Here is a 144,179-nt window from a genome sequence, read left to right on the forward strand (position 1 = left end):
CTTTTAGATTAAAAAGAAACAGCTCAGCGTTGTAAATGAGCTAATGTTGGCAGAATAGTTGGAGTATAACTACCTCTTTTTTTTTTTTTTTTTTTTTTTTTTTTACATTGAAACAAAAAGCATATGGGATTCACGTTAGCCAATGCCATTTTCTCAGGGTACAATTATATACATCTGTTATTGCAATAAAGAAAACAAATCTTTAGCAAGATGCATCTGCTGGCAGAAAATTTTCCAAAATTAATATCAGCGTATAAACCTGCTTTTTTACTGATACTCATTCTTTCTATTCCAAATGTCCCTCTCATATTTTTCAGCTACCTCCTGCTATTTTTCTCCATTCTGTTTATGATTTCTTTGATTGAGAGCCATACGGAACCAAATCCTGTTCCCTCACACAACTAGCCCCATCTGTCTTACCATGTACACTTAGGGTATGTCTTCACTGTCAAAAAGCTTTTTTTTTTTCCACAATGAGATAACTGAATACATTAGCTAGCTTTCTGTTAAAATCCTAATAGAAATGAAATTTTTGACCACGATGTAGGTAGTTGAGGTCAGGCTTTAATGTCAACCTCACCTAGTTACACAGTGGTAGCAAAAAAATTACCTATACCTTGTCTCTGTTCGGATGTTAAATTGAGACAGCTAAAGCACAATTGTTATTTGGCTGTAAGATAACCACCTGGTTTTGGAAAAGAATTGAAAGAAAAATAGTAAAAGCATTAATTTTTAAAAATCATTGCAAATTCATTGGTATCGTGCAGTTCTTAATCTTTGTATCTGTCAAGTTATAAGAGTCAATGAATTGAAAATACTTTACAGATACTGCTTCAAACTGTGGATTTCAGCTGTGTTCTGATTTTGTGTTGGTGCAGAAGAAATGGACAAGAGAAAAAGTCCTGATAAATGTAGGCAATTAGTACAGTGCATAACATGGAGTATACCAATGGAGAGAATTACAAAGCATTTTATGCTTATTTAGCATCTTCTTCATGCATTGAGCTGCAAGAAGTCTCTGCCACATTAAAGTTACTGCAAGATTTTCCTTGGCTTTATTATGTTGTAGATACATACGTGAAAATGTTTACAATGATTTCACATAAGCTGTTCACTGAACTTGGGGAATAGTCTCTCTACCAGAACTATATCGTATGAAGATGGCACCACATAATCTAGAGAGTTATTATATCACCATCTATTAAATGCATGTTAATCCTAAAAAACTTCTTGCTGTTACTCACCCAATGCTCCAGCTCAGCCCAGGTCCTGGTAAGCTGATAATATTTTCAAAAGAAATATTTTAGTTTTTCAGAGGCATTGTTGTTCAGTTATACATTATTTGAAGAAGCAGCTAGACAATAGATAAAATTTTTCTGAAATTACTTCAGTCAACATAAATAACTGCTGGTTTTTTTGCCAACTCTCTAACTTATCAAAACTCCCACAAACATTTAAAAAATATTTTGGATAGTAGTATAGATGAAAATTCTATGTGACTTCTACTTTTTGAAAATACGTGATCACATGGAAAAAAGAAGTCTTGTTTGCCTTTTCCCCCCCCCCCCAGATTCTACTTTTTTTTCTGGAAAGTCATGCAGTATATCCAGGAGTTGCATGGTGAGCTGGATCTTCTTCCTGATCACTGTGCTCTCTGAAAAAAAAAGTGGGGTGCCCTCAAAATTATGCAAATTTGTCCCTCTTCCTTGCTTTCTGCTTCTCAACCACCACTTGTCCAAATCAAGCTTCCAGCTTCACTTTTACATTTTTTTCATCTCACTTTCAAGCTCTCTCTTATACTTTCATTTCCACAGTTTCTGGACTACCTCTATCACATACTCAAAAAGGAGAAACAAAAAAACTTAGACTTCATCTGTCAAAGCAGAACAGCCATGGTTCAGGTGAGGAACAGTAGCTTATTGCTCTAGCAGAGAAGTCTAATGAAGGTGACATTACAAGCAGGAAGCTCACTGCACCCATGGAAGGCAGACATGCTCTTCAATAACTGTATGTCCCCAACACAGCATACAGTATGGAGAACGGCAGACTAAAAGGAAAAAAAAAAATCCAAAACCAAAGTTTCATAAGATGAACTCCTTGAAATGATTAGTGATATTGATGGAATATAAGACAACTGCATATCTTTTTCTGTACTTCTGCGTGGTGGGGGAAGTTATCATTCAGGCTTAAGACACGCTGCACACTGCATGTTAACCTGAATGACCCAGAATTATTGCTGTAGCTGTGACAATAAAAAAATAACTGCCATGATAAACTATACAACAGTAACACAAATATAGACTAGTTGAAAAAATGAAAATGAATTCCAAAACTGGATACCATGTTTGCACAGGCATGAGTTCCATAAAACTTGGCTTCACTTGCACCAGTTCCTGTATTCTTTAAAGAGGTAAAATTTGAACTAAAGTATCTTCAAGGCTGGTGTTGTGGGAAAGGTGTACTTAAGTAACAGAACAGTCTATGAAAAACTGATGCCAGCTGCAAGAGTTGACAATGGTTCTTGGTTCTTAAGAACTAAAAAAAGAAATAAACCTGTGTAATGAAAGGAATCCTGGAAAGCCAGAGGCACAGGCAATGTGCAGGCTTTGTTTGGATTCCAGAAAACATGAAGAAATACAAGTTCAGCATGGCAGTTTGGTAAGTTTCCAAGAGCTGGGAGCAGAGAGAGCTTGACCAGGGTTGTGTTACCATACATCATATTTTTTTATGTCAATAAGCTACTTATGTAGGCTATATGGCTGTAAAGATTTTAATTCCCTTTAATTTGCATACAGTAGAGCATTAAGTTTATACAATGTGTACTTGCAGAACAGGATTTCACTTTTAGTGTCTCACATTACCACTATGCAAGCATATTGCAATTAGCTTTCAATGACTGAAACTACCTTTCAAGAACTCTAAATTTCTGTTTCTGGGGGAAATACCCCACAGTAACTAATAATTAGTTTTCCTAATACTCATTATGCTTCCCACTCCCTGAATAGAGATCAAAGTACAGAAAACTGCAGCACAGAAAATTGCAGCACAGCTCCCTATATATCACATAAATATATACAGAACAGCTCAGTACTTTTTCCCTTGGCTAATTCTGCTATACCATAAGAAGACTGTAGGTTGTGTATTCCTAATAATGTTTTTCTCAAATCTATGTAACTTGAAGATAATTAGAGTGAATGTTAAGATGGAATAATAAATGTTACTGCTTTTTGATAATTAAAGCGTTTGACCTCAAAGCCAGGAGTAACTCAAAGGTCTGAAGCAAATGTGAACTGGCATTTTCAAATACAATAGAAATAAAATGTTTCAGTATTTATTTCACTCCTAAGATCCCTCTAAGTCCTTATCAGAAGAAAAAAACCTTATATCACAGCTGGGAAAAGAGGGGAAGAGGGAAAAGAGATAGATGTATATGATTAGAGAGACCTAATATGTAGTTATTGCAGGAGAACTTCAAATCACATGATTTTGTTTGTTTGAAGATCTACTTTTTTTGACCTTGCTTAGTATCTACATTAATTACATTTATGTTTACTTCTAGCATTAGCAAACTAATCCTTCACTTATGCCTGCATGCAGCACTAAAAGGCACTAAGTTATACCTTGAAAACATGTTGGAATAAGAGCTTCCTACTGTGTTACATATTGACACAGAAAAGTATTATGACTGTTGTCCTAGTCTAGTGTTAGAGTCTGATAAAAAGTGATTGTAATAAAGGGGTGAGATGGCTGATAGAAAAATTCACTTTTTAAAAGAAAAGACAACCTGTAGTTTTAATGCAGATGGAGAAGCTTGTCATGAGATTAAAAGACGTGAAATAAAGTTCAGTGACAAGTGGTCATGCAGGCTTGCAACAAAAAGTAACCCCCCCGCCAATAAAGTAAGTAGTGTCAACAACTATTTTTGACTACATGAAGCATTTCTTAGCTCAAAATAGGAGAGTAATTTATATTCTTGTAAATCTCTGATGGAAATGGTGATATCTTTGGATGCTTTTCAGAAACAGTAGACTAGTCCCATAATGAAAGGAGCAGCCAACAAAGTATTCTGCATATGAGGTTTTAATTAGAGGTAAACCAGGCATCCCATCAACATTCTCCAATATTATTCTAGATGTAAACAGTCTTACAATTCTGACGAATCTGGTTTTAGTGATTGTCAGTGGTCCAGTACTGACTCTCACAGCCACTTACTCTGTTAATTCTGCACGATACATGTATGTGGATTTGTCAAAATTAAGTTGTTTCACAATATCAAACCATAAACAAATGTATAATTTACTGTATGATACTGTTATTACAGCTCCCTGAATTTGGTGGACTGTAAAGCTTAATAACAATGTGTGTTGGCTATGGCTAGGATAGAGTTAATTTTCTCCATAATAGCTGCTATGGGCTATATTTTGGGTTTGTGCTGAAAACAGTGAAAACTGCTGAGCAGTGCTTACACAGAACCAAGGCATTTTCTGCCTCTCACTTCCCCACCAGTGAGCAGGTTTGGGGTGCATAAGGAGTTGGTTTGAGACACAGCTAGAGCAGTTGACCTCAACCAAACCAAGGGGTATCCCGCACCATATGGTGTCATGAGCAGCGTATGAAGCTGGGGAAGAAGAAGGGGTGGACATTGGGAGTAGTGGTGTTTGTCTTCCTGAGTAACTCTTAAGTGTGATGGAGCCCTACTGTCGTGGAGATGGCTGAACACCTGCCTGTCCATGGGAAGTGGTGAATGAATTCCTTGTTCTGCTTGCGTGCATAAGTTTTTCTGTATCTATTAAACTCTCTTTATCCCAGCCCATGAGTTTCCTCACTTTTCTTCTTCTGATTTTCTTCCCCATTCAACTGGGCTCGACTGAGCAAGCGAATCTGGGGGGCTTAGTTGCCAGCCAGGGTTAAATCGCATCAGAGTGAAATATAAAGTATGGAAAATACATTCACAACCTTAGAAGCAAAAGAGTAGTGAAATGCCTTAAAAGAAGATTTTGTTGTCAATTAATATTTGTACATATCACAGTTGAGGTGGCAGACCTACAACCCAAGAGCAGGAAATATCCCTGCATGGTGCTCTGCATGCACCTTCAACCTGATCTACAGGAAAGATGATGCTTCCAGTCAGTCTCCACTCCCAGCATTTGTCATGAAAAATCCACTCCTGCTAATCTGTGCAAGTCTCTAAGATGGGCACAGAAAGCAGTGCATATAGGCCAGAGGCTTCTCATGTCAAAACCAGCATATATCCTAAGGGAGCAATTCAGCTGTCTACACATGGTTTCTGGTACCATTTTGAAATTATCAGTGTACTCCGTTTGGACTTATGCTGCTGCTCCAGACAGATGGGGGGCTCCTGGTAGTTCTGTGTCATACTGTATTACTCTGCAGATGTCTTAGATACCTTAAGGCATCTAAATGCTTATGTTTTTTTTAAACATGTAAATGACTCTCTAAGTAACTGGAAAGCGGAATGTTTCCAGCAAGCTTCTTGCATTTTCGAATTCAGGCAAACAAAAGCAGTTAGCCTTATTCCAGGTATAACTTCATCCCTTTCAACCTTGGATTGTAAAACTTTGAAAATGGAAAAACTGAGTAAGCTAAGGAGGAAAGTATTGCTATGACAAAATAAAGATACAAAACCAAATATAAATACAGTCAGAGGAAACACAAACTCTGTTGCTTTTAAGTGCTCTTAGTGAAGTCTTAGTTGGAGCTCTGCAAAAAGACGATTGAGTTGCCGTACAAAAGCCATTTTGAATTATGTGAACAGAATTCAGGAATTTTCTTGTACTAAAGTATGTATCTGAATATGTAAATATATGTGAATATCTGAATACGTAAAATATGCATATTCAGCTGCATTTTACTACACAGTTGAAAAGGAGGAAAAGCAAAAAAGCAAAATGCTTGGTAATCTTATGAAAACATAGAGGAAAAAGACCAGATTGCACAAACAATGGGGATGCCAGCTTCAGGCCATCACTTGTGGTAAGAAGAAAGTCTGGATGCTCATGTATCCTGGTAGTACTGGGGGACTAAATGGACAAAATATTCTACATCATTTTTAAGAGCAGGAAGCTACTAGTTAAGCGTTCTTCCCTACTTTATGGGGAGCTGTCAAAGGCATGCTGGATGGACATAGAAAGATATGAGGATACCCTGCTGCGTCCTTGGAAGCTGCTGCATATAGCTGAGAAATTCACCGCCTTTTCAGCTCTCCTGAGTGTGCCCTGTTCAATGCTGTTGATTTTAGAATGTAAAAAGCTAAAAAGTGGAGAAATAAGTTCAACAGAAGAAATTTAGGTAGGTGGAGTTATCTCTGCCTCCTAAAGCAGAGGTTGCTGAGAGGCTGCTTGGGATGGGGATAAGAAGACACCTGAGGTTTAGTCCAAAGAAAAATTGGTATAAAATATTTAAGCATACAGTCACACCAGAACAGTCAAGATTTCAATAGATGTATTTTTAATGTATTTTTATCCAAACCACGCAAATACTAGAGAAAGCTCTGACACGTAAAAATGGAGAATACATTGATGACTTTAATGGGCAGTTCCTTTTAAAGAACTGCACAAAAGTTACTATTACAGACCTTTTGCAGAAGCATATGTATGTCAGATAAAATCTTTAGACCAAAATCTATGTGACTATATACATCTAGACAAAAATGTTAAAATTAGTAGCATATTGTTCACAAGTTAAGCTCAACACATGAGAAATATTTCACCCTGAAGTATACCAAATAGCTAGATTATAGAGTTGCATAACAAAACCAATACCGTAGGACTGGATATGCTACCTTGAACAAAAATAAAAAAAAAAAAACAGAAAAAAAAAATAAATTTATGAGAAGAACAAAAAGAAACCGAAGTTAATTTATGTAAAAAGTAAGGATATTTCAGTAAGAAAGTGAAAAAATTACTGAAAGTGCCAGAAAAAAGAATTTGGAAGAAAACAATGAATCACCTAGTCTTATCCCAAAAGCCATACTGTCAAACAGCTCTAGTAATTTTTTTGGAAGATGCAGCAAAACACCAACTCATAGGTATTGAACTGAGCACAAACGCACGAAGATCATTCTACCTGAAAATGAACTTCAAATCTTCATAGAAGGAATTTAAAAAAAAAAAAAAAACAAACCTCAAGATGTGGGTGAAAAACTAAAAATGTCTGAGATTGGTACTGATTTATGTCAATTTGTGTCAGCACTACAATGTCATCTAATTTTGGCTCCTTTCCTAGTCCTTAGAGCCATTTGTGTCTTCTGAAGTTCCATTAGCAGAAGGTTAAATCTGCATAAATGTAAGGCTGTTACTCTTACATTATGGAGAAAAGTCCTGATCTCAGGGGTCTCAAAATTATAAATGCATTTAAGGCAAGGAAATAATAACACTGATATAAGGAAAGACAAGACATCAGAGGTGCATACCATCTAAATAATATGTGACAGAGACAAATGTGGGGTGCTGGGATAGCCTGATTTCAGGATGTGGAGATGACTGGCAGTAATAACAGTTAGCAAATGATGTGCAAGCAGTACATCAAAAGACAGTTTTACAGAAGAAAATTTAGAAGGAAAAAAATCCACTTCTGCGTAACTACCAACTGCTGGTGAAATTATGCAAAGGGACAATTGAAGGATAACTGGTGATTTCTCATGAAAAGCTTTGAAAACAAAGACCAAACTCCTCATGTTGGACAAAATGGAAAGCAGAAAATAATGGGCAGAAAAACATCCCCTGTAGCTGCATTCAAGATGGGCATTTATGGGTAAACCCAGCATTTGTCAAGAGTAACGAAAAGGAAGCTGGAATAATTGATCCAAGGCTGCAAAGAGTCTGAGATTTTCACATTCAACTATACCATGGAATTGAGAACTTGGTCATAGTCCTAAGAAGAAAATGATTGCTTGGACTAATATGTCTGAGTTATAAATTGTTTTACAGAAGCACCAAGAAAAACTGGACAATAGGTGCGAATGTGAAATCTGTTTATGTCGTGCTGAGCCTGAGGTGAATGAAAGTTACCATTATTGAAACATCAGAAAGACTTCCTGAGCCTTTGGTTTGAAGGCAAAGAGGCAGGCTGTGTGAATGACACTTGGTTACACAGATGGTGGTTGTGTTTGTGCATCAGGTAAGATGAGGAGAGGGAACTAGAGGGTATCAGTGAAGACTGCTGTGGAAGAAGAAGAAAGTATAAACCCAGTGAAAAACTCATTGAATTCATACAATATAGGTGCACAAACATGGAAAGGGCAGAAGGAAGGAAGCACAGGACTGGTAGATACTCGACATGTCAAGGAAAGAACATATAAACATTGTCTCTGGGATTTAAGTTGAGAAAAATGCTGAAAAAGAATATGTAGCAGGTAAGGGGAGAACAACAGATGGTGGGGGTTTAAAGACAAGAAGAGAAGAAAAGTCATGTAAAGCATCCATGTTTTCTGGGTGCTTTAAAGATACTTAACATCGAAGCATCTGTAGTTCTCTTTATACTGTGAGATGAAAAAAGCAAAAAGCTGAGGAGGGCACCAAGAGTGAGATGAAACAGTAAAGACACATCTGATGAAGGATAATGGAACCATCAGGAAAGAGTGTTAGATGCTAAAACAGGCAAGGCATGGATTGAAGCAAGAAATCTTTAGCAAAATTGTAAAGTAAAAATGGAAGTGGTAAAAACTGGAAAAATGGAAGAAGCACAATAAGAAAAATATGTTACATGCTATTGCTTGGCATTCCTAAGTTATTCAAAGCCACATAGTATGCAAAACCAAAAAGGAACAATGGGATTCAGGTTATTCTGGAGAAAAGAATTTAGTCAGAGCTGTCTGCTGAAGTGGTACAACTCCAAACTATGGTCATCCCTAATGACAAGCATAAATGAAAGACCTTGCCCTCGTATTGAAAAGCCACGTCAGAACCTCTGTGTGATCCATACAAATGGTGATCCTTTAAAGCCTTTTTACCATGCTACATATCATCAATTAATCTTTTAATTTTTCATTCATTATTATATCACCATAAACACTTGTGTCACTAAGTGGATCTGCCATATGTTATAGCTTTGGCACCAGCTGTTTTTTCCGGTTATTAATAGATAAGCATCTGAAAATACTTCCAGTAAGATGCATACAGATGATTTAATGGCTGCTGAAGAAGGGTTAACAAACTCATTCAAAATTTGACACCTTTCTACAATATTTGGATGAGTATGAAAAGATTGTTTAAAGGAGGGTTTTTTTAGAACACTAATGAATGTTATTGTTAGATCTGCAAAAATATAAGCAACCCATTTGTGCCTACCCTGTATGAGGCTCTAAAAAATCCTGAGAGTACAAGACAAAAGGCTGAGAGAGGCTGTTCTAACTATGTACTGGGACATCTTTGTAATCATGAGCAGCAGAGTTAGATAGTTGAAAAGAAGGACTGGAAAGAACATTTTACTGATCAGTGTCCTGCTACATGTGATAGTTCAATGCTATGCCATTAGTAAACTTGAAATACAGACTTCAGGCCACTTTGGAGCACTTTACAAAATTCTGGACTCCTTTTTTCCCGCTATTTAATTAGTGTGTGTGTGTGTATGTGTATGTGAGACAGTCACATAACAAAATCAAAATATATATTGACACTGGAGAAAGTAAGAAAAGGACAGGAAGAAGTTAAAAGTTAGAAAAAGCGGCAGCTAGTTTGCTGCTGCAAGTTGACTTAGATAAAAGCAAACTGTTAAATAAAATCCAATTCAATTCAAACAGACAGTTTTGACATTTAAATGAAATTTCCAAAGCATGTACTGTGGTTAAACAAGGAGTGTGGCTGGCTTCCAGATACATATGGTAATTGTGATGAAGCAGTTTTATTGATGACAATTAAAGCTGGCAAGAAATTTTTCGGCCCATGAACACAAGAAAAAGCCAGGGCCTTTTGTATAATCTATGTCATCTTCCCTCTCTATCTAATATGTTTTCCTTTTCCTCACTTTCCATCTATGTCTTTCTGTAACACTCACTGTCTTTTCTTCTAAATGCTCTCCTTGATTGTATCCTCTCTTTAATTGATTGGTTAAGTATCCCCTTTACACATCATTCTCTTTCCATCATGCTTCCACTCTAACCTTCATCATTCTCTAATATGCAGATAGACTAGAAAAATACTGCCATAACAATCTTGTAAAGATCAGCGAAATCTCCCTGCAGTATTTGTATTTCATGGAGTTACAAATACACATGTAACAACTGCAATCAATAGGACAGCTGGCAAAAAGAGGGCACTGATTTTTATTTAAACCTGAAGAATTTAGTCTGTTTTTAATTAGACCTGAAGAATTTAGTCTAGTTTTGAGTATTGACAAACCATATGTGACAAATGCTTAATGATTGCTGGTATATGAATGTGTCATGCCATTACCAATGTTACAAAGAAGTCTCCAAATGCAACATAGCTAAACAAAGTCCTGCAAAGTATTTCTTCTCTTCCTGTTTTCAATGACGGTTTTCACCAATTTCATATTATACACTGAAGAAATTCAGTGTGTGCAACTTTAGTGTAGTAGCTCATTTTAAAAATGGAACAAAACAACATAGTGTCCACAACAGCGTTGCTAGGAGCAGTCTGTAATCCAAGACCGGGAAAGGCAGAACAAAGAGATGAGACTTTTATCCTACCTTACAGGAGTCAAGATTACCTCAGATGTATCTCCAGCTGCAGTGAATCCCACATTCAAGGGCTCTTTCAATGGAATGCATCTTGTCTTTGCTATTTCGACTCATTGAACTGAAAGCCAAATCCTTTTCCATTGGAAAAAGTATTACCAGAGAGAGCTGTAAGGATGTGGGTCAAAAACTTGAATTAAATCCCAAACTGACTCAACAGCAACTAGACATTTGGGCACAAGAAAAAATTCTCTTTACTCTACCCTAGCTTTGAAGCCTTAAGAGTTTCTAGGCAACTCTACAGTAGTAGTAGGTGGAGGGTTTTTTAGCTGTCAGCTCTGGAAGGAATTAAATCACAGTTTTCACTAATTACATCTGGAAGAAAAGATCAAGTTTTAGAATTACCTGGCAACACAGAAAGACCAAAGGAGTCAAAAGAAATCAGAATGTTTGAGATTTACTGTCTTAATTCACAGAGAAAAAACTATGCCCTCATATAAAAGGAAAGTCAATATCCATGTAGTTTTATCCACTTGCCAGCCAGCATAACCTCTTTCAGTTTTAGACTGAATACAAAGCAGTAAGATTGTGGCCATCCACTCCTCCTTGCTGAAATCAGCAGTAGATGTTTTGACCTCACTCAACAAAGGCCAAAGTGCAACATGAAAGTTAACAGAAGACAGAGTTTTACCAAATTCTGACATTTTCCCAGCTATCTTATAACTAATAAAGTGATGTCAGTTGAATTTCAAGAAAAAAACTTCTCTTTCTGGAAATGTTGAATTAGTTTTGATAAAGGATATCATATAACTTTATGTGAAATGAAAGATTTAGCTAAGAGAAGCATGGTAAATAAAACAGGCAGACAAAGTTTCCAGTATGTTAGTGAATTTAAGGTATTTTTTACATCAGACACCGAAGTTAATGCTGGAGTGACAGATTAAGAGAAATATTTAGCTGCCATAACCATAGAACCATAGAATGCTTTGGGTTGGAAAGGACCTTAAGATCATCTAGCTTCAACCCCCCTCAACACTTGGAACACAATGGCCCAATAAGGCATATAGTTCTTACTCTAAAGATGAGTTTGTGCTTCCCTCAGTCTTTTCACTGTGACATCCTGGCTCTGCTGATTTTTGTTTTTTTCTCACGAGTGGCAGTATTATACCATATTGATGCTGAGCAATCTGCATGTAGCTTCTGGTGCAAATCAATTCTCAAGGCTCCTTAGTAAAGAGCAACCTTTCAAAACTGAAGATACCGTCTTGCTTATAGTCAGACTTTTGAGATTCCAGCTTAATCTGTGATATTATCTGTGCACAATAGCTCTCTGTAGCAAGTTATGCTCAGATATTCACTTCCTTTCCCAACTGCTGTTAGAAAATAGTTTCAAAATAAAATTTTCTTTTCCATTTAATCTACAGACAACTGTAATTTCTAGATGCCAAGATACAATTGGCATGTACTTAACCTGTGATCAGCCAAATAATAGCACACAGATTATATGAACACATTATAGCGGTTTCAGCTAGAATCAGATCCTTTAGTTTGTCCGCCATCACCATCAATTTCATAAAGTGCTATTTGAGTGTGTTCTCATGTTCTGCTTGTCAGTATAAAAACTCAAGTGATATTTTTATGACTACCAAGGCTTCAGAAGGCAGGAAATACCAATATACTCCATTGAAATACCCAGAGAAAGCTGGAGCATTATTACACAATTGTCGGTTTAAAAGATAACTGGATTAAATATATAGGAAATAAAAATCATAGAAAATTTTCTATAGCGTAGGGATACGTATTTACACAGGTATACCTATATGACTGATAGAACATATGGACGAGTGTTGTGGTTTAAGCCCAGCCAGCAACCCAGAACCAGCATCTGCTCGCTCACTCCCCCTCTTCCTCCTCCCGCTCCTAGAGGAATGGGGAGGAGAATCGAAAGTATGTAACTCCCACAGGTTGAGATAAGAACAGTCCAGTAACTAAGGTATAACACAAATCACTACTACTACCACCAATAATAATAATGATAAGGGAAATAACAAGGGAAGAGAATACAACCGCTTACCACCTGCCGACTGATACCCAGCCCGACCTAAGCAGCAGTCTAGCCCTTCTGGGTAACTGCCCCCAATTTATCTAGTGGGCATGACGTGCTGTGGTATGGAATACCTCTTTGGCTAGTTTGGGTCAGGTGTCCTGTCTATGTTTCCTCCCAGCTTCCCCTCCTCTCTGGCAGAGCATGAGACCCAGAAAGGCCTTGGTCAAAGTAAACATTACTGAGCAACAACTAAAAACATTGGTGTTATCAGTGCTGTTCCCCTGCTGAAAGTCAAACACACAGCACTGCATCAGCTATTAAGAAGGGAAATGACTGCTACTGCTGAACCCAGGACAACGAGCAATGTAAGTACTGAGTGTATGTAGAAAAGTATTTAGAATCTGAACATCTGTGGTATAATATTAAGAGGCAATAAAATTATAAGGTCTGTTAATACAGAAGTATTAAAATATGATAAGAAGCAAAGTGCAAGGTCCTACACCTGGGTCAGGGCAATCCCAGGCACAGCTACAGGTTGGGTTGAGAAGGGATTCAGAGCAGCCCTGTGGAGAAGGACTTGGAGGTGTTGGTTGATGAGAAACTAAATATGAGTCGGCTCCAGTGTGCGCTCGCAGTCCAGAAACCAACCGTGTCCTCGTCTGCATCAAAAGAAGCATGGCCAGCACGTTGAAGCAGGTGATCCTGCCCCTTTACTCTGCTCTTGTGAGACCCCACTTGGAGTACTGTGTACAGTTCTGGTGTCCTCAACATAAGAAGGACATGGAGCTTTTGAAGAAAGTCCAGAGGAGGGCCATGAGGATGATCAGGAGAGTGGAGCACCTCCTGTATGGAGTTGCAAGTTATGTGAATGAGCAAGCCTATTTCCAGCTGAAAAAGAAAGCGTATTTGCTCCTGACTTGTTCACAATGTTCACCTACCAATGCCCCAACTCACTCAAAAGATATTTGCTTCCTCCATTGCCCAGGTTGGTCCCTGAAGATTACAAGAACAATGGTATACATTTAATAGTTCAAATATGCAAGCAAGAAGTGCCTAGTCAGACAGCAATTGTATTCACATTAAAACATTTTAATTTATAAAATGTGGATGAACTTTTCAATCATGTAACACCTCCCTCAGCTGCATGAGGTTATGATTTCCATCATCCTGAAACTGGTACATGCTTTGCCCTGCTTATATCTGAACACTGCACCATTGCTACCCAAGAAGTTTCTATATAGCCTACAAACTTCTTATTTTTGCCCTACTTTCCTTTTTTTAGTCTTATTTTATTTTGAATTAGCAGTTGCTTGATTCTAACTAATCAATCTTGCACTTATTTTTTCTAATTCAGCGCATGTCTAGCAAAAATGTATGGCCACATCCAAACCCAAAAAGGTTGATGTGATTAGAATTCACACATTGCATTGAGTAAAAGAAAGCAAGGTGTTGTTATATTTTTATTGTCATTAGATGCTGGAAAGATGCATATGGAACATTGTTCTTTTTCAGTCATTTACATTTTTGATAGGGTGGTTTAACAAAAGCTATTCTCTTCTCATGCAAACTTTTTTTATTTCTATCTCTACACTGTTGCAACTACAACAACCTGTCACTGATTATGAAGTCCTTCACAATACATAAACCACCTTTTTATCCACATTTGTGTATTTTGTATATTTGTGCTTTCACATCTTCTAGTTATTCTGCTTTCTTATCTGTCAGCATTTAACATGTAATTACTAGAATGTTTCATATGCTTTAATAAAATTGACAATTGAATAGCTAAAAATTAATATTAGCACAGATTTTTTTAACTTTTTTTTATTTTAATTGTGTTTCACTCCCTCATTATTAATCTCAGTATATTAAAAAAGGCAAAGAAATATATATTTTAGACTTTCTGATACCAAATATGGGCAACTCCAATATCCAAATAAGATCCAATCTGGATCCAGCCTGTTGGTTGTCCACAAAACCACTGTCCTGTGACAGCATGCTTAGCTGGAATAATATTGGTGTTCTGTGGGAGTTAACTTCTCCTGGCAAGCAACATATATCACATACTTTCAGTGTCTTCTGACCATTTTGTGAAACAGGTCTATACTTGTAACATCAGTTATCTCTATGGCAATATATAGAGACATCATCCTGGGTAAAACATCCTTAGGGGTCCTTTCACAGAAATGAACTCTTGAAATACATGATCTGACCTTGAAAGGTAACTTGCACTCAGCAACACACTGTAATTTTTATGACGAAGGGTCCTGACACACCAGAATGTTGATTTTATGACCATCATCTCCTCAGAAGCTGGAGCTTTTGCTAATTGCCTTTCTCTTTGATTGAAACATCTCTATGATTTATATGCTAATCTTTGACTGTTATTACTAGATTCTCATTGTTACGGAACCTTTCTCGATTTTCCATGTTCTGTTTGGTTCATCATTCTCTTGGGAGTTGCCTCAACATACTGACTAACTTGCAAAAGAGCAAATGTGGGGTATAGCATGGGCAAAAGAAGCACAGACATAATGTATTCCCACAGAAATTAAAATGGAATTAAATAACTCTATTCCTCTGTAGCTGTGTTCCCCAATATATGTAATTTTTGGCAGTGAATCAGAGGGACATCAATCTTGCAGTAGCTGTGTCCCCTTTTGCCCCTGAGAGATAAGGGTAACTGTCTACCCCACACTTCACAAAAGGAGAACACAGAAATTCCTCTATAAATTTTACTTTAATAGAAAATAAACAAACAAAAAAAAAAGTTTTTCTTTTATTTCATTTAGAAAAGTCAGTTATTCTGTTTTATGGCTAAAGCAGTTAGCTACTTATTCAATGATATTTCTCAAACAATCTGTATTTTTCAATGAACTTTTCTCAAATAAACTGGGTAACAAGTTAGGTAATGCTTCTCATGTGCAACACCAACCTACACAACAGCAGGCTGATTTTTGTAGCTGCCAGATTAATGAAAAACAAAGGCTAATTTGCATAAAAAATTAATCCTCTCATGGCTTTCTCCACAAATACAAGTTTATCAACTCTTTGAGAAATGCTGTGGTAAAAGGTGACAGCATTATGTTTATATTTCTGCAGCTATGTAAGTTCACCGTCAAAATAATGTACTCCTCTGGTGCAATAAGTGGTAATGTGCACAACACAGCTAAAAAAAAAATAAATTCAAGAAATATAAAGCCAAACAAATTAAACCTTTTGAGAAAGAAATCCATATAGCTAAAATTATTGCCACGGTTACGCCACTAGAACACCATTTTCAGAGAGACAAACAGAAAAACCTCATCCTTCAGCAATATATAGAGCCAGCATGTATTAAAGCAGCAAAAGCAGGTGAGCAAGAAAGTTGTTCAGCCTATCTACAATAGTGTTTTCACTAAAATACGGCAGTTAGAGAACATGAGAACAAATACTAAAGAGATGTTTATGTGACATATAAGAAGGCATGAAAAATAGAGATAAATCGCCATGACCTGAAAAATCGTACCATTCAACTCTTCTGAAATAAGATTGAAGGCATGTTTGGTCTTTAAAGCATTTCTAAATCAGGGCTGCAAGACTCAGCTTTTTATAGGAAATGTCTAAGTGAATTTGAAATCTTTTGATTGATAGTGAATGTACCTGCTTTCATTTTTACATACCTAAAATAATGATTCATTATACAAATGTTATATGTTAGTCACGTAAAATATTGCCCTTTCTTTCTTTAGTAGCTATGCTGAAAATTCAAGAGGAATAGCAGTTTTATCTACTTTTCTTTTGTTGCAAAAAAAATATTCTAAGTTGGAGTAGTGCTGGTCAATATTTTGCAAATTAACTTTCTCCTTTTCTTCTGAGATTCAAAGATGTCACATCAGCAGCTGTTATACTGACCGCAGAATCACATAGTGGCTTGGTTTGGAAGGGTCCTTGAAGATCATCTAGTTCTGACCCTCCTGCTACAGGGAGGGACATCTTCCACTAAAACAGGTTGCTCAAAGCCTAACCTAATATAACCTGGCTTTGAACTCTTCCTGGAGCTGCCTTTTTTTTTTTTTTTTTTTTTTTAAACTTGTTTTATAAATGAATTATCCTCAATTTCCAACATTTCTCATAAAGATTGCTTTGTTAGAAAAGAAAAACGAATGAAACTATTAATTTAATCTAAATGATTGCAGCATAATCTGGCAACAATACAGAAAAGTAATGCATTAACATTGTTAGCAAAATTTATATTTGCTAGATAGGATGTCTACTTTACAGTTACTGACTCACATCCTAGCCAAACACTTGTGATCTTACAATTGCATTAATTTGGAAAAGTTTTGCAAAAATAGCTTCTCTGCATGCTGTATTTCTAAACATAAGTCACATGCTACTATTTATTCTCTCAAATTGGATATATTTTAAACAGGAACAAAATATTTATGGCTTGAATGTTGATCAATCAACAACTGCTTAATGTTAACCTGAGCGCAAAAGCTGGAAAATATCTAGACATCTAATTGCCGGTAGGGTTTTTGCAAATAATGAATGATGCAATATCATAAAATGTAACAATAACATGATTTTTTATATAACAATTAATGAATTTTGCTGCTTGAACAACTTTAGTAAAAGGGTTGTTGTTATTAGCACAAACAGATCTTAAGTTAGCCTTTGTGATTATTATTAAATGTATGTTAATTTCATCTCTGTCCAATTCAAAACCAGAGATTTGAATATTTCTAAATTTAGAAAAGTTTAGATCTAAAGAATGATCTGGCTGTGGATTTTTCTCCTCTGGATCATTTCTACCGTTTACAGAACTGTTGCTTAATAATGACAAACAATTTAAAATAAAGGACACTAATGTATTTTCTAGCTCCTGTTTCCATTGGATGGAATTTCAGACAGATGGCAGAGGCAACTGGGAATCTGGCCAGTGAGTATCCTGCAGCCACATTTCCAATAGTTTATGGTCATTTAAGTGGAAAAGGGTGCATGGGAGCTAGGTTTGATGATTAACTGACAGTCATGGGTTTAATGAAAGGTCTCAGAACATTTTACTCTGAGAAGTATAGGCTAAACTGGCAGGGATGGCAGCCCTACCTCTCGTTTACACAGGATATTTTGTTGTCTGTACTTTTTTTGAAAACCACCTACTCCTCTCTCTAAGGAGAGTCCACTATCAGTGGACCTTGGACATGACCAATTTGCACAGTATTTGCTATGCAGTCTTATAAAGTTCCCATTTTGCATCAATGACCTAATCCAGTCATTCAGATTTTGGGTGCCTCTCTCAAGTGATCTTTACTGTACTTACAGGGTAATCTTGATGTTCCAGTCTTTGGAAATGGTGAAATTCCCAGATAAGGGAAACAGAATTTTTTCTTTAGACAAAATAACAGCATTGGTATTTACAGAAGATTTTTTTTAAACACGAATATATCATATTGACAAAGACTACCTTAAAAATTTTAACCCAAACTGAAAAAAACACCAAATCCCTTCCTTCCCCTGAAATCTCACAAAAGATTGAATAAAATCACATCTGTAGTGCCTTATTATGTACTTAATTGAATAGTCTATGGATAATTAACTTATAAATAGATCCACATGTATGCTTGTGTAAGCAATATACGCTAATCATCAAGATATTTATTAACTCCATAATCCTGACAGAATTTCTGGAAATTGGTATAAATGAAGAAATACAATAAAGAAATACAGTATAAATAATACTGAGATAGAAACAATGAAAGTGTGGAGAGAAAGAAATACCTATTAAAGATCTTAAATCAATCTTACATCTTTGTGAATAGAAAGTGTGTGTGTACACATACGTATGAGTATGTGTGCATGTGCATACGGGCATGTATGTATGTGTAGCTAGCAGAGAGTGGAAGGCAGTTTGTGTTGACTTCCTTGAAAAATTTGGATTAGAGTTTAGACAAATTCTACAAGATTAGCTCAGAAACTCAGTCTGAGGGTCATGATGCATACAGGCTTCAAAATGTCTTCCACCAAGAAGTTTAACAAATACGATTATTAAAATGGAAAATAACTTTCTATTCTGCAGGCTGTGAAGAAGAAGAAGAGGGTTGCTCAAAACAGTTTAAGTCACCTGACTCATTAACAATTCCAGGTCTAAAAAGACAAAAACAGTCTCTCAAAATAAAAGACTGAGCTATGAGAAAATTTGCTCCAGAGTAGATAAATACACTAGCAAATAAATAAATAAAAAGATAAGCTACCAAAACCCAAAAACCTCAAAGAACTTTCTATTTGTAAGGACTCTTGAACATAAAGTAATAAAAACTACAAATTTCTTGTACATAGTCTTCTTTCCAAATGACACATTAAGGGTAAAAAAATAAATAAATATACCAATAGTGCTATAATACTCATGTCCTATGCAAGGTAAGCTGTTTTCATGAAGTATCTTGAAAAAAATATTGTCTAGCAATGCAGAAGGATATGTTTAACATTTAAATTTTAGACAAGAATTAAACTTTAAGTACCAAAACTTGATTCTGCAAGTGATAAACGAGAAAGGAAGGGGTTCAAATTCACCACCTCTCTGGGACACTTACCCAGAGAATAGTTACAGGTTAAGTGCTGCTGAGTTAAAATTCGTCATCATACGATCTGGAAAGAAAGCCTATGTTACTTCCTTAGATAGCTAAGTGCTCAGGGATGAGCTTTGCCTGCTGTGCTAAAATAGCATGGCAGACTAACGTAGCCTCGGCTGTGTACCCACCTGAAAGGGTGGGGACAGGTTAGCTGGAGGTAGGACTAGGATGACAGACCAAGTCATTCTTTGATTTGCTATTCCCTACTGCTACCACGTACCTGCTCAGCTGCCTTTACTAAAAGTCCTAATTTTTTTAATTAGGATTTAATTTAATTAATTTAATTAAATTAATTTAATTAATTTAATTAAAATTAAAAAAAAAAAATTAATTTACTAAAATTCCTTGCCAATACTGTCACTAAGCTGGTTCTTCATTCTCTCATCTGCTTTCACACTGTACTCAGCCATTAAAGCTAGACCTAGGCAGCCTGCATATTGAACTAAAAACAATGTTTATCATAGATGTCTCACTGATGTTACAAGCAAGTACAGTCTGCAGACTACAAGCAAAATATTCATAGAATAGGTAAGTAGCATCTGCCCCATAAATGCTTCCTTGAAGTGAAATGTAATTTTACCAAGATAACCAACTAGCTGTTGTTTCCGCCTATAATGTAAGTTTAAGTTAGCACTGATCTTGGACTGGTTTAGGTAAACCGACTTAGATGTAAGAGATTTTGATATAATTACCAATTTTTTCCTGAAACATGGTGTAAACATACCAGATTGAAAAAAACCCTACCTTATAAGTAGCACTAATTTTTTAGAGTTAGAAGAGCACTCTTTTGTTAGACAGCACACAGATATTAATAAGGCTTGTTTGTGTGGTTTTTCTGAGGCAATTACTTTATCTTGGAGTGTAGAATTTATCACCACAGACAGTGCAGACGAAAAATTAATGTACAGTTATAGAAAAGGTTTTAGCTTCCCTCCCCTTCTTTGTAATAAGGAAAGCAATTAGACTGAAAAAAAAAAATAATGCTAAACAAACCCAAAATGGAGGAACCATCTCAAAAACAGTCTTGACAAGGAAATATATCTTTCCCCTCTGCTACCAGTTCCTCCTTCAGAAAAGAAAGTATTAAACCTTGTTTTTTATTTTATTTTATTTTATTTTATTTTATTTTATTTTATTTTATTTTATTTTATTTTATTTTATTTTTTAAATAATGTAAAGATCCTGGAGTGATTTTCATTCAACTTTCAGAATTTATAGATAGAGTGCATTAAAAATCATCCAGAGAACAAATTTAAAAGGAAAACTTAATGTCCTCACCATTAAGAATATGAATCCTAATGTAACCCATGTCAGACCAACAAAACAATCTAGTATTATACAGTGCTGGAATATTCCATAACAGGAGTGGCTGTTGACTAAGTGCAGCCTATTCCACAGACAGCAAAGTTCACTATATTCACTGTGTTTTACTGTCATTCTTTTCCCTAAGCCTATAAATAAATATTCTTAGTTTATTTCAATTTGTTTTGTGAAAAGTTTAGCTGGAGAGAAATATTGCTTCCCTCCATGAAATAAAATGATTTTATATTTCACCTGCCATTATATTTTCATGAAATAGAGAAACTAACAACTAGAGTTTTGGAGCAGGAAGTATTTAATCTCTATCTTTTTTTAGGATGGATTCTAGATTAATAGCTCACAAATAAAGACCAAGAAAAAAATTAATTTGAGTTTTGGTTGTGTTTGTATTGTTGTTGTTTTTTTTTATTCAGGTGTTATTCAGGTGTAAGTCTCCAAACTGATACCGATTTTCAGTTGTTCTGGAATTTAAAAAAGACAAACATCAGACAGCCAATGTACATTTGTAGTAATAATGTATATAATTCCACACTATGTGTACATAATTTTGCAATTTCCCCAGTAAACATAACTCTCCAACAGCTATCAAGGAACAAGAAACATCTGCTCCTGGCTATAAATCTGCCATGTCACCAGTAAATCCCACCAAGACGACATTACTAGCATATTATTTGAAAAGCCATAGCTACACACACTGTTCCTGCGGAACAGTTGCCATGTCACCACAAGTTCTCTAAAATAGGACAGTGTGCTAGAGCATACTTACCTTTCTCATTTGGAAGGGCTATATCCTTACATACCTGTACGTTTTAAGACACGAACTCCTATATAGAAGGATTCATCTTCAGACATCACAGAATACTATCAGAAGGTGAATTTGCTGCTTGTGGAACAGGCTGTATTTAGGCAATAGCCACTCCAGTATTTCAGTGCTGTTTATTACTAGATTGTTTTATTATCAGGTTCTGGTCTAACATGGCTTTCACCAGTATTTATATTCTGTGTCCATATTGAGGACATTAGGTTTTCCTTTTTATTTTTTTCTTTGGGTGATTTTTAATACAATCTATCCATAATTCTGAAGGTTGTATCAAAATGCATTCCAGGTTCTTTATGTTATTTTCCTCCCAAGTTTAAATATGATGAAAAAAAATCAGATCTTAATCAAGGCAGTTCATTATATTTCCTCAAGAAAAGTGGAGCTAATATAAATTTTTGTCTGGTGGGAAGGAAAAAAACCCAGATAGTCTATTACAAAGCCTTATTTCTTCAATTATCTTCTTGTCACACAACACGCTACATCTGAATAATTTTTATCTCAATCACTGATTAGCTTGGAACATGTATTAGAAAAATAGTTCTGCCTGTGATACTTGCTTCATATGAAATTTCAAAGTGGGTTATGTTTAATGCTATATTTAGAATGGTATTATTAGAGGGGTAGAACAACTAGTAATCAGTTTAATTGGTAGCAAAGAAGATTGAGGCTAGATATTAGAAAAAGCTTAATAAATATAAGGATAATTAACGCCACAAAAGGCTACCTACGGCAGCTGTGATTAAATGCATAAAATATGTATTTAATGTTTTCAAAAACAGATTAGGTAAAAGCCTGTGCATGTGTATCTAATCCTACCTCAGAGCACAAATGAGAGCTATGTGACCTCTTGAAGTTCTCTTCTGTCTTACATTTACATTACAGAAAATGAAGAAACATTCATAGGCCAAAAAGGGTTGTTGTTTACAATACCTCCTGTACACTTGTTTTCCCTTGGATTTATGTTTCTGCATATAGGGGAATGAACTAAAAGGTTTTCCTTCAGGTACTCTAGTTAGCAGAAATTGTGACTAAAATCCAGGAAACCTACCCACATTTTCCTGACTGAAAAGAGTTTATCTCACTAATTCCAACAGTGATTTTAGTGCATGACTGCTAAATTGCCAGAAGACTATGGCAATTTGTTCTAGTATCTATGGTCTGGATACATCTGTCTCACATTTTAAATTACATTTATTTTCAGCTATGGCAATTAGATCTGTGGCTGGTTGACTACTTCTGAAGATGTTTCTGATGTTAGCAGTTGTAGAAGACTGCGATATTGGAACAGGCTGTCTCTGGAAACTATTTATTCTAGAAACATTATTCATAGTAGAAAATAAGTCTTCTGTGTTCCATATGCAAAAATAAAAACTGCACAATGAATCAATGAGATTGCAAATATAGTCCTTAGCCTGACTGTTTGCATTGCAAAATGCTATAAATTAAAATTTTTAATCTCACAAAACCACTATGTTTTGATGTATAAGATGATACTGAAGCTCCTTTTATCATCCCATATCTCTTGTCTTGGTGCTGTGTATTTGTGAAGGACCCCTGTAGGTTTTGAGGCCTCTCAGAAAGAGTCAAGTGTCAGTATTCAAAAGTTTCAGAGACAAAATGAAGAAATGTGTGCTTAGTTGATGAATCCAAGGTATCTGAGACCTGTTGGAGCTCATGCATATGCAGTGACTCACGCATGTGGACTGACCATCTACTTAGCACTGTAAAGTAGTTTCAGCCTGTCCCTGTCATGAAACTCATCAGACTTGTAGTGTGTGACATAGGTGCCTGTATTTCTAACCAAGGAGAATGACAGGTAAAAAAGCATGTGCTCCTGCAACATGAAGATCACAGGATGACACCCATTCATAGTTCAATGTATTGTAAATAGGTAATTAATTATTAATAAAACAGCAGTGGTTCTCTGACATTATTTTTCCCTTTTCCATATTCAGGATTCCAAGAAGTTGAACCCATAAAAGGGTGATGTCTTAGAACACACAAGTATTTAGATTTAGGTGCTTTGCACCCATTTCAGAAGCAGAAATTGTGCATTCAAATACCTATCATTCCTTTACAATGTGTAAGTAGTGCTATACACTGAAGAAGTGAGCCTGCCTCCAAGCCAGCATCCTGAGCAGTAAGGTCTTGGAGCCATCCGCTAGGAATTGTCACCAGGAAGGCTAGTATTTAAGTATTGGCTTTATGAGGGTTTTGAGTTAAATTGGAAGGCTAAGAAAGTTCTCCTTCTGTGGCATAGTTCTCTACTTTTTTTTAAATTCTTTCATTTTCTTTTGAAATTCAAAGAACATTTCTTAGAACCAGCTATAGGTAGATGGAGGTGAAGCTGCCTCCTCTGGTCCTTTTCATGCAGCCAATGTCTCTGCTTATTTCCCCTATTCTCCCCCACTCATTTTTAAAAGCATTTAGGCAGAAGAGCTGAATCCTGTTAACTCCTCAACTGGAACGGTTTCAAAATCTTTTTCCCAAAAGTCCTAGCCATGTTAGACTGCCAGTTGTTTGCTCTGCCTGAATAGGCAAGCATTATTTGTCTTGTGAACGTGGCCTTACAGTGTAGGGGCTATCAATGGAAAGAGTCTAGGGTAGCAGTCTCACTGTTAGGTTTCTGACAACTGCTTAAGATGTATTTCTCTGCCTGTCCTCTGTTTCTCCTTCTTGTTGACAAGGTTGCCTGGGAGAGGAACACAGCCCAGTGCTGGATCAGCTGCTGTGTGTCAGGAGATTGGACAACTAAAGGGAAGACAACAACCAGCAACAAGTAGGCTGTTACAAATTCTTGTCAGCCGTCAATATACTTCATGATCACAGATCAATTAGACTTGGACAGAGCTTCAAGATAATAGCCAACAACTCATCATGATTTTTTTTCTTACTTCAAAGGATTGGCATAACACACACACCAGTTTCAAATTAAATAGGTCACAGCCAGACAATCTGGCGTATGGTATGATCAATGTTAGCACAGTCCTTGTAACCACCAAGTGTTCCCCTCCTGGAGCTGCTGCGCATGCCAAAGCAGTAAGCGACTAACACTGCTGAGAAGGAGTTATTAATGTCCCTGATTTAAGCAGTCATTGGTTTCTTCATCAAATGCCTCAACTCTGCTAGTCTTTCCAGCTTAAATTTGCTTTTGCAGTTTTTGCTTCTCAAAACAGAGACAATTTTTTTTTGTAATGCAACATCTACTGTTTGGCAGTGTATGAAGCACAGGCCTCCGCACCTGCTTAAACATAGGACTTGCAGAGTGGAAAAATAAAATTCACACCCTGGTGTCTGGGTCACCAACTGGCATCAGGAACAAAACTGGTTCTGTTCTCTATATTATGCATAGGAAAAAGTGAGCTGCAATATGCTCCTGTTTTAATAAATATATTGAAGATGTGATAACAGAAGTTTCCTGTGCTCGGTCATGACAAAAATCCGTCTAAGCTCTCCTTTTTCCTCTCCCTACCCTTTCTTGCTTTTTTAAAATAGAGGACTATTCTGACTCAGACCAAGGTTAAAAACATTTACCACTTCTTCAAAATTTTTTCAGTGCATTCTTCAGAGTTTTTAGCAATTATTACACGTGTTTTTAAGCTTTTTTAAGAAATAAGGAAAAATATAAGAGCTGGTAAAGGAAGACAAGTATCTTCTGTGAACTGTGCCAAAATCAGAGCTTCAAAAATTCACTTACATTTTACTTACTTTAAATTCGATAATTTGACAGAATATGGGTTGACCCTCTGTTTTTTCCTTTAGATGTACACCTTCAGAGATGTTTATAGATACATACTGCAGGACTTGTGCTAGGCTTCGAACAACCACTGAGATAAACATGGCCAGTTCATCTCAAAGAGAAATATCCTGCTATTCTAGAAAAAAGATGGGAAGGATTTCCAGATTCTTTTCAAAGGAGAGCAGATCATAAATTTGGAAAATTGAGAGAAAATATTTCAATATTCAATGCAACAGCTCACTGGATCAGTCTTAAAGCTATGAGCTGACAAGAGGCTAGACTTACCAGTCACTGAAAACTGGCAGCACACCTCCAGTTTCAGCAGATGGAGGAAAAAAGTAACATTACTCATCTGCAATTTTTATGCCTGAATCTGAGGTTCATCAGAGAGAGATGTCCACTGCCATGATGATCTTACATGATCACCATTGCCATGATGAGCTTACATGAGCTGACTAAGTACTGATGAGCTTAACATCAATTAGGATATTTGTGAGGCTGATTCAAACAAAAAAGAAAGTGAAAAGCAAACAAACAAAATATGATCAAGGTAGAAGAATTTCCCTGGGAAGAAAGGTTAACAAAATTGAAATGGCTACCTTGCCTAATGTGCAGCTAGACAGATCATAATACTCACATACAAATATTTGAAACGTATTCTATACAGAGGAATAGTAGAGATTTGGGGGAATAGAGGAATAAATTCAATTTATCACATAAATATGAAGAACATATTTGGGCAGGGTATTAGTTTTTTTGTTAAAGCTTAGTAATTTTATGTAGTTTTGTCAGTATCATGCATGGATCTACTAGAAGACAAGGGTGATTACAAATCTCTACGGTGAAACATACACAATCTGTAAGTGGATTGAAACTCTGTAGAATAAATCAGCTATGTTGGAAGGAGGGGCAAAGAGACCATGGTCTCTGCAACCTGACCCCCTACTGAAGCAGGTTTTTGGCAGAGTTATGTGAACAGCTGGTCATCCTGCTTTATCACAGGTCCACAAACAGCAACTGAAAATACATTTTGGTTTAAAAAGAAAACTTCACTTTGTTGTAACTTTTTATTTTTTAATCTTCTATTTTAAATTTACTTAGATGAATTGTAAAAAGAAGCTTGTTTTTCAATTAAGATTATACCATTTAATTTTGAAAAGATTAAAATGATGCACAGGGGGTATTTTTAAAGCTTGCTTCGCTTGCTGACGTGGCTTGGCAAAACCAACATGCATTTAATGTTTCCATGAACTTGAAGCTGCATTTTTCAGTAAGGTTATTTTTCAGCTGGAAAATACTGAGGCTTGCAAAAAGAAAAATAAAACAAGTTTTTGATCCATGTTTTTTCTCATTGTCATCTTATACTGAGCTTTTTCTTTATAAGTATCTGACAGTTTTCTGGCTGTTTTTAGAGTGTAGACCTTGTTGCTTACCTGAAATTCTGTCTTCCAGTTCCACAAATCCCACGTGCTTTTAATACATGCTGCCCTTAATGTATCGGCAAGAAGAACCAGGAGGTGGCGGACGTTTCATACAAGGCAAAGTAGGCTTTCCTACATTTGGCAGAACATGATGCCATTTTGGCAAAATGGAAAGAAGCGAATGACCTAACAGGCTTTTCTGCCTCTAGTTTTTTGTTGTTTTCTTCCTATCTGAAGATGAAAATAAATTTTACTGGAAGATCAAAGAATGTGATAGTGAAGGGGTCACCACAGGAAGCAGTATTTTCTAAAATGTAGCATACATGGTGATCCCTCCCAGTAAAGCCAGATCAAATTAATAGATCAGGAAAGATCAAAAATACATTGAACTGCACTTAAGAATTTGTTATTTCTACACAAATGTCAAGTCATTTCTAAACATAAAATGTCAGGTTCCTTAATTAAGATTTTCCAAGGTTTATGTGTTACAATGACTTAAATCTCAAAACTCCAGAACTGTTCACCTCTTAACGCTTACTTCTTCTGTGTATTATAAGTGACTTTTGAAGTAACACTGAATTAAAGGAGAAGTACTACAAACATTTCAGTAAATTTAATTAGCACAGCTGATAAGCATCCATCTTTAAAGAACACGCACACATCTGAGCACTCTGCATGCATTTTTTATATAGGAGCAAGAACGTGATTTGTACATGAAAAGTGGGGGGCAAACTATTGTATGTCTGGATAGATCATATGACACAAGACCAATATTAAAAAACACATTAGTGTGATTTATCAGGATTTTCATCAATGCTAGGCACTGGTATTGTGCAAGGTATTAGCTCTTCAGTGACACACATTCCATCGGTAGAAGCAGATGTAATAACTTCTGACAAAAATGACTGAATGATTATTTAATAAATTTAGAAAACTTAAATTACAAAGAACAGAACTAGATCTCCAGACAAAAACTTAGTGACTAATCAGCTATTAAGGAAGTGTTTTCACATGCAATAACCAAAAAAGGAATGTTTAAAATGGCTTTTTAGGCAGATTGCAAAATGTTAAAAACATGAAAGCATGAAGATGCAATGAGGTAGAACAAATGCATAAGTCCTCTTCTCCATTACTCTTAATTGCTTTTGTATTGTCCATCTTTTCTATTGTCTTCATTTAACAATGTTATTATGTTTAACTTGCAGTGGAGAAACTGACTATTGTAAAGTGAGGATAAAAATAAAAACCACATGGAAACTCAAGTTTTAATGAGAAATTAAACACATTTGGAAAGCCTGGACATCTTTCCTCACCTGTGGTACCTTGTCATCAGTGAAAATGCAAACATACACTAGCAGTCATCCAGAACAAGACACAGATATGTTCCTTCTCTGCTTGCACAAGTAGCAATGAGCAGGAAGAAGGGAGGAATGATTGATGAAAATTTGGTCTTAATTAAGGAATTCTCAGAGGAACATGTCGCAAAAACAAAGAAATTTTAGGCCTAATCTGTGGTTAGGGTAACTTGATATAGATCTATTGAAGTCAGAGGCACAATACTAATGGATACCAGTTGAATTGTTGTCTTGTTAAGTTAAAAAAAATATCTCTGACAATCACAACTATAAAATCTCTGAGTCCAAAATAAGTCTTATGGCAGTAGATGTGTGAGGATAAGTTTCAAGTGTGGAGCACTTACCCCAGAAGTAAAACCTAGAGGTAACATACGCAGCAAGCTGTGTCAATGTTGAGGACCGAAAGAAATGAAGCAGGGAACAAATACACATTCTTCATCACCGCTCAACCCAAGTGAAAATTAGCACCAGTAGTGTGGATTTTTTTGTCCTTTAGACTGTCAATATCACAGCAAAGCAATATCTTTATTTCTATGTGTAAAGATTCAGTAAAATGGACAGGGAAGATGCAATGCAGGAATTGCCATACACATGACAGTATCTGCTCGATAAAATCATCTGCTCACTGTTCCCTGCCCTACAGAAATAAAAATTAAAATAAAACCCCAGACCAGACTAAAAACCACAAAATACAGGACAATTTACCTGAGAAAATATCTTCTACTGAACAGGTGTCCTGGGTTCAGCAGTAGCAGTCATTTTTCTCCTTCTTAGTAGCTGGTGCAGTGCTGTGTTTTTGACTTTCAGCTGGGGAACAGCGCTGATAACACCAGTGATTTTAGTTGCTGCTTAGTAATGTTTACTCTGACCAAGGGCTTTGTGAGTCTCATGCTCTGCCAGGGAGGAAGGGAAGCTGGAAGGAAACAGAGACAGGACACCTGACCCAAATTAGCCAAAGAGGTATTCCATACCACAGCACGTCATGCCCAGTATATAAACTGGAGGCAGTTACCTGGAAGGGTTAGATCACTGCTCAGTTGGGCTGGGTATCGGTTGGCAGGTGGTGAGCAGTTGTATTCTCTTCCCTTGTTATTTCCCTTGTCATTATTACTATTGATGGTAGCAGCAGTGGTTTTGTGTTATACCTTAGCTACTGGACTGTTCTTATCTCAACCCGTGGAAGTTACATTCTTTTGATTCTCCTTCCCATCCCTCCAGGAGCGAGGGGAGGAAGGAAGAAAGAGGGGGGAGTAAGACAGACACTATGTGGTTCTGAGCTACTGACTGGACTTAAACCACGACAACAGGTCATTCTCACTGAGATAGATGAAGGACAAACCAGGATGAAAATGAGAATAAAATGCATCAGGAGTGCAAAACATCTTATACATCTTTATATCCGTTCCGTTCTAACAAATTCCAGATTTTCATCAAACATACGTCAAAGTTCACAAAACCCAAGCAAGTCAGAAAATTTCATAAGTTTGAATGAATGTGCATGCAGTACAGTTCATTTCACAGGTATGAGGATACTTGGGATACTTCCTTATGCAAGAAGGAATAACATCACTCAGCTATGCGTGTGAATTAAATACTAAAGGGCAATGATAGCACTTTTAGGTATAACATGTAGCAATAACTTTATAGGTATATGGGAATGAATTTTGTATTACACCCTTCATAACATTCATCAATCAGATGATGGAAGTGATTTATTTTCTACTCATAATGAAAAAGACATCAGGTAAGTAACAAGAAAAAACAATCATGTTTGTTCCAGCATCTTTTTCTTAGTGTAAAAGGGATCATGGAAGAATCAGATCTGGTGAGGAAATAATAGACAAGACTCCAAAACCAGCCTCAGCATTCTAGGTCAGATTGGACAGGTCTCTGAGTAATCCATAACTTGACCTATTTGATGATGTCTCTGCTTATTGCAGAAAGGGTTGGATGAGAAGAACTTTAAAGTTTCCTTCCAACCCCAAACTATTATATGATTTTATGATCTTGAGAAACAGCAAGCTGTAGAATGCCACTTGCCTGCACTCTGTCTCCCAGCTAAGTTCACACATGATTAGCTGCTACTTCAGTGTATTTCCACACAGTTGTATCATTCTGTTTAATTAATAATTTCAGAGTTGGCTGAATATTATTTCAGAGACTACATTCCCTTCACTATCTAAAAAAAAATATCTGTAAAAATATATATGGAGTATTTACAATATAGACATTAAAAACCCTAGAGAGTACCTGTTAAATTTTATAGAGGATTTTAACATTGCCATAAAACAGTGAATTTGATTACCAGCCAGAGGGCATGTTAGAATAACTACCAAGTTTACAAAAAAAAAAAAAAAAAAAAAAAGAAAAATTAGAGGCTGAATAATAAGAGATTAACGAGTTCTGAAATATAGCTGGCCACCTAAAGTGGAAAAGTAGACATTTTGAAATAGATGTTAGGTTTCATAGTGAATTTGCTAATTTCCATTTGAGAGACTAAAAAAGCAGGAAATCATTTTGCCTCCCATCCAAGTCTTCACCTGTTTGACCAGTTTCAGGGTAACGTATACCAGACTCAGATCTTGGTGACTAGCATTTCAGCAGAAAACTAAAAAGTGTTGTTCTTAATAGTCCTGCATATTTTGCAGTTTTGAAATGGCAAAAGAAAGTCAAGAAAGTCTCCACAATGACCACATGTCTATCTGGGGAGGAGGCTGTGAGAGCTGTGGGATTGTTACAGCCATGTTACTGAATAACTTACTCTCTGGTGTGGAAAAGCTTGCAACTGTCCCACATCAGCAAATAGCTTTTGGGAACCTGCTTCTTTTCTGGGATACAAACTTTCTTTTTGTTAATGAGTAAAAAAAAAAAAATAAATCATAAAGGATCATATGACCTGCAGACATGCCTAACTACTGAACTTTGTTTTTCCTTTTTTTTGAGCTCTTTGATTTTTTGACCAACCCCCCTTCACAGAATCATAGAATCATAGAATCATAGAATAGTTAGGGTTGGAAAGGATCTTAAGATCATCTAGTTCCAACACCCCTGCCATGGGCAGGGACACCCCACACTAAACCAGGTCACCCAAGGCTTCATCCAACCTGGCCTTGAACACCGCCAAGGATGGAGCACTCACAACCTCCCTGGGCAACCCATTCCAGTGCCTCACCACCCTCTCAGTAAAGAATTTCTTCCTTATATCCAATCTAAACTTCCCCTCTTTAAGTTTTAACCCGTTACCCCTTGTCCTGTAACTACAGTCCCAGATGAAGAGTCCCTCCCCAGCATCCGTATAGCCCCCCTTCAGATACTGGAAGGCTGCTATGAGGTCTCCACGCAGCCTTCTCTTCTCCAGGCTGAACAGCCCCAACTTTCTCAGCCTGTCTCCTTACGGGAGGTGCTTCAGTCCCCTGATCATCCTCATGGCCCTCCTCTGGACTTGTTCCAACAGTTCCATGTCCTTTTTACGCTGAGGACACCAGAACTGCACACAATACTCCAAGTGAGGTCTCATGAGAGCAGAGTAGAGGGGCAGGATCACCTCCTTCGACCTGCTGGTCACGCTCCTTTTGATGCAGTCCTGGATACAGTTGGCTTTCTGGGCTGCGAGCGCACACTGAAGCCAGCTCATGTTCATTTTTTCATTGACCAACACCCCCAAGTCCTTCTCCGCAGGGCTGCTCTGAATCTCTTCTCTGCCCAACCTGTAGCTGTGCCTGGGATTGCTCCCACCCAGGTGTAGGACCTTGCAGTTGGCATGGTTAAACTTCATAAGGTTGGCATCAGCCCACCTCACAAGCGTGTCAAGGTCCCTCTGGATGGCATCCCTTCCCTCCAGTGTATCAACCGAACCACACAGCTTGGTGTCATTGGCAAACTTGCTGAGGGTGCACTCAATCCCACTGTCCATGTCACCGACAAAGATGTTGAACAAGACCTGTCCCAACACCGATCCCTGAGGGACACCACTTGTTACTGGTCTCCAGCCGGACGTCGAGCCATTGACCACAACTCTTTGCGTGCTGCCATCCAGGCAGTTCTTTATCCACCGAGTGGTCCACCCATCAAATTGATGTCTCTCCAATTTAGAGACAAGGATGTCATGTGGGACAATGTCGAATGCTTTGCAGAAGTCCAGGTAGATGACGTCAACTGCTCTGCCCCTGTCCATCAGTTCTGTAGCCCCATCATAGAAGGCCACCAAGTTGGTCAGGCTTGATTCCCCTTAGTGAAGCCATGCTGGCTGTCACCAACCACCTCCTTGTTTTTCATGTGCCTTAGCATGCCTTCCAGGAGAATCTGCTCCAAGATTTTGCCAGGCACAGAAGTGAGACTGACTGCTCTGTAATCCCCTGGGTCATCCATTTTCACCTTCTTGAAAATGGGGGATATATTTCCCTTTTTCCAGTCATTGGGAACTTCAGCTGACTGCCATGATTTTTCAAATATGATGGCCAGTGGCGTAGCAACTTCATTCACCAGCTCCTTCAGGACCCATGCATGGATTTCGTCAGGTCCCATGGACTTGTGTACGTTTAGGTTTTTAAGATGGTCTCTAACCAGATCCTCTCCTACAGTGGGACTAGGGTCTTCATTCTCACAGTCCCTGAGTTTGCCTTCCAAGACTTGGCTGGTGCGGTCAGAGACTTTGCCAGTGAAGACTGAGGCAAAGAAATCATTACGAACCTCAGCCTTCTCCAAATCCTGGGTAGCCAGTTCTCCCGATATCTTCTAATGGGGGCCTACGTTGTCCCTAGTCTGTCTTTTACTCGCTACGTACCTATAGAATCCCTTCCTATTATCCTTAACAACCCTAGCCAAGTTCAATTCTAACTGGGCCTTAGCCTTCCTCACCTGGTCCCTAGCTTCCTGGACAGCATCCCTGTATTTTTCCCAGGCCGCCTGTCCCTGCTTCCACCTTCTATAAGCCTCTTTTTTCCTTTGAATTTTCCTGAGCAGCTCCTTATCCATCCAAGGAGGTCTCCTGGCCCTCTTGCTGTACTTCCTTCTAGTTGGGATGCAACACTCCTGAGCTTGGAGCAGGTGATCCTTGAGTAACAACCAAGAGTCTTGGGCTCACCTGCTGTCTAGGGCTATACCCCATGGAACCTTACTAAGCAGGTTCCTGAAGAGGCCAAAGTCTGCTCTCTTGAAGTCCAGGGCAGTGAGCTTGCTGCACGCTCTTCTCACTGTTCCAAGGATCTTGAATTTGACCATCTCGTGGTCACTGCAACCAAGGCTGCCCTGGAGCATCACATTTCCAACCAGCCCTTCCCTGTTGGTGAGCACGAGGTCAAGCATGGCACCTCTCCTTGTCGGCTCCTCTATTACTTGCAGAAGGAAGTTGTCTTCCTCACAATCGAGGAACCTCCTGGATTGCTTGTGCCGGGCCGTACCTTCACTCCAACAGATATTAGAGTGGTTGAAGTCTCCCATGAGAACAAGGGCCTGTGAGCGTGAGGCTGTTCCTATCTGCCTATAGAGCGCTTCATCCACAGATTCCTCTTGATCAGGCGGTCTGTAACAGATCCCCACAGTAATGTCCCCCATCGCTGCTCTCCCTTTAACCTTGACCAACAAACTCTCTGTCGACTGCTCACCCATCCCCAGACAGAGTTCCATACTCTCCAGCCTATCCCTAACATAAATAGCAACACCCCCTCTTCTCCTGCCAGGCCTGTCTTTTCTAAAAAGCCTGTAACCTTGCATTCCAACACTCCAGTCATAGGAGCCATCCCACCATGTTTCTGTGATGCCTACTATATCATACTCCTGCAGTCGTGCACACATCTCTAATTCCTCTTATTTGTTTCCCATGCTACGGGCGTTTGTATAGAGGCATCTGAGCCGAGCTCCAAATGAAGCCGGCTCATTGACTGGAGCAGCTGGAATATCTCTGCATCGCTCTGAGCATTTATTGTAGGTGCTGGCAACTGACTGGGTGTGTTGGGATGGAACAGTGCCCCCCTCCCCTAACACATCTAGTTTAAAGAAACCTTGACCAGCCTGGCAAGCCTCCTACCAAAACCACTCTTCCTCTTCTTTGTCAGATCAGCTCTACCAGCCCCCAGTAGACCTGGCCTACTAACTTGGGTTCCGTATTCAAAACACCCAAACCCCTGACTATGACACCATCCTTTTAACCATTTATTAACCTGGCCAATCCTCCTAGCTTTTTTAAGGTCTCCCCCTGTATCCTGGAAAACTGATGAAAAGATAATCTGAGGTCCAGAGCCCCTAACGACCTCTCCCAAGGCTCTGTAGTCCTTCTTTATGTTCTCCAGCCTACTGCTATCAACATCACTAGCACCCACATGGATCACCAGAAGTGGGTAATACTCCGTGGGTCTCACTAGAGCAGGCAGCCTCTCTGCAACATCCCCGATCCGTGCCCCAGGTAGGCAATACACCTCCCTTGAGACCGGGTCAGGCCGACAGATGAGTGCCTCTGTCCCTTTCAAAGTAGAGTCCCCTACCACTATGACCTGTCTCTTTTTCCTGGCAGCACCAGTAGTGATCTTCTTTACTGGCGCACCAGCCGGTTGTTTCTGGTGCAAGTGCCCTTCCTTCTTAGCACCCTGCAGGACAGCAAAGCGGTTCTGGGTGGGGACAACAACTTTAGGAGGAAGCCCCTTGTTTTTAATTGTCCTCTTCCTCTTTTGTTTTTTGTTGTTACTATTTCCCAGCTTCCTGGGTTGACAGCCTCCTCCACTCCATGAACTGCAGGGGATGCCTGAGGTCCCTGCACAGTTTGGGCCTGGAGGAGGCAGTCCTGCTTCCTCTCAGCTTCCCTGATATCTTGCAGCCTATTAACAGCATCCTGCAGCTCAGCCACCTGCTGCAGGAGGACCTCCACCAGGGAGCACCGAGTGCAGCCCTGCCCATTGGGTACCATTCCCTCAGGAGACCAGTGCAGGCACTCTCTCTACACTGAGCATCGCACTGCAGCCTCCCCTCTCATCGGCTCTGTCTGGGTGCCTACGCTGGCTACTGCCGGGGCAGCCAGAGCAGAGCTCTCAGACTGGGCCCTGGTCATATGGCGAGTACTCACCATCCCGCTCGCCTGCCCGCGCGAACTGCCGCGCAAACTGCCTCAACCCGTCCTGTTTGCCCGCCCTGTTCGCCGCGCTCCTGTTACTATAGCAAATAGCTAAAAAGTGGTTCATCTTGTATAATTGTACACTAATCAGAAATCATCCCAAAAATCAGAGTTATGTAAAATTTGCCATAATTTGTAATTAGGTTCAACACTGGGAAAAACATTTTTATTTTCAGTTAGTTTACCAAAATATACAAATACCTTAACAGCTGTTCAAAGTTGCAAAGAAATGCAACTTAACTTAAAATCTTTTCTGCTGAAATTTAACTTAGACTACACTGCCTCCCAATTAAATAGTTCAGAATGAGCATAGAAGCACAGTCACTTTAGCTGATAGACAAAACCCCACAATGTTTTGTGATGTTTCCACATCTTTAACTTTGCTTGCTTGGTCTTTTCCTTTTACCTCTAGAATTATATATACTTTTGAAACAAAGTAGGAATTTTGCAATGAAATATCTAAATATTTAATTTTGAAACAAAGCACTCCAAACTTGATCTTTTCTTGGTTTTAACGAATTCAACATAGATTTGGTGGAAAACTCAACAAAGTCCCCTACTTTTCCTGTTTAGATCACATTTGAAATCACATGTGAAAACCGGTTTGGTGTTTGAGCCATATCAAAAAGTTTTGGAATTCTTACTTAAGAGTTAAGAGCAGATGTCTATTGTTGATAGTCACTCTAATGTTTTACCCTTACAGGCTCTGAGCAGGCTCTTAACAAAAGTTCAGTCACACCCCTTTCTTTTCTTACACATCTTCTCAACAATTTTAAGATTTTATGCATTCACACACTCCAATAATTTCTTGTTTGTCATCCTGTTCTTTAAAACTACATCTGTGATGGTTTCTGATGGCTTGTATCTTCATCTTATCCTTGTGTCCTTTGAGTATGAGGGAGGATGTGCGTCCCTCAACTTCACTATTACTTTTTCCAACTGATGCATCTAGTGTGATACATCTTAAATTTATTCCTGTCTTCGTTAGAGGAACCTACTAAGAGTAAGACAGGCTTAGGCCCCATTGGTATTTCCATAGGGATTGACTTATGACTTGTAACTCATCAGGCTGAGAGGTAGTGTTTAGTTGTTTCTCTTCACAAGTTTGGGTATACATGACACATATCCCTGAGAACTCACCTGCTTAATTTCTTTTCCATGTTTCCTGAAAGACTGTTATACTGACATGTCTTCCATGGAGGACATTTCTCCATGATCTTAGTTATGCAAAACCCAAATGTTTTTAAGTTCCAAATCTTAAAATATTTATATTCAATAATTGTGTTTTTTTTGATTTCACATGCCTTCAGCATTTAATAAAATCACATCACTATTTATAACGCTTTCAAAAGGATAGTTTTTCTCTGCAATCAATATTGGTTCTCTCTTTTCAGTGTCACCTGCCATATTCATTTATATATGTATTAATTAGTTTCCAGGTAAATAAAATTTCTCCGTTAGTGTTCAATTTTCTTTACCAAAACAGCATCACAATACTATTTCTCTCATACTCTTTAAAAAGACGGTGTTAATGCCCATAGTTATTTACAAAATACTCTTTATTATTTACTCCTTTTAACTTTAAAAGGTATGTCATGCTCTCCTTGTTGATAAGGACACTTATTCTGCTGCCAATTTCAACATCTTTTGCATATTTGGTCACCTTTGTTCTTCTTATGAACTTGTTTAAGTTTAGTTTGTGCCCACAGAATATTCCATTGATGTTATTATTTTTGCTGATTTCACGTCAATGTTCTCTATGCCCTACACCAAGGAAAATATGTTCTCTAGATATCTGTAAATCATTATTACAATTTAACAGTTTTTCCCATATTAGTACCCAAAAGCCAACCAGCCTTTACATATTTTATGCCTGGTACACTATTAAACAAACAAAAGCTTCATAAACGCATCATCTTCTGTAGTTAGTATTTATATTAATTGCAAAACAAGTTCTTTTGCATTCATGTTAATTATAGGCATACATAAGTCACTTTGTATTAAAAAGGTCTGAATATATATGCCTGTTTTGTGTATATATTCCTGTGCCAATTTCGTGATACATCTGTATTTCATTATTAATAGTATGTATTTCATGAGAATATGAATATAATTTCCATATGATATCTGCAATTTCCCAACCCAAACTATTTTGTTAACTTCATGTTAAACATTTCTTCACTGACACAGAATACTTCTTCATCAAAATAACTAGAAATTCTGAGCAGCTGGCTAGTATGCAGGAAAAAAAACTCTGAGTGCTGAGATTGTCTATGAAAAGCAGCCTTTGAAATATATGAAAAAGATGAAGTTTTAATTCTGCATCTAATACACAGTTATAGTGGGTATCAGTGCTAATCTCAGTTCCAAATTTTCCAATAGTTTTACAGGATTTTTTTTCATGTCTACCATTTTCCAGTCACATTGAGAAATTAGTTAAATATTCCATAAATTCTTTTAAGCCTTTCATAAAATGTTAGAATATTCCACGAAGAAAAGTTATGTTACAGATAGTAGCACCTATTTGACAAAGGCTAGACATCCAGAAATGTTCCACTCCTTCAGGTCTTTACAGACTCCTTGCTAGGACACATACAGCTAATTATGCACCAGGATTTCAGGTCAGAACAGCCTTATGATGTGAGGAGGCTGAAACCACAAAAGTATTGTTTGACTGGTTTAATGGAAAGGACAAACATGCTGTTCTGTCTACAAATAGAGCAAAGACACAATTAGTAACTCAGATTTATAGACATTGAAAATGCTCTAAATATTGCTAATAAATTCCAGTGAAGTCAATAAGGAATTATTTTTCACACAATTAGAAAAGTTAATGAGTTAGTATCAAACGCTCAAAGCTGGGAGTAATTTGAAATAGTTTAGACTTCTAATATGTTTAGATAGCAAAACATACTTTTTTAACCTTATCAGGACAAGGCACATGTGCTCATGTAATACAAGTCTTGGATTAAGCAGAAACACTGTATTTCCTAATACCCCAAGGCAGTATCTAGGAACTGCATTCATATATTCTGTATATCAATATTAAACATTCATATTTTTCTAACTTAGAGTGTCTTAACAAGTTTCATTGTACTAGCTGGGCATAATGCTGTGTGAGACTGGACTCTTCCCATAAATACTTTCATTATACTGCTGCATTAGACCAATACAGGAGAAAGCCAGTTATACGGTATAGAATCATATAAAGCTAATATTTTGATAGTAAGTTATTCAAGCATTATGCAAATAAGATTCACTGTGTTGAAAACAATGATAACAGTAAATGGTTCAGTTGAACAGAACCTCCCACTTTACTAAAGTTAATGTAGGGGTTACTCATGGCGGGGTTGTTGGAAGTATGGAAGAGATGTGGCTTTATTATTTTGAAACAGCAGACAGATTTTTCCCGTCACATTTTCCACTGCTGGAAACTACACCTGCCTGAAGAGTACACACCGTCTATACATTTGGTCTAGGTAAACTATTTAGGGGGCCTTGCTCATTTCTGTCACCACACTTTCTCATAGCTCAGGAACATCTGCCAATTTTTAAAAATGGGCAGGCTTTGCTGGGTTTCTAGGCTAGGATAAACACTGATAGCTGGTGAAGATAGATAGGTAAGCACTGAGAGTATGGTACTCACTGTACAATAAATTGCTGTCTGCCAAGACATTGATACTGATAAGGTGATTTTTGGAAATAGTACCAGATCATAGATACAATCATTTCAATTCCACTGAAAGAACAGAGTGAGTATAGAGAGTAATAAATATAGCTTGCAAACTGCTGCAACACTTCATGAAAATGTGTACATTTAAGAATAATTATGCAAGCTAATTGAGTAATTAAATATGTCCTTTCTTTTTCCTGTTACACTGGCAGTTTTCATACCAGTGCTGGTAATTCACTAAATTCCCCTTTTCACAAGTCAGTTTTAGAAAGCAGAGATTTATGCTTCTTTTTCCTCTCACCCTATTTCTTAAAGTACCTAAAGATGCAGCTAAGTGCTTGACTGACTAGTTATAACAGAAGTACTGAGCTTTACCCGACCACCTCTACTAATGCTGTATGCGTAACCTGAGTATAAATAGATAAAAAGACTCCTACACTCTTCCCACAGCGATACCATCACAGCAGTCCCACAGTAGACAAGCTTTTTCTGTAGCTGCAGAGGAAGTAGAAGGATATGCTTCACAGGAAACAGAGCCAGAAAACACCCATTTGGTCAGACTAGATTTTCCACGACAATGCCACCAGCAGGTCCCAACAGCCTTATCTTTTTCCTTAGGATTTCTAGTTCTTTATCTTCCCCTCTGCCAACCTTCTTGTTTACTCAGTTGTTTTGCTTGAATACTTGGAGTCCAGACTTGCATTACTTGCTCTTCCTTGTTTGGGTCTAAGAAATATTCTTCTGTTATTTGTACTATTACTTTGAAGATATTTATAAGTTATCATCCTGGTATCCTTCATTTCTCCCTCCCTTATCTAGGCTATAAATTTTTATGTCCTCTCATAGCATTCTTAAATAACTGTAAAATCTTTGCTGTCCTTCTGTGTATTTTTCATGTTCATCGTATAAACAGAGAAGAGTGAAGATTTTTGCCTACTGCTTATTCCAGTCAACACTTAGGTGGGAGGCACACAGAAAATAGCACAGATGCTCTGCAACCCTACTTCAGTAGTACAGGGAACCATGCCAACTGCTCCCTGGGTGCTGTGCAGTACGACACTTCTATAGAGAAAAAACGTGTTCTTGAAAGAGTTTATTGATACACATAAGCTTATAGAGTTACATTAAAAAAAACCCCTAAAACCCCACAACTCAACAACTACCAGAGAAGCAGCTTTTAATAGCTATTTTAGCTGACCTTATACTCACTTATTAACTTTACAGTTATAGTTTATTCCAGTAAGCAAACTGATTTAAGGTATGTTTACAAAGTGCTTTTTTTGGATGATACATATGTCAACACAAGAATTTCTTTAAACGTACACCCATCGGTGATTGTAGTTTTTCATAGCCATTTCATCAGAATGTTAGACCTTCAAAACTGCAGGACAAACTTTGCCTGAGCTTATACATATGTCCCTTTCTAATTTTAGGAAACATTCTAAAGATAATACCTTTCATGTTACTGGGAAATATCAGTGAGCTTAGGCTTTCTTTTCTGCTATTTTTGCTTCAAAGAATTTAATTTGCTTCCAACTCCATTAATTGATGCCTATTACTACATTATTTTCTAAGACATCCATGCAAAATTTTTTAGATTTTCAACCAGAAAGGCAGAAGAAAGAAACATGATGAAACGCTATATGTCTATAATTGTATGCACCAAAACGGAAGGGTGAGTGAAAATTTTCCCCTGATGCCCTCACACAACATAAGAACTTTTTTAGAATAACATTCAGCTTGGCTTCCATCCCAAAAGGGAGTTCATCTGTTTCCTTCCAATGACTTTGGTTATAATTTCCCAAAGCTGAACAGCAACAGTACGGCTTCCAGGCAGAATTTGAACAGCTGATACTGGGGTGTCTCATTACTTCTGTGGAATTTCACTGCTTTCAATTTTATTCTGTGTGCTGAGCTTATTGAGTAAAAGACTTACTGTAACAGATTCCATTACCTTTCATTATCTTATTATTATGTAAGTACTATTTTGTAAACTACTTCCTCATGTTTGTTCATAGAAACTTCTATTAATAGTGCTGAGAATAGCGCTGACATTTATTCATCTTAGCTGTTAAAAATGTACTTTGAACAATGCCAGCATGACATAATAACTGTATGTAATAACCGCATGTAATAACTACATATAACACATGTAGCTGGTACCAGAAGCCTCAAGTCCAACCCTTTTACTCCTTCCTAATATGCATGATTACACGGACCGACTTACTGATTTATGCATAAGGTTTTGAGTTATTCCTTCTTTTAACACCAGAACACCTTTCATAGGTTTGGACTCCCCTGTCACCCAGCGTCCAAGGCCGGAGCACAGCTCTGAATGGTAAACCGGTGCTGCCAAATGAGATGATGAAGCTCCAAACTCAGCTTCAGGATGGAGAAAGCCTGTTTATTCTCATGGGCATTGTCCTGAACCCCCTGTAAGTACCTTCTAAAGACAGCTTGACAGTGTCAGTACTTTTTTTATATTACTAAAAACAGGCTAATTCTGTCTAAACATACACTATTCGCCAGCTCTTGTCAAAGCAGTTCTGCCTTTTCCACATGACTATCCACAGACCATGAAGAGCTGCTGCACAGACTATTTTAAGCCAAATCTAGGCCCCCAAGCTATGATCAAGACTGTCTGAGAAGTGGTCACAATAAATAGCCTTACTGTTTTATACAGTAATAGGACATCTCTGAAGAAAGAATTTGAAAGCTATGTCAGCAAATGCAGCTCATTAAGGAGGCATATCACTGTCCATAAAACACCAAGAAATATATGTTGGATATATCTGTATATACATGTATACACATACATATATACACATATACTGTAACTATCTGAAATAATAGTAATTAGAGCAGAATGGGTTTATTAGTCATTGATTCTTACTAAGTGACTTTATTTGGTGAAGGAAAAACCTAGGCAGGCCTCCAACCATGAAAGGAAAATTGGAAGAATCTTAATTTTCTTTTCTAGAGTCTATGAGAAATAGTCAAAGAGATTCAAAGAGTCCCTGAAACCAGAGAAAACTGAAGGATTTTTTTATTCCTCCCTTCTCCATAGAAAATCAGGGAATTCCTCCCTTCTCCATAGAAAACCAGGGAAAACAGAAAAACAGCTTTACCAGTCTGCAGGTAAAGTGTATGTAGAAACAGGGACAAAACAACAGACACATAAAATTACAGAATAGTTAGGGTTGGAAAGGAGCTTAAGATCATGAAGTTCCAACCCCCCTGCCATGGGCAGGGACACCTCACACTAAACCATGTCCCCCAAGGCTTTGTCCAACCAGGCCTTGAATACCGCCAGCAAAGGAGCACTCACAACTTCCTTGGGCAACCCATTCCAGTGCCTCACCACCCTCACAGTAAAGAACTTCCTCCTTATACCTAATCTAAAATTCCCTTGTTCAAGTTTTTACCCGTTACCCCTTGTCCTGTCACTACAGTCCCAGATGAAGAGACCCTCCCCAGCATCCTTATAAGCTGCCTTCAGATACTGGGAGGCTACTATGAGGTCTCCACTCAGCCTTCTCTTCTTCAACCTGAACAGCCCCAAATTCTGTCAAGAAGCCTATCTTCAGGGAGGTGCTCCAGTCCCCTGATCATCCTCATGGCCTCCTCTGGACTTCTTCCAACGGTTCCATGTCCTTTTTATGTTGAGGACACCAGAACTGCACACAATACTCCAAGTGAGGTCTCACGAGAGCAGAGTAGAGGGGCAGGATCACCTCCTTCAACCTGCTGGTGATGCTCCTTTTGATGCAGCGCTAGATACGGTTGGCTTCCTCGACTGCGAGCGCACACTGAAGCCAGCTCATGCTCATTTTTTCATTGACCATCACCCTCAAGTCCTTCTCTGCAGGGCTGCTCTGAATCTCTTCCCTGCCCAACCTGTAGCTGTGCCTGGGATTGCTCCCACCCAGGTGTAGGACCTTGCACTTGGCATGGTTAAACTTCATAAGGTTGGCATCAGCCCACCTCACAAGTGTGTCGAGGTCCCTCTGGATGGCATCCCTTCCCTCCAGTGTATCAACCGAACCACACTGCTTGGTGTCATTGGCAAACTTGCTGAGGGCGCACTCAATCCCACTGTCCATGTCACTGACAAAGATGTTGAATAAGATCGGTCCCAACACCAATCCCTGAGGTACACCACTCGTTGCTGGTCTCCAGCCAGACATTGAGCCGTTGATTACAACTCTTTGCGTGCTGCCATCCAGCCAGTTCTTTATCCACCAAGTGATCCACCCATCAAATTGATGTCTCTCCAATTTAGAGACAAGGATGTCATGTGGGACAGTGTCGAATGCTTTACACAAGTCCAGGTAGATGATGTCAGCTGCTCTACCCGTGTCCATGAGTTCTGTAGCCCCATCATAGAAGGCCACCAAGTTGGTCAGGCTTGATTCCCCTTAGTGAAGCCATGCTGGCTGTCACCAACCACCTCCTTGCTTTTCATGTGCCTTAGCATGCCTTCCAGGAGAATCTGCTCCAAGATTTTGCCAGGCACAGCAGTGAGACTGACTGGTCTATAATTCCCTGGGTCATCCATTTTCACCTTCTTGAAAATGGGGGATATATTTCCCTTTTTCCAGTCATTGGGAACTTCAGCTGACTGCCATGATTTTTCAAATATGATGGACAGTGGCTTAGCAACTTCATTCGCCAGCTCCTTCAGGACCAACGGATGGATTTCGTCAGGTCCCATGGACTTGTGCATACTAAATACAGTGTTTTAGAATACTGTTTTTCTACTGTACATACAGAATATAGTATTTATTTTCATAGAATCATGTTACATGATTAGCAGAGGAAATTGAAAGCAGCTTCATAGTTTTAATTATTTCAGGTAGTTTGTTATACGAAGGAGTTCTTTAAAGTGACTTGAGCCTTCCGGCTTTCTCTGGAGCGACTATTTTTTTGCCATCGTACTTTATAATGGGTACTAGTAGCTGTAAATGCAGCAGACACATCTCTTCTTACATCCAAACAAATGTGAACACTGACAGTAATTGAGCATTTCTGTATGCAAATAACTTTAGACCCTTAGGAAAACACAGTTTCAAATTGAACTCTGCTCACTGTTTCATTCTTCCTTCCCTCCCAAGCTATAGTGGCAAACAGCAATAGGTTATTGGAATGCCAGTCTCACCTGCTACTAGGGTCCAGAGACCACTGAAACAGGGTACGATAGTCAAAAGGAATATGCAGTAAAAAGCAAAACATTAGTTATGGAGGAAAGCTTAGCTTTCAGCAAAATGGCTTACTTCAAGACCTGGAGACAAAGTAGTCCTACCAATTTCAGCTGAAATTCTGTATGCATTTACATTGAGAAACTGATTTCAGTGTTTGGGGGTTTTTTTTGGTGATACTGCATGTCAGAAGAAATCCAGACAAGTTTGATAAGGAAAGCTGACAATGAGAAACTAAACCTGCTTTAGACTGCTTTGTCACAGTGAATTTCTATACCTAACCTGAAAGGTAATATGTTGAAATTAACCCTATGTAAAAACTCATTAACATCAATTTATTAATCTAAATGAGTAACAACAGGTTGCTTAATTTTTCTTTGGCATATTTTAACTCAGAAAAGCTTTTTGCATTACTTATAGAAATACATTTAGGCATATGTACACACACAAATAGAATAGCAAGTGGCCACATGTTGCCCTAATGTGTTAAATAATATTATTTCCATAAAGTGAAGCAAAGTCTAAAAAATATATTTGTGCTCTTGTCCAAAATGATATGATCTGAAATCCATAGAATATATATATACATAGCAAGCATGCCTTAAGAAACTCGAAACATTGATGCACCAAATATTGTTACTGCCATTTAGTAAATGGTACTTCATAATGGGACAGAGGCATATTAAGCTAAAACATGTAAAAGTCTCATATGGAAAAAAAACCCAAAGAAATGGCACAATCCTACAGAGGATTTTCTTCTTTATAGGTAAAAAAAAATAATATTCCAGGAGATCATATATGTTGTATTTTGAAATGGCTAACAGACATGTAAAACCTGATGAATTTACGCAATATCACAAATGCTTGGGCAACTCTTTGTAACTAAACCATTTCAAGCAGTTCCAGTATTTTGTTCTAAGTATGCTTTTGTTCTAAGTAAGATTTTGTAACACAATTTAAAAAAAGTGTGTGCCAGTGTGTGAAAGTTGTTTCCAGACTTGCTAGACTACCTGAAACTTTGGATTCCATATTTTTAAATTAACAGTCTGTCATTTTAAATTTGTCTGTAATTTTAAATTAACTAGCACAGAAATGACAACTCAATTTTCTCTTTTGTGTTTAATTAGAGGTCAGCCTGGTCGTAATAAATAATGGTTCATACCTAACTAAAATGTCAGTCTGAATGCAGTCTCAGTGGCTGTCCTAATAAACACTGAAATGAAAAGAATGGTGTAAGGAGGACACACAATCTCTGCTATGAAAGACTACTTACACCTTAAAAGATAAAAAAACATTTAATAAGTAAGATGGCAAGATTAAAAATATAAATAGAGAAATATGGTGTTAATTCTGACCAGTGTTTTCTGAAGCTTTTGAAGGAATAAAACAACTGCTACTAAGACAAAAAAAGGGCAAGTTTACAGACCAACATTTATAGACAAATCTGTTCTGCTCAGTTTTCAGATGGGCACATACTTCAGCTTGCATCTAGTGTAATTAGACATATAGTTTGTTGACGCAGAGGTCACGGACAATGCTGAGAAGATCAATGTGATCAAGCAATTGCCAAAGTTTATTGCGCAGACACCGGGTTATATACCAATCTTATTCTTCCAGCTTACGTCATATCCTTGGATACAGCAATTCCATTGGCTAACATACAAAAGTTAACTTGCGTCATATACGTGGATACAGTAATTCCATTGGCTAACATTCAAACGTTAACAAATGCCAGCTTACTAAACATTACTTGCTGACCACAACTTTTTTAATGTCTTAATTCAACAGTTTCACATCCTACTTCTAACCGTATAACTTTATAACACCAGCAATCTTACTTCCTCCGACGCTCTAATTATATGAAGGCCCAGGTTCTCTTTATTTCAATTACAGGAGTATGAGTTCTGTCCAAGACCCCTTGCCTCTGCTCACAGCTATGATGAACCTGCCCACAGTAGTTGTGTCTAGAAGTGACCAGGGGTTTTATTTAAGAAACTGACTACCATTATTCCTGGCTATTTGACAGAGGATTTGAACCAGAACTGCTGTGCTGTGATCTATTAATACTCAAAAGGGAGCACAATCGATCTGGAAAGGTTTCCAATTTAGTAGAAATTGGATTTAACTAAAATGCAAGTCCAAAATCTGAAAGTATAGCCAAAATTTTGGATCAGATCCAGCAAAAAAGAGGAGACTGTCATCAAAGAAATGAAAGGAGAAAGACACTAAGAGAGCTGAGTAAATGGTAATTTCTTGCTTCATTGGGAAGACAAGTTGTATCCTAATGATAAAAAAACCCAATTTCTTTGGAAAGCAAAATAATATTTTGGAGGGCAAAGAGGGCAAATGTTGAAGCATAGCATTTTGTTTGATCTGAAACTTAAAACACTCTCTTAAGGTGAAATCACTAGAAGGCCTTAAACTTCTATAATTTCTGCTGTTTTGATTAGCATTCAAAGTTTTAAGTGAAAAGACTAGGCTGTCAAAGGAGATCAAAATTTTAGAAGGACCTCAGCTTTAAAAAAGTCTTTGTGATAGCAAAACATTTCAGTTTCTCAAAAATTTTGAATGTGCTTTCACAAAAAATAATAATAGCTTATACTGACAGAATCAGTAAAGCTGTGCATCAGAAAGTATTTCACAAATTGGTTTGGTGCCATCAGTTCTTACTGGAATGCAAGCAATATTTCACACAATGCTGTCACAAAATGGTATTCTCAGTATTAAGAATTCTTCACCAAAAGGATAAAATCTTGAAGTTTCTTTTTAATTTTTGTCTTCTCAGCTATTCTGTAACTTACAGGCATCTGCTTAAGGCTTGAACAAAATCAGACAGATTCCCCAGGCTCCTTTACGAAGCAGTGGACCTTAATGTTTTTAAAAGCCACAGCAATCTATTTACTAACAAAAACAAGACACACTTGGTCCTTCCAAATTTATCATGAAGGAACTGAATTTTTTGAGAGGTATTTTGTGTTACAATGCTTTCTAAACTTACATACAAGATTTTAGTTACATGTGTCACTTATGTTTTCCCAAGTTGTCATAGTTGTAGTAATGGCTTTCATCCATCTGTAAGACAAATATATACTAGCTTTCTGTGGCATCTAGGGAAACAGAAGATTTAGATAAAAATTCATTCATAATTTGACAAAATCAAAGTAAACATTTTATTGCATGTATAATATTAAGTTTAGTTCATTACCTTTTCCTGCTTTTTTCTTTTTTTTTTTTTTGCTGGTATTACTAGTACTCCTAAATAGGCCATTCTACCCCCACAGAAAAAACTCTGTCAGGAAATAATTTAAGATTAATATTAATTATGTACATTATAAAGAGCGTTTGAGCAAACCCCCACATGGATTTACATTTGGATAAGCAATTGCAATACTGAATTGAATTCTGCTGAACAAAATTAGTTAAGTTTTTTTTTTCAGTATTTTAGATCTTGTGTGTGTGTACTAAAATATTAATAGTGTCATCTTTTTCTAGTATTGACTTTCAAATCTTTATTAGTTTTGAATCAAAGGAAATTAAGTGCAGATGTAGACTGATGGAACAGAACCTGAACTTCCCTCATGCAAGACTGCAAGATCCTTCTTCTGTTCTTTTTTTCAGGAGCACAGTGGACTCCTTTCATGTGTCACCTGCTTTTATACCTCCTCTTCCCCATATTTTGCATCCCACTGCTCGGGTAGGATCTCTTAGGAAGCTCAGATTTGCTCCAGAGAAAGGTGAGTCTTGCTTCCTGAACTGGTTCTACGTGTTACAGACTAAACTGCACCACAGCTGTAAAGAGCCAACTTCATTAATGTAATACTGACCATTACACTGTTCAGGGCTGCTGTGGATAATCTGGATTCATCAATGTGTCAGTTAGCATAAGCGCATGTGGTTTTACCACAATTTACTTACACAGTATGGTATGTGATTTGTCCTTATCTTCAGTTCTGTTGCTGATCATCTCTTCGCAGATACGTTAGAAAAGCAACAGAGACTATGTTCCTTGTCCGAGTACCACAGTTTCTAAACAAACGTCAAGTCCTCAGAAAATCCACATGAAGCGTCAAGCACATTCTCAGGGATGAAACAGCAGTCAAAGCTTTGTTGGACCTGATTTGTGTAATTGCTTAAAACTGATCGAGGACAGTTATTTGATAAACACAATAAAACTGAGAGACTGTTTTTTTCTATTTTTCTCTCTCTCTTTTTTTTTTTTTTTTTTTTTTGAATTTCTCCTGAGTCTAAAGAGAGGATTACTCAAGCAACTGCCTCTTAAAATTCTTATGTACCATCTGGATGTCCTAGGCTGCAACTCCCTAAATTTGTAGTTAAATTTGTAAAAATGGTTCTTCAAACAAGCAAAGTAGAGGCAGCCTCTGTAGAATTTATGGGAGCCATCATGGAGCAGAACCCAATACCCAAGTAGTTCTTAAGGGTTACTCAAGAGCTAGGTTCTTGATCAGCTTTCTGAGTCATTTGCCATTGCTCAGAATAAGTAGTTAATGATGCAGGAACTTTATTAAACAAATCTCAGCAGAGTTCCTTTCAACACCCAGCTTCCCTAAGATGTTTCCTAGCAGACAATTAGGAAACTGGCTGATAGCATTTCCTGGTTACTCAAACTTAATATTTCATTCACATCCCCTGATCACAAAAGCTGGATCATGTTGCCCACCAGAGGAAGGGCACAGGGCTGCCTGATAAAACAGGAGTGTTTGCTCCATGAGGTTTCTATAACTAAACTGCTAAAATGAAATGTCCACTTCTGTGTGTGTTGATAAGACCTTTTTGCTTCAGCTACAGTCTCAGTTTCTCCACCTCATAGTTAATAATTTTAGTACTTCTTGTAAATTCAGATTCCAACATGAACTACTACTAACTACATTTACAGAGCCAAATGGATTTGAATCCATTCCCAACAGATGGAAATACAAATCCTGGCAGAATAAAAGCTGTTCCCAAACCAGTTTTTCTTCCCCATACTGCATCCGTATATACTACTCGGTCAATATAGGTGTAGCAAGCTTGGACAAAACTTGGCTTTTGAAGTATCAAAACAAACATTTTTGTGATAAGCTGAATTTTGCATTATTTGACTATGTTGGTGCATTGGTATAGAGTGCCAAAATTTTACTTCCATATTGAGAATAAACTGATTTTTTTTCTAGGAATTTATTTTGAAGTATGCAATTATATTCAGAGTAACACCTCCTCCCTCTTTCCTTGGAAAAACTACAACTATAATTTATCCATCACATATTTAATTTACAGTCTTCAGTTTTTCCTTATTTTGGATAACCAGTGAATATATGCTATGCCAAGCTACTACCTTCTGTAAATGAAGCATACATTTAACCTTCCATTTTCTATTACAGATGTGCAAAATGCAGTGATATAGTAATAAGCCATTACACCATAAACTTGAAACAAATGAAATGTTTACAGCTTTCTTTAAAATTATGTTTGCTTTCAATAGCAAATTAAGTCTGGGTTTGTCTAATTAGAGATATAATTATCCGAAGACTCAGAACTGTGACATGCAGATTTGACTGCACAAGATGAAACCCATTGTTGGTTTCGTAATAACACATCATGCACACCCTTTATCTTTTCAAAGACCTATTCATTAATATTGAAATATAAATTATTATTACCATAAGAAATTGTAGAAGAACTGCCATTTAGTCTGTACTACAATACCCTTTACTAAGCCCTTTTCCACATCTTACTAAGGCTTCCCAGTTCATTTGGTCTACACATCAATTTTCTACCCAACGAGTTATTCTATTCTGAAGAATATGCAAAGCATATTTGTATGGCAAACCAATTATGTTTCCAAACATTCAGGTTTATGTGCAATACCATAAAAGAGACATTTCTTTCTCCTTAAGAAAACTAGTACTTTTCTTTCTGGCACTTGTGTGTGGAGAGAAGCTGAACTTGCTTTAACATCTATTCTAGCGTCTGACTTGGGTTTCTATTAACAAAACAATCACAGGTGAGACACAGCACTTTATGCATTTTTGACCTATCTGAAAGCTAAGGAATTGGGACTCAAGCCCTTCTGTGTGAAAAGATCAGTACTAGAACTAGAAAGCAAATGTCTGCAGCCTCTATACTTATTTTAACTGATGTTAATGATAAGCCTGGGTATGTTAAGCATCACAAAATAACAGTCTTTTGGTCTGATCAGCTAATACTTAAAAGTCATGTTAATTCTAGCTCATGAATTTTAATTGATGCTTATGAAGTAATTCTGGAGGTATCTGGTGATACTATTTTATCAGCTCACAAGCCCCTTGGGCAGAGCAAGACTGACTGCTGACATTTTAATTTTTGTTTTCTCCTCCTTTTTAGCTTATACTAATAGATAAAGATGAAGCTGAACCTATATCAGATTTCTGCTGGATTATTACCTTGAAATATTTATGGTCATCTTCTAAATGCTTAAGTGTTTTGTAAAATATTCTCTTTTTCTGTTGTTTTTAGAATAGCTTTTGTAGTAAGACAAAAATCCTTACCTGTTTTTTAAAAGAAATCACAGCCAAACTTTCCATTTATATTTAAAGAAAGTTAACATAGAACAATATTCGTATTCACAGACTGCCCGTAAATTCAGTATCTTTAAAGACTTAGGAATAGTGTTATTAAAGTCTATTATTCAAGAAATGCATCACTATAAAAACATTGTTTAAGTAAATCAAAGCAAATAAACGTATTAATATTTTAGAATAAAAGACATTTAATCACCATGATAGGAAGTGTCATAAAATGCTTGTCAGAACCCACAAGAAATGGAGTAACAACTCATCAGTCGGCTTACTCCAAGCACATTTGTAGGACTGGAAATGCTGCACTATAATGGTTTAGTGGTGGGCTTGGTAGTGTTAGATTAATAGTTGAACTCAATAATCCTTTCCAATGTAAATTACTCTGATTCTATTCTATGATTCTATGATTCTGTGGTTCTAGAAGTTAATTTTCAAATTACCTTCAGATGAAAACTGGTACTCAGTAACATCTTTTTTTTCTTTCTTTTTTTTTTTTACTTAAAAGCTAGAGAACTACATTGTAGGTTAACTGAAGGAAGGAATAAAGGAAGGAAAGAAAGAAGAAAGGAAGGGAGGGAGAGAAGGAGGGAAATAAATAAATACATGCCTACATACATAGAAACAAATAAATAAATGGAGAAAAAAAAAGAAAAAAAAGAAGAGAGAAACAAAGAAGGCAAGAAAGAAAGAGAGAAAGCAAGCAAGCAAGCAAGCAAGACATTTGATAATGAGAATTTTGAGAAACCTACTTTTCCTTTTGTGCAGTGATATGCTAGAAATGTTCAAAATTACTGTTATTTGAAGTTGGCCCAGAGCTGTATAATTACTGTATTGTGTAAGCCTGTGTGAGCCCTCAGACACCATTAAGTTTCCTGGACAAGTGGAAAGAAATATTGTTCTCTGGAGTGGGTAATCATCTCAGCTATTCTAATAACAGCTCCATCAGCTCACTAATTCTAAAAGAAGTCTTGCAACCTGTCTACTTGTGTGGAGGACACAGTGCCACAACATCAGTCATGAAAACTGACAAGCCTGGAGGGAGTACAGGTTAGTACTGCTTAATTGTTCAGGAGCTTTGCAAGACCTTTATCAATTTAATGAATTATAGATTTCAAGTGAGAATGTTCTTGGTGGCCACAAAAAACTTTCAGTGTATCCAGTTGACTGAATGAATCCCAAGGAACAATTTCTGAGTGATGGGTGTTTTACTTTGTGACAGTGTGAAGCTGAGGACATCCCTACACCTGAGACTTTCTTCAGTTGCTTCTTCAGACTTTTCATCAAGGCATAAAGAAGATGACATTCCTTAAAGTCCTTACCACACTGCCGCAGGTTCACTTAACAGAACTTACATGAGAGATCAGCATGTTGGATTACCTGGTCACCTCCAGCAAACATGTATGTCCCAGAACACCAGGCTCCTCTGGGAGCAATGCCGGAGGCCCTCATAAGAAGCATTGCAACATGCTGTGACCTGAAGGGGAAAGGGCAATAGCTGCACTTGGAAGGGATGCCATTTCTCTTGCTCCAGGCCCATACTTGTCTCACGTGTGTGTCAGACACAGGCTAGGTGTGTATAACAACCTAAATCTTTGAAAACCAGGCATGAACATAGCACCTTTCATTTGACCTGTACACGGCAAGAAGTAGCAACCCACCGGCAGGGATCCCACTATTATCTCCACACATGCTAGGTAAAAGGTCTCTCCCTTGCTTTATATCGGCAGTCATGATGAACACCATAAAGGTGGGGCTAAAAAGCACAGGTGCCTTCTGCCACCCACTCCATGGGAAATGAGATATTCATTCCTTGTCTTTCACTCCTGTGGATATGGCTAGAAGCTGGATAGGAACCTCCTCACAGGGAAAGCTCAGGGCCTTTCGAGTCACTTGGAACAGAGGGAGAAGTATCTCAAATCTCAATCTCCCCCATATTAAAAGGACTATACTTGGCTTAGTTAAAGAAAACTTTGGCTAACAGGATAAGAACAGTGTTGCATGAGCTTGCAAAGCTCACCTACTCAATGGCCTTAAAGTAGGATGTGATTGTCAAGAACTATCACCGAGTATAGCGATGGGCGTATGCCAGCAAAAAACCTCTCCGCAGCAATGGTCTACAGGCTGCCAGTACGTAGACAGGCAACACGACACAGTGAGTGAGGAAGTGCTTGCCTTGCCTGTGCTGCAGAGGGACAGGAGGGAGTGGTGATACCACTAGAGCTAAGAAAAGTTTCCTTGCCAATTCAAGGCATGTTGGGCAAGGCTTCTCCACAGCACAGCTTCCCTTGCCTGCTTGTAAGGGTACTCTGTATGTTGAGTTACGAATGTAAAGGCCAGGCATTCCCACTTATTCCCCACAGAGCTCTTACTGGCAGCAGTTGGAGCAGGAAGAGCTGGGGAATCATGGAATTTCTGTTATAGACAGTCCTCTAAGAAATTACACGCACCAGTGTAAGGTTATTCAGTACTACCACTGAGGAGTAAGAAGCAAAGTAAGCAGCTGGCTGTAATGTAATGTCTTATAGTGAGTGATTCCTCAACAACTTACCTTGCACATAAAAAGCCTGACAAAAAGCTACCAGAGGTTTTCTATCGAGAACCACTTTCAGGCACTGATTCAACGGGTGACAATCAGAACCAAAGCATTAAGAAAGTTAATTTACAAAAGATTGTATGGTCACATAAGTGAACACACATTCCTATAAGTGATGTAGTTCTTAGTAAATTATACAGAATATCAGTCTAATTTAAGGCAAATTGAGTGTTCTTGGCTAGACAAGACACAGAGGGAGAAAAGTCAGGGAGGAGGATACCCAAGGCTTCCAAAATTCTGATACCCAGGAACAGAGTAGGTGCCTTTTTTTTTTCCCTTTAGTTGAAACAAGAGAAATGTGCATGTGTAGAGATAGCATTCTTATATTATTCAGCATCCTTAAAGTTGCATGTTCTTAACAGGTAGATAATTAAAGCTAAATGGGATTACCATGACCATCTTTTCTGGACTCCTTTCCTACGTAACAGGAATCTACAGAATTAATGTCTTTTTAAGCCAGAAGAAGCCTTTTAGAAAAACTGCCAATCTCCATTTCTATTTTCCACTGATAGAAAATTCTCTACTGCTATGAGAAAGTTCCATTTAGAGCCACTATTGAAAGTGTGCCTTCCATTTGGAGCTGATGCTCCATAGCTCTAGCTTTTAGCCATCGAATGCTATTTTCTCCTTGTCTACTTTACTGAAAACCCTCTATTCTGACGTTTCTTTTTCCCATATTGACACTTCTAGGTTATGAGCAAGCCTTTTCAATTTAGCTTGCACTTTCAGCTAAAGGAGGCTTCCATTATGAAGTACACTGTTCAATCCTTTAATTATTTTCATCTCTCAGAACCCATTTACATCTTTTCACATCTTTCTTCAGTTAGAACATCAAGGAATTCTCTGATATTCTAGAAATACAAACTTTCTATATAAACCTATAACAAAACCAGCACAGGTAATTTGCTTGTTATTCAAAACCTCACTATTTCTGCATTCTCAAATTATCAGTCCTCTGTGCCACCCATCTGAAGCTTAAGATTAGCAGCCTATTTGCCCCAACCCCAAGTATTTTTACAGAATCCCAAACCAAAATCCTTGAAGTAAGATCTACAGATTTTCTGTTTAGATGACTTTACTTGCTTACACAGAAACACAGCCTACTTGAAATTTAAAAAGAAAATCCAGGTCATTGTATACAAGGTACTCTTTACTTACTTTCCACTACACCTTTTCTTCTGGAATCTGGATTAGTGACAGTATTTTATTCCACATTGTTGGTGAAAATGTAATATAAAGTGAGACCAAGGAGAAACCTTATTTTATAGAAAATTCTAACACAACTGCTGACTTTAATAATCAACTAAATGCACAATAACAAAAGAAATGTCATGATTGCTTGAAAGGCACAATTTCCATAGTCATTGTTCATTGGAAGTAATTATGTATGTGATTCTTTATTAATTGAATCCCATTTGAGTCATTCCGTTATTTTGCCTGATCAACGTCACACTGACAAGCCAGTAATTACCCAGGTCATCCCATTTACATTTTTAAGTTATTTATATATTAATTTCCTCCCATCCTTCAGAATTTTCAGTTTTTTTAAAATTAAAAGTAACAATCCAGAGAGACACATGGCAAGCTCCTTAGAAAATCCAAGGATGCAATTTATTAAGAACGTACTGACTTAAAACACTGAAATTTAGCAATTGATTTTAATGGCATTTTGAACCAGCCTGAAAATAGTAAATAACTCCTTCTTCCTTAGTTTTGGCTTTGCATGGCAAAGTTTTGGTAGTGGAGGGGGCTGCAAGGGGGCTTCTGTGAGAAGCTGCTAGAAGCTTCCCACATGTCTGACAGAAACAGTGCCAGCCAGCTCCAAGATAGACCCATCACGGGAGGATGTGACTGTCTCTGGGGTAACATAGTTACAAAAGGGAAAAATATTCTTCACAACAGCAGCTGGGAGAAATGAATGAGGATTGTGAGAGCAACTGCCCTGCATACACAAAGGTAGGTGCAGGAGGAGGGGAGGAGGTGCTCCAGGCAATGGAGCAGAGATACCCCTGCAGTCTGTGCTGCAAACCATGGTGAAGCAGCTGTGCCCCTGCAGCCCATGGAGGTCCACGGTGGAGCAGATATCTCCCTGCAGCCCATAGAGGTCCATGGAGGAGCAGATATCCACTTGCAGCCCATGCAGGGCCCCGCACCAGAGAAAGGAGATGCCCAAAGGAGCCTGTGAGCCCATGGGAAGCCTGAGCTGGAGCAGGCTCCTGGCAGGAGCTGTGACCCTGTGGAGAGAGGAGCCCACGCTGGAGCAGGTTTGCTGCAGGAGTGTGACCTCACAGGAACATGCTATAAAAGGGAAGGTTTTGTACATGTGCACACACAAGCATGTAACAGTAGATAGAAAACAACAGGTAATCTTTAATTGTGGAAGCCAGCTATTTAGTCACGGTGAAAATGACCATCACCTTAATAAACTAACATAATGCAAAGTATTTTACCTGTGCTGCCAGCACTTTATTATGTAGTATACTCTTAATGCATTCAAAATTATACCTTAATTCTACAGAACCTGCAATTTGTAATCAAATTTTAGGGTTATTTTTAACTTCTGTAGCAGCTGAGGCTACCAGTCTTAACCTTGATAGTCCAGTTTTCCATAGACCAGAATTTAAAAGCAGCAGGAAGAATGTAATAATTATTTCAGAATATTAATGTGTTGCTATGGGGAATTTGTTTTCATTATTTGAGGTTATATGGAAAATAGTTGTGACCTGTTCTGTTGTTCAACAAAATGCAAATCAGAAAAAATAGGATATACTTCAAAACACTTTCTACTGAGTTAAAATTATTAAGCACAAAAGTATATAAATTAGTAGTGAGGTGTGCATAAGAATGAAAAATGAATTTCCTTCTAAGCACCTTACGGAACTGTTCTGTTTAATTCTTTCCTGGTTTAAGGAAAGCAAATTACTTCATCAATAAGTGATTCTTTACCAATATAAACATTTTAAGACTGTTATGATATTGCAAAAATATATTGAATATATTTTTTGTCTGCATCTAGACATCACAAATTCTTCTTCAGTGTTATTACTCACTAATTGGCAAGTGTAATTCCCCAGCTGTACTCACCTGGCCAAAATAATGCAATAATGATTGAAAGAAGTGTCTGTCAAAGTGTAAGACTGCTGCTGGTCCAGCCCTAAAGGAGTTTCTTACATGGCTTCTCAGGAAAGAATTAAGAACTATAAGGGAAAATACAGTTAAAATCTGAAACAAAAAGAAGACGTCATGAAATGGAAATATGGTAGATATCACAAACCATCTACTCTTTCTCCTTTTAGTTTTAGTTTGTTAAGAGACATAGCTGTAGAAAACAAATTTGGTAAGCTAAGCAGCAGAGAGATTTTCAAAGTTCTAAAGAGAAAAAAAAATTAATTATGTCATGCTAAGATTCACGTACTGTATGTTATTAGCCAGAGTCAGAATTAAACTCATGCCTATTAACTGGGAAACCTTTACTGATGTTTATGCTAATGCTCTTTCTAAAGTAGAATGCAAAAGAAATGCTTAACTGAAGAAAGAGTGATCAGAAAACTATATGGGAATGTCTCTTGATTTGAGGGGGAGCTAGGGAGATGAAATAAATTTTATACATAGAATCATAGAATCAGCTGGGTTGGAAAAGATCTTTAAGATCGTCAAGTCCAGCCACTACCCATGACTGCTAAGACCACCACTAAACCGTATCACTGAAGGCCCCATCTACACTGTTTATGAACACGTCCAGGGACGGTGACTCCACACCTGCCCTGGGCAGCCCGTTCCAATGCCTGATCAATCTCTCTGTGATGAAATTTTTCCTACTATAAAATCTAGCCCCTTCCCTCCCCCCCACCCCACACACCTTGAGCCCGCTACCTCTTGTCCTACCGCTTGTTACTTGGGAGAAGAGACTGATCCTCACCTCACTACAGCTTCGGGAGAAGAGACTGATCCCCACCTCACTACAACTTCCTTTCAGACAGTCGTAGAGAGTGATAAGGTCCCCTTTGAAACTTCTGCAGGTTAAACATCCCTAGTTTCCTCAGCCGTTCTTCATCAGACTTGTGCTCCAGATCCTTCACCAGCTTCATTGCCCTTCTCTGGACTCACTCCAGAACTTCAATGTCTCTCTTGTAGTGAGGGGCCCCGAACTGAACACAGGATTTGAGCTGCGGCCACACCAGTGCCGAGTACAGGGGGATGAGTACTGCTTTGGCTTTGCTGGCCATGCTATTGTGCCGTTGATCTTCTTGACTGCTTGGGCATAAGCTGGCTCATGTTCAGAGGCACCAATTAGCACCTCCAGGTCCTTTTCTGCTGATCAACTTTCCAGACGCTCTTCCTCAAGCCTGTAGTGTTACATGGGGTTGTTGTGGCCCAGAGGAGGACCCAGCACTTTGCCTTGTTGACCCTCATACCACTGGCTACAGCCCGTCAGTCCAGCCTGTCCAGATCCCTCTGCAGAACCTTCCTATCCTCCGGCAGATCAACACTCCCACTCAGCTTGAGAGGTGCACTTGATCTTACCTATTGAGGATCCGCTCAGTCCCCTCATCCATATCATGAATGAAGATATTAAACAACACTGGCTCTAACACCGAGCCCTGAGGGACACCACAAGTTGCCACCTAGATGTGATGCCTTTTACTACCACTCTTTGGGGTCAGCCACACAGCCAGTTTCCAAATTGAAATATTTTTTAATATACTGTCTAGTCTCTAAATGCAGTTGTCTATGTACAGCTTCCATTACAATTTTAATGGAAAGAAGACAATTTCCTACAGCAAAAGACTTTAGTGATCGAAGAATACAAGCTCTAATACAGCTGGGTTTTGTGATCTATTCTCTGTTATTACCTGGAATAAGGGCCTGAGACTCAGCAAATTTGAGCTTTTAAAAAAGTAAGAAAACCAGATGGAGAAGGGATTGTTTGTTAGTTAAACCACTAGACCATCACTTCCTCTTCCAAAACTTGCCAGTGTTTGTTCAGTAAGGATATGATGCTATGCTAATATTCTCCTACCTTTCTAGTAACTTGAATCAAAATCCAGTTAGAATTTTGATAAGATTCCATACCACTGTGAGTTACACGTACATAAAACCCTACCACTAATATGAATACCGACATTATAATTTCAAAAAGGTTTTGTCTTATTGTGTAGATGAGGGTGTATTGTATTTGAAAACAGATATTGTCCTGAGTTTTTAGCCTTGTTCATTCTTTAATTCAGTCAAAGGCATAAAGTTTAAAAGAACTTTGGAAATGATTCCATTACTTATGGAAAAGATAAGTGCTTTTAAACACAGGAATCAATAAAAGTGTGAATAAAGGATGCTGATAACATACATACGAACACCAATAGAAAGAGATAGATACTGCTCTCATTTTATTTCCTGCCCAGTTTCTTCAAAACTGTGCTTTGGAAATATTGAAAGTAAAAAAAGTGGGAAGCCTCCAAATAACCTGAAATCTAGGAAAAAGGAAATTTTAGTAGTAAGTGTAGATTACTTCTCTGTAAACACATGCCTTAAGAATGAAAAAACAGAGGCAACAAAAACAGAAAAAAAAATGGCTGTGCTCCAAGGAAAATGTTTTCTGCCAGTAGATACAGCTGAAAACATTCAAAACTAAATTAAATATTTAGCTAGTGTTTGTATCATCTCACAGGATGTCTTACGTATTTAAGTATTGTGTTCAATGTCCACTTCATTGCAGAATAAACTGGGATTTTATTCTTCAATGCTCTTTCATATGGTGAATGTAACTTTATACCATGAAATAAGTGAAATCAACAGGACTGCATGCAATTTAGGTTTTACTGAACATAAGCAAAAGTTAGAAAATTGATCTGTGAGTAGTCTTGGCTCATGATCATTGCCATTTAAAATATGACCTTTATTAAGCTCCTTACATTTCTCAGAGATATTTTTTAAACAAAACCCAGGTTTTGCTAATCAAGAAGTCTGTTGGAAAGTGTGTAGACAAATAATTTTCTGTTATGAAACTGTTGTTTTTTTCCAATTAAGTCTGTCCACCTCAACACATTTCAGTCTGAATTCTTTGAAAGCATTTTGCTTTTTCCTAAGCAGCTTTAGAATCTCACTAAAGTAATACAGCGCGGATACTTCACACTGCTTCAACTTGGCTAGACTGTTTCTCGTGATATATCACAGCAAGTTAATCTACAGAAGAATACTCCCAGCTAAAGTACATTTCCCTGGCAGTTGAGAAGTCCAGTTTTTAAAGTATGAGACAGCTGTGCTGCTTTTCCTGTAAGCCACGAAGCTGGCTTAGGTGAATGCAAAATAAATCTGAGCTCATTCAAAATGAAAAATGCTTCACTGCTGAATCGATCTTACTTGAATATATTTGTTGCTCTGGAAAGTTTTGTAACTCAGATTTTCCTTGCAACAGAAATAAAACAACAAAATATCAGGTGTCCCACAGACCTAAAATCTCATTTTCAGCTCTACGAGGAAGGGTATCCTTGACTTAATGTAAAAAGAAAATTATGAAGTTTTTTATATTTGATCACTGAGAACTCTTTCTTTAGAATAACTGCCACATTGCTGCTTTCTCCACTATGTACCACAGAGTGTGTGAAGCTCCTTTTGTTCACTGTGTAAGGGTACTGAAACATAGCTTTAATTATGATATTTGTCTGAAGCAGTAACTATTGCACCTATTGAAAACAATTATTCATTTCCCCAGTTTTAAATACCAGCTTCTTTGCTAGTGTGTTTATGTGAATAAGAATGGTTAGAATAGAAGTAAGACAAAACAATCAAGTTCCATTTAACTGCTGAAATTGCATGCTTTTTTTACATGTTGCAGCTTCCAATGGGTAAAAACCAGTTTAAATAGGGAAAGGAGTTAAATGAAATGGTGTCAGTACTCGTGGGGGTCTGTGTCATAGACAATAAGCCTTGCACTTCTCTGACGTTCTGTGCAGAGGCTGATGATAATCAGTACCATTTTTATGTTCAGTCCTGGAAAAAAGGGGGAATCTATGTTCTCACCCATTCAATACCAGCAAACCAACCCTTGCCTCTTTAAAATAAAAGCATCAGCACCCTTTGATATCTCAGCAGTTCACTGAGGGGCAACATCTTCAAAAGTTCCTTATTTGTGAGAACAGGTTCACATTACGAGCTCCCGCTAGCACCATCTGGTCCAAAGTTAAAGGGAAAATCTAAAGAATACACATAGAACGAGTTCATTTGAAATGAAACTACAATTGTTGAGAATTATGTCTGGTTATATTGGGAAATGCTGTATGTCATGTAGTGATCTTGGGAGACCACACTTGTTTGTGTGTGAGGGTGGTGTTTTTAGACAATGATAGCAAATACAAGTCCACAATTCCATAAGGACTTTTTTCTACTTTAAGGGTAGACAACTTGACAGATAAGCTGTTAAAATCTGTAAAACGTTTTTCTGTTACTTGTCATATTGTCTATGAGAGAGTATCCAACCATTTCAGAAGTCTAAAAGATCTAAGTCAAATAAAACTGCTGCTCCTAAAAATACACTATTTAACATAAACGATTTATTGTTTTCAATATTATAAGGCATATGGTAAAGTGCAATATAAAAATGTATTTCTGTTGTTTGGTGGTTGTTTTTTTATAAAGATTTACTAAACTGGGGAATGTTCCAAGATATGTTAAAAAAGGTGGCAAGATGCATTTTTGTACTTAAAGCCTATCTTTTGCATGTATGTATACAATGACAGAGTGTGAATATATGCTTAAGTAACCCTACTGAAACAGGCCAAAATTTAGCCTTGGTCAAATGTCATCTCGGAGTGCAGATAAAACAGCAGATGCTCTTTGTATATCTCCACAGCTAGCAACTATGGTTCAGGGTTTTCTGAGTTACAACTCTTGCTTTTGACTAGTCCTTAAGACTTTTCTTAATTTGTCCAGATCCTTTTTGAACCTACATAAAAGTTTGAGCATATGCAACGTACTGAGGATCTGTGTGAAGCAGTATTTCCTTTTATTTTTGTTTTGTTTTCTTCTTTTCAAGTCCTCTAGTTCTTCTCCTGGAAAAGAGAATAATAATTTTTTATCCTCTTTTCATTCTACGTGTGATTTTATGGACATTTATTCTATTTCTCCTCACTCATCTTTTTTGCAGGCTGAACAGTCTAAGCCTAGTTAGCTATTCCTTCTACAGATTGATACTATTCTTTAACTTTGATCATCTCTAATATGCTTCTTTGCACTTTCTTGAATTCTCACTCACGCATCTCAAAAATAATATAATATAATATAATTTCTAGTGCTATGTTTGCTTTTTTTTACTGTTAGTGATCTGGTGCTTTTATAAAACTGCATTGTAACATCATCATGTCTATTCTGTCCCTACAGCTCAGCTTGAACGTAGACTGAATTCTTACTTACTATGTATGAAATCATGCTTCAGAAAAAGAAATTCAGAAACAGGTTGCTTATGTGTAGGCTTAGTCTGCAAAAGATGTTTGTGAACATGAACAAAACTTAAAGTGAACATGGTTGAACTTTTCTACTTACAAAGATGTGTATCTCAAATGATAGGGATTTGTTTTGCTGCAGGAAGTGTAAGTCTTGCAAACACCTTGTGTGAGTCTGCTAATACTGTTATTGAGAGGTTACTATTAAGAAGACTTGGGTTTTTTTCCACTTATAACCACATAATTTATGGTTAAAATTTGAAAAGTTCTGTGCATGTCTTTGGAAACACTCCACCAAACATTTTATTATTATAAAGATAATTTGCAAGTTCTGATACTGAAGGCCCATTTGATTTTTAACGTTTCTGTATGTTTCTGCTCTTTCTAATCTGCTAAAAATTAATGGGGAAAAATTATCTTTTGCAGTAATGGATTAGTAAATTTAAGTAAAAGACGCAGTTACATTGCTCTTTGTCCCACTTTTTGAAAAAAGAAAATGAAACCAAAACCAAAACCTAAGAATTATATTCATCTAATTTTACCCAATTTGCTTTACAGCTGGAAAATGTGAATCCAAAGGCTTAATGTGAGTAGAAATGAGTAAATGGTGATAAAATCAAAAGCTTTTCTACACAATGAAATTAAAAATGAAACCTCAAAGGGAGTTTGCAAAAAAGAAAAGATTTCATTATTGCCTTTTTTCTCACCATTAGACAGATTGGATGAAAATAGTGATGGTTTCTGTGATGGTTTATTCTCATTCATCTTACTAGGAGTTGGACTTTCTGCTCTCATCAAGGTGCCTAACGTTCCCAAGTATTTAATCCTTTCAAGAAAGGAGATCAAATTTGGTGAGTAATCTTTAAAAAACTTACCTTGCAACTCTATGCACTTCAGTTTACAGTTCAGCTTGCGCTTCATCTTTTTACAGGGCTTTACAACCTCTTCTGCTACAATTTTATAAACTAAAAGTCTGTGGAAGTAAAAGTTATGGATGCCTGTTGCTCTTTAGACCTCTGTGAGGAAGTAAGAGTCCTGTAACATGAAGCATTAAATAAAGATCACAGAACATCTAAATATCTGTAGAAAGTGAAGTTCTGGGTCTAGTGACATATATCAATAACAGCACTCTTATTCATCCCTGTCTGATATTGCTACTCATATTAAACTAATGATTGCAAGACCTTAATTTTTTATGTCAAACCTTGCTATTGCTGTTTTCAACAGTAGTGTTTTTTCAGCAATTTCAGAAAACTTAAGTGAAACTGATCTCTTTATACTATTTCTTAGCTTACAACAGTTTTTGAAGTATAATATGCAATTCTGAAAAGTGTATATGAAAGATTAAGATACTTTTGTGTCTAGGGACTTGAGCAATCTCTTTCTAGCTTTGCTTTCACAATTTATGGAAGCAGTCAAACACCTTTCTAGCACTGGGTCTTTGTGATGAACTTGTGCTATGTTAGTAGTTTGTAGATTAACCTTGTGACTATAATGCACTTTCAGATCTTTAGAATAACAAAAGCGTAGACAAACAAGCAATCAAATCTCATCTTTTGTAACTATGGCAAAAAAAAAAAAAGCACAATTAAAAAGTATCTTATCACCAAAGCTCTCTTTCTTAAATACTCAAATACTAAGAAAGAGGAAGAAATTAAAGGAGTCACATGTTTTATATAAAGAATCTGCTTACTTGCAAGTCATACTAGCTGCCGACAAAAAAATATGTTGGTGAATAGCAGTCCAGACCCTTGAGTTTGGTGTAGCTCTTTTGCACTGTGCTTTTATCAGTTACTGGGAGTCTAGCACAACAGGTCAGGATAAAGCCAGGATAAAGGAAACCTGTGCTTGGGTTTCCTTGTTTTGTCCCTTATGTTCCCCAGCTCTACCAGCATCATGGTTGATGGCTGCAAACAGATAAGCATTAAGGAATCATCCTAAATAACATCTATTTTTAGTCAAGCAACTGTGTCAAAAAATCTGATGCTGATCATTAGGAAAAAAAAAAAAAACCCAAAACCCAAAACACCACAAAACAACTGATTTAAAAAACAATATCTGCTTATCAGTGTTATTTCGCAGGACACTTATGGAGTCTGATGCCAGTTTTGCCACTGTTATAATGGATGCATGTTTCTGATCCCACAGTAATGGCTCCGTCTAAAGATATGTCCTAGTGAAAGCAGCAGAGCAGAGGCAAAAACAAATGAATACCAGATAAGGTGTGAACTAGAAATTTCTTGAAAATTTTAAGTAAACATGATGGAAAGCACTTTTATCAATTAAGCTTTGCTGCTACAGATTGTAGATTTATATGTATTTTAAGCTTCCCAATAGTCACTTATTTACAGAAATATTAACCTTGCTGCAATACCCAAGGTCTCTTTGCTGAGACTGTGAAATCACCAGGACAGATGTTACACAGAAAGAAGAAAGATGCTCTCTGGCACAGGTATCTTATAGATGAAGTAAAAGATAAAGATAAGATATGAACATAGAATAAATGGGAAAGTAAAGTTGGTCAATCTGACTGGCCTTGCAGTAGTACCATGCAGTCAAATTTTGCATAAAAGCATGAAGAAGAAAAAACAAATTCAAATGTTTATAATAGGGCAGCTTTGTGAAGGTTAGAGAAGGGTTCCTCCAGAGCAGAATGGAATACAAATGACAAAAACACTTATTTAAATTTAAAAGGACATTGACATCATGATGGGTCAGACCTAGAATCTGAAGCGAATAAGATTGGCAGGGTAGAGAGGAATGAAAAGAGTTTTTAAAATAAATTACTGTCCTGGGTTCAGCAGTAGCAGTCATTTTTTCTCCTTCTTAGTAGCTGGTGCAGTGCTGTGTTTTTGACTTTCAGCCTGGGAACAACGCTGATAACGCCGATGGTTTTAGTTGCTGCTCAGTAATGTTTACTCTGACAAAGGATTTTCTGAGTCTCATACTCTGCCAGGGAGGAGAGGAGGCTGAGAAGAAGCAAACAGGACACCTGACCCAAACTAACCAAAGAGGTATTCCATATCACAGCACGTCATGCCCACTATATAAATTGGGTGCAGTTACCTGAAAGGGTTAGATCACTGTGCGGTTGGGCTGTGTATCGGTTGGCGGGTAGTGAGTAGTTGTATTCTCTTCCCTTGTTATTTCCCTTATCGTTACTATTAATGGTGGTAGCGGTAGTGGTTTTGTGTTATACCTTAGTTACTGGACTGTTCTTATCTCAACCCGTGGGAGTTACATTCTTTTGATTCTCCTCCCCATCCCTCCAGGAGCTGGGGGAAGGAAGGGAGAAAGGGGTGGGGAGTGAGGGAGCAGCTGCGTGGCCCACTGGGCTTAAATCACAAGAACTACACAGCCAGTAAAAGGGCAGATGAAGAGGTGTATGTCTCTGTCAAAAAGTCCAACAACATAAATGAACTTTCCAACAGTCTTTTGAGTGAATAAGCACCAAATGCGACTTCATTTGTTTCAAAGTATAGCTTAAGAAACCTCCAAACAAAAGGACAAGCATTGCAGCTAGAAATATAAAAGCACAAATTAAAGAGATGTGAGTAACTTTGTTCTCTTCATTCACAAACAAGGAGCATGGTTTTACAATATCCCTGGTACATATTTTAGGTGATTGAGGCAGTCCAACAGTAAAGTGACTTATGCTTGATACAGGAAGTGAATTAATAAACTGACTGTTTGGTTTCTTGTGAGAACACATCTTGTGATCTCACTGTTCGTCATTTCAACCCAAAACTCCAAGGTTGTTGGCCAGTTTCAGCCAACGTTGAAAGAATTCTCAGTGATAAATTCATACAGATTTTGTGAAAGATCAGCAAAAAGGCAGAAGAGAGTCTCAAATTAGTGTCCCAGATAAGACTTAGACAACCCCCCCACACATACTATACAGGTTGGCTGGGAGCTGCCAGCTGACTATGTAACTTGCTCTACACTGTAAATGCACTGTCTGGACACCAGCACATAGGTAGCTTGCTACTCACAAGATTTCCTATGAGTCCCTACAAGAGAAGGGATGGAGAACAGCCATGGGACTTACTGAATTATTAAGGAACAAAGGAAGCAAATCCGTAAAGATGAAAGCCTCACTAGTACTGCTCAGGGAACAAGCGTTTTTACTGTCTTAAGCTGAAGCAACTCAAAATTTGAAAAGATAACCCTATATGCAAAAAAGTAATACCTTGGCACTGTTAAAAGCATCACAGTGTGTCACTATAGTTATATCGTATTTCAGAGGCTTACTAAAAAATGTTTTACATATTTTTAAGTATTGAAATTGCAGCACCATAAAGTCATTCCTTCACTGATACTATTATAAGACTGAAGTTAATTAATCATACATGGTAAATATTGACAGGTTTTTGGCTAAAATAACAGGACACTTACATACATACAGATAAACGTAGACAGCAGTTACTGGATCCATCTGTGCATGACGTAGCCTTCACATGCTCACTAGGGCTGCTGCCAGGGTCTCCAGTTCCTGGGTTCTTTATCATGAACCCTTGAAGCCTGGAAAACAGGATAAAAATGAAGTAGGAAAAGTCACAAAGGAGCTTGGTATTCCTTCTTGGTTTCACAGTTAAGTAGTATAAATTTTTCTGATGATAACCAAAAGAAAAAACTAGACAACTTTCTCAGTGTGTGAACACCTCTTCAGAGGACTAAAACTTTTTTTTTCTGTCACTTAAGTAAAACAGTGTGAATTCAAATGTAGATAAGAAAAACCTGCTGAGCAACAAAGCTATTTTGACACAGCTACTTCACAGAGTAAACCAGCATGTTAAAATATATCTGAAACTAAATTTTGTAAGAAGAATTAAGAACAAAATATAGCAGTTTTCTTCTGAATTGCGTAACTTGAATGGAATTTAAAGTTGCAATTCAGACTTCAGAATAGCAGGACGGGAACTGCAAGTCATAGATCTTAGAACAAACCTGCCAGCTGAAAGCATCTTAAAGCTCTATTGGTCCAAGCCAAAGAGTAATTCTGAGATTCTAAAGTGGTATTTTGGCAATAGTTGTTAATGTCATACCAATCTTAAGAGTATGACACATTGTGTATCTTTGATTTCTATTCTTTTTTCCAGAAGTGTAATTGTACTGAAGAAAAAAAGTCACACAAACACAGAACCTAGTCCTATCAAGATGTATTACAACATTTTCACCTGTGAAGATATTTGACAGGAAAACCAGAGAGAATACATATTACCTTACTGAGTAGACTTTTTCATATTATTTGCCTGGAAGTAGTTGTAGGCACCTCCTCCTCTTTTACATTATTTTAAAATAATTTAGATATCCAAAAATATATGGTACCCATCGCATTCTAGTCTAAAGCATCCAATGACAATGCCAAAGGCACAGCTTTATGCCATGCTTTTCTTAAATATCATTAGTTACATTGATTTGGTGAAGTGCACGTATGATTTCAGTCTTTCTTATGAAATTTGGTATTTTACAATTGTTTTATTCTTGAATTTGAGTAATTTCTGCAAAGATATCATAAATAAAGTTCTCTATATCGGTACTAGTTCATTAGTCACTGGGAAGGCACATATACACTCAGGACTCAATACAGTAGAAGATGGTGAGCAATTTGATTCCTTGATACAAGCCCTTCCTCAAAATATATGTTGACTGAATTGTATTATGCAGTCTGTATACAGAATTTTTTCTGAATGTTGATTATTGGGTTTCACCAACAATGTTTTGTAGCAAAAAGTCAAAGTGCTGAGAAAGCTGGGTTATTTATGAGACATCACTCCTAACAGTATACTCTTAGTATGTCAGAAAGCTGTATTCAAGCAACAACAAAGACTTCATCTGTGAAAAAGGAGCAGGAAAAAAAAAAAAAAAGCCACTGTTGAGAAGATCTGAGAAAGAGGTTAGTTGTGAAGTAGACACCAATCTGGTAGCTGCTCTTTCAGCATTCCTATTTAGAGGATTGGTTTTGTACCTTTTATCCTTACCGTTATTTTCTTGTGGTGTTCTTACACCAGAAAGGTTTCCATTTCTACCAGCCTCACTGCTGTTGTAACATTTTTCATCAAGCTACAGTAATTTTAACTTTTAAATAACCGAAAATGATCCAAAATTTGAGGCCAGCCTCAGTTTCAGTGGGGAGTTGAACTCAATGACAACTAGATGTCCCTTCTAACATAATTTTTTTTCTGATTTTAGTAGCAGAAAGATAAATTACCATGGAGTTTCTTATCCTATATAGTGCTTTTGCTTTCTGTTGTGATTAGGACATTATCTAGTTATTAAAATGGATTTAAAGTAAATTCTTCATTTAATCATGCTAGCTTATTTTCTAAACATCTGCAGAACCCATTACATTGTGGTTGCTCGTGGGCCTTGTCACCTGACCACATTGCTCTATTAAGAATAGATGGCCATTTTGGTACAGGGTCACAGGCTTGTCAAAGAAGCTGTAAGCTGAACTCAGCAATTGGGAAGCAGGCAGGCAGGTTGAGCATCCCTACAGTTATCTGGCAAACATGGCCAGTTTCTGGATTCCAAGTTACCCCTGCTTTTATCATTTCTCAGCCTTTTTTCTAAAAGAAATATAAGAAAAATATGTTGGCTTTAGTTTTGAAAAAGTGCTGTGGAATTTCAGTGTTTTGAATATGATATAAACATTTCACTTCAGACAGTCTGGTATGAGCCTTGTTTGTCTGCGTTGCCCCATGTAAGCCACTGCTCAGATTGATCTGGAATTGAAGTTGCCTGGAAGGATCTCACTTCCCTTTGGGATCCACTTTGTCTTGATGGTTCTCCAGGGAACTCTTGGTAATGGTGCCTTTTGGATTTTTTTCCTACAACTGATTCTATAAACTCACCTACTAAACTCACAGACCAGAGGATCCATATAGGAAAAAATCACGTAGCCAGTGGTGTGAATTCCTTAGTGTCATGTAGAACTGTGTTTTGGGGATATCTGTGCTATGGACTTTGCTGTGCATACTCTAGTATTTGGTGTTAGACTTGGTATGTTTTATCATTGAAAACTCTACCCCAGTATGGTTTGCCAGAAACAGATGAAGAGACACATACAAAATTCTTGTCAGACATGTTACCTTAATGTAATTTAATGTATCTGTTATTGCAGATGGGAATAAATGGCATACTGGGCTACTGAAGCAATTTTTTACAATCTGTTTTGGACTTTGAAGGCAGTTTACAGGTTTAAAACTCTGAAATCTCTGACACTTTGTTAACTTTATAGTTCCTGAAAAAAAAAGGGAGAGTCTAAATGCTTAATCACACTTAATAAAAGTCAAATTGCCCTGTCTCCTTTAGATAAGACTAAAGTGATAGTTGGTTTTGTTTCATATGTTGAAATTTAGCCAGACCAATGTTTTGATGACAAAAGCACACGTTAGTCAAGAGCCTGCTGCACTTATGAAAGTGATGTATATCCTATACAGGACATTTGAAAAGCATTGCTTTTAGTGGTTCAACAATTCATACAAACTAAACACTGACAGAATTATTAATTAACTCCCTTTACAATGATAGTACGTATAAACACTGGCTGGAGTACTTTAGCTGTTTCTGCAATTAAAACCCAACAAAAAAAATGATTTTAACACCTTGTATCACATGCACAAAACTGTAGTGAGGTTAATTGTCGCTATAAACAGATATGCCTATATGGAGAAACTGGTATCTCATTCTTTATAATATTTAGCTGAATGCTTAGACAAATTTTTCCTTCATAATTGCTTAATTAGGTTTGTTTTAATTTACATCTACACTTTCTACTGGCACAGTTTGACCAATCAAAAGTGTGGAACAAAAGACTTCCATCACAGTATGATCAACCCATCCAGAAACTAGTGTAATGGCTTTAAATATAATAAGAACTTTTTTGAAAAAGAGGAAAATCTTATTTTCAAGGAGAATAGGCAAAAATGCAAATTTCTCCCCCCCTTCTTATTTCAATTTTCTTGGACAGAATTTGAATCTGCACATGGTAGTACAGATACACACTACCTTCATCCTCATTTAGTAAACCTAATTATATCAGGTAGCATCTCCACCACAGAACGCATGATCTTAGAGAGACTTTAGAGCTTTGGAGCTTTAAAGACCTTTTCTAATTGCTCTTCTGAAAAAAAAAAAAAAAAAAATCTATCAAACAATAAATAATCATAATAATGCAAAAACCTAACAAAAATAAAAAAAAAAAAAAAGAGAAAAAGACAACTAAGGTCAGACTCAAGAAGTACTTTTCCTTTTGTCCTTTCATGTCATTATTGGTAGTTAAATCACATAAGTTATGTTTATCCTGTAATAGATTGTCTGTGCAACACCAAGAAAGTAAAAAGTTAATACCTACACCAGTATTAGCTGGCTGATTGCAATGATTTGTAATAGGGTTCATGTAGCGGTAGAGTTCAGGAGATTCATCATTAACTAATATCCCTTTGCATGTACATATCCAAACAGTTTCTTTTTCTATGTAGTTTTGACAAAGTTGATGGAGTGAGGTTAAACAAAAGGTTTTGTAACTTAGCGACTGAGGAGAAATATGGTCTACATTGGCAAAAGTCACTAATTTCATTCAATCTATAGCCTTAATAAACAAAACCAAATCTTTTTTCTTGAGTATCAGCAAGGTGGACTGTCTTTTTCTAAATGCAGGACAATGTTTTTCTTCTGTGTCGTGAAAGAAACTGAAATATAAGTGTCCTTTGTCAAATGCAGTAAAAGAAGAGGAGGGCAGTGACAATCTCCAACATATTGTGTGCAGTCATACTCACTGGATAGCAATAAATTTTCCCGCAGCTTTACAATTTATTTGAACGGGAAATAGCATGGGTCTCTAAGCTGCAATCTACATGATCAACAATGTTGTTAATGGATGTTACTTATATCTGTAAATCTAATAAGTGAATGGTCTGATGGTCTTTGTGATATACAGTGCGTGTCCTGATGTTGTCCGTAACGTTATTTTGAAATAGCACTGAGACTGTTTAAAATTATTGTGTCATAAGTCAGTTTGTTGAGGTGGTACAACTGATTACATCTTATCTCACTAAGTTTTAATATTAGCAACTACACAGTACATCCAAAAGACTGATCTGCTTCCAGCAGTTAGTCAATGGGTATAAGTTACTTAAGTATGGAATTGGGAAAAATAATTTAAAATATATCCATGTTATCTTTTTTAAAATTAAACAAAACTTGATGGGAAAGATTCTTGGTTTTGATTTGAAGCCAGATCTTCAGAATAATTAATAAATACTCAATCTAGGTCCTTAAAATATATTTGAATAAGACACTCATATAATCATATTTTAGCAGTAAGATTGTACAGAAGTAGGCTAATCTGCATCTTCTGTAATATGAGCAGGTTCTGATTTTCCCAGAATGCTGAAAAAAGTTGAACCAACCCTGCGTAGGACATGAAAACAATTTTTTTTAAATTTATCATTTATTAACAAATGCATATGCATGTTTGTGTGTGTGTGCATGCATGAATTAACACGCGTGCATAGGTAACCACTGGATAAATGATTTCTGTGTCCTTTCTATGCCATAAATATTAATTAATAGTATTTCTATTTTATATGTCTTTTAGTATTCTTTATAGTAGACCTAAATTTTTCAGGACTTATAAAAATTTAAACTTTTATTAATCATAAGGTAAGGAGGCTAATTCCTCTAATTGCTCGTACTCTCTGCTATGTAACATATAAATCAGTAGCTGAAGCAATAACCTACATGGAGGTGAGAAAGGTCAACAGAGCAGCACTGTATTTTATTTACTAGAAATCACAAATCAAAGAAAAATAAATAAACTTTAAATGAAAATGGCAGGTTAGCCTTTCAAGGGAGTGTAATACTTGCACATCAGGTTTTCTTTCCTGGCATTTCCTGTAAACAATGCCTCATGCTTTTCCCTAAATCTCCTCACGCTATAGGAAAACCCAAACAAAATGAAGCAGACAGTGTAAAACATGAAGACATGTTCCCCATAGGTCTCCATCATATTTTTCTTCTAATCTCTTTCTTTATAGACAAAATGGAAATGAGCAAAATATGAAGCAAAATGTGATAAACAAAAGCTGCCATTCAGACAAAAGCTGCTTTTCAGACATGACCTACTAAAAATGCAAGAAATAATATAAGTAAGGTTGTAGTTACTTCTAAGTCTACTTTGAAACCCCATTTGATAAGAAATTTCCTCTTTTATAAACATATTTCCCATTCTGCTGTTTTAATTGATTAAATTTAATCTGCTAAAATGATTTTTTTTTTAATAACATTAAAGTTATGAGCCAAAGTTTCAGAAGGCCTTGAGATTCAATAAGCCAAATTATTAGGACTTTAATTTTAACCATATTTCTACAGATAGAAAACAAGGAATTTGACCTTTATGCAGAATTTGACCTTTACATGCAGAAAACAATAAGATGCCTTCCCACAATTTCAGCCCATGTGCAAAACAAGGGAGTGTGTTTGGTAGATGAGAACTCAGCCTGTTCTAATAAAGACAATTGATTTGAAGAGTGTGTTGGGATCTGTTTTTTCTGGATAGTAAGTGAATTTTTCTACTGCATATTGGCCACTTCACTGACAATACATACATGTCATCTAATCCTCAGTAACCTGACTCTGACATACAGACAAGTGCATTTCTGTAAACATAAGGAAATTGACTGAAAATTAGTACAGATCATAGAGCAAACTCTCATTTATTTTCTACTCACAGATGGATACCTGCTTATATTTGGAAGGCATTCTCCAGTGATGACTTCTCTGGCTTACTCATTTACTTCTTCAGGATGGTTTTGTTTTTGGGACAATGGAAAGAAAGGGAAAATAAATACAACATAAATATGAGATAACTACTATTCTACCCACAGCAAATTCCTGACATTTCTACAGCTATTTTGCATGACAATTTTGTCAGCATTGCACACTGCTTTAGATTGCACATGGATCACCACTTTTTCCACAGGGAAGAGTTAGGAAAAAAGAGTCTAAGTTACGGAAGTCAAGTTTAGAGTAACCTAGCTTTGAAGTAGGATTTTAGTCAGAACTATACAAAAACCTTCCATGTAGGGTCTTTATTATTCTGTTTTGAACTGGTCTTATTTGTGCCCCAGAGCCCGGGGAAAAAAAAAAAAAAAAAAGAGTCTGGCCAAAGCTACACATATTTTGTCCAGGAGCTTTTCTTATAGCTGAGAATTGATGGGATTTTCTCAGGGAAGAAACACAAGAATTAGACAAAAGCTGACTGTACCAAAAAGGATTTTCTTACAAGAAAATTAGGAATCTACAAGATGATGAAGCTGTTGCTAGCCTATTACTGGGACTTTTAGCTACTAAGAAAAAAGTAACTTATTAACCCCCAATCCCCAAGTTAGGGTACACTTGTATTATTGCAGGAGACACAATTAATACATCTTTTTTTCTGTGGTGAAATGCAAATATAGGAGAAAAAATAAACCAATTCCGTTTGAATGTAACAGCATTCCATTTTAAAATAAAAAGTTTTTAATCCACTGGACACTTTCTAAGATGTATTGAAAAGTTTCAATCTAATTTCAGCTTACACAACTCTTAAACTAGTTCATTTTAGTATTAAGCTTCAATTCTCAAGAAGAAATGTGAAGAATTTGTCCTCCATTTCCTGAAATCTAATCATTAGCTTTTGCAAAATATTGAAGAGAAATTAACAAAAAGTTTTTGATATTTTCAGATTTCTGTCCTTCAATCGTACTCTTTTCAGAGGGTAGATCAATTTCCAGCATAGTAATTCTGGTTTTTCGGCAACATTACCTAGTATTCGTAGAGGCTTTGCTTCAATCTTCTGTATTTCGTGTGCTATGAGTATTGAAGAAAATCTCATAAAAATCATTGCCTTTTACAGCAATATGGAAATGAGCATAACAGGAATGAGAACATGATTACTTTTTAAAAGGATTAACCTAAATGTGTTTAAGTAATATTTTAGTCATTTAAAATAAACTTGATCTCATTTTGGAATATTTTGCTTGTTTTCTTGATGAATAAAAGAAACATTACTTAAACAAATAAAGTAACTTTTTTTTCTTCAGTTAGAACTAGATTAGAAAAACACTAGAGAAAGAAAGTGCTTTATTAAAAAATGAGAAAAGGAAATGGAAAGGAAACCAAAACAATTCAGTTATGCAGCCCTCTATTCTCTAGATATTCTCTTGTAAGATCAATGAGGGACATATGGAACTATAGAGAGAATTGCGCTTTATAAATTTACAAATTGTAGGAGGACATGTTTTTTCTGCCATAGGTACTGACAAAAAGCAGAGCAAAGCAACAAAAAATATGCAGAGCCATGTGATCTGCTGCCCACTGATCTGATAAGCATTGCAGTGCCTTATATTCATGGTCTAACTCCTGATTTGCATTTCCTTTTTGCTCATTCCACAAAGAGATACTGTATCACTCAGCCAAATAAATAAGTGAATTAAAATACAGTTAAAAGCTGGTCTGACTTATGGACTCGTTGAATTTAATATTCCAGAGAGCATGATTGCTTTAAGGTCTGAAATTGAACACCATCTTAGTAAAAATTAAAAACAAAGGAATGGACTCTGGTAATTGCTTATTAAATTTTCAAACCCCAGTGACAATAACAAGTTTAAATTGATTGCTCAGTATGTTTAAAATAGATGATACTCAATGTGCACAAAACCACACTGGCATAGATTATAACTAGACCTTCTTGAATAGATAAGTACCTCAGTACTTTACTACCTCTGGAGAGTTTAAGGGAATTCAATAAGTCTGACTGGAATGGATCTGATGAAAATGCTCTGCCGCAAGCACAACTAGTGTTGGATTGTACCAACCGCTACCTCAGCTTAGTGCTTCAGTGGAGCAAACTACACTCTCCACAGGCACATTTTGGCTTTCAGCTGTCAGCACTCAGTTCCCTGCAAAAGCCCTCCACCTCCTCATTTCTACCTTAGAGCCACAGTGTGTTTTCCTGGCACAAACCCCTGACTTTCCTCATGCTCTGTTATATTTTCACGAGGAATTTAATTTCAGTAGGGTAAGGTCTAGGAGTTCAACACCAGAAACCAGCCAAACAAAACTCTCCAAACATATTTTAAAACTTTGATACATGGGAGATAGGAAGGAAAGGTTGGACTAAAGAGTCTTGTCAGAGCATATGGAAGGAGAAGAAAAGATAAAAAAAAGGCGAGGATTAAAAAAACCAGCTTTAGGATAAAAGCCCACTGGCTTATAAATCTTGCTACTCATCCTCAGAGAGCTTTTAAAAATGCTAAAGCAACTTAAAGACACGAGTTTAAGTGGTTTTCTGAAAGACTTCTGCTACAAAAGCTGTGAGGTATTCTGAAAACATCATGTAAACTGGAGTGAGGTGACTGGGAATATGGAAATAAAAGAGAAGAAGAAGGGGAAAAAATGATTAAAGTGCTTGCACCATAAGGGCAAGTTAGAGTTCTCACTTTCACCTTGACTTTCCACAATAATGCATCAATGTTTTTACATGTTAGTAGGGAAAAACCTATTTGCTCAAATATATGAAGTGATAAATTTTTTACTTGTCTTCCAGAGAAAACACACTGTGAAACAGTCTGTCAAATAAATACCGAAAAATGCAGATAAAGAAGCACGGACTCAGCCAACTAAGCCAATCAGCAATAAAACAAGAGCCAACCTGCCTCTGTTGTTACAGCAGCAAAGATTGCACTCTTAGGAGCCTGCTGCTGCATGAATTGCTTGGCAAGCCATGTGAACTTCTTGCCAGCTGCCATCTTTAAGACTGCTTTATATTTGAATGCAGATTTACAGCACTTAAAAGTTTATAGTTTAAGCACAGGTTCAAGGATCACATCAAAAGTATCCAACCTGTGAAGCTAAGTGGATAAAAGCAAAATTAGGGGTCATTAGCAAGAGCCTGAATGTTCCAAAATTGTCTTGAACTTGTGTCATACACAAACATTTGTAAGCATTTACTTCAGAGTGTAGTACCTGACGAACAATTTAAGTGGAGTTTTAGAATCGATTATATAGATTTTCCTCACTATTTTTCTTCATAATTATTTTTTAAAACTATCTTTATTTCATTTAGCAAGTGAGGAGTAACTCACACTGTGAAATAAAGGTAGAATATGTGTCAAATAAAAATAAAGAAAAACTGCCTGCAAAGGAAATACAAGTTGATAGGTTTCTGTTTCCTTTACTTTCATCTGATAGGTGAGATTGTGCTTATTGATCCCAGCTTTTCACAGCTGGCATCAAAGTGAATGTTAAGCCTATTTAAGACTAACATTTATTGCTTTTGACATCACTATGAGAAAAGGAGGGTTATGTGGAAATCAAATCAAATTTTTTTGATTTAACATTAAAAAAATCCCACTGACGTTATTTCAATTATTAAAAATGTAAACAATGCAACTTCAGACATAAGTGTGAATCCTTGCCATCAGTAGTAAGAATTCACATTTCTGTTTTACATAAATTCTGCATTTTATCTCGTTCTGGTCCAGAGAATCATATAGAAGTTTTCTAAATTTTCTATGTAGTTTCTTTAATCCTCTTACTAAATATCCCAGAGCTAAGATTTATTGCGAAATGTTAGCCATTGTGAACAATTAAAAAATTTCCTCCTTATTTAAGAATTCTGCAATGCTACTTCAATTCTTTCCACATTTACATAGCCTCAATCATCCCTAAAGGGCTGGAGATTTTAATTCAGGTCCTGAGTCCCTGAGATCACATTAAGAAGTCAGAATTTTGGCATTCATTTAGGGAGGAGGAGAAAGGGAAAAACATAACAAACAAACCACACAATTTTTAGCTGTTTTCATACCTTCAACATGTGACTTGAATGTTGCTTTGCAATTCAAAAGAGAAGAATTAAAAAGAAATGACTATTAATATAACTATTACTTAAGCTTCCTTTTAAAGAAAATACTGGCAACAATGCATGATGCATATTTCTTCCATGTAGTTCAAATCACTGTCATCTCCTGAGTCTGCACACTTAACTGTTGAGTAAAATCCATCTCTCAGCTACATAATCTGTCTTCCATTTCTCCTTGCCCAGGTGCATCACATCCTTCCTTTCATCTTGAAGTATAAGCCTCAAATCTTTTAATTTTTCCTTCAAGAGGGAAGTGTGCTTCAGAACTGTCAGTTGTGATCCTCTCCCAGATTCCAGGGAATTTTGGATATGAACTTTATTCTCAGACATACGTTCTCCTCTACTTTCTTTAATGTGCAATGTTTTTGATAAGTATACCTCTTAAGAACATGAGATCTCCTGTCTTTCCTCACACACACACTTGCTAAGTACGAGGATAAGTGAAATGGTGCTTCTCATCTTTACAGATGAGAATACAAAGTCCACAAGTAGATAAGGTTCAGAAGAGCTCTTTATCATCCCAATTAGAAAATGCTTTTGGAATTAGAAAAATAAACAAGCAAACAAATAAAAATAGTCACTTGGGCAGACCAGAAAATGCATTGGAAATGACAGCTGAGTTCTTGACATCAGCCATGCCATTTCGAGACAAACAGGAATCAAGAAGGGCTAGAGTTAGAGGACAATTAGTATTTCGTCCAAGAATTAAAAGATGCATTCTGTTTGTCTTTCAAATCAGAGAAAGCTAGTGCTTCTTCAGAAATCACTTTACTTTGCTAGAATGCTTTCCTGGAGCACTATCATCGGCTACCATTAGGGAGGGTGTTATTATATTATTTCTTCTTTTTATTGTTCAGTTTGTTAAGACCCTCCAAATTCAGAGCCCACTTTTGCGGTTTGGATTTGCTGAATAGGAAGTGAGGTATGAATTAGACAACATGACAGTGCAATGCTTCCCAGTTGCTTAACAGGCAAGAGGAAGTGTCCTTTTTTCTTTCCTTGTTTGTGGGTGATATTTCTTCTCAGGATGAGAAGAAAAAGGTATCAAGAAAAACTAATTATACTTTTAGAAATTTCTCATCTACAATTCAAATAAGGATTTCCCTAAAAGGGATTCAGATTTTACATACGGTATGTGCTAACCTTCGTTGTACCAAATGGCTGCAGAAGCTGAAATGTTTTCCATATCAAGTGTATTTCATACATGAAGTTCAAAGCCACCCATGCATTTATGCCAAAATGAATTATCTAATTTAAACACATGAAATCAGGCTGAGGTTTCATTTTGAATTCATACCTCCTTGTTCCTATTTCAAAAAAGGAAGGAAAGCTTACAAAACAGTGAGAGATGACTAACTTGCACTTTAAAAGGATCTTAGCACCATCAGGGGCCGTGAAATGATTTTAAAACCTGGGGTTTTGATACAACAGACAGAAACTCTATCTTTTTCTGGCTCAGATACTTTCTTAGATGTTTTCCTTAGCAGCTCTTGGATTAGGGATGTTAGAAAAACCGTTTCTGCTCACTAGGGCAGGCTTTGTGGAACACAGACTGGAGGCAAATATCCAGACATGGAAAAAAGGACAACAGCCAGCCAACCTGGCCCTTCAATGAGTGGCAGTTTGTTCCACCGTGAACTTGGCATACAGTCTTTTTTTTGTAAATAAACTATTTGTAAAGAATAATTTCTCAGATGAAGGAAGTGCAGTAGAAGCTGATGGCTTCTGAGATTTTCTTCCATTTATTCGATGTGTTTCTTGTGTCATGCAGTTAGAATAATATGCATGCAATATGCAAAAAGTAATGGCAGAAAAATGAATATTTGTTTGAACACAAATTCTATAGGACCAAATGCACTCAGAAAATACAGAACACTTCCTTTTTCTGTCATGCTTCATTGTCTTTGTTTTCCTAAGTACTTTCCTCTAGAAAACAAGGGTAATATGGGCAATTAAATATTAATTCTTGATTTTTTTGGTGATAAACTCCTGTACCAGAGGAAAGGGCACATTATAAATGATTCATTAAATATGTAAATAAAGCAGTATGCAAAATGTCATCGTCAAGCAGAAACATTGATATTTGAAAATAAATACAATTTAAAGATAAAAACTTCATAGAAGAGTGCTATCTAGAAGTCAGATCCTAGGTATAAATTTGTGCCACTTGCAGTTTAATAAGGGAGTGAAGATGTCTCTGCATTTGTGTTTTACTTTGAATTCAAAGAGAGCTGGTGGAGCAAGCATACAAATGTTTCCTGCTTACAATACTTGGATTTCCACTACTGAATGGTCTCTGAGTATATAAGCTGGGGTCTTTTTAGAGGAACTAAAGCTAAAAATGCACCCCAGCCACTATGCAGTGGAGCCTCAGTTGAGCTGATCTGAAGATATGGTCTCCAAGAACATATAGGGAGAATGATGGATCCTCAATACATATCCATATGTACTGCTATTTGTTTCCTACTGACACAGATATGAAGCAGTGTATCTTAAGCAAATTCTGCAATGCATATGTGCATATTTGTAGTCTTTTAAAGGGTATAATGATGGAGCCAGTTTATTTATCACCTAAAAATGAACAGTCTCTAAGCAGCAATTTTGTTCTGAAATAATAGAATCTAATACTTCTTTCAACTAAAAGCTAGTAATCATTTAATGAAGAAAAAAAATTCTCTTGCAAGATTTTTTTGTCCTGTCATCCTGATTGTATATGCCAAAAACATTGAAATGTCATTAGCCTCCAACCCGCCCTTTTAACACAGGAAAAAAATCCAACAAAAAAACCAAAAAACTGTTCCAGAGAGTCACAGAAGTGAGTAAAAGACCTGGTAAAAAAGCCTTAGCTCCTGGGTGGCAGTGTGGTGCTTTGCTCATGTGCTACATGTATTGCCTCCATTAGGGTTTGAATCAGTTGGACTTTGGACTGCTTTCTGAAAGGGCTCTAAAACAACTTATAAATAAATCTTTTATTGGTTTTTCTTATGAAAAAATAATCTACATTCTAGCCAAGTGCATTCAGGAACTTTTCAAATGTACCTAGTCTGAGAGGCCTTCCTGTATTACAGTGCTTTTTGACAGTCAAAATACGAATGCTACTTAACAACGTGATCCTTTGTAAATGCTGAATAGCTTTAAGCCATGAGGCTTTTTAGAGAAGCTGAAGACATTTAATGTGTTTGAAAATATGAAGTTCAGAAAGCCCACTTCTGCCGTCTTCTCCTGTACAAAAAGACTGTGAAGTCTAAGACTAAAGTAAATAAAAAGGATGCTGAATTTTTAACCATCTTGATACACCTATGATGCTCAGGCACCTAAGTCTCTGCTTGTAACTTCATTGTGTTAATTACAACTGCATCAAAAGCATTTTGAAAAAAAAATTCCTTCAAAATTGAACATTTTGTAAACAATGATTTTTGGTGGATATTTGCATGTTTCTTAAAGAAACATTAAAAATAAACAAGAAAAAGGCTCACATTGTTTTTCTGACACTTTTTTCAAAGAAAACTTTCAGCAGAAACCCAATGGTTTTATCAGCTGTACTAGAAACAGAATATTATTTCATTCACACAATTATATTTTTAACTATCTAGAAAGGACTTTTTTTCTTTTGTCAAACAACAATATAGCCAGCCATTTGAATTTTCCACCCACAATTTGTACCTGAGCTGCCTCATTAAGAGCTTAGTGCCTTGTCCAGCTACTGCACTGCTGAATATCACCAAACAAATCTCATTTAAAATTATATCATCTTTCCTATGTTTTAATTCAGTTTAGTGGCTCTAGATATAAGCTGCTTCTATCTCCTATGAGAGATAAGCAGATGCTATCTGCTGGTGGCCTTATTTAGTGCTCTTTCTGACTTCAGAAGGCAATAAAATAGAACTTGCAAGCTGCTAGCAGATCCCACTGGAACAATATGAATAGGTCACAATTCAAGTCAGCCTTTACTGTGAACCTGAGAAATCATGCCACCAGAATATTGCAAAGACATATTGTAAACTAATATTCTGTAGTTTATTTTCCACTGACCCACCACAAAAGATAGAGGATAGCTATTTATATATCACATATTCATCATGCAAAGCCTCAGATGCTACATTGCACATTCTCAGATCACTTCATGCTTACCATTGCTTTCCAGATAAATCCAGTCTCTATTTTGGTTTTTCCCCCTCCTCTCAAAGCAAATTAGAATCTTCAAAGGTAACCACAACTTCCTGCCATTCACAATCTTTAAAATAAATAATACCAATCCATGTTATAAACTCTGTGTGTGCCCTTATGTCTTGACCACCTTTGGAAAGGGTGACAATTATGTTTGCATCTGTGGTTAAATATGAGGAAGCACATTTCATATTCCATATGGGATCCTATGATGCATGCAGTTGGAAGGAGACCAGAGGTACATCTGGCTGCAGCTACTGATACACAGATATCCTGAGTGCAACTGTTTAGATTTTTAACTCTCTAGCTAAAAGTGCACGTTCAGAAACAAACAGGAAGTGGTTAAAAAAATCCAAACAAACAAAATTCAACTCCTTTACTTTCAAGTGCAGTTGGATTCTTGTAATTTGCTGTTTAAGTACACAAAACTCCCTACTTGAAATTATCACTGGTCATACTTTCTGTGGAAAGCTCTCTTTCATATCACATCTACGCAAGACTGTATGTCAAGATTTTGATAATCTTGCTATGCATGAACTGCATTATCATCCTTACAATAAATGGGTAAAAACAGATGAGGTTTTGAAATAGTGATAGAATAAAACATAAGAAGGTTGTCTCTGCTCAGAACAAAAGAAGTAACCCTTGAAAGCTCAGATTCTGCTGTAAAGCATCCTATTTCTGTAGTCCCCCAGGGATGAAATGTGACATGGCACCTTTCTTTGCTAACTCCAAAGTAATCAAGTTAACTATGGTCACTACTATTATGTTAGTTTAGCAAGCTGGGGGGATAGGTGGGATGAAGGGGAGAAGGAAAGTAAAAAAAATCAGGGAAGTTACTTAAATTTTGAGTTCTTCTTCTAAGCTACATAAAATTAACATTAAAAAAAACCCAAAACATGGAAGTTTGGAAGTCCATGTCTTTCCTAACATGGTTGTATGTAACTGGCAATACTCTCAGCTGCAACTGAGTGTCAAAATGGAAGAATGCTTTAAATCACAAGCAGACATGATTATTGTCTCACAAAGTTCTTGCAATTTAGGTCCACTTTTCTAAGCAAAATTGTGTATGACCATGTTTTCTACAGATTGAAGGGAATTATGAAGGGGGAAAGCTTTTTGAATTGTATACATTAATGAATAAGTGGGAGCGCACTTTTCCTCCTTGCTTTTAATTTCATGAGTAGTTGTAACAATAATAGAAGCCACTTTAGTTTGTGTATTACAACACAAGCAATATCTAATCTGGCCTTTAAGTGGCTTGTTGAAATTACAGGTTTTACTTAATTATGTTCAGAAAACAGTGCGCAAACTCTAGAGTGAAATTAAAATCACCTTATATCACTGGTGATCGTTCTGACAAATCAAATTCAAGCTTGACATATTAAATTACACTGGAGATAGCAAAAGAGCCCTATATCCTGTGGGACTACTCAGATTGTACTTTGAAACTGAAAAGACTAATCTCTGGTTCCTAATGGTGTTATGTAAATACAAAGGAAATGTGCAGCATGCAGGGTGACATCACAGAGTATAGGAAGAAAGGGCGATCACAACATTAAATTAAATCATAGCAAGTGTAACAAACAAGCTGCTGAAACCTATAAAAATATCCTTATTACACTACATAAAACAGATGCTACTTGTTCTTTTAAAAAGCAGTAAGATGATCTGAAGATAACATTAAAAGGAAAAAATATAGTAAATATATTTGTCTTTGTGAGATGATTGGAAGTATAAAACATTTTCTTTCCTGATGAGTTATTCTTTAGTAATAGCTTTATGTCTGTGTGTGTGTGTACTGACTGCAGATCTCACTACAGTCCAAAAATGCTTCTCATTTTGATAGTGGCCATCATTGAAAAGATTTGCTTTATAATATTTGCTAAATTCTATTGCATGAATTTCCAATACCTCTTAATATGACAGCAGTATATGATCTTAAATTATTTTTTTTATGCAATTCTCAAACTTGCAGCACTTCAATAAAAAAAAAATAAGTTCTTATGTTCTGAAGTTAAGGAAACAGGTGTCCTAACTCTGAAATTTTAATAATCTATTTTATATTCTAGAACTGTTAATTACTATACATAAAATTATTCAGAAGGCTCAGCTCTGTTTAGTATAAGATGGTGTTTTTTTGGATGTTCTTTAATATAATTCATTTCTGTTTAGTACAGTGACACAAAACAGTCATCTGCCTATCACTGACTATAACCCAGGTCATTTTCAATTTAGCTGCATTACTTTGACACAGACACAAGATTATGCTTATTACAGCCTAAGCAATAGAACTGAGGTCCATGTGTAAGCCTCTTCTTCCCCAAACAAAATAGATTATTTTAAAGTTATTCAAATGTTTTACTGAAATTAAAGATTTATAATACAGAATTTAAAAAATCTGGTGCCTTAATAAGATTTTAAGAGCCATTAATACTATTATATTGGGTAAAAAATACCACTTCCCTCTGTGTTCATCCTAGTCGCTGACACAAAAATATACTGTTAATAAAGCTACTGCAAAATGCATTCAAATATCCTGAATGTAAAGAACAGCTTGTAGAGTAAGAGTTCATAAAATAATCAGTGTGTGTTTTCCTGCACATCAGCATTTCAGAACAAAGCCACAATGTTCTTCATTTTATTTTGTATTCCAATGGTAACTATATGTTCTATCAAATAATTCAAAATCTGCAGATTACACATAAAATTTCTACCAAGAATATTTGCATATCATGTTATTCTAATTACAGGATACTATCAATTTAATTAACTAGGACTGTGTTAATTATCACTTTCACAAATCAACTAGACATGCCATAATTGAGTTCAATGAATATAAGCTCCAAAGTCCACGGAAGTCATGTAGTAACTGGAGATTTTCATGAGCCTTTGAAGCAGTTCTCAGAAAGAGTATTTAACCATATAATTTAACTTGAGAAATGTTTCCATTATAGTGAAGTCCAGGTGCTTGAAAGAAATGCTCAACTTAACTTACAATAGAAGAAATAAAATTTACTGAGTTTAAAAATGAGCATGAATTGAAGAGATGATTCTCACAATTATTATATAAGTATCTTTAGTACAAACAAAAAGCCATATATCTTGAGCTTCTCCTTTTCCTTAATTTGATCATGTGATGATTTCAGTAAGAAATATATTTGAAACTTTCACTATCTTTTTCCAAGTCGTTGCTGGATCAAATACTGTAACTACTGATGAAAACGCCCAAAGGGAAAATACCACAGAATTTTCCTCTGAAAGCCGTGACGTTTGATAGCAAAAGTTACTGACCTAACGGAACAGGTCTCAGTGAGGAACACAAGTTTGGATGTCAAAGACACAGCGATACGGGAAAATGGTTCTCTAAACAGACAAGATACCGGAAAACATGCACTCCACGAACACTGTCTCCTGAGAGAACTACTCAGCTTTCGTACATTGTGAGCATAGAAATGACATCAAGTATCTTACAGAGTGAGGAGGAGTTGTTAGAGGCAAGGGATGCTCCACCACATAATGTAGACTGCCTTGTAAGGGAGACAGCTGACAGCACCTCATGTATTCTTACTTTTTGAAAGACTGCTTGGATACCTGTGGCACTTCAGGTCTTATTTGAATCCAATCCCAAAACAAGCTCTGTGGGATTCTCAAACTTAAGGTTTCTGTTGTATATGAATGTCTGTATTGCAAGGATTTTCTGATAGCTCTGCAAAGTAAATCTTTGCTCCTTCTATAACCCTGTCAGAAGGTCTAGGATTTTTATGACCGAAATAGTCAGACAAGATAGAAAAATTGGATCATCATTTTCCTTATCTGTTGTCACAAACCACTGATAAACCAATGCTTAAGAAAAGCACATGCTTGCATACCCACTTCATCAATAATTAAAGCAATTATGGAGTCCCCACAGATACTCATGGTACAGGACCTAGTAGAATGTCATTTTTCAGAAACTGTGATAGCAGGATATTATATTCACAGTATTGCAACCCAAAATCTAATCCTTTGGTTCTTTCCCGCTTCATGTCCATTCTGCCACTCTTTTGTTGCTGAATATGCTGGCTATGAGCCAAAAATACAGATATTAAGCACACACAAATACTTTAGGGTTTGGGAATTTGTATGTATCTGTGTCTAATAGTAACCAAAATCTTGTATTTGAAAAAAGACTTTTTTTTACAGGAACTGAACTTTTTACAGGTACTGAACTGCCTGATCAATTTGGTGGCCTTCTATGATGGGGCTACGGAACTCATGGACATGGGTAGAGCAGTTGACGTCATCTACCTGGACTTGTGTAAAGCCTTTGACACTGTCCCACGCAACATCCTCGTCTCTAAATTGGAGACACATCAATTTGATGACTGGACCACTTGGTGGATAAAGAACTGGCTGAATGGCCGCACGCAAAGAGTTGTGGTCAATGGCTCGACGTCCGGCTGGAGACCAGCAACGAGTGGTGTACCTCAGGGACTGCTGTTGGGACCAGTCTTGTTCAACATCTTTGTCAGTGACATGGACAGTGGGATTGAGCGTGCCCTCAGCAAGTTTGCCGAGGACACCAAGCTGTGTGGTTCAGCTGATATGCTGGAGGGAAGGGATGCCATCCAGAGGGACCTCGACACGTTTGTGAGGTGGGCTGATTCCAACCTTATGAAATTTAACCATGCCAAGTGCAAGGTCCTACACCTGGATTAGAGCAATCCCAGGCACAGCTACAGGTTGGGCAGAGAAGAGATTCAGAGCAGCCCTGCAGAGAAGGACTTGAGGATGTTGCTCGATAAGAAAATGAACATGAGCTGGCTTCAGTGTGCGCTTGCAGCCCAGAAAGCCAACCGTATCCTGGGCTTCAAGAGGAGCGTGACCAGCAGGTCGAAGGAGGTGATCCTGCCCCTCTACTCTGCTCTCATGAGACCTCACTTGGAGTATTGTGTGCAGTTCTGGTGTCCTCAACATAAAAAGGACATGGAACCGTTGGAACAAGTCCAGAGGAGGGCCATGAGGATGATCAGGGGACTGGAGCACCTCCCATATGAAGACAGGCTGAGAAAGTTGGGGCTGTTCAGAGAAGAGCCTGGAGAAGAGAAGGCTGCATGGAGACCTCATAGCAGCCTCCCAGTATCTGAAGGGGGCATACGAGGATGCTGGGGATGGACTCTTCATTAGAGACTGTAGTGACAGGACAAGGAGTAATGGGTTCAAACTTAAACAGGAGCAATTTAGGTTGGATATAAGGAAGAAATTCTTTACTGTGAGGGCGGTGAGGCACTGGAATGGGTTGTGCAGGAGGTTGTGAATGCTCCATCCTTGGCGGTGCTCAAGGCCAGGTTGGATGAGGCCTTGGGTGACATGGTTTAGTGTGAGGTGTCCCTGCTCATGGCAGGGGGGTTGGACATAGATAATCTTAAGGTCCTTTTTAACCCTAACTATTCTATGATTCTAACTTAGTTATACATTTCAAGGATGACTGAATTTCCCACCTCCTCCTTTATTAAGGCACAAAAGATACTTCTATCTCACCTTCCAAACCATTGCCATTTTCATACTTCATTGTGCTTTACAATCTGGTATTATTTAAAAACAAAGAAAGCCCAAAACATCAAGCCTATTGGTTTCCCCGTGTCCTAAACAGTTTATTCAACTCATGTTTCCTACATTATATATGTTCCAGCTTTTAAAATAAGTAATTTTCCTTTGGCTGCAAAACTGCTTAAGAAATATTTATCTGTTCTTTTAAAGATCCTGCATGTACAGAGGAAACACTGTCAGGGTCATCACTTCTCACAATTATATATAGATGTTTAAATGCAACCAAATTGGACCAGTCCACATACAGCTAAAAGAAGGTATAAACCAACGGAGTAGGAGATGCCAAAATACAATATTTCCCCACTTTTAAAAGAAATTAGTTGTTTTGTGATGCCTTTTTGATACATAGGGATGACATAGGTAATGAGGACTTACAAAACTTTGTAGAGAATTAATTTTCCTTGTGTCTTTTACTGTGTTTTAAACCATTCTCTCTGGTGTTACTTTGTGATTCTGGAAATTGATTCTGACTTTGTAAAATAATGTGATATTGTGCTTTGGATTCAATTACATGGTAAAATATAATATAATATAATGGTATAATGCCACTTAATCCATAAAAAGGATAGGCCAACACAATACTACAGACATTTCAGATACCAGAAACAAGGATTCTTATAAAGCATTATAACAGCACTAACAAGCCACATAAAAAAAATGTTAAAATTAACACACATATGCACAAAGCATAAACTACACTAATACCTCATTCAAAACTCAATTTGGCACCAGCTTATTACTTGAGAACTACTAAAAGAAGCAGTGTAAAAAAAAACCAAAACAAAAACCAAAACAAAAACCAAACTGCCCACCTCTGCCACTTCTTTGCAGATGTCCTGAAAGCCAAGCAATACATTTATCACTTACTAAGAAAAACAAGCACATATCAATTAGATCAGTGGCATTTCTCATTTGCAGCTTGGCAATATCTTACTAATTCTTATGCTCTTGTGTTGTCTGACACGAGCACAAGGACAGCATCTTAATGCATTCCATGGAAAGGCAATGGTAAACTTTTTGCCTTTGACTACCTAGGATACCCTTTGCTTCTTTCTTCTCTCTTTGTCAGACATCATATCCTTCTTTGACGAATCAACTTGAACACACTTAACAGCCATGTCTAATTACCTAAGGTATAAATGAAACTTGAAGAAACAGAACAACAATAAAAAAGGATCCTCCCAAGAAAAAGATTTCTCTATGTCAATACTATAAAACAATGTTGAAAGAACAGAGTGATTTCTGGTATGCAAGGTGTCACTACCATAAGCACTTCTCAATAAAACCTTGTCTCTCTTCCTAAGGCTACCAAGGCACCACTGGGGCAATCTCAGACTTTGGTTTATAGTTCAATTAAACTAAAGACATTTCACAAGCTGGTAAAGCTTTGCATCTTTTTTTGTTTTGTTTTGTACTTTTCTCTCTGGAGATGGTCTGTTTCAAACACTTTTGGACTCCAGAGCTAAACTGTCACCACTTCTTCTGAAGGGTCTCTTAGAAAGCCCAGAGAGTAATTTTTAACTGAGCTTGTTGAAAATTTGGAGTCTTTGTATAGAGAGAAGGTGGGATTTTGCACTGTGCTGTCCTACCATAGCAATGCATCTTTTATGTATCACTGTTTATCTTAATATGAATTAAGTAACTCACTCTCTGGTGTCTTATCATAAAAATACCATTTAATACTCATTCACATGGACTTATATCACTGATGCTTCTTATTGACTTCAGATCTTTTTCTAAAATATGCTTCTGTCATTAGACTTCCAAAAACATTCTTTCAAATTGAAAAATAATCCACTGACACCAAGATTATTTTAAAATTAATGTAAATGTCCAGCAGTTGGTTCTCATTAAATCTCATTAGTCTCTTCTGATTGTTTTGACACATCTTGGAAGAGAGCTGTTCATTACCATGCAAATGGAGATAACCTCTGTTTCTAGGCTAATTGTCATATAACAGTTTGTATCTGAAATTATCTGGGTAATTTTCAAACCAAAACAATCATTCAAGGCTAACTTACAAGGGAAATAAAAACAAGACTTCAAATGTAAACTGGTTGGAATAGTGACTATGAAAGGGCTCTGCCCCTTCTGTAATGCCAGAGACAGAAGATATTCATATATTCTCTAATACCACAGAGAAAGGGTTAAAAATTACAGGTCCCAGCCACCACTGAGATTTTAGCTGACAGGCAGAATTCTGATTGTTTCATGTTGAGTAGCACATACAGGAATTTTATTGAAATTGATGAAACTTCATGAAGACCGAACACAGTGAGTAGAGGTGGTGAACTTTGAACTTCAGCAAAAAAATAACAAATGAGCAACAAGTTTTTGACAGCAGGTACATTCACTAAGAGAAGAAGAAAATGGTAGTAATATCTATAAAAAAATTTTGTGTAATGCTTCAATTTCCTAAATTCTGTTGGAGCTTATTAAAAAAATTATACAGAGGTACCTCAAGTATGTTGGGGTCTTTGGAAAGAGTTTTCAGTAAAAGCTAGGCCAATACACTCAACCCGTGGAGCTTAGTAGTAAGAAAATATCTTTCCTTATTGGAGAAGACATAGGAATACAATTAACTGAGACAGAGTAAATGCCATACTCAAGTTTCACTGCCAAAAATGGATAAAAAACTTCTTTGTCCTTAAGAAACAGCTCTACTGACTGATAAATATCATTCATTGAGTCTTAATGTATTAGCAGCTTCAGCCATCACTGTGTCCTGCTGGAGGCTGTCACATTTGTAGTCAAAATAGACAATGGAAAAAGCATCCTTTCAATGGTGGTTACACTGGAAGGACCATGTTTTAATCTACTAATAGATCTGCCAGAAGAGAGTAGCAAAATCTCTGCTTTTCTGTACAGAAGCATTCTGAAATCTGCAACAATATATGTTTCCACTTACCCTCTCAGCTTTTCAAGCGGGGGAACCATGACTGAGCACTTTGACTACTGGCTCAATAATCTGTGAAATAAACAATCTAATAAAGAATACAACTGCACCTAAAGAAACCCACTGTCAAAGCAAATTTCTATTTTCAAGAGAAAAAAAATCTCATTGATATTTGGATCTTGAAACATTTTAAGATGTTATTGATATTTGCTAAAAAATTCCAACAGAAACAGAACCACAGCATTCAAAAGGTTTTTAGAAGTATGATTCTGGGGAAACAACCTCGATTTCTATTGAATCCAAAACAAGCTGCAGAATGACTTTTTCATTAAAAGAAGATAAGGTATAAATAGGAAAAATGAAAGCACTGGGAACAAACCACTTGTGTGGCAAGACCTTCCTTGAAGCTTGGTATATGTTTTCAAGCTCTTCATTATGAAAACTCTCCTTCAAGCTCTCCTTCTATGATATGCAAAAGTGCTTTCTTAGCTGAAAAAAACTATATTGCACTCAATCCTCTTCTAACTCGTATGGTACATTACCCTGTAAGATTTCAAGGCTAGGATACTGCATCAATAACACACCATGTTTTGCTTGTTTTGATATATTGTTTCTTTTGGATTGAAAAAGTTTGTGCAAGACTGGGATATTTATTTATTTAATCTGGCATTCTAACCTCTGTCTGGCCTCTGTGGAAAAAATGACACATTTTGGAGTTTTTATCAAGACCTACTAGATCTTTAATGTACAAGAGTTGCATTATAGTTGAAAAAAGATGAGTACTTTGGGGGAAAAAAAAATAAAACTACTTGCCATTATAGTTTGTTCTGGTCCTTTACAGCTGTTATTCTACAGCTGTTCTTGACAAATCTGATATTTAGAATTTTAAGCTAGGATATGTTAAAGCTTAAAGGTGTCATCAAAGAATGGATTTCTTCCGTTAAATATTCCTAAAGTATCTTTAAAATACTTCATTATTCACAGAGATTTGTTTCAAGCCAATTTCAGTGCAACTTTTCCACTCAAAACCAGCTATTTGTCCTCCCTTACATCTTTTTTGCTTTTGGAATCAATATTGGATTCTTTTTAACAGCATTATTAAAAATACTGGGAAGATACTACATACAGAATAGTGATATCATCTACAAGATATCTTAGAAATAATTAGTGTTTTGCCTGAGAACTCGATAATAATGTAATTTCCCTGATTAGAGAATCATAGAATGGTTTGGGTTGGAAGGGACCTTAATGATCATTTAGTTTCAACCCTCCCTGCCATGGGCAGAGACACCTTCCACCAGACCAGGTTACTCCAAGCCCTGTCCAATCTGGCCTTGAACACTGCCAGGTCTGGGGCAGCCACAGCTTCTCTGGGCAACCTGTACCAGTGTCTCACCAGCCTTATCGCAAAGAATTCCTTCCTAATGTTTAATCTAAATCTCCCCTTTGTCAGTTTAAAGCCATTTCCCCTTGTCTTGTCACTACATGTCCTTGTAAGAAGTCCCTCTCCAGATTTTTGTAGTCCCCTGTAGTACTGGAAGGCTGCTTTAAAGTCTCCCTGGTGCTTTCTCTTCTCCAGGCTGAACAAACCCAACTCTCTCAGACTTTTTCCTGAAGTAAGGATAACTTACGACATTTTGCTTCTGGTCATATAAATCATGTATTATAATATCATAAAGAAAATATGGCTGTATGCTGTCTGCCCTCTACTGGATGGCATCACTACTGAGCTACTACATAGTACAATCAAATTTAGAATTTATGAAGAAGACACTTTTCAACTAGTAAGTCAGCTGCCCTTTTCAGGACATATGAAAAATTATTTTTGTTTTGTTCCACATCCTTTGATCTGGATTTCAAGCACTAACCCTACAGCACCAACAATGACTCAAATACTGGCAACCCTCCAAAAAACCCCACCTTACACCAATCAAATAACCCTTAAATCTATCCTTAAACCATCATGATGCCAAGTACAAAAAAAGTTAAGTTCATTGATAACGGATTTAAGTGGTAATTTGACCTGTGTAAGAGAATCATAGACTCATGACAACACTCACATGGAACATAAAGAATGATTCAGAAATATCATATACGATCACTAGCTTCTCAAGTAACCTTATTTATGTGTAATAAGAACTTGAGACAGGGGAAGGAGAAGTCCTTTCACCAGCCACATGAGAAGTCAAAAGAACAATTTGAGAAGTAAATTGGAGCAGCAACTATATTCTGCTGGAATAGAAAAGTCCTGATTTCATTCAAAATATATAGCTAAGAAAATGGCAAGGCTAATAAATCCATAGAAAAATTGAAAGATTGCCAAACTGATATGAATGGAAACTTGTGCAGACCACAAAGAACCTCACAATGACTGCATTGTTCAAAGCTTACATTTCAGCTTAATTTTAGTGTCAGGAAAGGTATATAAAACAAGGACATTTACAACTGTCTCATGTAAAGAAACTAGATTCAGAGGCATACTCCCAGTGTTAAAGATCGAATAAAAAGCCATTTTGGATACTGGGTTCTAAAGAGCAAATTAAGTATATACACAAAGTTAGAAATGGTGAGAAACAGATGAATGCGTTGGTCAATATGGTGTATCATAAAGCTGTGTACCATACTACATCTGCAGCGTTTGAAGAATGATCAAAAGCAGGGAGATGAACATGGAAAATGTGTGGGATAAGGCTGGAGGAGGAGGAGAGATTCATATCTCTGAAATTACTGAGGGACACATTAACTGGCTTATAGATACTATTCTTTTGCGTGTGTACTTCCATTTTTGTTAAAAAACCCCTAACCACTCACTGAGGTTTAATATCTACAACAAAGTGCACACCAGAGAAAATCTGGTCATATGAGCTACAGAAATAGAAGGTATTTAAATTTCAGTCAAAACATTTTCATGTTTCCTCACTCTTCCCTGCTTGCTTCCTTTATTTATTGCAGACTCAGGAAAACCAAGGTTGCATTTTGACTTTGTATTAGACTGAATTGTTCATTAATGCCAAAATTACTGCCAAATTTATGTACCACTTCCTACTTCCTCCACCCCCTGCCCCACACTTCATCCCATTATGTTACTTTTACAATGAGCCCATTGGAGTGTAAAGCCACTTGGGGCCTCTTCAAGGGTGGTCTCCAAGCACAAGCTACTGAACTGGTAAAAATCAAATTGCCACTTGTGTAATAAGTCTCTGATGCCCAAACACCCTGAAGCAGACTTATTACAACACTCAAATGTGCAAGAGGGATCATATAAAAAAATTCTGATAACATGGCACATTTGTCAGTTAATTAATTTCAGATATTACATAAATTAAGAGAGAACAAAAATAAGTAAACATTATTTTGAATGTATACTGTTGGGCTTCTACGGAAATGTTGTAGGAAGCTAGAAAATATCCGAAGCACTGTTTTTAAACAGTATGTAGCAGGACCACATTATGTAGCAGGACCACATTATTTGACACTGTTAAAGGGTTTTACAAATACAGAAAAATCTGTCTCTGGAAACAGTAAAAATAAAGCAGTAAAATAATGGTTTGAATAGAAAGCTGAGTTTAGCTGGGTTTTGATGCTTTACGATACTGGTGCTAAGAGGTTCTTAGCTGGACAAGAAAATTGCAAGTGAAACCCATTGTCTATTCAAAGTCTTAAACATTTTATGGGATCTTAATCTTCTGCAACCTTCTGCAGCAAGCTGGTCAGTAATGTTACAGACCTAAGTCTGTAACAGTGTTTTTTTAGTTTGTAAGCTCTCTCCCCCAAAAGCTTCAGGATTCAGTTTCAGGGTAAGTCAAATTGAAAACATGAGCAAACAGTATAAGCAATAAAAATAAATAAATAAATAAATACGTCAGAATTGCTTTGTCTCCCTTCGTGCAAGCCTTTGGTTGGTCTCCTAGCTATAACAACTTATTTCTTGCTTTGTCTTCAGAGGAAGTTACCAAGCACTGTTAAAGATACCAGTGAAATGTCACTACTATTGGCTAGAAATGACAGGAGGAAATTGCAAGTGCATTAAATATAAAACATTAAAAAAAATAGGGTTTTTTTTTTATAGTTTTCAATAGATCAATAAAAATCAATAGATACAAAAAATATCAACAGATACTAGATGATCTTAAGGTCCCTTCCAACTCTAACTATTCTATTATTCTATGATTTAAATCCACAACATTCACTGATGTAGTAATTCAATTAAAAGCTTATTAAACTGATAGCAATGCTGAAAGTAATTACCTTTTTAAAGATGGTGGCATCTCCAAGCCAAAGTCTGGGTTTTTTAAGAACCACATACTGTTATGTTCCAGTAGAATGACAGTTGTGTTTAGTTTCTAGATTAGTTCTAGTAATGTCTGCTTTCTATTTCAGACCTCTGTTCCACAAATTTCTTCGTGGTTTTAAGTAAATCCTTCAGGACACAAACACCAACTTCCACTTTATGCCTCTCAATCGAGTTTTTAGGCAACAGTGAGCGTAGAATTAGTCTCACATAAGTTAGCTCTCTAAAAATTACTGCTAGACTGGCAATCTCCTTGTACTGACAGAGGAGGGAAGCAGACATTTTAGAGTCAGTTGTGGCATTTGAAAGTGGGTGTCTACTATAGGTGATTACCAGTCATCCCCTGGAGTTGACTAGAATCCATAAACATAGGTTTTCTATATTTATATGACAAGTGAACAAGTTGTAGGAAACAAAAGAAACATACTCAAGTCTAGAAAAGGCAGGATCACAACAGTCAAAACTCTTATTTCCATTCCACAGATAACTTTCCCTGCTTATAGAATGAGCCTGCAGGCCTGCCTGAGGCTAGATGTATAACATCAAATGAAATGACCTATCTGCTTCTTGGTCCTATAGCAAAATGTCCAGAGCAACGTAGCCAATGCATGCATATAAAAAACCTCTTGGATGAGTAACAGATTCTTTGGTATCTTATAAAATGTCAAGGCTGATATTAGTCTTGTTTATGAAGCTTTATATAGTAGCAGTTTAGATGATGCCCAAGTCCTGAGCACTTAAGACCACTTAGACCTTAGAGTTGGCAAATCTCTTAGGTCAGCCTCTTCAACCACATCCAGAGCCGGAAGAAGAAACTAAGCCTTGTATTCCCAAAGACAGCAAGCTAAGTAAGTATTCTCAAGTGAGTCTGCCTTCATCTCTTTGTTGATGCTATTCCACTTTGTGGCCACAGGTTTGCAGACAGAGGAAACAGAATGCACAAGAAGGTCGTGATTTTCAGGTATGATGTACTGCAAATTAGATCCAAATTAATGTCTACTCTCTTTTGAGAAGAGATTTGAAGTAAAGCCTAAGGCATGTCATAATTGTCTGTCACATTACACTATAAAATGGATGCATTTGTATTACTGAACCAGAAAAAGGACATTCCCACCTTTTGTTTCATGTCTTTTGTCACTTTTTACCTGTTCTAATGCATGGAAAAATCTATTTCTTGTGTCCAATTCTGGATGTACATGATGGCATAAAACTGACAGCTTTCTTTTCTAAAGAATGATTTTGTGCCTCAGAGTAAAAAAGAAAAATATGACATATTACTTGAGAGTCCCAGTCCTCAGACGCTTATCTGAACATGCCAGCAGTTTTAAGCAACAAATCTAGATAATAAGAACTGTGCAGGTCTATCTAGCCTGTTCTGCAAACACCGATTCAACTTGTTGTGATGATGCAGTCTGATACTGATCCTAGCAGAACACACTCCTACTTGAGGAACACACATGATCTAACCACTACCATTCTTCTGCAATTGACATAACCTGACAAAAGGGCAAGAGACAAATCCCATACTGCAGTCAGATCAGGTGCTTCCTGATGCCAGGACACAAACTAAGGAAAACAGAGCTGCTCTATCCCTACGCTACATCTCTGTCAACCTGCCCTAGCACTCCAAAAATTTATCACCATAGCACACAGAATATGCCCATGGAGTGCTGCCACATGTGACACATGGATTTCTTGGTAAGGTAGGAGGTACCTATGTTGTCTTAATAATTTTCAACTTTTCTGTAGTTGACTCAGCATTTCTGCCTTTCACTTGTCTTCTGTAGATCTAGACTCTTCGAGTCTTTTCCTTTGATGCCACTGTGTGCATCCCAAAGCGAAACCCACAAAACATCCCCATTAGCCTTGGCTCTATTATGAATATGTAACAGGTCAGTTGCATTTTTCTGTACACTTACTGCACATACATATACACAACAGTGAAAAGAATGAGGCTTCTAAGTAACCATTTTGCTAATGTAGTTAACAATATTAAGTCTAAGAAACAAGTTCACAGAATGTCTCTTTTATTGAAAAGAAAACCACAGAAATTCTGTTCACTAACACATTTAAGGTTGCCATCTAAGTATTATGCTAATTACACTGAATTAGTTTAACAAATAATTGTAGTACAGACAGTTATGTAGGATGAAGGACAGTATCTTTCAACTATTTAATGATTTGTTTCCAACATGCCAGTTGCCAGTGCTCTGCAGCACAGGTAACTGTCATTTTGCATTTCATTTAAGGTGCTGAATGTCGCAGAACAAAATCCGTGCATTCTTTCCTGATAGATGGGTTTATAAAAATCTTTTCTGTGGCAAGTTTCCAACACATAAAGGACTCATAGCCACTGCACTTCTTCAGTGGAAGTAAAATTCCACTGGCACATGAAATAACTCTTTCACACATTTCTGAGTTTGTTCTCTGGAGTGTTGCCAGAATAGACTTAAGTTACGGTAGCTAACACCATTGTAAACTAGCAATCGCAAAGGAGAGATTAAAAACTCCAGGGAATAAAAACACTTTAAGTAGCAAGGAGCACCGAGTGGAGCCATAATCCTTTTCCCCCATTGCAGTGGTGCTACATGGCTGTCTCAGAAAGCACAGAAGTGAAAGTACATTGCCTTTTCTAAAGGGTTGTTTGCATGCTCACCCATACTCCCTGCAGACTCTGAGCACTTGTCATCCAAGCAGCCATCTTTCAAGGCACTCAGGTAGCAAGGCAACCCTCTTCAGATCTTCCAGTGTTATCCTGGTTCCTGTGACAAGATTTTGGCTAAAAAATTTACCATTTTGTTTAGTTTAAGTGAAGTGCCTTTTGACCACAATGCACCTTTTGTGCTTAGGAAAATCATAGAATCATAGAATAGTTAAGGTTGGAAAGGACCTTAAGATCATCTAGTTCCAACACCCCTGCCATGGGCAGGGACACCCCACACTAAACCAGGTCACCCAAGGCCTCATCCAACCTAGCCTTGAACACTGCCAAGGATGGAGCATTCACAGCTTCCCTGGGCAACCCATTCCAGTGCCTCACCACCCTCTCAGTAAAGAATTTCTTCCTTATATCCAATTTAAACTTCCCCTCTTTAAGTTTTAACCCGTTACCCCTTGTCCTATCACTACAGTCTCTAATGAATAGTCCCTCCCCAGCATCTGTATAGCCCCCATTCAGATACTGGAAGGCTGCTATGAGGTCTCCACACAGCCTTCTCTTCTTCAGGCTGAACAGCCCCAACTTTCTCAGCCTATCTCCTTATGGGAGGTGCTCCAGTCCCCTGATCATCCTCGTGGCCCTCTTCTGGACTTCTTCCAACAGTTGCATGTCATTTTTTCATCAACCAAAATGTAGCAGTTGCTCCTGTTAGCTGCGTTGTAAACTGGAGACTACATCAATGGACTTATTTCAGTGGCATATTCACCCCTAGAATCCGCATGCTCAACCTCTCTCTGAGAAACAGCATCCAGCAAAGGGCTTGAACATGTGTATCTGGCTTTCATTTTCAGCTTAAAGGACACAAAGTTACTGTCTCCTGTTTTACTGGAATAATTTACAGAATATGAAAAGACTGTAGTTAGTAATATCCTTAAGGCAAGCATTTTAAATTTTCAGGAATTGCTAGCTTAAATCGTTGCTCATGGAGGGATTTTTTTCTCAGTGACTAATTGACTATATTCTCTCCCAGTCTCATATTTTATTGTTATGACCTTAAGTTGCTTCCCAGATGTAGGCTGTTGAGATGTTACTTTTTCCAAATGTTCAGCATTTTCCCTATGAACAGACATTGTTGACCATTCCAAAGCAGTACATATGTGCTAAGGCTGTAATAGTGTGTGCCTTTCTGTGCTTCCTTCTCAATTCCTCTCAATCAACTTGGCACATGCAGTGTCTGGATACAGTTCAAATCTGCTTATGCCAGTAAGTGGCATGATCAAAGAGAGATCTCCAGTTGTGAAGCTTCTCAAATTCTCACGCTAGGATTTCAATCCGTGCATCCTAATGTCTTTGCTCCATGATGCAGTTTGTTCCTAAAAGAGATTTTAATTTATCTGCTCAGTGCATTTTTTCCACTTTAGATATTACCATTCAGCTCAGATATACTAAAAAAGCAGAAGTCACAAGAGAGGATTACGTTCACATTGTCATGTGTGTTGATATTTGCGATGTAAACCTCAGTTCTAACAGTGTTTCATGTTAAAATGTCCAATATGACCCTAAATTACCTTACAGTCTTGGCACAGATCTGATGATATATCTGAATTACAAACGTTACCCATAGCACAAATTTGTTAACTGTGGTTGACAGCTACTTGTATAAAAGGAGAATAAAAAGTCATCAGTACTACTATGTTTGTCTTAAAAGAGATATACTGCAACTAACAGTTGTATTTTTTTTAAACTGAGCTGGCAAGAATATTTCCAGAGCTGAAATACGGGGTGGGATTCATCTCCTGAAACTTCAGATATATGACTTTTTTCTGCATTAGAAATTTAGATGTTACAGACACCTATTTATAGGTTAATAATCTAGATACAATTCGCAGTCAGTAGAGAAAAAATGGTATCTCTAGAATGCAATTTATCTCATCCTAAAGTAGATGTCTGAAATAGGTAAAATGAATCATACTTTAGAAAGGTCTATTTCTCACCATTTGCTGTCATGGGAATCTAAACAAGTAGTTCATATATGGACATCAGAAATGAAGGTAGATTATGCAATCCACAGAGCATCTCATTAAAATATTTTTAAAACTTAATTTCCCTATATGTCTAGCTACCATGAAATTGTTTAATACTGGAACAGTAAACTGCTTGGGGAATATGTAAGTGGTTTGGGTCCAGCCAGCAACCCAGAACCACGCAGCCTCCCTTCCCCCCCTTCCTCCCCCTGCTCCCAGAGGGATGGGGAGGAGAATCAAAAGAATGTAACTCTCACAGGTTGAGATAAGAACAGTCCAGTAACTAAGGTATAACACAAATCACTACTGCTACCACCAATAATAATAATGATAAGCAAAATAACAAGGGAAGAGAGTACAACCGCTCACCACCCACTGACTGATACCCAGCCCGACCTGAGCAGTGATCTAGCCCTTCTGGGTAACTGCCCCCAATTTATATAGTGGGCAAGACGTGCTGTGGTATGGAATACCCCTTTGACTAGTTGTCCTGGGTTCAGCAGTAGCAGTCAGTTTTTCTCCTTCTTGGTAGCTGGTGCAGCACTGTGTTTTTGACTTTTGGCCTAGGAACAAAGCTGATAACACCGATGTTTAGACTGACCAAGGACTATGTGAGTCTCATGCTCTGCCAGGGAGGAGGAGAAGCCAGGAGGAAGCAGGGACAGGACACCTGACCCAAACTAGCCAAAGAGGTATTCCATACCACAGAACGTCATGCCCGGGGATGTAGAACTGAGAGTCCCCGGAAGGGCTGGATCACTGCGGGGTGGGGGTGAGGTACCGGTTGGTGAGCGGTTGTATTCTCTTCCTTTTTATTTCTTTTATCATTATTACTATTAGTGGTAGCAGTAGTGATTTGTGTTATACCTTAGTTATTAAACTGTTCTTATCTCAACCCGTGGGAGTTGCATTCTTTTGATTCTCCTCCCCGTCCCTCCAGAAGCGGAGGGAAGAAAGGTGGGGGGGGAAGTGGACTTCGTGGCTCTGATTTACGGCCTGGGCTTAAACCAAGACACTAGTTTGGGTCAGGTGTCCTGTCTCTGCTTCCTCCCTGCTTCCCTTCCTTCCTGGCAGAGCATGAGTCTCAGAAAGCCCTTGGTCAGAGTAAACATTACTGAGCAACAACTAAAACCATCGGTGTTATGAGCGTTGATCCCCTGCTGAAAGTCAAACACACAGCACTGCACCGGCTACTAAGAAGGAGAAAAATGACTGCTACTGCTAAACCCAGGACAGAATACAAACCCCAAACAACCGCAAACAGCAAAACACCCCACTTCCTTCCCATTCCTACTTTATAGGTCTCAGACCTGAAGCCAGGTATTAGTACAATGGATACTTTTTTTTCTCATTTGCAGTTTGCTATTAAAAATAATGTTGTGTAGCATTCACTGTATTGGTAAATTAGAGGGTAACTTCTTAGGTAGGGCTGATATTTCCATGGATATGACACTGCAATCCAGAATTTGTTTTTTTAACAGGCAAGATGGGAAATAAACATAATATTAAGTGTATGCAAGAATTGCTAATTCACAGAAATATTGAGAACACTTAAAAAAAAAAAAAGTAGACTAGCATGATTACATTAATAGAAAAGAAACAGAATAGATGGTATCTAGATTTTTATCCCAGTGTTCAAATATCTGTTCAAAGGAGTAGCTGTATCTATGATCACTTGTTTTGATATGATGCACAACTACTAACTTTCTGCCTTGCTCCTCTTCATGAAAATTATTATGCAAAATTTTGATCTGATTTGAGAGAAAATGATCACGGACTGCAAAATGTGAAAGACATCATTCCTCTCTTTTGGCTAGCTGATGGATTTTACTTGGTTGCTTCCCCCCTCTCCCCCTTTGCCTGCCTCAGGTCTGGTCCAACAATATCGCACTAACTTTGTAAACTGAAATGGAATGCTGTTATCCTCAGAGGAGCTGCTGAAAAGTGCTGTTTCGATAAATACTGTAGGACTAGAACCCAAAGGAATTCAACTAAAGAAAAATACATCATGCTATTTCATTTCTCATCTTTGCCAGGGCTTTGATATGACTAGGACCATCAGGAATAGAAACCTTGGTGATGTTGCTACTGGTAACATTTTTAGATGTAGGTCGTATTATGGTATCTTCAATACTTCACGTAAACAAAATTTGCACATCAAAATAATTTTGCATGACTGTCTTTTGGTTTTGCTAGCTTTGAGTCTGTAACCTTTAAACAATTCAAGGAACATATGCAGGTGCCTCTCTGTCAGCTGTTATTAGATGTCAGTCAGAATCATGACCATCACTCTCACATTTTCTTATTGCTGCCACAGATGGCAAAGTAACTGCACCATCCAGATTTTTCAAAGTGTAACCCGTGCCTGGAAAGATGGGTCAATAAATTCTGTTGTCCAAATAATATAACTCACTGAAATTGTTTTTGAAGCATAACACTAGGCAGCAGTGTACCAAACACAGTACACTGCTGTGTGTGAAATATATACATATGTGAAATGAGGATTATATCTGAAATAACACAGTTTATTCAGCTTGCATAGTGCTGCCATTAGTGCAAACAAACACTAATTTCACCCCAAGACTCTGACTGTGGATTACAAATGCAAATTAAGCTTGACTTCTGTGATGGGCATTTCACAAAGACTTTTGCAGTTTTCCTTCCTCATTAAGACTGATAATTTTTCTATATTGCTGATTTGAAATACATTGACATATATGAGTTGCTCATTATTTATTCAACATCTGAAGGACCAATTACAGTGTATTCATAAGACCAATTAAATAGACTGTGGTTGTGCTAGAAGCATGCATGCTTACTGGAAAAAAGGAGTCAAGAATGATAGGACAAGCAGATAAAAACACACAAAGAAAAAAAATAAACAATAGAAAAACCAAACAAAAAACCAGAATGACCTCCAAACCCCATGAACAGAGGTGAGGGAATTCATATTTTACCACTGTGTATCTCTGGAATATGAAAACAGTGTTGGATACCATCTTGTATGTGTGCAGGTGTAATACAGAACACAGGACAAAATTAAAATCTCCTGCTTGACAGATTGAGGGCCCATAAGTATTGCCTATCAAGGGTATAGCTTCAAGCTTTAAGTGGCACTGAATCAAGTGCCAGCCTTCATCACGACTCAGTTGGAGGAGTAGATTTGAGCATTAAATCAGGCTATTTCATATGCAACTGTTGAACTTACCCTTTGGACCGTTACTGTAGTACAACAGCTGCAAGCCTGTGACACTGCTGGTTTTGTCTTGAAACTGGAAACCACCACTGACTAGAAAGAATATAGAATGGTTTGGGTTTGAAGAGACCTTGAAGATTATCTAGTTCCAACCCCCTGCCATGGGCAGTGACATCTTCCACTAGACCAGGTTGGTCAAAGCCCCGTCCAAACTGGCCTTGAACACTGCCAGGCACAGCAGCCACAGCTTCTCTGGGTAACATGTTCCAGTTCCTCACCACCCTCATAGTGAAGGTCATCTAGTCCACCTCCCCTGCAATGAGCAGCAACATCTTCCACTAGATCAGGTTGCCCAGAACCACATCCACCATGGCCATGAGTGTCTGCAGGGATGGAGCATTTGCCATTTCTCTGGGGAACCCATTCACTATTTTACCAATTGGAAGTTGCCAAACCATTATCTATCATAATTGAGAAATCATGGCAGTACCAATAAGGCTTCCACTGCCTGTAAAAAAAATGCCACCACACCCCCCCCCCATCCCCTCCATTTTTAAAAAAGGAAGAAAAACTATGCTAAGACACATGAAAATAAGGGGGTAATTGGTGACAGCCAGCATGACTTCATTAAAGGCTGTCGTGGTTTAAGCAGAGGCCATAAATTAGAACCACGCAGTTTCTACTCCCCCCACCCCCGCCCCCAAGGGATGGGGAGGAGAATCGAAAGAATGTAACTCCCACGGGTTGAGATAAAAACAGTCCAGTAACTAAGGTATAACACAAATCACTACTGCTACCACCAATAATAATAATAATGATAAGAGAAATAACAAGGGAAGAGAATACGATACCGCCTGCCGGAAAAGAGCCTGACCGAAAAGAGGACGTGCCCTTCCTGGTAACTCCCAGTTACATCCCCGGGCATGACGTGCTGTGGTATGGAATACCTCTTTGTTTAGTTTGGGTCAGGTGTCCTGTCCCTGCTTCCTCCTGGCTTCTCCTCCTCCCTGGCAGAGCATGAGACTCACAAAGTCCTTGGTCAGGGTAAACATTCTGACCAGTAACTGAGAACATTGGCTTTATCAGTATTATTCCCAGGCCGAAAGTCAAAACCACAGCACTGCACCAGCTACTAAGAAGGAGAAAAACTGACTGCTGCTGCTGAACCCAGGACAGTATTCACCCCTTATTCCATACCATTCACGTCATGCTCAGATCCCACATTTTCCATATACCCTCACTTTCATCTCAGTGCACTATTATCTTAGTGCACGGACCAATTCCTATAAAGCTGCTGAATCCATTCGGTTCATGATCTTGGGCTCCATCTCTTGTAACAGTCTTTCAGGGCAAGAGAGGCTGTGTGCAGTGTTGGATCGTTGCCTGCTGATGCTGATCGTTCCTTTACTGTAGAACTCGTCCGGTTCTATCAAAGTTCATTCTCTGTTGGGATGATGGTCGGAGGGAAGTCAGAGCCAGTCGCTGGTGCCCTGCAGACTTCTAGTTGATGGACTATAGCAGGCAACAGCGTACAATTGAGTTCATTGTCTGTTTTCCCCTAAAATCAAATCCCCTTGAGGTACGCATCGGACTTCCCCATCTTCCCGCATTACCCACCAAGTATATCCAGGTCCCTGAGCAAAAGCAATCCCACGAGTGGGTTTGCCTTTACCTGAAGCAGGAATAACCCAGACTGTCTTCCCCAGCAAATTCTTCATGTGCACCACAGGAACTTTGTCCCCCTCTACAATATGTAAAAGTTCTGACTGGGCTGGGCCAGCCCTGTTGGCAGATCCTCTGGTGTTGACCAACCAGGTGGCCTTTGGTAAGTGTGTATCCCAATGCTTGAAAGTTCCCCCACCCGGGCAGTGGCGTGGGGCACAGTGTATGTTTCCAGCCATCCGGTGGTTGCTTCCACCATGGTAAGCACATGGCGCTTGCCTCGGCGGGTTGGTGGGAGTGTGATATAATCAATTTGCCAGGCCTCCCCATATTTATACTTCAGCCATCATCCTCCATACCAAAGAGGCTTTAACCGTTTGGCTTGTTTAATTGCAGCACATGTTTCACACTCGTGAATAACCTGGGCAATAGTGTCCATTGTTAAGTCCACCCCTCGATCACGGGCCCATCTGTATGTTGCATCTCTGCCCTGATGACCTGAAGTGTCATGGGCCCATCGGGCCAAAAATAATTCACCTTTATGTTGCCAATCTAAGTCCATCTGAGCCACTTCAATCTTAGCAGCTTTATCCACTTGTTGGTTGTTCTGGTGTTCCTCAGTGGCCCGACTCTTGGGTACATGGGCTTCTACATGGCGTACCTTCACCACCAGGTTCTGCACCCGGGCAGCGATATCTTGCCACCGTGCAGCAGCCCAGATGGGTTTACCTCTGCGTTGCCAGTTGCTCTGCTTCCATTGTTGCAACCACCCCCACAGGGCATTTGCCACCATCCATAGAGATAAAGTAGCGGCCACTTTTCTCGTTCAGCAATGTCCAGGGCCAGCTGGATGGCTTTCACCTCGGCAAACTGACTCGATTCACCCTCTCCTTCAGCAGTTTCTGCAATTTGCCGTTGAGGACTCCATACGGCTGCCTTCCATCTCCGATGCTTTCCCACAATACGGCAGGACCCATCAGTAAACAAGGCATACTGCTTTTCACTGTCTGACAGTTTATTATATGGTGGGGCCTCTTCAGCACGCATCACCTCCTCCTCTGGTGACATTCCAAAATCTTTGCCCTCTGGCCAGTCCATGATGACTTCTAGAATGCCTGGACGACTGGGATTTCCTATTCGAGCTCGTTGTGTAATTAGTGCAGCCCATTTACTCCATGTCGCATCGGTTGCATGATGTGTAGAGGAGACCCTGCCTTTGAACATCCAGCCCAGCACGGGCAACCTGGGTGCCAGGAGGAGCTGTGCTTCAGTGCCAATTACCTCCGAAGCATCTCGAACCCCTTCATAGGCTGGCAGTATCTCTTTCTCAGTTGGGGTATAGCTGGCCTCAGATCCTTTGTATCCCCGACTCCAGAAGCCGAGGGGTCGACCTCGAGTCTCCCCTGGAGCTTTCTGCCAGAGGCTCCAGGTAGGACCATTCTCCCCAGCTGCGGTGTACAGTCCTTTTTTACATCTGGCCCAGTTCGGACTGGTCCAAGGGCTACTGCATGAACTATCTCACGTTTAATTTGCTCAAAGGCTTGTTGTTGCTCAGGGCCCCATTTAAAATCATTCTTCTTCCGGGTTACATGATAGAGAGGGCTTACAATCGAACTGTAATTTGGGATGTGCATTCTCCAGAACCCCACAGCACCCAAGAAAGCTTGTGTTTCTTTCTTATTAGTTGGTGGAGACATTGCTGTTATTTTGTTGATCACATCTGTAGGGATCTGGTGACGTCCATCTTGCCATTTTATTCCCAAAAATTGAATCTCCTGTGCAGGTCCCTTGACCTTACTTCGTTTTATGGCAAAACCAGCTTTCAGCAGGATTTGGATTGTTTTCCTCCCTTTTTCAAAGACTTCTTCCGCTGTATCACCCCACACAATAATGTCATCAATGTATTGCAGGTGTTCTGGAGCTTGCCCCTGTTCCAGTGCATTCTGGATCAGTCCATGGCAGATGGTAGGGCTGTGTTTCCACCCCTGGGGCAGACGGTTCCAAGTGAACTGGAATCCCCTCCAAGTAAAAGCAAATTGTGGCCTGCATTCTGCTGCCAAAGGAATTGAGAAGAATGCATTGGCAATATCAGTCGTGGCATACCACTTGGCTGCCTTTGACTCCAGTTCATAATGAAGTTCTATCATGTCCGGTACGGCAGCACTCAATGCTGGTGTGACTGCATTCAGGCCACGATAGTCTACTGTTAGTCTCCACTCTCCATTAGACTTTCGCACTGGCCATATGGGGCTATTGAAGGGTGAGCGGGTCCTGCTGATCACTCCCTGACTCTCCAGACTACGGATCAGTTTATGGATGGGAATCAGGGAGTCTCGGTTGGTGCGATATTGCCGCCAGTGCACTGTTGTGGTCACGATTGGCACTTGTTGTTCTTCGACCTTCAGCAACTCCACAACAGAAGGATCCTCTGAGAGACCAGGCAAGGTGGACAGCTGCTCAATTTCCTCAGTCTCCAAAGCAGCAATACCAAAAGCCCATCGGTACCCTTTTGGGTCTTTGAAGTACCCTCTCCTGAGGTAATCTATGCCGAGGATGCATGGAGCCTCTGGACCAGTCACAATGGGGTGCTTTTGCCATTTCTTCCCAGTCAGGCTGATCTCAGCCTCCAGTACAGTCAACTCTTGGGATCCTCCTGTCAATCCAGAAATACAGATGATTTCCACCCCTTGACAGCTTGACGGCATCAAGGTACACTGTGCACCGGTATCTACTAGAGCTTTATACTTCTGTGGGACTGATTTGCCAGGCCATCTGACCCACACAGTCCAGTAAATCTAATTGTCCCCTACCTCCACCTGGCTGGAGGCAGGGTCCCTCTAACAGTCATCACAACGTTGGACACCTAAGTTGTATTGAAAGGGATTATTCTTCGTTATCACAGGAGCTGGAGTAAAATCAGCTCTTCCGCTCCATCTGGGAACCTGCTCACCAGAGACTGAAGCTGCAGTTCTCATGGGATGATTAGTCTTGACCCTTGTTCCTATTTTCAATTCATGCACCCGTTCTTCCAAAGCTGAAGTAGGTTTTCCATCCCACTTCGTCATGTCTTCTCCATGATCCCGCAGGTAAAACCATAGGGTGGCCCGTGGTGTATGCCTTCTATATCTTCTCTCTCGAACAATAGGACGTCTTTTGTTAACAGCTGAGACGTGTGTTGATACACGTGAGGAGCTGGATAAATCAGATAGATCGTCCCTCAATTGTTTGACATCCTGGGACAGTTTTTCCACAGCTGAGATGATGGAAGGTGTTAGATTGTCTTCGAACTCTCAGAGTTTATGAATCATTTCATCCACTGTTAGTGGTATTACGTCATTCCAGGTTACTGTTGCCAATGAATGGGCATATGATGACGGTGCATTCCGTGTAAGTTTTCGCCACATGGGTCGTGTACATTCGACTTCATCTGGGTCTATGGGTATATCTCCGTTATTCGGTTTGATGTGATAGATCATCTCTACGATGGCTGATTCCCTCAGAGACTGGATGCCTTTGTCTAAAGTAGTCCACTTGGCCGAACGACTCGTAACATCATCCTTGTATGGAAACCTTTCTTTCACAGCTGCCAAGAGCCGCCTCCAAAGACTGAGGGACTTTTTCTCTCTTGCAATTGCTTTGTCAATTCCCCCTTCTCTAGCAAGTGATCCCAGCTGCTTGGCTTCCGTACCTCCTAGTTTGTGACCATCGGCCCCATTGTCCCAGCGTCGGAGCAACCAGGTGATGATGTGCTCCCCTGGTTGACGGGTAAAGTCTTTTCGCATATTCCGTAGCTCGGTTGAGGTCCGAGGTCGAGAAGTCACCTCTTCTTCTTCTTCTTCATCATGGGATGATGACTCCTGATCAGGTGGTGGCCTGGGTGGTGAATACATTGTTTCTTCATCTTGCTTCACCCTTCTTGCCTCTTTTTTGCTTTTTCTCTTGCGTACAGGGGCAATCGATATTGGTACGAATTGGTCCTCTGGTTTAGCTGCAGTCATTATCACTGTGGTTTGAGTAGCAACAGTACTTGTCGCTGGGGGTGGTGTAGCTGCTGTGCTTGGAGCTGGGGTAGCTTCGCTATCTGTTGCAGTTGAAGTTTGAGTAGTGGCTGTACTTGTCGCTGGGGGTGGTGTAGCTGCTGTGTTTGGAGCTGGGGTAGCTGCACTGTCTGTTGCAGTCGAAGTTTGAGTAGTGGCTGTACTTGTCGCTGGGGGTGGTGTAGCTGCTGTGCTCGGAGCTGGAGTAGCTGTGCTGTCTGTTGCTTCGCCCTCAGATCCAGGGACATTTTTTCCCTTTTGAAGGTGCTGGATAGTGTTGAACAAGGCCCGGTAAGCATAGGCCAAGCCCCAGCACGTTGACATGATTTGTCCCTCTCTGGTATGACCAGGATGACAGCACACCTCATTTAAGTGTTTTACTAATTCTTCTGGATTTTGCACTTGTTCGGTGGTGAAGTTCCAAAACACTGGAGGGGCCCACTGACCTAGATACTTGCCCATACTATCCCACACACCCTGCCACCCATGGCTGTCCAGCCTCGGGGAAAATCTCTTGGTCCCCCTATTTTGTCGTCTAACCCCAGACAAGACCCAAACCCGACTCTGCTTAACTCTTGAGATCAGACGTAATGGTTGTGAACAAAACACACTCTGTATGCGTGCCAACATGGTGACCCCCATCACAATCAGCAAACAGGTCTCAACAATATTAAAAGGCCATTCAAAAACTTCAAAACTCTCAAACGATGCTGTAAACGGTCTGGGAGGGGCACTGGGAGGGTAAAAGAATGTCTCCTTCATAGGTTGACCACCCAGGAAGGAGAAAAAAGATGTATAGTTGCTAAGCATTTGTATTATATACCTCCCAAAGTATAAAGGTGGTGACCACACTGGGAACACAAGCCAGATCAGTTTCATGATCAATCCTTCTATTGTATTACAAGTCATTGCCACAAAATACAACGAGACAACAACCTTAGCCCAAGCCCCACACTTGAAAAACACTAACACAGCAAATACCGGCTCTAAGTAACCTACGGCATATTGAGACTGTGAGATCAAAACCAACAACTTTGAGAGCCAATAAATCAGCATTGTGATGAGTGACTATTAATCCAAAACACTGAATGCTTATTCCAAATACGATTAGACACACTTCGGTCAGATCTGTCGTTATCTCAACCCTTCGAGCCCCACGTTGGGCGCCAAAAAGAACTGTCGTGGTTTAAGACCAGGCCGTAAATTAGAACCATGCAGTCTACTTCCCCCCCACACCCCCCCGAGGGATGGGTAGGAGAATCGAAAGAATGTAACTCCCATGGGTTGAGATAAGAACAGTCCAGTAACTAAGGTATAACACAAACCACTACTGCTACCACCAATAATAATAATGAAAAGAAAAATAACAAGGGAAGAGAATACGATACCGCCTGCCGGAAAAGAGCCCGACCGAAAAGAGGACGTGCCCTTCCGGGTAACTCCCAGTTACATCCCCGGGCATGACGTGCTGTGGTATGGAATACCTCTTTGTCTAGTTTGGGTCAGGTGTCCTGTCCCTGCTTCCTCCTGGCTTCTCCTCCTCCCTGGCAGAGCATGAGACTCACAAAGTCCTTGGTCAGGGTAAACATTCTGACCAGTAACTGAGAACATTGGCTTTATCAGTATTATTCCCAGGCCGAAAGTCAAAACCACAGCACTGCACCAGCTACTAAGAAGGAGAAAAACTGACTGCTGCTGCTGAACCCAGGACAAAGGCAAATTGTGCCTTACAAATTGATGGCCTTCTATAACAGGATGATAACATTAGTGGGTAAGAGAAGAGTGATTGACATCATCTACTAGGACTTCTGCAAGTCATTTGACACTGTCCCACATGACATCCTTGTCTCTAAACTGCAGAGAAACAGATTTGACAGATGAACCACTTAGTCTGCCAGTTTCTTCAAGACCTGCAGATAAATCTCATCAGATCTCATGAACTCCATCTACACCTTCAGGTTCCTTAGATCTTGAACCTGATTTTCTCCTGTGAATGTTCTCCTATGATCTTCTCCTATCTGACACGCCCAAATAATGAAAATGCTTCATTTCAATTTATAGATTAAGTATTATACCATGCATAACCCTAGGATCCTGCATTTTGTCTTTTGCCCCAGAAGAAAGTGTGAGAGTCTGAATGGTCAGCAGCTCAGATGACCTTTATTGGTGAAAGATTTCTTAACTCAGCATTAGTACAAGCCCAGCAGAGCAGCTATTGCATCTATTGCAGGAGTTTTAACATGTCCTCTCACATGCACCACTTACAAAAGTAACAATGGAAACCAGATGAATTCTGCTTATTTATCATTTCTGTTAACTGGATGGACTTCTGTTCTGGTTTAAGGGCTCCCATTAACCTCGGTAACCACACCACTGCTCACTACAGGGGTGTATCTGATATAAGTTTTTTAATAGCTGGGCACTAATTTAATATTTTGTTGGTCAAAAACTTCTAATATTCTTGTAGAAATTCCATTTACTATTAAAAGTTTTGAATGGCACATTGTTTGAAGCTTCCCTTCTGAATGAAAAAGAAAATAAAAATTGAGTTAGCCAAGTTTAGACATTTCAAGGCTATCACTAGCAAGCTATTCTTCCTTAAAATATGACCTCTCTTCACAAATATTAAAAAAGCAGGATGTCTGATGCTTTAGAATCCCCCTGTCCTGCTGCTTCTTCAGTCCTTTGTGTATGTGGCATGATAAAAAAGAAGCAGATAATTTATATTTCATGAAGAAACATTAAATAAGAATCAGAACCTTGCTGACTCCTATAAACTTCCCTAAAACTTCTCATAAGTCCTCACCAACTATTTGTTTCCAGTCATGTTAAGAGCCATTGTAATGGATTATTTGTATCTGTCCTAAAACAAGTTATGAAGCCTGAATACAAGCAAATGATTTTTAAAGACTATAAAGCATTAAGCTGAAGCAGAAAACATATCTTTAGAACATCTACAGAAACTGATCATAAGCACAAATCAGCAGATGTCTCATATTAAGACAATGGAATAAATTAAACTGTATACTAAATCTTCTATGAACTCTGTATGGCTGTTAGCTTGAGTATTAAGCACATTTCTTTTCACGTCCATTCAGACAATATATAAGTGACTCTTGAGCACTTAAATATTTGCTTCAATAATGACGCTTTCTCAGATCAGGGACAGAATGTGGGTGGTGAAAAAAACAGGAAGCTTTGCAGATATTTGGGAAACCTCAAAGACAGTCTTGCATATCTTATTATCTCTTTACATCTTATCTCTAACACTATGCACTTCTGCACCTGTATATAACATTAAAGAAATTGTAGGAGAATGCCTAAAACTGTAGACCATGAAGTAGAAAACATGATTTCTGTTCTTGGAAAATTGTTTTCTAGAAAGCATGCTAAAGTGAAATCATAGGATGCGTTATATATACTCTCCCTGTAATATAACCTTCTAGCATATAGATATGCAGAATAGATGCTATTCCGTTGTAGTATTTACACAGACTTAATACATGAACAAAGGTTGTCTAATCATAAAAAAAGCATGTACATGTCTGCCACACATGTACATAAGAAGGCAGCATATACACAAGTTCTACAAGATTCTAGACCATAGGCTGTGGAACTGCTGTGGTTCTGGGAAACAAAGTGCTGTGGAAGAGATAGTTACTGTTATTGACATACACATGGAAATAAGAGGTTAGCTGCCTTCAAATGCAACCTAAAGCTGTAATACTTTGCTTGAGGCATATCTCTCTGGCTAATTGAGTTACTCCAAGATCACATTTAAAAGGTTATTAAAAAGAACATAAATTAATGCATTTATGCACATCAGTAATTTAACACCCTTCATTACTAAGAAATCATAAATATAACACTATAATTTCTGTATCTTTCACATACCTTGTTATTGAAAACAATGACAGGAAATAGCATGCAGTTGTTTTTTTTTTCCTGTATTCTGGAAATATGTGCTGCTTCTGATGGCTCAGGCAGAGAGAAAGAGCTCTCTGTTGCTTTTACTCAAGGCATTCACCATCCTCCTTCAAATTGTTATCTTCAGGACCAATTATTCTGGCTTGATACATTTCTTATCATTCAACTTGCTATTATTCTTGAAGTGCCTTCTTGATGTATTTTTTTAGGATACAAGCATGTGTACTATGCTCTCTGGAATTGTTGAATTGTTTGTGAATATAATAAAATAATTTTATTATCCACTTTGTGCTAAAAAAGTCAAAACAGGTATCACAGTATCACAGTATCACAGTATGTTAGAGATTGGAAGGGACCTCAAAAGATCATCTAGTCCAATCCCCCTGCCAGAGCAGGAACACCTAGATAAGGTTACACAGGAATGTGTCCAGGTGGGTTTTGAATATCTCCAGAGAAGGAGACTCCACAACCTCCCTGGGCAGCCTGTTCCAGTGTTCTGTCACCCTCACTGAGAAGAAGTTTCTTCTCAAGTTTAAGTGGAACCTCTTGTGTTCCAGTTTATACCCATTACCCCTTGTCTTATCATTGTTTGCCATTGAGAAGAGCCTGGCTCCATCCTCATGACACTCCCCCTTTATATATTTATATACACTAATAAGGTCCCCCCGCAGTCTCCTCTTCTCCAAACTATAGAGACCCAGCTCCCTCAGCCTTTCCTCATAAGGGAGATGCTCCACTCCCTTAATCATCTTTGTCGCCCTGCGCTGGACTCTCTCCAGCAGGTCCCTGTCCTTCTTGAACTGAGGGGCCCAGAACTGGACACAATATTCCAGATGCGGTCTCACCAGGGCAGAGTAGAGGGGAAGGAGGACCTCTCTCGACCTACTGACCACCCCCCTTCTAATACACCCCAGGATGCCATTGGCCTTCTTGGCCACAAGGGCACAGTGTTGGCTCATGGTCATCCTGCCATCCACTAGGACCCCCAGGTCCCTCTCCCCTACACTACTCTCTAACAGGTCATTCCCCAACCTATATTGGAACCTGGGGTTGTTCCTGCCCAGATGCAGGACTCTACACTTTCCCTTGTTATATTTCATCAAGTTTCTACAGGTTCAGGTATGCTGCATAAAACCCCCTAGACAGCAGTATTTTCCAGGAACAGGTTATTACTCCAAATTACAACACACAGACCTGCTCACGTTGCCTTTACAGTCTAGACTCATGGATTTGGCCCTTAACATGGCTCTTTCTCTGCTTCTATGCAGTCATCCAAACCATTTTCTGCACTATATGTTTAATAGGTTGTCCTGGGTTCAGCAGCAGCAGTCATTTTTTCTTCTTCTTAGTAGCTGCTGCAGCACTGTGTTTTTGACTTTCGGCCTGGGAACAAAGCTGATAACACAGATGATTAGACTGACCAAGGACTTTGTGAGTCTCATGCTCTGCCAGGGAGGAGGAGAAGCCAGGAGGAAGCAGGGACAGGACACCTGACCCAAACTAGCCAAAGAGGTATTCCATACCACAGCACGTCATGCCCAGGATGTAGAACTGGAGGCCCGGAAGGGCTGGATCATGGCGGGGTGGGGGTGAGGTACCAGTTGGTGAGCGGTTGTATTCTCTTCCTTGTTATTTCTTTTATCATTATTACTATTAGTGGTAGCAGTAGTGATTTGTGTTATACCTTAGTTATTAAACTGTTCTTATCTCAACCCGTGGGAGCTGCATTCTTTCGATTCTCCTCCCTGTCCCTCCAGGAGCGGAGGGAAGAAAGGTGGGGGGGGAAGTAGACTGCGTGGTTCTGATTTACGGCCTGGCTTAAACCATGACATAGGTATACTTAATACCTATTGGTTATTAACATACTCCATGCCTGAGATCTGTGCTTGTAAGCATATGAGAAATATTGTTTCAGCCATTTTATCAGTTATGTACACACAGCTTGGAATCATAGAGCTCATAAAATGGAATACTCAACATTGTATTCCAAGGCTCCCAGTCACTGAGGATGGCTTTTGTCCTTCATCGTGTGTAAGATATTACAGAATTGACTGCTTTTGCTGTAAGAAGAGGCATGCAGTTCCTTTCACTGCAGATGACACTCTTCACACTGGCAGTGCATTAAGGTGGCTTAAAGTTGAGCAAGATCTGGTTGGACTTCTAATTTAAGAAGTGTATAAATATGCCTAATGAGAGAATTAGTCTTTTAAGCCTCAGCAATACTTCCAAGATTTTGGCAACACTGGAAGGATTTGAAATTGAAATTAGAATAATCTAGCTGTTTAGAATAACTGTAATGATGGAAGATTCTTGCATTTCCTGTATTTTAAAATGAGATTCCATGCATTCATTTCAAAATTGTATTATCTGTTTTGTAAAAGGCACTAAAAAGAAGGTATTTTTAAATAGTCAGCAAAACAATTCAGTGTTGAAAAATACTCATTACAGCTCCAAAACCATTTCAATCATGTGAATTACTAAAAATTTTGAAAACATTAATTTTGTCTCTGCCAATCTTACCTTTCATTTTCTCTTTTAAAAATGTCAAATAACTTCAGAAGGCTAATTCTTTACATAGTTTTTTCCATAAGTCTGTGGTCAGATTTGACCTTCTTAATCCACAAAAAGGAAGAAACATTATCTCCAGAAGTATTTGAAATCTTTGTCTACTTCTTCCATGATTTTTCTCTATAAAATCTCTGCCAAAATGAAGAGGTGATATGATGTAGTTGGCATTTCAGTCCTTTGTTTCAGGTCTGTTTCTACCCTATCTGATTTTTTTTCTTGTCCCTCTTCTCTCCTTTCAGTCACGATACTTTCTGCCCTACCCTGAAGGTGACCTACGAGGGAAAGAAAACTTTGGCTAATTGGCCTACCTTTCCACTTCCATAATAAATAAATAATATTTAAAAGAGATTTGTTAAAAAGCACAGAATATATAATGTTCAATGTTTTTTTAAAAACAAAAATCCAGATGTTCTCAAATTTTGGCAACAATCGGCAAAAGTGAAATTATGGCTTTACAGAGAAATACAAGAACATAAACTCTCAAAAAAAGAACATCTGCTTTTTAGACATAGTTTTAAAAGCCACTTTTGGTTTATAAAATTCCAATGTCTAATGTCAGCCAATGAGAATGGGAGCTCAAGATCCCATATTCTGTTCCATAGGCAGGGTAAGAAATAGTACACTAAAAGCTTGCCCATATACCTTTCTACTGACCAGCTGCGGATGTGGTGTATCTTTTTGATATTATAAACAAGGGGAATTCAGAAAGAAAATACACTTTTTAAAATGCAAAGGATAAAATAAGCTTTTTGAGCTTCCATGAAAATATTTTAGGAAATCTTTTTTAAATGGAGATTTTGTACTATGATCTGGGCTTAAATTTCCATGCATTTGAAAGATGTGATATGTTACTTTTTGGCTTTACATCTAGCTAACTTGAAATAATGGGCTGATCTTGATGTTTTCAGGCCATAATTCAAAATGTCATACATGGGAATCATGAGAAAATTTTTGCTGAACATAAGTCAGACCACTGATTAACGGAGTTTAGCCATAGCACTGTTACATGAGACTTAAATGATAACAAACGACTGACCTTAGAGGACGCTTAAATAATTATATACCACCTCCTCTATGCTGTGTGGTATTTCTTTTTATTTTCTAGCTTAAAGTTAACCCACCAGACAGTCCAAGTCATGCTTAATGATTATCCTGCAGTCAGTAAGACTCGAAAATGTATCTTTCCTCACCAATCTTTTCTTTAAAACTTTCAGACCTACAAAACCTGTTGCTTTTGGAAAACGAGAACAGATTGCTGAATTGTGCAACTCCTGAAGTGTCTTCACACCCAAAACAAAGATAATAAGGTCAAGTTCAGGGAGTAAGAATTTAGTTTTACAAGAAACATCTATCTTTGCTAATGTCTCCATAGCCAAACTCCAATATTTGCTTCCAAGCCACTCACTGTTCCTGATGTTAACTGCTGGAGCCCAGTTAGCAGCAGGAGCCCCTTATTGGCACTAACACAGAGACAGCTTTATTCTTTGCAGTCAGGCCTAACAGCTTGACGGCTAATGAATATTGGAGTTCGCAGAAGAATTTTCAGCAGTTTTGAGTGATGTGTGCTACAGAACATTTGATTTTCTTCTAACTTTCCTTCCACTACAGCGGTGAACTTCTGTGGTGTTCCGCCACTCCCATTTGATTTTCTTTTTTTCCACTTTTCAAATAATAGGAAAAGTTGTAGTTGACTGTTCATTTGAGTAAACACGTATTAAGATTCAAATAAGTATTCCTAGGGTAGGGCAAAGTAGCCCTTTGAAAGTTCTGACAAGTGCATGGCAGCAGCTGCTTTAGAGCATGTAGCGAGTAGTGTTTGTATGGAGCACTACACCTCTTCATATTGTTAAAAATTAGTGGAAAATCACATGCTGTGCATTTGCATATGTTATTTCAATAGCTTTATTATTTGGCAACCAAATGCCACCAAACACTCAAAGCATTTGCACTTATCAAGGATGAAGTCCTTGGCAAGTGTGAAGACTTTCAATTGAGTTGAGATAAAATTATTTTCTGTTTATGAGGTTTCTTAATGTGTGATAAGGTTTTCTTTCATGCTTAGATAACTTAGTAATATACTAATAACACATTGCTGAGTTGCAGAATGACAGTCCTGAGAAATTTCATTCAGAACTTATTTTCCCACAAAATTTTAAGGGTACAAGCCCTTTAGAAAAGTTCCTTCCTTCTTTGAAATAACACATAATGCCTACTGCAACTCCAGCTCTATTTGCCTTGTTAAGATTCAAGAATGGTTGCTCATTAGGTAGAAATATAAACTAAAACTATATTTGACAGAAGATCCTAGAAGCCAAAAAGAATACGAGTAGATCAGGTTTACTGCATCCATTCTAACTATCCTCTGATCATTCATTCATTCATTCATTCATTCATTCATTCATTCATTCATTCATTCACTTATTCATTCATTACTGCTAAATCAAGAGAACAGCTAATTCGCATGGTACAACTGCTACACTGACAGATCAACTAGGAATGATTTTACATCTTAAGGAGGCGAATACCTATGAGCAAGTGACAGTGCAACTAAGACAACAAATTCCAAGCAACTAGGTTACTTCAGAAAATTCAAAAGAGTAATCATTTTGATTATTTTTTGATTGCAATGTAAAGTTCCAGATTTATCACATGATGGAATGCCTGAAATGCATTGTCTGTGTTCAAAAGCAACCTAGGCTTCTGAATGGGACACTATAAACCTGATTTCAACAGACTGAAAACAAGATGTGACAAGCAGTTTGACACTGGCCCTCTACTAATTTCCGCTATTTGTAAAGAGGCACGTCTGAATGGAAATAGCTCTGCAGAATGGGTCAGTATGTTTGAGGCCATGTCAATCCACATATAAAAACCACAGTACTGAGGAAAATAAGCAGCCATTGATTTCTAGTGAAAGCCCCCAGAGTCTGGGGAAAGCAGCCAAAACGAGGCACCAGCTGCTCTCTGCTGGAAATCTTTTGTGGAATAGTGAGGGAAGAGAGAGAAAGCTGGTGAGTCTGAAAGGGGAAACAAGGCAGAAATCGGGAAAGAAGAGGGGCTGCTGACTGCCTCGGCAATGCTTCATTCCCCACACTCAGTATTCTGTGAAAAATGGAGGAGGGGAAACACACCCCAAAACTTTGTTATCCTTTATTTATGCAATGTAATGGGAATGGTTCTAATGGGAATTTCTCATGCTCTTTCACAGTTGCTGAGTTCAGCTGTATAGCTTTGTGGGGGGGGGGTTGGGTGTTTTGGGTTTTTTTTATTTTTGTTTTTTTTTTTTAAATACTGCCCCAATCCAGTTAGTATATATGTCAAAAATAGAACAAACACTCAGTGTGACTGCAGCTCTTCATTTGCATAATTGCATTATGACAACAATTTTAAGACAATAAATTATGGAGGATATTTTGTTTGAAGTTTTTTGGCTATAACACGAAAACCTTCCCTATCTGCTTTTTAAGCACCTCCGTCATGATTTCACACTACACATCTTACTGAAACTCTTTAGCAATGAGTAACAACTCTCTTGTTTCTATCCCAGACACTGCAGGCAGCACATTGTGCAATAGAATGCAATATTCATGAAGGAGTTCCAAGTGAGCAGTTTCAGATGGTCTGAAAGTCTGAAATGATTCCTACTCTTAATTCCCTTTCTAGGCTAGCGTGCACAAGGAGGGAGGTATGGGGAACAATTCCAGGCCAGCACTCTGACTTAATGCTGAGTCCAATTTCTAAACCTTGCAAAACTGTGTCTTATCCAAAAAGGAGCTCTTTTGAGCAAAAGCAATTACTTCCAGACAATTATTAGCTCAGTTGGCCAAAGCTAAGCAATATCCAATCAGCAAATGGTCTTTGAAGTCTGTACAGAACTTTAAATAAGAAACTCCATGTGCCTTTAGTTGTAAACATCTTTAGAGCAGAGATGTCCTATCAGTGAAATATGTGACAACTTTTCAGTTCTAGAAAGTCCCCTTAACAGTTACAGATGCTTTTTCCCAACTCAGTTTTCACAATTTTCCTTTTTACCAATGGTGGAATTTACTAAAAGGTCAGTGTTACATGGCTGGTCACATCTTGTTTGCATTGAGTTAAAATCAGTTTTAGAGAGCCCTACTATTAAGAAGCTTAGGCTGTCTCTGAAGGTGTGCATGTCCATAGCTCTAGGCATTGGGTTACACCTCAAAATAACAAAATTGTGGATTTTTCATCTAACAGTGCTTTCAGTAGGGTGACAAGGTAAGCAGGACCTGTCTCTTATCAGCCCTGTAGTTCCAAATATAGTTTAGTTTTCTCTGAGTGTCTTGAGTCTTGGCCAATTTGCTCTTCAGAGCTACGGTTATAAAACTTCCAAAGCTCTACATATTTGCAAAGAGTGGTCTGGGTATGTCAGTGTTGTAGGATTGGAGCCCAAGGAAAACTAAGTATCATAGAATATGAAGTAATTCAATGATCCTGAACAGCATCAAATCATCCTCATCCAAGAAACAAAGCATTCTGACCAAATATTAGGACTGCTCATTCCTTTAATTTTCATTCATGCTTCAGGAATACGGACTGTTCTAGTAGTGAAGACAATGTTTAAAAATTCCCTAGGCACATATATCTGCAAGGAAGTATATTCTTCAACAGTGAGTTGTTGAATGTATCCTTGTTGCGTTACAAAAGTAAGCTGGAGAAATTTTGCTTAAATAAACTTAAGCAGAAGAGAAAAAAAAAAAAACAAAACCAAGAACAAGGTGTTCTGGGAGTACTATATGTGCTTATTAGACTGTACTGAACTAAACAACAGAGCAACAGTAAAATCGTATTATTGTAATTGAAAAAAGATGACATTCCCTCTTGCACTTTGTTCAGACAGTCTGGGATATCTTTGTATTATAACATGCCTGAATACATCCATTTATGAAATTCATTAAATTCATACAGAATAATCTATTTCCCTACTGCATTGTTATGCAGATTTATTGGAAGGTACATTAGAAAAGTTTGCAGTTGTTTAGCAATTATCATCCACTTTATAAATTTCCTGTTTCAAAACCTTGGAGTACAATTTATAATATGCCTTAGTAGTGCCCTGGATACAATTCATCACACTAATTTCTTAATTTCCAGCAAGCACACATTTTATCTATATTATGTCTCCAATCACTTTCTTTTTTGTAAACCCAGTGACTAGTTTAATAGACATGGCACCATTAGATCTCTAGCACACGCTCTCATCATACATCATACCTACGTATGTGATATCCAGCTAACTAAAAGGGTTTTCATCTTCAGCTTCTGTTGGTAGAAAAGGCAATTTAATATGGCCATTACACTTTACATCTGCTAAAAATATGGCCATATAGCAATATGATACATTATTATGTATTAGAAAATGTAATTTAATTGGAGGAGGGCAAATTAAGGTCACCTTTCAATACAAGGCTTCTCGTATCGAAGAATGGAAATGTGCATGTGTATGAATAAATAAATACATATTTATAAATAGAGAAATACATATTTGGAAGGAAATGGAAATATTGTCAAGTCATGACAGACTGTTTTGGAAAAGATGAAATTACGATCTATGTCCATTAGAAAGGCTAGAGTGCAGAGGTTTTTACATCTGTTATTAAAATGTTTATAATTCCAATCACATTTCTAAAAATTATGTATCTGATGTAATTCAAATTTGCCTTCACTTAGATTTTTTTCCCAATAAAGAATTGCTAAAGCCATAGTCAAAGACCATAAAGATCCAGTCTGAATAGTTATAATAAGATCATTTGCAACTAAAAGAAGACATCCACCTAAAAATTTTCACACGCAGTTCAGAAGCATTGCATTTTTGAAGAAATTGAATAAAAATATGAATATCTACCGCTCCATAGTCATTCACCAGTGCAGAAAAACATTTGATATTTTGATATTGCTTTAGAGTTCCATGAGGAATTCATTACAAAGGATCATCTTAAGTAGCAGCCAACAGTTGAATGGGAACAGAACTTGGGTGAGGGCTGTTCCACTAGCTGATAGTCTTACAACCCCTCTTGGCACCAGCTTCAGTCTGCTGAGTGACACAGTCACTTTGCTTCTTTCAAAAGCATCTGGCACATAGTGATTTTAGAATAATCAAAGGCTGCTGAAGGTCTGCAGGGCCCACTGTGTCACAGCTACCAACACTGAACTCTGTATGTCTGCTGCTATAAGATAAAGTCTGTTTTGAAAGAAAGCAAACTTTATTGACTTTTTTTTTTTTTTTTTTGAGCTGAGAGCAGGTCTTGAAAGACAAAATTGCACCATGTAATTGTCTTGGCCTCGATCCTAAAAGGTTTTGTGTAGCATCGGGAGAGCTTTATGTGGTCCAGCTCAACCAAGGGTAGACACTATGGTCATATTTTTGTGCTGTCTTCTGAGGAAGCGCAGTACAAAAAGCTCTATCCAAAAAGCAGAGCAGATTTTACTACTCAGATTTGAGATTGCCACATGATCTGGTATTTTCCAGTAAACTGAAATTCAGCTAATGTCAAGTGGTTTCTTAGAGTTTCTTAGGAGTATCTCTAAATCTCAGGACCCTCATCACCCTCTGTGTCCATAACTCTCTACCATGGTTAGATTTTTGGAAGGATAACACTTGAGCACTATGTGAATCTACATAAAAGGAACACTTCCCTGAAAAAAAGAAGGTAAAACCTTTCACTAGTGATGCAATAATATACAGAGATTGAGGTGAAAACCTGTTTTTAAGGTAAAGAACAAGGTCAATATTGGTACTGTCAATGAAACTTGAACCACTGGTGCGCCCTACTCATTCTGCTTCAGAAAGTATTGCAGTGCGAGAAAACAGGTGTTTGAGAAAATAACATCCTATATTTCTCTCTTCTAGGAACTCCATGATTATCCAGCTCTCATCACTGTAGACTGAAGCATCCCCACAGTTTGCTGCTGGCATCTTTTCTTGCACTCTTTGGGCAGACCCTCAATCCCACTCCCTCTTATGCACAAAGAAAAGTAGCTGACACCAAAAGAAGGGTGTCAGCTTGAAATTCTGAAGTGTTTTTTCTAATGCAATTGAAATGCTCAAGCTGTCGGTATCCTTTTAAGTATTGACTGATGAGAAATCAGAGCTTATAATAATCATAAGCCTATCCTGCAAGAACACGTTAATTAACTGTAATTTTTGGAGAAAAAAAATAAAAAGGTATTTATTTTTTAAAGAAAGACAAAATTATTGGGCTGTGTTGTGCAGGCTATTGACAAGAAAGAATTCTGAGCAAAGTGTTTACAGCATAAACTTATATTTCAGGCAATTCTTCAAGCTCACAGCCATTGTTCCTCTTTGGCTCAACTCGAGGGGAAAAAAAGACTTTCTAAATGTTAAGGCACAAGGCCACATTTTTGCACTCCTAAAACGGTAGAGGCCAATAATGTGAGTTTGGCAGAATTCATGTAAGTAAATTATAAGAGGTGCCAGTATTTTTCTATTTCTTTTTACAAAGCAATTGTTAATGATAGAGGACAAAGCAGAAAAATTAAGTCAAATCCACTGTTATGTACAACAAATAGGCTTTCGCTGCCTTTTGTCGCCAGTACAAGCTCCCACCTCTATCTCTGCCCATGGATTTCTTGCTCACACCCTTTTCTTTTTTCCTGGTCCTCAATAAAAGACTGCCACTTTAAACTTATTTTAACATTGCATACAGTCTTTTCTTGTCTTTCATCACAGTGTTTCTTATTGAGATGATTAATAAATGTAGAAGAGAAGAAAGTCAACTGTATTGAACCTAATGCTATTTGAACTGAGTTAAAGAGAGCAGTGAGAAGAAGAATGGTAGTGCAAGGAGTCAGCAGCACCATGTGGCATAGAAAGCGAGGATCTGACTCTGGTCAGAAACCAGACTTCTCCAGCTTTCTCAGTTGGGGTTTAACACAAAATGTCTAGCAAAAACAGCTTAGAGAAACAGTATTCCAAATAAATTTTCCATCTTTGTAGATACTGTACCTACACTTTCTAGGGTGTGAATTGCTTCCAAATGCTAGTAAACTGCTGAACTCTGACACCACACAAGAGAATTAATCAATGGTACTGTGTACAAGGCATGTGTACTTCATAGAATGGTTTTTCTGTTGGATTATATGGGAATACTAACTGATTGCAACAAAATTGTATAGAATTTGAAATGCAATTAATTACCACTCTTCTAAGCTGGACACTGGAAGAGAAAGTATTTGGAGAAAGATCTGGTTTACATACTAGATTTTCAAGCTCCTGGCCACAGACATTCCACTTTACATTTTAAATAGATTGCTATTCTTTTATTTTTACCAGAGCTAAAAATGTAGCCCTAGAACCAATCCAACCTTATTCAGACAAAGTTTGCAATAAAGGAATCAGAATTTTGGCCAAATAAGGAAATTTGGGATCAGGTCCTCTTGAATTAGAAATCAAGATGAAACCGACTGCATAGAAAGCATATGTTTCTCATAGGTATTCTGCTAATATATCTTGCAAGTAAATTTTGAAACCTGTTTGAAAATCTTGCAAAGCTGCAGCTAAAGGTTCCACACTATTCAAGCCATTCAGCCTGTAATACACATAATGCCTTTTTCTTCTTTTCAGGAAAAAAAAAATGGACTTGCATTTGTTCACATGCATGTCGTGGTTTAAGCCCAAGCTGTAAATCAGAACCACGCAGCCTACTGCCCCCCCCCCCCCCCCCTTTCTTCCCTCCGCTTCTGGAGGGACGGGGAGGAGAATCAAAAGAATGCAGCTCCCACGGGTTGAGATAAGAACAGTTTAATAACTAAGGTATAACACAAATCACCACTGCCGCCACCGACAATAACAACGACAAGAGAAATAACAAGGGAAGAGAATACGATACCGCCCGCCGGAAAAGACAGCCCACCCGACCAGGGGACGTGCCCTTCCGGGTAGCTCCCAGTTCCATCCCCTGGCATGACGTGCTGTGGTATGGAACACCTCCTTGGCCAGTCTGGGTCAGGTGTCCTGTCCCCGCTTCCTCCCGGCCCCTCCTCCTCCCTGGCAGAGCATGAGACTCACAAAATCCTTGGTCAGTCTAAACATCGGTGTTATCAGTTTTTTTTGTTCCCAAGCCAAAAGTCAAAAACACAGTACTGCAACAGCTACTAAGAAGGAAAAAAAAAAACAAAAAACTGACTGCCACTGCTGAACCCAGGACAATATCCACCCCTTGTTCCATACCATTCACGTCATGCTCAGATCCCACATTTTCCATATACCCTCACTCTCATCTCGGTGCACTGTTATCTTAGTGCACGGACCAATTCCTATAAAGCTACTGAGTCCATTCGGTTCATGATGTTGGGCTCCATCTCTTGGAACAGTCTTTCAGGGCAGAAGAAGCTGTATGCAGTGTTGGATCGTGGCCTGCTGATGCTGATCATTCCTTTACTGTAGAACTCATCCGGTTCTATCAAAATTCATTCTCTGTTGGGATGATGGTCGGAGGAAAGTCAGGGCCAGTCGCTGGTGCCCTGCAGACTTCTAGTTGATGGACTATAGCAGGCAACAGCGTACAATTGAGTTCATTGTCTGTTTTCCCCTAAAATCAAATCCCCTTGAGGTACGCATCGGACTTCCCCATCTTCCCGCATTACCCACCAAGTATATCCAGGTCCCTGAGCAAAAGCAATCCCACGAGTGGGTTTGCCTTTACCTGAAGCAGGAATAACCCAGACTGTCTTCCCCAGCAAATTCTTCATGTGCACCACAGGAACTTTGTCCCCCTCTACAATATGTAAAAGTTCTGACTGGGCTGGGCCAGCCCTGTTGGCAGATCCTCTGGTGTTGACCAACCAGGTGGCCTTTGGTAAGTGTGTATCCCAATGCTTGAAAGTTCCCCCACCCATTGCTCTCAGTGTAGTTTTTAACAGCCCATTATACCGTTCGATTTTCCCAGAGGCTGGTGCATGGTAGGGGATGTGATATACCCACTCAATGCCATGCTCTTTGGCCCAAGTGTCTATAAGGTTATTCCGGAAATGAGTCCCATTGTCTGATTCAGTTCTTTCTGGGGTGCCATGTCGCCACAAAATCTGGTTCTCAAGGCCCAGGATAGTATTCCGGGCAGTGGCGTGGGGCACAGCGTATGTTTCCAGCCATCCGGTGGTTGCTTCCACCATGGTAAGCACATGGCGCTTGCCTTGGCGGGTTGGTGGGAGTGTGATATAATCAATTTGCCAGGCCTCCCCATATTTATACTTCAGCCATCGTCCTCCATACCAAAGAGGCTTTAACCGTTTGGCTTGTTTAATTGCAGCACATGTTTCACACTCGTGAATAACCTGGGCAATAGTGTCCATTGTTAAGTCCACCCCTCGATCACGGGCCCATCTGTATGTTGCATCTCTGCCCTGATGACCTGAAGTGTCATGGGCCCACCGGGCCAAAAATAATTCACCTTTATGTTGCCAATCTAAGTCCATCTGAGCCACTTCAATCTTAGCAGCTTTGTCCACTTGTTGGTTGTTCTGGTGTTCCTCAGTGGCCCGACTCTTGGGTACATGGGCGTCTACATGACGTACCTTCACCACCAGGTTCTGCACCCGGGCAGCGATATCTTGCCACAGTGCAGCAGCCCAGATGGGTTTACCTCTGCGTTGCCAGTTCCTCTGCTTCCATTGCTGCAACCACCCCCACAGGGCATTTGCCACCATCCATGAGTCAGTATAGAGATAAAGTAGTGGCCACTTTTCTCATTCAGCAATGTCCAGGGCCAGCTGGATGGCTTTCACCTCGGCAAACTGACTCGATTCACCCTCTCCTTCAGCAGTTTCTGCAACTTGTCGTTGAGGATTCCATACAGCTGCCTTCCATCTCCGATGTTTTCCCACAATACGGCAGGACCCATCAGTAAACAAGGCATACTGCTTTTCACTTTCTGATAGTTTATTATATGGTGGGGCCTCTTCAGCACGCATCACCTCCTCCTCTGGTGACATTCCAAAATCTTTGCCCTCCGGCCAGTCCATGATGACTTCTAGAATGCCTGGACGACTGGGATTTCCTATTCGAGCTCGTTGTGTAATTAGTGCAGCCCATTTACTCCATGTCGCATCGGTTGCATGATGTGTAGAGGAGACCCTGCCTTTGAACATCCAGCCCAGCACGGGCAACCTGGGTGCCAGGAGGAGCTGTGCTTCAGTGCCAATCACCTCCGAAGCAGCTCGAACCCCTTCATAGGCTGCCAGTATCTCTTTCTCAGTTGGGGTATAGCTGGCCTCAGATCCTTTGTATCCCCGACTCCAAAAGCCGAGGGGTCGACCTCGAGTCTCCCCTGGAGCTTTCTGCCAGAGGCTCCAGGTAGGACCATTCTCCCCAGCTGCGGTGTACAGTACATTTTTTACATCTGGCCCATTCCGGACTGGTCCAAGGGCTACTGCATGAACTATCTCACGTTTAATTTGCTCAAAGGCTTGTTGTTGCTCAGGGCCCCATTTAAAATCGTTCTTCTTCCTGGTTACATGATAGAGAGGGCTTACAATCGAACTGTAATTTGGGATGTGCATTCTCCAGAACCCCACAGCACCCAAGAAAGCTTGTGTTTCTTTCTTATTAGTTGGTGGAGACATTGCTATTATTTTGTTGATCACATCTGTAGGGATCTGGCGACGTCCATCTTGCCATTTTATTCCCAAAAATTGAATCTCCTGTGCAGGTCCCTTGACCTTACTCCGTCTTATGGCAAAACCAGCTTTCAGCAGGATTTGGATTATTTTCCTCCCTTTCTCAAAGACTTCTTCCGCTGTATCACCCCACACAATAATGTCATCAATGTACTGCAGGTGTTCTGGAGCTTGCCCCTGTTCCAGTGCATTCTGGATCAGTCCATGGCAGATGGTAGGGCTGTGTTTCCACCCCTGGGGCAGTCGGTTCCAAGTGTACTGGAATCCCCTCCAAGTAAAAGCAAACTGTGGCCTGCATTCTGCTGCCAAAGGAATTGAGAAGAATGCATTGGCAATATCAATCGTGGCATACCACTTGGCTGCCTTTGACTCCAGTTCATACTGAAGTTCTAGCATGTCCGGTACAGCAGCACTCAATGCTGGTGTGACTTCATTCAGGCCACGATAGTCTACTGTTAGTCTCCACTCTCCATTAGACTTTCGCACTGGCCATATGGGGCTATTGAAGGGTGAGCGGGTCCTGCTGATCACTCCCTGACTCTCCAGACTACGGATCAGTTTATGGATGGGAATCAGGGAGTCTCGGTTGGTGCGATACTGCCGCCAGTGCACTGTTGTGGTTGCGATTGGCACTTGTTGTTCTTCGACCTTCAGCAACCCCACAACAGAGGGATCCTCTGAGAGACCAGGCAAGGTGGACAGCTGTTAATTTTCCTCAGTCTCCAAAGCAGCAATACCAAAAGCCTATCGGTACCCTTTTGGGTCTTTGAAGTACCCTCTCCTGAGGTAATCTATGCCGAGGATGCATGGAGCCTCTGGACCAGTCACAATGGGGTGCTTTTGCCATTTCCTTCCAGTCAGGCTGATCTCAGCCTCCAGTACAGTCAACTCTTGGGATCCTCCTGTCACTCCAGAGATATAGATGGGTTCCACCCCTTGACAGCTTGACGGCATCAAGGTACACTGTGCACCGGTATCTACGAGAGCTTTATACTTCTGCGGGACTGATGTGCCAGGCCATCTGACCCACACAGTCCAGTAAATCCGATTATCCCCTACCTCCACCTGGCTGGAGGCAGGGTCCCTCTAACAGTCATCACAACGTTGGACACCTAAGTCGTGTTGAAAGGGATTATTCTTCGTTATCACAGGAGCTGGAGTAAAATCAGCTCTTCCGCTCCATCTGGGAACCTGCTCACCAGAGACTGAAGCCGCAGCTCTCATGGGATGATTAGTCTTGACCCTTGTTCCTATTTTCAATTCATGCACCCGTTCTTCCAAAGCTGAAGTAGGTTTTCCATCCCACTTCGTCATGTCTTCTCCATGATCCCGCAGGTAAAACCATAGGGTGGCCCGTGGTGTTTGCCTTCTATATCTTCTGTCTTGAACAATAGGACGTCTTTTGTTAACAGCTGAGACGTATGTTGGTACACGTGAGGAGCTGGATAAATCAGATAGATCGTCCCTCAATTGTTTGACATCCTGGGACAGTTTTTCCACAGCTGAGATGATGGAAGGGGTGAGATTGTCTTCGAACTCTCGGAGTTTGTGAATCATTTCATCCACTGTTGGTGTTACTATGTCACCCCAGGTTACCGTTGCCAATGAATGGGCATATGATGACGGTGCATTCCGTGTAAGTTTTCGCCACATGGGTCGTGTACATTCGACTTCATCTGGGTCTATGGGTATATCGCCGTTATTCGGTTTGGTGTGATAGATCATCTCTACGATGGCTGATTCCCTCAGAGACTGGATGCCATTGTCTAAAGTAGTCCACTTGGCCGAACGACTCGTAACATCATCCTTGTATGGAAACCTTTCTTTCACAGCTGCCAAGAGCCGCCTCCAAAGACTGAGGGACTTTTTCTCTCTTGCAATTGCTTTGTCAATTCCCCCTTCTCTAGCAAGTGATCCCAGCTGCTTGGCTTCCGTACCTCCTAGTTTGTGACCATCGGCCCCATTGTCCCAGCGTCGGAGCAACCAGGTGATGATGTGCTCCCCTGGTTGACGGGTAAAGTCTTTTCGCATATTCCGTAGCTCGGTTGAGGTCCGAGGTCGAGAAGTCACCTCTTCTTCTTCTTCTTCATCATGGGATGATGACTCCTGATCAGGTGGTGGCCTGGGTGGTGAATACATTGTTTCTTCATCTTGCTTCACCCTTCTTGCCTCTTTTCTGCTTTTTCTCTTGCGTACAGGGGCAATCGATATTGGTACGAATTGGTCCTCTGGTTTAGCTGCAGTCATTATCACTGTGCTTTGAGTAGCAACAGTACTTGTCGCTGGGGGTGGTGTAGCTGCTGTGCTTGGAGCTGGGGTAGCTTCGCTATCTGTTGCAGTTGAAGTTTGAGTAGTGGCTGTACTTGTCGCTGGGGGTGGTGTAGCTGCTGTGCTCGGAGCTGGAGTAGCTGTGCTGTCTGTTGCTTCACCCTCAGATCCAGGGACATTTCCTTCCTTTTGAAGGTGCTGGATAGTGTTGAACAAGGCCCGGTAAGCATAGGCCAAGCCCCAGCACGTTGACATGATTTGTCCCTCTCTGGTATGACCAGGATGACAGCACACCTCATTTAAGTGTTTTACTAATTCTTCTGGATTTTGCACTTGTTCGGTGGTGAAGTTCCAAAACACTGGAGGGGCCCACTGACCTAGATACTTGCCCATACTATCCCACACACCCTGCCACTCATGGCTGTCCAGCCTCGGGGAAAATCTCTCGGTCCCCCTATTTTGTCGTCTAACCCCAGACAAGACCCAAACCCGACTCTGCTTAACTCTTGAGATCAGACGTAATGGTTGTGGACAAAACACACTCTGTATGCGTGCCAACATGGTGACCCCCATCACAATCAGCAAACAGGTCTCAACAATATTAAAAGGCCACTCAAAAACTTCAAAACTCTCAAACGATGCTGTAAACGGTCTGGAAGGGGCACTGGGAGGGTAAAAGAATGTCTCCTTCATAGGTTGACCACCCAGGAAGGAGAAAAAAGATGTATAGTTGCTAAGCATTTGTATTATATACCTCCCAAAGTATAAAGGTGGTGACCACACTGGGAACATAAGCCAGATCAGTTTCATGATCAATTTTTCTATTGTATTACAAGTCATTACCATAAAATATAATGAGACAATAACCTTAGCCCAAGCCCCACACTTGAAAAACACTAACACAGCAAATACCGGCTCTAAGTAACCTACGGCATATTGAGACTGTGAGATCAAAAACAACAACTTTGAGAGCCAATAAATCAGCATTGGGACGAGTGACTATCAATCCAAAACACTGAATGCTTAGCACAAATACGATTAGACACACTCCGGTCAGATCTGTCGTTATCTCAACCCTTCGTGCCCCACGTTGGGCGCCAAAAGAACTGTCGTGGTTTAAGCCCAAGCTGTAAATCAGAACCACGCAGCCTACTGCCCCCCCCCCCCCCCCCCCTTTCTTCCCTCCGCTTCTGGAGGGACGGGGAGGAGAATCAAAAGAATGCAGCTCCCACGGGTTGAGATAAGAACAGTTTAATAACTAAGGTATAACACAAATCACCACTGCCGCCACCGACAATAACAACGACAAGAGAAATAACAAGGGAAGAGAATACGATACCGCCCGCCGGAAAAGACAGCCCGCCCGACCAGGGGACGTGCCCTTCCGGGTAGCTCCCAGTTCCATCCCCTGGCATGACGTGCTGTGGTATGGAACACCTCCTTGGCCAGTCTGGGTCAGGTGTCCTGTCCCCGCTTCCTCCCGGCCCCTCCTCCTCCCTGGCAGAGCATGAGACTCACAAAATCCTTGGTCAGTCTAAACATCGGTGTTATCAGTTTTTTTTGTTCCCAAGCCAAAAGTCAAAAACACAGTACTGCAACAGCTACTAAGAAGGAAAAAAAAAAACAAAAAACTGACTGCCACTGCTGAACCCAGGACAATGCAACACCACAACACCTTCTGCAGTAATTTTTTTCTCAAAGTCAGATCCAAACATACACAAAAACCTCTCTATTCCATGGTCAAAAATTAAGCCAAGACCAACAACCAGTTTTCAAAAACGAGCCTGTGTTTTGGGATATATTAAAACTGTCACCCTGACAGCTGGCACTCTCCATAGCATAGCTGTGACCTTTCCACCTTGGTACCATCTCTTCTCTCCCACTTTGCCCTCTGATATTAAACAACCCACAGTCACCTGTAAGGCTGGAGAGGGGTTTTCTGCTCACCTGTCCCTCTGCCACAGGAGTTATATAGCACTTCCCTACCTAAATGTTATGATATAAAGTACTGGCCTATCAGTTCTGCTTTGGCACTGCTGTGAGATATTCCAGTGCAGACCCCCACCTCCTCCACTTCAGGCAGTAACCCATAGGCTGAGATTGGGCTTGGGCATCATCACCCTGGCACTATTAGGTTATTTATGGAAAGTGTGATTGCTGTCATAAACGGGCCAATAACTTAAAAACTTATATGTCATCTCTAATTGTGAGAGTGGAATGACAGCTCTTTGTTCAATAAAAGAGTGGCACGTTAATTTTCTTCCGGTGTGAGGCTTACTGTCGTCAAAGATCCTCCTCTTCCCTTCTGTACTCTAGTTATGGAGCTTATGGCTTTATTTTTCACTTAATATAATGCGTTGCTGTACAACATCACTCTAAAATTCTTCAGTCTAATTAAATTAATACACAGTTGCGAATGACCTCCACGGCTCTTTCCTTCTCATCATATCTCCAGTAATAACTGCCAATATTCCTTTTCTCTGCAGTTAGCCTACCAGATCAGCAAATGTGTGATAAGGGAGCGCAAGACCTGAAGGTACGTCCTGAGTACTGGAGGCCATCTGCCTCCTGCACCACGCAGAGGTACCACCACGCAGTTCCCCTGATGAACTACATCAGCTTCCTATTTTCTCCCTGCAATTATTACTGCTTCAAATCTTTCTAGAATTTATTGCTATGATGGTTGAAAGTCTCCAAGTTCTAAGCCAAAATATGTTCATAATCAGTTTAAACCCATTAGATCTCATTCCAGCTGCATGCTTTGGCTTAAATACAGTTTTTGTTCACATGTCCCTATGATGGGCCAATATTCATATTCATTTGGTCTATGTTTTAATATGCTGATACTTGTTTTATCTCAATTTATAAGGAAATCTCTATTCATTTTATGTTATCTCCACCTGCACACAGAAGAGGCTGCATTCACCTTTCTTTCTACTGAATTTTGTAAAGTTTCTTATCTGAGGTCTAACCAGGGCCTTGCACAGTGCTTCTAGTATCAATATTGTTAAAAGTCACTTTTCATTTTTTTTCCTTTTTTTAAGTGTCATCAGACGATGCACGATCATTACCTCTGAATACATTGCTTCAAGTGATGGCAAAATATTTCCAGTTCTAATACATGAAATTGTGCTTTCTCCTCTTCCAAAACATAAGAAGGAGCAAGCTGGTTTTGATTTTGAGAAAAAAAGCTGTATGGGCTGTCCTGCCAGGTCACGAGCAGGGTGAGCATACTGGAGCTTACCTAGTCTTAGGACAATGAGAGGCAAGAAAGCCACTGACATACTAATGTAACCATTTGAACTATATTCCTAGGGAAAGTTCAGTGACAAAGGATAGAAATGTCACCATAACTTAGCAACTAACTTCAATAAAAATTCTGCTATTAATATCAATTAGAAAGTTCATAAAAAATTGAAAAATGAGAGATATAAAAGTCATCTGCTTTACTCATCGAAGTCCTGTCTTGATCAGCTTCAGCAGACATTATTAACATTCTGAATACTGACATAAGAAATGGAAAAGAAACCAAAGTGTGTTCCCTAAAAACAATTTCATAATAAAAAGTTCTATTACCGTCTTTATACAGAGATTTCTAGGAATGTGCTGCAGTACCATTTAAGTGAATTGTTTCTCACTTTCAGACTGGAAGATAGGTATCAAATTAACCCATAAAGCACTTCAGACACTAGACTAGGTGTCTGTGGCTTGAATGAGACTGCTGAAACTACACTTCTAAGTCAAAATACCAATGTTTTCATCATTTCCTGTCTTCTCCGGAAGGAAAAAATTGAATTGAAAGATAATGCTTCTTATATCCTTAATCAAAAAAACCCCGTACACTCCTCTGTAACCATGTACCTATTGTTTATATTTCACCACAAACTGTATTCATCCTCTAGTAATTCAGTGGGAAATACCACCAACAAAAAATACTCACTAGATTTTTTAAAGTGTATTGAAAAAAAATACAGTGCTGCCCATCACCTGTAATCTCTTGCACATGCTCTAAATGTACTCAAAAATTCTATCATTTAAACCTGAATAGTTTGAGTTGTGGGTTTGTTTTTTTTTTTTTTTTTTCTTCCCCATAAGTAACCTCCACACAAAAACGATGGAAGACAATAGTCCAATAACTTACTCTCCCCAGTTTTCCTGCCAGAAGGAATAAAAATGCTGTCATGATAAAAGGAAGCTTTGAAAGTCACACAAGGCTGTAAGCTGCCTTCCAGCTTTGGACATGATAACAAGAAAAACAGCATACCGGTGGAAAAAAACAAGATAAAGTTTGTTGTCACACCCAGCTACACCATTCTGTGAAAGCTTAAAAGTAAAGATGCTATCTATCTTAAATATATAAATTACGTACAGAGTCTTCCAATATTTTTCAGTTTAAAAAATAAGAAAAATAAAGAAGTTATTGTACAGTTCTGCTTCTTAGTTTTCCCACCCCGCTGTACTACTTCTTGCTGTTTGTCTTAGGCTATATGCAATATTGCCACAACTATGACTCAGAGGGATGTATGTGTTCTGCTCTTGAAGGTGAGTCTGTGATATTTATTTATTTATTGATTTCTAAAATGCACTTATCTAACAAACACCAAGAAAATGGTTAGAGATTAATATATAAATAGACACTTGTGATCACACACATCCCAGTATCACTTTGGCAACCATTTGAGTTAGAAGATGAACCTTGCTCTATGCTCTGAAGGTCAACAAATTCAACGCATGGTAAGGGATGGTATAGTGCAGGTTATACAGCTGCATACTATTTCACATAAGGCCTTCTTATCCTAGTACTTGATTATTCAAGTTTTACCCATTTTGAAGGGTGGTGGTGGTTTCCAGTAAGAATTACCTGTGGTTTTGAGTGAAGGTGGATAGAGAAGAATATTATATATGGGTTTCTTGCTTCTGTAGCTGCAGAAACATACACGAGCATACTAGATATCTTATACCTTATTCATTCATACAAATACAGGGAAGCAAAACTGAGGCTTATATGGGAACAGTATTCCTGCAAGGGGCGAATGTTTGAGACATTGAACTTTGAGAAGGTGGATATAACTGACTCCAGATGAACAAGTGGAAAAAGAAAAGTCATTCAACATCTTCCAGGCCTTTATTCAGCATGCAACATTAATGTTTAGAGTTTTGTTTTTAATAGAAAAACTTAGCTTATACTAATTTGACAACTGATGCAAATCAGTAGTAAGGGCAACAGTCCAGGCTTGATGAATTCTCCATCTGGTTTAACTGGATCTCGCCACTACCTTATAAATGCTATCTAAGATTCAGGGGGCTTAAACAGTCATGATTTTGAAAAAAGCTGGATGAGTTAAGATTTGAGAGTAGCCTTTACCTTGAGTTCCATTTGTTTTCATTAGTCTGTATTAGATGCTCTGCTGCAGATTTACACATTCTGATGGCTTCCCTCTTAGGGTGTGATAAATGAGCGTCACAGCTTATAACATAGATTTTGAGCCCAGATGGTAGAATATTCACTTAAAAAAAAAAAAAAAAACAACCCCCCAAAAAACCAAATCAAAACAAAAACACCAACCAGGGGATCAGGTCATGGAAAAAAGAGAGTGGGGAATAAACTGAGTCAAAAGAGCCCATTATCTCATGCAGAGCATGAATCCGCCCTTTTGTGGTTGTAGGAAGCACAGTCTTATATGAATGTGTCCCTCCACGCTCCCTGTAGTTTTTGGAGGTTCAAAGTGCATCTGATGACAGCACTGTGCACATAAAACAAATTAGAAAAATATGCTTACTCACAAACTAGATACATAAAGTGTATTTATCACAAACTTTACACAGTAAAAAAAAATATCTTGGATTGGCACAGAAAATTTTGTCTATAAGCAAGACAGCACTGACTTCCAAGGGATTAATAATTCATATATTTTATCTCATTCAGGGCATTTCAGAAAGTCCATTATACTATATTTTCTGTATAGTCAGTAAATTTTGTAGCTCTTAAAACCCATGAAATGAAAAATAGGCTTGAAAAGCCATAACACTATCAATACGTTAATATTTATGTAGCTCTTTTCATGACAAACATTCCGAAGTGCTCTCCAGTAAAAGAAAATGAAATAAAGCATGAACAGAATGCAGATGACTGTAAGTCAAAAGGTCACTGAAAAAGACAAATCAAACAAATCTGTTTGTCCAAGGGACTAGCAAATTCACCCACTTAACTCTTTGAAATCCTATGGTGTTTTCTAAAGCTCTGGCTAGCCAAGTCTTAGAAACACTCTGTCAAGCATCAGAAAATAATAAAAACAATCATAACAAATGAGGGGGATAAGTTGAGGCTGCTTAAGCGTAGACAGATAAGTTGTTGTTCCAAATAAGACCTGAGTGTACAGAATACATCTTTCCTTTGGCCATTTATATAACTGATAGCATTGATAATGGTTTAGTTATTGAAATTTAAAAAAATATTAGGGCATAATTTGATTGACAAACTGCAGCAGCAAACCATTGATATATCCTTTACCATGATGTGGTCATTCATGAGTGAAAAATACATGTGGAGGACAAATGCTTTCTAATGCACACCTACTGATTGTCTAATAGTAGTTTGTCTTCAGCTAATTTTCAGTTTTTAAAAAAGGTTACATTTCATCATAAAAGTATCTTTCAGATTTTAAGAGATTCTTCACTGCCTAACAAAGCTTATGATTAAAGAGTAGAAACAAATTTAGGATCACAGTGAACACAAGAAAATTGAGTGTGTTTCATTAGGTAGGATTAGAAGAATGGTCAGGTTTTCCTAGCTTGGCAATGGCACATAACAGAGGGCTAGGGGTGCTGCTGAACCTTCTCATTATTTAAAAACTTCCAGAGTAGAATCTGGGGTTTCTCTAGCTAGCAGAGTGTTGTAGGTGGCTTTTGGAAGCTAGTTGCGGCAAAGATCATTAAAAAACAAGCTCATCTATGAAATGATTGTGTTATTTGTATTCATTAGAGGCCAAAGAAGCTCTGTTTTCTAATTGAATTAGTAGAGTGGCAAGAGAGAGAAAATCAGGTTAATGTTTATGGCTTTGTGTACTTTTTTGTTCAGGAAAAAAAGAGAAAAAGAAGTAAAGAAAAAGAAGAAGAAAAATGAAAAGGAAAAGGAAAAAAAAAGAAAAAGAAAAAGAAAAGGAAAACCCATAGAGTTGTCTACTTGTATTCTGTTTCTGGAAGGCATCATGTTTTCTCCTTTTAGTTGGAACAAAATATTCTATTTTTCTATAGGTTTCTGTTATTCAGCCCTCTTGGTAATATAACTCCATTTTGTTTGAGTCATTAGTAGATTTATTTAGTAAGGTCACAAAATCCCACTGAAATTCACAGGGGAACGAACAGGAGTCATTCACTTTAATCGAGAATATTTTGATAGTTCTTTAGCTACATGTGAGCTTACACTAGTTTTCAAGTCTGCATGCTGTGCCAATATTGACTTTATAAGCTATCACAGGACAGTCAGAACTAAAACTGAATATCATCTTATTTGAACTACAGACTTATCGTTGACAGTCATCTTTTTCCAATCACCTGTGCCAATACTCTCCACTCTGCAGAGTTTGTTAAAGCACCCAGAAAGATACCCAGATTATTTGCACAACAAAACATAAAGATTTATTTACAATTCCACCAATTTTCCAAGCTCCAGGTACCCACAAAAAGCTTTTCAGTAACTCCTCCATCTCACTGGTAGATGAGATGTGGGTCTTTCTTCCCAAGTAGCGGCATCAGGGCCAGAGCATGTGTCCAGGCAGTAGTTTTAATCTCAGGCTGATGGAGTTCAAAACAAATCCCTGAAAGAATCCCTTACCCAACACTTCTTGAACAGCTGGAAGGTCGAGAAAGTCTCTTCCAGTCTTGTGCAAGTTTTGTAGCATGGAATTTATAGTTAATTCAGCCAGAATGGAAGAACAAGAAGAAATAGCTGTTCAACCAGAGTTTAGATAGTTCTCTGGCAAAAAAAGGAGTATGACTTAATCAATATCTGTTCCTGAGGTGGTTTGTGGAGATTTTTACTCCGTGATTGACTAACTTAAAATGAAAAAGTAGTACTGGAGCAGGAATTGCAATGTAATGAAAATTTCACCTTAAGTGTGAAGCAAGAACTACAGTGTATCAATAGGCTCTTATTTGTTTCTTATTTACCAAACCAGCTTGAAATTTATCTTCTGTAATGGGATTCTTTGAAGTCTTATTCCAAAAGACCAAAAGTGATATGGTAGAGTCTGAAAAGATCTCCTTAGCATGTTTTAATGCAAAATCCATACTCTGAACCTGAATCAGGCTAAATGAGAATACAAATGTAGGGGATGTGATGTTCACTTTTGGAAAACACCAGCACATAACATTTACTCAGCAAGGATTTCTTCATAGTAACTAAGCCCCTCTGCTGTGTCATCTTAATGTAGGGACATTGATATGCCAATTACTCCAGGCTATGTCTGTTATTCTGTATTTCAATAAGCATGTACTCTTTTTCAAAAGCAAACTCAAACACAACCTTGAGGGCAAAATGGGTTACCTGCTGCACTGGTTAGTTACAACCTTTAGCAGTGGTTAATGGTTAGTGGAAACAAGTGAAGATTGCTCACTTCATGGTGAGGAATGCATTCAGGCATTGTCAAACTGTATGTAAGTATTTTAAATGACATGCAAATAGACAAAAGGATCATTCATCTCTCTTAATCCTCAGGTTATCAAGGCTGAATTAACTGACAGCTAAGAGTTGCAGGCTCCAGCTTTTCAGTTTTGCTACATTTGCTGTGGGAGCAGATTCATCTAGGAAGAAACTGAAGGCTCCAAACCTGGCTCTGCAGAAATTAAAGAATACAAAGCAGGATGGTATTTCTTTCAGTAAATGGTGTTGCAGTATTGAAAAATGTCTGCTTAATTTACTAAGAATGAGACTGGGAAGTCCCTTCCTTCTTTGGAAATACCTGCATAGTTTTGAAGCATCATCTGGAATTTATCTTTTAGTCATTAAAATTCAGAATATATTGAGAACATGAACAGCTTTTAATATTTTATATATCAACTCCATGTGGGAAATAAAAAAGAAAAAGATACAACCTTTATAATGCATATAAAAATATCCAGGATATTCACACAGTGTTCCAAGTGTTGGGGCATGAATTGCAGAATTATTAAGTTTGATCAGAGAGACTTGGTAGAATAATGTAAGCTTTAGGATTTTGAGACTGACTCTCTGCTTACTGATTAGTAAATAATATTGTAATGATTGCTTCACCAGCATCAGACCATACACAATCAGATACTGACCTACTTAGTGCAGCTTTTAGCATGAAGCCTGAGCATACTTGCAAGCATTAGATCAGAACAGAGCCTGAGTTCTTTGTTAGACTAAGCCATTCACTCCCAATTTCATGTCTTCATCTTACATTCTTCATTCCAAATCTGAATGTGTAAGGAAAGGATGCCTTCTGCTCCAATAGCATGAATGTCTGCAAGTTAGAGAAAATAAGCTGGTGTAAAAGACGTATGTTAATAGAGTTACATAGACAGCTTTCATGTGGACAGATTTCCAGGAGGTCAGACTATCTGATTTGATCACCTCCAGCTGTGAACTCTGCAAAACAGATATAAACTCTTAATGTTGAAAGGATGGGCTTTTTAAGTTTCTTAGCTTGTGTCTTTCTGCTCTAAAGTCAATTTCCATACTCCATTGCATTCAGTGGATGCTGGTCTGGGACCTTAAAATTTAATTTTAATGGTTAAACCAGCTGCTTCAAAGTGAACACTTACTTTCTTATCTGCTAAAAATTATAAAGTTCTCCATAAGGGAACAAAAATATACTCCTTTTATGATTAGGCAGATTTATAAAGATCCTCATGAAAAGGGTATCTTTCTTAATGGGAGAAAGTAAAGAAGTCTGCTTAGCAATGTATATATTGTAGATAAAGTCTAATTTTTAGATTAAATTTTTTGTGCTGCCCTCCAGCTAACTGTTTGAGAGATGAAAGGCACCATTATAATGTAATCCCCTTTGTCTTTGAAAGTACAAATTTCCACCCTCTTTGCTCATAGACTTATGATCATAGAGCAAAACTAAGAATAGAAATCAAAACACATGACTGTACAAATAACACGTAATTTTCAACATAGTGCATCCCTTATATTGGGTTCCTTTTAATTTATTCTTTTTCCAAAACCAAAAAGCCCTCTTCTTGTACTGCCAGTAGCTGTTGTGAAGTAACATGAGTCCAAAGTTCCAGAGAAACTTTTTCGAAGGTCATTGAAAAAATCTTTATAATTTCCCTTGACCAATTGACCTACTCCCTTCTACTGAGTTAAGACTAATATATATTAGCAGAACATGAAAGACATTTTTGAAATTACAAGTGCAAAATTTTTACCATAACTATGACTTTTATCTCACAAGACTTCTAGTTCTGGGGCAAAATATGTTTTCATATATAAGTGATCCCAAAGCCCCCCTTTTTCTACGTCCCATATTTTCCTCAAACCCATTAGTCATAAAAAATGCAGGGGGAAGAACACTTTCAAAACTCCCTGTGGCAGAATAAACTAGAGCTGAACCTTCAAACGATTACTCCAGAGTGAGTCATTTAAGCATGGCACTGTTTCATAAACTTCAGGGACGTCATTTGCATGTGAATATTGATTCTTCTCGCACAAACAGTTCGTCTTTTTATGTTACTTTTACATGAATTTGCCCTCCAGAAAATTGATTTTTTTCCTTTTTCTGTGCTTCAGCCAGGTGTTTCTGCTGCCCCAGTCAAAAACACTTCTCCTCAATGAATCAAATGGAGCAATGAGAATGTGTAGATTACCCCCACTTCTTCCTCTCAAGCATAAACAATTCACATTTCCTTCCAAGGAAAGAGTGAACAGTTGACCTCTCTTTTAAATCATCAGATAAGCAAAAGCAGTTGTATGTGTGTGGGGGTAGAGATATCATCAAACAACCTAAATTACCAATAGTAGTTAAGTGCAGTATTTCCTAAGTAAATCAGATCTCACAGTACTGCTTATTCATTCAACCAAGGGTTAGATTGTGGTTCTCATAATTCATCCTGACACTGTGCTTACCAGCTGCAAATAAAACTTACAGTGTATGACTTTGACCCTGTAGCCTCTGCTTACATGAGTAAGTGCCATGAATTTCCCACAGAAGTCCCCAGAAGAGACAGAGTTTTTCACAGGCACTGAGATTTCAGTAGTGGATCACATTGGCATAGGAGTATTGTTTGTTTTTTTCCCCCTGCACCAAATCTGGCATTACAGTATTCCATGTACTACCGACTGGTCATTATAGAAGTACTATGCTTTTACATATCCCCACAACTCCAATGATATGTTAGTTTCTGTTTTGATATCATAGCAGAACCTAAAAATGCCTACCCTGTTCTATCCCACGATTATTTTACTGCAGTGGTATTTTCTGGGTTAGATTATAGTGGTATGGGATGATGTGATGACACAATAATAAGGGGCATCATATTACCTTGACTAAGCCACATATGAAAAACAAGTAGGGAAAAGTTTAGTTGATTACCAAATAGTTCTTTTAACAGAGGACTGGAATATGACTGCTGCATGTTATAACTGAGGTATATCAACCAAGATATATGTAGGATGCAAGGAAAAATAACGATCACTGTCCTAAGTTATTGGTTTATTGTTTATTGCTCATCTGCACATTTTTCATGAAACCCAAAGTACATGATGTTTAGAGCAATGTAGTAACATTGTTGATACCAGTATCTATAAAATAACTAAGAACCGGCTGGAAGAAATCTTGTTCTCAGCTTCTGCATCAGCTGATAGTGAACAATAGTTTGGCATAATAACAAATGCCCTCAGATTCAGATTTCTGGAGGAAAATACAGCTAATGTCCTATGGAAAGTTCTCAGATTGTTTGTAGTTCATTTATTTTGGAGACCAGATAAAGAGTTGCACAACTGTCAAAAGTATGATGAAGAACAACTATTAATAGTTACCCATTTGACAGGAGAAGACATTTTCACTGCTTCTGACTTTTAACAAGCAGCTAAACTATCTGTGTTCGACTTTATGTTTTGCTAAAGAAGTGCTCGTTATGCATGAGTAAAAACTAGGAAAAAATGCCTGTCTTTGCCCTGTATCTGATGTATCCATAATTAAATTTCGAATAAATCTCATCATACGATAAGGATGTAGCAAATTACCCAGACTTTTCTACTATTGGACCGCTTTGTATAGTGAGGTTACTTACCTTTCATTTCAGCTTATATGCGCATTTCTCTGGATTGGAAGATATGGTTATATGTGATACACTTGCTCTTCAGTGACGTACGGAACATAAATGTGTGTGTCTGGATACACAGAGGCATCATGTTCAGTTCAAGCAGCAATTGCCTGAATAACTGCTAATACAATAACATTTACAATGAGTATATTCAACAGTCCTTTTGACCTGTCAAGCCCGATATAATCAGTGAAATTTTTTTTTTGGCAGATTTAATGTTTATTGTATCATAGATTGACATTTTCCTGATGACTTCTGTATCTCTTCCAAACGACTCTTTATTTTCTACTGACATTTCAACTATTGATTTGAAAGTCTATCACAATAATAAATGATTAATTGCTTCAAAGTTTCCAGTAAACCTTAAATTTAACTGAAAGGTATAACCATACTTTTTTAAGAATGTTTTTTAAAAAAAACATTATTGCTGATTTTCCTAATCAAGCAGACAAGAATAGGCCCAGTATAACCCTGTGTTTCTACTGCAATATGCTCCCAGTGCCAATCTTTCAATAAAAGAAAAAAGAAAGGATAAACCTCTATACAGTCCAAATTATCTAGGTTGGAATTTTAATTGTGCTTCTTATTACCTGGGGATTAAGAAATTTCAGACTAAGACTTCAAGAGGTTGTGCACAGTTTCACAGCTTGAAAACTACCATCCTGAGTGGTGCACATATTCATTTCTATCAGCCAAATGTTTCCCACTTTCTGTAAAAGCTAATTTGGAGACTATAAACCTGGGGCTATTACGGAAATCAATGAGTTTAGGGAGAAGTGATTCCTACTCACGTCTACAGGACAAAAGTGAAATCTGGAGGATGTTTTGATCTGAACAGTGTGCAATGAGGGGCAATAGGTAAGGTTGTATTATGGCATTCGCTGTAGATAACAGAGAGAGTCATCTGAGGAGTTCTTAAAGTTAGCACTTCGGTGGTTTGTGTTGTGATTTTTGATGTTTTAAATGCCAGATCCCAAGTCACAGTGATTTAGTTGAGATTAGGTAATTTTCTGTCAATATTGCTAGATCAAAATCTGACAAGAAAGGCAATGAGTTATCTTGTGCCTTTCTTAGTAGTTTAGTACACATCTGAAAGGAAAGGCCATGGTGCAAAAGTTGGGCAGTAACAGGGCAGATGTCATCTTTTCCAAATCAAATACCTTCAAGTACAGAAAGTCAGTTTCATGAAATAGAGCTTCTTTTTCGGACATCAGACAGCTGAAAAGTTAAGCACTTTTCAGAGCCTGGCTTTAAAACCGGATATATTTTAAAAGGCTCTTAGTAGCACTGTATTTGTGGGAGGAGCAGAAAAATTTCCATGATAAATCAAATAAATCATACAACCAGTCTTATGATACTGTTTGTGGTCAGAAGCAGCTCAAATATCTGCCTTTTAGACAGGTTATATGTAGAGAAAGCAGTATAGGCATTTTCCACCACTCACACAGGTCAACGAAATTCTATCATTTCTATACTCTCTCGTTAATCATGACCTATCTGTAATTTAATTTGCTCCATGTATCTTGGCTGATTGAGCACAGAGCAGGCAAAGGGGGAGGGCAGATGAGAAGCCAGAGCTGCTGGAACAGTACCAGAACACTTCTCAGCCTGGCTAACATGCCACCTGCCATTCCGCTGGCATTTCAGTGGTGACAGTGTATGAGCACCCTGGCTGTAGAGATAAGTGGACTTTTGTTTGCTGTCGTGGTTTAAGCCCAGCTGGTAACTCAGAACCACTCACTCATTCTCCCCTTTCTTCCCCCTGCTACCAGCGGGATGGGGAGGAGAATTGAAAGAACGTAAATCCCATGGGCTGAGATAGAACAGTCCAGTAACTAAGGTATAACACACACCACTACTGCTACCAATGATAATAATAATGATAAAGGAAATAAAAATGAGAAAGAATATAAAACTGAAAGAGGAAGGGGAAAAAAAACCAATAAACAGCAGTGATGAACAATACAATTGCTCACCATCTGCTGATCATTACCCAACCTGACCAGAGCAGTGATCTGCCGTTATGGGTGAGTCCCCCAGTTTATACAGTGGGCATGACGTGCTGTGGTATGGAATACCCCATTGGCTAGTTTGGGCCAGGTGTCCTGTCTCTGCTTCCTCCTGCCTTCCCATGCCGTTTGTCATTGGCAGAGCATGAGACACTGAAAAGTCCTCGTTCAGACTAAGGATTACTTAGCATTTTTCTAAGACTGAAGCCAAAACACAGCCCTTTGCCAGCTACTAAGAAGGAGAAAAATGACTGTTTAGCGGAACCCAGGACCTTTGCGTACCCTGGGTGTGACTTACACAAACATGAACTCTAGTAATATAGTAGCATGGTTACCCCTAACTCTAAATGCACACAATTCTTGAGGGCCTTTACCAGCTTACTTTTTCTTTGGAGAAAAGTATTTGACAATGGGTCATCTACTTTGTCCCCTTTTATTAGTGTCAGTATGCAGATTCCAAAGTGTATTTCAGTTACAAAAGAGTTAACAGACCTGCTACTGGAGATAACATGCCTGTTCCTAAAACCATTATATTAACTGTTCAGATAATAAGACTGCAATTTTATTTATTTTTAATAGTTTTATCGCACCAAATGCAAGATGTTTCCTTATCCCTTGCTAGCACTTTCTTTCACTTTGCCCATTAAGGACTTGAAGTCTTAAGTCTTCATTTCTGTTACGTACGATTTTAATGTTATTAGGAAATGCAGACTTTTTTTCAATGCCTGCATTCTGGCAGAGAATCCAGGCAATCGACATGTTGACAATAAATGCCGAATATTATTGCAAATAAGAAAAATCATATTAATTCCCTTCCACATTAGTATTCAGGAACTCTCCTTCCTACATTTACTGGAGAGAATGACATTTACCTGAATTTAATACTCTCTCTCTTTTTTTCCTAGGTGCACTGGTGGCTAAAATTACCCAAAGTGTAAAGAACAAGTTATTGAGAAAAATACATGCAGACATGTATATCTATGTTTTAATTAAACCTGAGCCCAGTCCTGCTTTGCAGTTTATTTTCTGATTGTTTTCACATCAGGGTATAAGGCATAAATTTGTGCTGCATCTGCCCTGGTTAAAAAATAACAGCTTACCGGTACCAGTTTTGTTAACCCATTCATGCTTAAGTCATCACATTATACATTCTCTGTTTCTATGTCTGCCTGCTAACACACCTAATTTTCTATTTGTTCAAGCTTTTGTTTTAATAAGGACCATTGTTCAAGGCAGACAATTACAGCTGCTTCCTTGCATTACCCTGTTCTGTATTCTTCTTCCCCAAGACAGTATTAAGAGTGAGACATGACACCATAAAGATGAGGAATTCAGACACCATATGTCCCTGCAGCAGTTAGGCGTAACAGGATTATCTGAGACAGCATCAGAGAGAGCATCCTGCTGTGCCTCACTTCTGGAGGACATAGTTAATGTTTCACCCCTATCTGTAAACTACCTGCTGGTTACACTGTTCTGTCACTGTTTTCCTATTCATAAGTGCACCTTCACTTTGGAATATTGACAGTACTTTTGAATGAATCTCCACAATATTTTTAATGCAAGGGCAAACATTTAACTTCTGAAGAGAGAAAAGAAACACATGCTGACTTGAAATATAGTCTGAATGACAAAAATTTGTTTATTAAAAGTTTTAATTTGCCAAATAAAAAATAAATGGCCACTGTAGAAAAGACACATGCAGAATGGGTTTTGTACAAATACCCCTCAAAGAGCTTTGTAAGTGATCATTTACTGAAGAATGGATGCCTTTAGTCATTGAAAACTGTTAACAGTTATTTTATTATTTTTGTTGTGAAGATGTTGTTAGGAAAAATACCTATGCTGCATTTGAATTGATACAATCAATTTCATGTCTATTTCCAACAATATCTGACATATAATCTTTGAAGAGAAGGAAGGATCCTTTCTTTAATTGTCACACATATTGTTCTAATAGTGCTGCATGAACAGTCACTTTGAGAAATCTTACGTCACATCAAGATTTTGCCTTTTTCTTTTCAATACTTAGTATTATCATATGTGACACAATTTTTAAATCCTTCCTATCTGTATGACGTCATGGGCTTCTGAGATGGTGATTTTAATCGCCTAAGCATGCGTACACTTTTTCCTTGTGATGAACACAATCGTAAGAATAGTCTTACTAAACAAAAATAACTCAGTCTAGTCCAACCTAATCTATTTAGTCTGATATTCTGGCTCCACTGGTGATATTTTCCATGTTTAGCATATGTTAATTTTGTCATAATTTCTTTATTCTTGATGAGCACAGGCAACAGAAAATGGTTTTATTACTGTGGGTTTGAAAAACAAAAAAAAAAAACAAAACCAACAGTATTGCTGATGAACATTTAATCACTAAGGTTATCAACTGATAAATAATACAGCTTCATAGAATCATAGAATTGTAGAATGGTTTGGATTGGAAAGGACCTTGAGATCATCTAGTTCCAACTCCCCTGCCATGAGCAGGG

The sequence above is a fragment of the Psittacula echo genome (assembly GCF_963264785.1).
Source record: "Psittacula echo genome assembly, chromosome: Z".
NCBI lineage: Eukaryota > Metazoa > Chordata > Aves > Psittaciformes > Psittacidae > Psittacula > Psittacula echo.